Here is a 144,179-nt window from a genome sequence, read left to right on the forward strand (position 1 = left end):
AACCACTATCCAAACCAAGAGACCCCTCACAGAATGGGAGAAGATCTTTACATGCCATACATCAGACAAGAGGCTAATAACCAGAATATATAAAGAACTTGCAAATCAAATAACCCCATCCAAAAATGGGGAGAGGACATGAACAGAATATTCACAACAGAAGACATCCAAAAGGCCAAGAAACACATGAAAAAATGCTCCAAGTCTCTGATTGTCCGAGAAATGCAAATAAAGACAACAATGAGATACCACTTCACTCCTGTGAGAATGTCATACATCAGAAAAGGTAGCAGCAACAAAAACTGGAGAGGGTGTGGAGTCAAAGGAACCCTCCTGCACTGCTGGTGGGACTGTAAATTGGTCCAACCTCTGTGGAGAACAGTCTGGAGAACTCTCAGAAGGCTAGAAATGGACCTACCCTATGATCCTGCAATTCCTCTCCTGGGGATATATCCTAAGGAACCCAACACACCCATCCAAAAAGATCTGTGTACACATATGTTCTTGGCACCACAATTTGTAATGGCCAAAACCTAGAAGCAACCCAGGTGTCCAACAACAGATGAGTGCCTTAGCAAGTTGTGGTATATATATATATATATATATATATATATATATATATATATATATATATATATATATACACAATGGAATACTACTCAGCTATAAAAAATGGTGACTTCACCGTTTTCAGCTGCTCTTGGATGGACCTTGGAAAATTCATGTTAAGTGAAATAAGTCAGAAACAGAAGGATGAATATGGGATGATCTCACTCTCAGGCAGAAGTTTAAAAACAATATCAGAAAAGAAAACACAAGTAGAACCTGAAATGGAATTGGAGTATTACACCAAAGTAAAAGACTCTGGGGTGGGTAGGTGGGTGGGGAGAATACAGGTCCATGAAAAATGATGAATGAAATAGTGGGGGTTGTATTGTTAAATGGGAATCTGGGGAATGTTATGCATGTAAAAAAAAAAAAAAAAAAAAAGAAGTAGAAACGCAAAGCAGAAATTGACTGAGTTTGGAGTATGGCACCAAAGTAAGAAAGCAGAAGTATACTAGAGTTTGCAGTGAGTACCCTCCCTAACACTTCCTCTCCACTATTCCAAGCTTTGGGTCCATGATTGCTCAACAATTTGTTTGGCTTTGTATGTTAACTCTCTTTTCAGCCACCAGGTTCCAGGTGTCATCAGGATGCCGGCCAGGCTTCTCTGGATTGAAGACCCCACCAATGTGTCCTGGAGCTCAGCTTCCCCAGAGACACACCCTACTAGGGAAAGAGAGAGGCAGACTGGGAGTATGGACTGACCAGTCAATGCCCATGTTCAGCAAGGAAGCAATTACAGAAGCCAGACCTTCTACCTTCTGCAACCCTCAATGACCCTGGGTCCATGCTCCCAGAGGGATAGAGAATGGGAAAGCTACTGGGGAGGGGGTGGGATATGGAGATTGGGTGGTGGGAATTGTGTGGAATTATACCCCTCCTACCCTATGGTTTTGTTAATTAATCCTTTCTTAAATAAAAATAAATTAATTAATTAATTAAAATTAAAAAAAGAAAAAAATGAAAGAAATAAAAAAAGAAAGAAAGACTGACTGACTACAGGGCCTGTATACCAGAAGCTCAGAGTGTGGGTCTAAGGCAAAGCCATAGGCCTCTCTGAGCTGTGTGTATGTGTCCACATAAAAAGGAAGAGCAGATGATCTACTTGAAGACACTGTTAGCAAATACATCAACACACCCACACTACCATAGCAGGTTCAAAATACTAGAAGTTTGTGTACTTTAGCACAGATGAATGATAGAGAAAGAACACCACCGTGGGGGTAGATAGCATAATGCTTATGCAAAGAGACTCTCATACCTGAGGCTCTCAAATTCCAGGTTCAGTCCCCTGCACTACCATTAGCCAGAGCTGAGCTCTGATAAAAAGAAAAAGAGAAAGACGGAAAGAAAGAGAGAATAGAAAAGAAAGAAGTGGGAGAGAGAGCGTAAGAACGCCACTATCCTCTCACATAACCAAGTTCTGGGGTAGCATGCGAAGAAGAAAGAAAGGTGACACCTTCCTCTAGGCTAAGGCACTAAGGAGCCAGCTATGTGAACAGAGGGTGGGTGCCCCACACACTGACTCACAGGCTTCCTGACTGAGGACTTCCTAAGCACCAAAAGCCCAAGAAATAAAGGCTTGGGATTGAAATCATCAAGAAGAAAAGAAGAGGGGGTCGGGCTATAGCACAATAGGTTAAGCGCACATGACGCCAAGCACAAGGACCAGTTTAAGGATCCTGGTTCGAGCCTCCGGCTCCCCACCTGCAGGGGAGTCGCTTCACAAGCGGTGAAGCAGGTTTGTAAGTGTCTATCTTTCTCTCCCCCTCTCTGTCTTCCCCTCCTTTCACCATTTCTCTCTGTCCTATCTGGCAACAACATCACTAGCAACAATAATAAAAACAAGGGCAACAAAAAAAAGGAAAATAAATAAATAAAATATTTTTTAAAAAAAGAAGAGACTACAGCAACAATGAAAAACAACAAAGGCAACAAAAAAGAAAAAAATAATTTTTTTTTAAATTACCCAATAAAAAAAAAGAAGAGGCAGAGTTTTTCCAAATCATTCTCACTGCATGTTTAAGTAGGATAGTGAAGTAACATTACTTTCTATTTATATATTTATTTATTAGGTAGAGACAGAAATTGAGAGGGGAGAGAGACAGAGAGACACCTGCAGCTCTGTTTCACCACTTGTGAAACTTTTCCCTGCAGGTGGGGACCAGGGACTTGAGCCTGGGTCCTTACACACTGTAATGTGTGCGCTTAACCAGGTGTGACACTTCCTGGCTCCCGTAACATAGCTTTCTTTTTTTAAAATATTTATTTATTTATTTCCTTTTTGTTTCCCTTGTTGTTTTTATTGTTGTTGTAGCCATTGTTGTTGATGTCGTCGTTGTTGGATAGGACAGAGAGAAATGGAGAGAGGAGGGGAAGACAGAGAGGAGGAAAGACAGACACCTGCAGACCTGCTTCACCGCCTATGAAGCAACGCCCCTGCAGGTGGGGAGCCGGAGGCTTGAACCAGGATCCTTACCACGTGTGCTTAACCCGCTGTGCTAGTAACATAGCTTTCTAAAGTGACAGGTTAGGGTTGCAGCCTCTGCTAACATACCTGAATTTTTTTTTATTTTACTTATTTATTCATTTATTTATTTTTCCTCCAGGGTTCTATTGCTGGGGTTTGGTGCCTGCACTACAAATCCACTGTTCCTGGAGGCTAATCTTTCCCTTTTGTTGCCCTTGTTGTTTATCGTTGTTGTTGTTGTTATTGCTATCATTGTTGGATAAGACAGAGAGAAATCGAGAGAGGAGGGGAAGACAGAGAAGGGAGAGAAAGATAGACACTTGCAGACCTGCTTCATCGCCTGTGAAGCGACTCCCCCCCTCCCCCGCCTCCAGCCGCAGGTGGTAGAGTGCGGGACTCCAACCGGTATCTTTATGCCAGTCCTTGCGCTTTGCGCCATGTGCGCTTAACCCGCTGCGCTGCCCCCCATACCTGAATTTTTTTTTTAATTTAAGAAAGGTGACATTAACAAAACCGTAGGGTAGGAGGGGTACAACTCCACACAATTCCCGCCACCCAATCTCCATATCCCACCCCCTCCCCAATAGCTTTCCCATTCTCTATCCCTCTGGGAGCATGGACTCAGGGTCATTGTGGGTTGCAGAAGGTAGAAGGTCTGGCTTCTGTAATTGCTTCCCCGCTGAACATGGGCCTTCACTGATCGATCCATACTCCCAGGCTGCCTCTCTCTTTCCCTAGTAGGGTGGGTCTCCGGGGAAGCAGAGCTCCAGAACACATTGGTGGGGTCTTCAGTCCAGGGAAGCCTGGCCGGCATCCTGATGACATCTGGAACCTGGTGGCTGAAAAGAGAGTTAACATACAAAGCCAAACAAACTGTTGTGCAAACATACCTGAATTTTCTAAGTGACTGAACTCACAGGAGAAAAAGTAGGCTGAGGAGTGAGGCCACTGCTCTCTGCACATCCTAGGGGCAGACTCTGCAAATCTGAATCAAGAGCCCAAGGCTGAGAGTTGCACCATGTTCCATTTTCTTTCTACTTTTCTGAGTAGTCTACATTTTCCACCCTGGGCATGTATTCATTCCTTTCAAAAGACAATTCTGTGTGTAATAGCAGAGCTACAAAGAGGCCAGGGCAGAAAATGAGCATCTGGTACAAGGATGAGGGTTCAAACCCCCAGCCCCCAACTGCAGGGGGAAGCTTCACAAGCAGTGAAGCAACCCTGCAGGTGTTTTTTCTTCCTCTCACTCTCCTTCATTCCCTCTCAATATCTCTCTGTCTGTAGCCAAATTAAATTAAATTAAACATTTTTAGAAAGAAAAGAAGGAGTGAATTGGGCATTGAAGGAAATGGCATCGAACCTGGAAACTCACACCTCCTGCTGTTGATCTCCACTACAGATCCATCTCCCACCACCATTCCTGCTGCTCTATTTCCTTTTACCAACCGTATATGTCCACTTAACAAATAATTACCGCCTATATTTGAGTTATATATTCTCTCCTGAGGTGCATTCCACTTAGTGTCCACAAGGCGGCGACATAGCAAAACACACATGTGGCTTGCCAGCCTACGCTCTGAATGACCGCCCCTTTCTCTGGCTCTTTAGTTCCATTTTCTAAGCTGGATCAAAACAACTGGCCTTGGCTATTGTGAAAGCTTACTTACACTTCAAGAACAATGTGCATAAGGAGAAATGCTCATCAGGCAGAGTGCAGGACTTGCATACCTGTACCTATGAGTTCCCTACGCCATGAGTGTGCTGCTTCTGGCTTCTGGTCATTCCCACCTCTCTCTTTCTATCTCTGTCTGTATCTTTTTTTATAAGAACATACCTTTAAGTGTGGACCTATACACTGTAATCTTATAATCTTGAAAAAAAACTATGAATAACATAAAAATTATTTATATAAAATAAGAAAGTAAAACATACCTTTTTTTTGCCTCCAGGGTTATTGCTGGGGCTTGGTACCTGCCCTACGAATCCACTGCTCCTGGAGGACATTTTTCCCATTTTGTTGCCCTTGTTGTTGTCTTTACTGCTATTGTTGCCATTTATGTTGTTATTGTTGAGAAGGACAGAGAGAAATCGAGAAAAGACAGGAAACAGAAAAAGGGGGAGAGAAAGACACCTGCAGACCTACTTCACCGCTTGTGAAGCAACCCCCTTGCAGGTGGGGAGCCAGGGGCTCGAACCGGGTCCTTGCGTTGATCCTTGCGCTTCAAGCCACGTAGGCTTATAACCCACTGCGCTACAGCCAGACCCCCAGAACATACCTTTAAATAGACACAGATGGAGAGAGGGGAACAATTTCAGGAACCTACACATATAGATTTCAATTAGAGCTGGGTAACTAAGATAACAAGAATTCTCCCCCTGGTCACCTTCCAAGAATTGATTCACTGTTTCAATTTTCACTTAGTGCTCAGGGCGAATTGTAGGGGGGCGGTGGTGCAAAGTGCTGGCAAATCCGAGCCCCCATGCCAGGTACTCATCTGGTAGTAGCTTTCCCTCCCCCATAAAAATAACACTGAAATTTCACTGCATTTCGAAATCAAAGGGGGAGATAGAAAGACAGAGAGATGCCAAGTGCTCAGTACCCAAGTACCGAAGACATGCATAATAAAAGCCCTGAGAGTGGTCCACAGTCAGTAGGATAGGCCTGAACTGGACTGTGCTCCTCTATGTCTGTGTCTCACTCTACATAGAGAAATCAAGAGTAAAAAAAAATCTATGTGAAGCAGCGCAATGAAAATTATATATTCATACTAATACCTTAAATCTACAATTTTTATAGTCCATCTAAGGTGCATTCTATGCCTTGTCCACATGGTGGCGACATAACCCGGCAAAATATGTAGTTTGCAGGCCGCCACTCCCAGTGGCCACCCCTTTCCCTGATTCATTAGTTCTGCTTCTAACGTGGATCAAACAACTGGCATTAACTATTTTGAAGGCTTTCTCTTGTATCAAGAGCAATGAGCAACAGGGTTCTTCTTCTTCTAGCGTTTGCCCTTGTTCCGTAGCCAGTCAACAGCGTCAGGTTGAGCCTGATGTAAAGTTTCAAGACCTCCTTTGAATCTGGAGAGGTGGCAGTCGTTGACTATGTGGGTCATAGTCTGCCTGTAGCCGCAGGGGCAGTTTGGGTCGTCTCTGGCTCCCCAGCGATGGAACATAGTGGTGCACCGGCAATGGCCTGTTCGATAGCAATTGAGGAGGGCCCAATCATAACATGCTAGGTCAAAGCCGGGTTGATGCTTGCAGGGGTCTGTGATGAGATGTTTGTTCTTTACCTCAGCTGACTGCCAACTCTGTTTCCAAGAGTCTGGAACAGAGAAGTTCAGTGTAGGCGTAGGAGACCAGATTGGATGACAAGACGTCAAGCGTTGGACAGGGTGGGCGAAGATATCTGCGTATATTGGCAGGTCCGGTCGAGCGTAGACGTGGGAAATGAACTTAGATGATGCCGCATCCCGACCAATATCTGGCGGGGTGATGTTGCTAAGAACTGGCAGTCATGGAACTGGGATGGAACGGATGGTTCCAGAAATTATCCTCATGGAGGAATATAATTTGGAATCGACCAAGTGGACATGGGGGCTACGGAACCATACTGGGGCACAGTATTCTGCAGTGGAATAGCAGAATGCCAGAGATGATGATCGTAGTGTGGAAGTGCTTGCGCCCCATGAGGAGCTGGCCAGTCTTGCAATGATGTTATTCCTTGCGCCCACCTTTGCTGCAGTTTTTATGAGATGTTTGTGAAATGACAGAGTGCGATCGAGAGTAACGCCAAGATAGACTGGCTGGGCTTCATGCACTCTCAGGCAGCTCAAAGTACTGGCTGTGGGGGTGGGGCTGCACCCAGCAAAGCAAGTTAAGTCCTTGCTACAGGGTCTGGGGCGCAATGGGGTGCTGTGACTGCACCAAATTTCTCTCTTCCCTCTCTGTCACCTGCCATGAGTGCCTCCCTGTGTCTTGTAAAGGTTCCTGCTCACACAGGATCAAGAGATTCTGGCTGTGCAGCTGAGCCCTTTCTCTGGATGGACACTAGTCCTCATCCCTCTTACTCTGGGCTGCCCAGATGAGCTTTCCTGACCAAGGAAAGGGGTCTGTGCTCGTGAAAAAGAATCCGAAAATATTATATATATATATATATATATATATATATATATATATATATTTTTTTTTTTTTTTTTTTTTTTTTTTTGCCTCCAGGGTTACTGCTGGTGCTCGGTGCCTGCACCATGAATCCACTGCTCCTGGAGGCCTTTCCCCCCAACCCTTTTTGTTGCCGTTGTTGTTATAGCCTTGTTGTGGTTATCACTGTTGTTGATGTCGTTTGTTGTTGGATAGGACAGAGAGAAATGGAGAGAGGAGGGGAAGACAGAGAGGGGGAGAGAAAGACACCTGCAGACCCGCTTCACTGTCTGTGAAGCAACTCCCCTGCAGGTGGGGAGCCGGGTGCTCGAACCAGAATACTTACTTACACTAGTCCTTGCGCTTTGCGCCATGTGTGCTTAACCCGCTGTGCTACCCGCCTGACCCCCTGAAAATAATATATTCTTTAAAATAACACACAACTGTTGGTAAGGAAAACAAAACAAATAAAACTTTATTTAAAAAGAGAAAAAACTATTGCCCAAAGGGGGAAGATATCATTTTCAAATCTTCCCCATGCTCCCATCCTTCTCAATTATGTAGTTTTTCTCCTCTTGTCAATGTATATGACTTCAGTTTCTCACATATAAAAAAGAGAAGCCAGCTATTTTCTGCCAACAGATATTCAAACCACAGTAAACACTAACTGATATCCAAACTGGAATTTCCTTTCCCACCACTAATGTTAATCAATGTAAATCACAATTGCTTTCTTAAGACCACAGTTTTTATCTTAACAGCATGAATGTTAACTACGATTTCTCTCTCCCCACACTCAGCTATACTTGAAGGGAGAGCAAGCACATAAATGCCGTATGACCTCCTTGTCCCAACAGAAGTGTTAGGGGGTTGTGAGGAGAAGCCCCTGGAGGACAGACATTAGCACCCCCTCCTCCTGCACCCTGCAGGTAGCCTGAAAGAGGGGCCAGAAGCCAAGAGGTCTGTATACTGTGCCAGTATCTCTCTTTCCACCTGACTGCTAAGGCCATACAATGCAGATGTGCACCTGGAGACAAGGGCTGATGTTAAACCACCCTCCCCCCCACACAGTGTCCTGCTTCAACATCCCTTGAATCCACTAGAAAAGTTGGAAGACAGGAAAACACCTATGCCCCACACCTCTCTCTCATCTGCACAATTCTGCTGCATTTTCCTCTCTTTTCCTGTCTTGATTTGGTTTCTGTAATACTCTTCTCCCTGAACATGACTCTCATGATTCTTCCATGTCGACAGTAAGTCTAGACACCCCTCCCCAGCAGTGGAATTTAAAGGAGACCCCTACGTCCTCTGCCCTGTTCCCTCCTGCTCACCTGCAGCAACAGGGCCAGGCTGTAAGTTCAGGTGAGTGAAGGGAGAGGAGTGGGGAGGAAGGAATGGAGGGAGGGGGCTGGCAGATCTGGGACTGGGAGCTGAGTCCATGAGGCTGGCCAGGCAGTGAGGGTTGGCTTTGGGGATGGATGGCCAACAGTTGGATGAAAGTTGATGAGGGGCTGGGAGAGTGGAACGGGTGTGAGTGTTTTCAGGATTTCTTGTGAGGTCTGGCAGGTTCTGAGACTCAAGAGCTGTGGCTACACAGCATGAAACACACTTAACGACCACAAAACATGGTGTTTAGAACCAGAGGAAACAGAGCACAATAAACAAATAAACAAAATACAAGTGTCCTCCAAGGAGGCTATGGCCATTTCCTGTGTGGGGACAGGTTCCAGCAGATTCTCCTCAGCTGAGAAGGCAGTGCAGCTGCCGCGGGTGGTCCTTCAGCTGCGCTCAGTTGTGGTGTGGCATCCACACCAGCAGACGACCCCAGCATCTGAGCGTCAGAAGAAGAAAGTGCTGTAGACACTTTCAGATCTTCACAAGGTTCTAAAGATTGAAGAGGACAAAGAACAATCACCCTCAAGTCAGCTTTCAGGTGCTTGACTAAGTTAAATCCCATCCCAGAGACTTTTGAGGGAAGCCCAGTCCCTGACACACACTCTCCTGCTACTGTCCATCAGGAGGGCTGTGAGACCAGTCTCTACTCCTGATGCAGCACCAGCACCTGGAAGGGCCGCTTTGTGGACAGTACGGCCCCTCCCAATTGCTCTCACAGCCCAGCCCTGCCTCTCACCCTTGGGCTCTGCCTGCAGAGGGTCCATGTTCCTCAGTGGGGTCCAGTGCAGGAGGACTGGGCAGGCCCGTCTCGGGTACCCTGTTCTTCAGCTGTCAATGCACCAGGCAACCACCCAGCAGGTGTCAGAGTTGCCTGCAGCTCTGGAGTCACAGGTGCAGGTGGCTCATCACAAATGACTAGAGACACGAGAAGAATAAATCACCCAGTAGTCAGCTCTCCTGTGTTTTCTACAGTCAGGTCCCAATCCAGGGCCTTGAGAAAAATCCAGCTATGGCCCCTCAACAGGACACTTTCCCTGCTGCCGTCCACCAGGTGGGGAAGGCCAGTCTCTGCACCTAATGCAGCACCAGCTTCTGGGGGCGCTCCTCCCTGGGGGGCCCAGTGCCAGCCCCGCCCCACTTCTCACACAGCCCAGCCCGGAGTCTCACCAGTGGGCTCAGTGTGCACAGACTCCCGGTCATCAGGAGGTCTGTGCAGCAGGATGTCGGCATGAAGGTGGACCCCACTTGCCACCAACTGCACACGACAGCCCTGGCGGAGGTGTCTGCCTGCTGCTTGTGCAGGAAGCCCTCCCAGGGCACGTTCTGGTGACACCATGATGTAAGGCATGTTGCCGCAGAGACTCCGTGATTCCTCATTGTCAACATGCAGTGGCCACTCTCCCTCAAAGGGGAGCTTACTGTCCGTGCTGGTCATCACCAGAATTTCCGGTCTTGATTTCTGCAGAGACAGTGACCACAGAGTGCTGAGCCTCAGAGCCCTGCACACTATCACATGACCCGTGTCTTTACAGACCTCCCTAGGGATGAAGGACAGACAACTCCAAGGTTGGGACAGACCTCAGGCAGAAGGTGCCACCCCAACTCCCCATCCTGTCAGCCACCTTGACCTGGTGTGTGACCATGACCCTCCCTCCTGCTCAGTGGGTCTTCCCCACATGAACACACACACACACATACACACACACACACACACACACACACACACACGGGACATGATACTGCTGAGCTGCCATTTAAAGTTGTGACCTTGAGTGAAGAGGACAGCCTGGCCCCAACTACCCTCTGTTACCTTTGAGCACTTGCATGAAGGTGCCCAGAGGCACTCCGGCTGCTCTCTGAAGCAACTGCTGTTCACAGAGAAGTAATTTTGCTTGTCCCCTTCTCTGGGGGCATCCCCTACGCAAGGCTTCAAGCATGAGAACGTGTTTCAGTCTCCAAGATTTGAAGCAAATGATTTGGGAGGGGTCTGTGTATAGAATGTGGTTGCCTGGTGACCAGGGTTCCATGTCTGTTGGATTCTAGCTTAGGGAGATGAGGTCACTTCCTGGGTGGCCTGACCTGGACTTTCTTTCTCCTCCAAAAGAACTCCTTGACCATCAAAATATTTCACTTGGATAGTGTATTGCTTTGTTATGTTTGCAACCCAGGTTCAAGTCCAGCCTCAACTCTGTTGGAGGAAGATTTGGTACTGTGGTTTCTCTCATACCTTTCTCTCTCTCCTTTCTCTCACTCTCTCAAACTCACTACCTCCATCTCTTTACCTGTAAAAGTAATGTTGGAGCAGTGAAGCCCAGGCAAAGACCAAAAGAAAAAAAAATAACATGAAGACCTGTGTGTCCCAGTGTCCCATGTGGGCTGACAGCTGCTCATCCTCCACCCAAGGGCACATGCACAGAGTGATGTCAACATGACACCCCACAGTCCTCAGAAGGCTGGAGTGCAGCCAAGGACCCAGCTGTGAGGATACAGATTTCTGTCTAGCCCCAACCTTCCTTCTGACCAGTGATGAGACTCTGGAGCCTCTACATGGCTCTCAGAACCACCATTCCCACTACCCCCACCCCACCACCCCCAGGCTCCAGCCTGTTCTCCTAGATGCTTCACCAGGTGTGAGTGCCTGGTCCCACATGGCTAGCCCCACAAGGAGTTCACACACAGAGATGGTGGTGTGATGTCGAGGTATGGCAGTGAACACACTCAAACAGGTCTGGGCCTGCTCTGGGTCCAGGGAGGCCACTGCCACTCTTGTCTGCTGCCCAGTGCCCTCCTGGGAGGAAGGAAATGAGCTGAATATAGACAGAGTTCCCCTCTGCTGCCACCAACTTGAGGCTCTCCAGGCCTGCTTCTGGCCCTGCCTCTCCCTCCTCTGCTACCCTCAACCACAGTTCCCACTCTAGACAGGGCTTTCTCTCCCCCTCTCCTGCAAAGTAACTTCTGCTCCATATCTGCCCTTTGGACAACTCTTGCATGGCTGGCTGTAAAATTCTGCATCTCCCAAGTGTATAACTGAAATGGAATCCTATAAAGGTGTAATCTTTGGAGTTGTTTTTTTCACTCAGCAGTACTCCCAGGAGACTTGTCCACATTTTTGAAGGGGAACCCCATAGTTAGTATGAACCCCTGTTTTGTTGTTGTTTGTTGCTGCTGCTGCTGTTTCTCTTGTAACAGGAGGCTACAGGCAAACTTTTTCAGGTAGAGGCAGAGAGGAGGAGACATCCCAGAACTAGAACTCCCCAACCCTTAAATCTATAGCACTGCTGTGTGTCACACCAGAGGCTCAACCCTGGATCATGCACAAGGCAAAGCAGATACTCTCCCAGGTAAACTATCTTGCCACACATTTTCTATTATGAGAATATATACACATTTTCTATTATGAGAATATATATATATATAAATTTTTCTGAGTACTTGTTCTTAATTTTTTAGTAAAGCATCGCTAGGTCTCATGCTTACATAAATAGCAGCTCCAAGATCAACTTTTGCATTTTGTTTTTGGGAAAGAATGAGGTAAGAGGAAGAGACAGGACATATAGCAAACACCATTTCCCCATCCATAGAACTTCCCTCAGCACTGTCCTGCTCCCATATAGTACTGGGTTTCCAACCCTGGGGCTCATTGGTGACACCCCAAAAGCAAAACATGTAATTATCATGTGACCCTACAATCCACTTTTAGGTGCATATTCAAAATAATTAAATAAGTCTAGAGATAGTTCACTTGGTAGAGCATACACATGGTAGAGCTCCTGGAGACTATCTTTTTCCTTTTTTGTTTTAGAGAGAAATTGAGAGAGGAGGGGAAGATGGAGAGGGGGAGAAGCAGAGAGACACCTGCAGACCTGCTTCACCACTTGTGAAACAACCCCCACCCCATGGTAAGGTGTGTGCTCTACCAAGTGAACTCTCTCCAGACTTCCTTGTTTTCAATTATTTAGAATATACACCTAGAAGTGGATTGTGGGACCACATAATAATTCCCTGTTTTGCTTTTTGGAGAATCACCAAACTGTTTCCACAGTGATTGTACCGTCTTAAATTCTCTTCATCAATGTAAGGAGGATTCAGATATCTCCACATCTTTACACACACACACCACCTAGTAGTTCTCCAGATATCAAATGGGCTTTTCCCCCTTTATTTGTGATTAATAGTGAGTTACAAGATTGTAGGATTACACTGCATAGTTCCACACCACACCCACTACCAAAGTTCTCTGTTCCCACCTTCCTATGGTTCCCACAATTTGTAGAAACAGTTCACTTGTTTTCACTTTGGTGGGGTTGTTTAATGTTTGAGTCTGTTAAGTTCATATGTATCAGTTCTCTAGATTCCATATATGAGTGAAAGAATACAGTAATTGTCTTTCATTTCTTTACTTATTTTGGCATATAAAATGTGTAACAGGCCTGGGAAACAACTCCCGTGTGTGAGGCAGCAGTCCTGTAGGACTGAGCCCTGAACCTATGGAAGCTGCTGCTCTATCCACATAAATAGTGTTAGAATTGGATTAATTTTAGCAACAGGGTGGTAGCACAGTGGGTTAAGCGCACATGGCTCAAAGTGCAACAATCAGCTTAAGGATCCCAGTTTGAGCCCCCGGCTCCCCACCTGCTGGGAGGTCACTTCGCAAGCAGTAAAGCAGGTCTGCAGGTGTTTATCTTCTCTCCCCGTCTTCCCCTCCTCTCTCGATTTCTCTCTGTCCTATCCAACAACAATAACAACAACAACAGCAATGAAATGGGAAAAATGGTCTCCAGGAGCGGATTCTTAGTACAGGCAGCAAGCCCCAGCAATAACTCTGGAGGCAAAAAAAAAAAAAAGAAAGAAAAGAAACTGGATTAATTTTAAGGTATCCAGTACTCATCCCTGGGAAACAGGAATGGTTCAACATCTGCAGGTCAATCAGTGAATCCATAATATCAACAAAAAGAAAGATAAAAATCACATGGTCACATCAACTGATGCTGAAAAGGCACAGAAAAGATCCAACACCCATTTATGATAAAGATCCTCCAGAAATGGGGAACAGAGGACAATTCCTCAACATAATGAAGACCATTTACAACTAAACTCACAACTAACATCATTCTCAATGGGAAAACACTGAAAGCTTTCCCCCTAAAATCAGGAACAAGACAAGGACATCCACTATCTCTACTATTATTCAACACAGTCCTTGCCACTGCAATCAGACAAGAGCTATCAAGGGTATTCATATTGCAAAAGAAGAAATCAAGTTACCACACACATACACACACACAAAAATCGAGTGTCACCCAAAAAACTATATATATATATCAAACTGTCACTATTTTCTGATGACATGATAATATGCGTAGAAAACCCCAAAAATTTTATCATTTTTATTATTTTTATTTAATAAGACACAGAAATTGAGAGGGGTGGGAGAGACAGAGATTCTTGTTCATGGTAATAATGTGTGCACTCAACCAAGTACAGCACTACCCAGCCCCACAGTGCTCTCATTCTCTTTCATCCTTTATTTAAAAATAAAAAGAGAAGCAATTACAGAAGCCAGACCTTCCACCTTCTGCAAACCAAAACGACCCTGGGTCCATACTTCCAGAGGGACAGAGAATGGGAAAGCTATCAGGAGAGGGGATGGGATGTGGAGACCGGGTGGTGGGAATTGTGTGGAGTTGTACCCCTCCTACCCTATGGTTTTGTTAATTTGTCTTTTCTTAAATAAATACATTTTTAAAAAATGAATAAAAATAAAAAAGAAGAAGAAATAAAGAGAAAAAGGGGCAAATGGCCACCAGTAACAGTAGGGCCGCGCAGATACTGAAGCTCAGAGATAATCCTGGTGGCGGAAGGGTAGGGGCAGAGAAGGAGGAAGCTTCCAGCTGAAAGACTATGATATGAATGAGCAGAATTGGAGATCTGCCAGCAGACAGACACACAGAAGAGGGGTGAGAGGTTCATAAAAGTAACTGTAGGCAGCATCCACAGAAGAGAGTTCTGGTCATTGAACTCAGTATCTTGTCCCTGACTCCCCTCCCCCATGACAGTTTGATTCATGAGAAGATAAATCTTTCAGATCTGGGGCCAGGCGGTGGCACACCTGATTAAGCACACACATTACAGTGTGCAAGGATCCAGGTTCAAGCTCCTGGTCCCCACCTGCAGGGGGAAAGCTTCATGAGTGGTGAAGCAGGTCTGCAGGTGTCTCTCTGTCTCTCTCCCATATTATTTCCCCCTCCCCTCACAATTTCTCTGTCTCTATTCAAAATAAATAAAGACTAAAAATTATTTTTAAAAAAATCTTTCAGATCTGCTCAGTACCTTGCTTCTGACCATTCACCACTTCCCCTTGCTCTGACCCAGATTCTTGAGGCAATTGCTCTTAAAAGAATGCTCCCACTGGGCAGAAGGTAGATAGCATAATGGTTATGCAAACAGACTCTCATGCCTGAGGCTCCAAAGTCCTAGATTCAATCTCCCGCACCACCATAAGCCAGAGCTGAACAGTGTTTCTGGTAAAAAAAAAAAAAAAAAAAAAAAAAAGGAAAGAAAGGAAAGTGCTCCCACTACACTACTCATAAGGAGAGGATTTTTTTTTTAATTTTATTTATTTATTAATGAGAAAGATAGGAGGAGAGAAGAAGAACCAGACATCACTCTGGCACATGTGCTGCCAGGGATCGAACTCAGGACCTCATGCTTGAGAGTCCAAAGCTTTATCACTGGATAATGGAGCTGTTAGTGTCAGGGAGACAGCACCACCAATAAAGAATTGAATCGCCTCGCCACCACCAGCTCTGTTCCTGGGTCATCTTTCTCGTGTCGCTGAGTGAGTAGCAGCGCAGGCTGGCTCTGGTCGCATTCTCTCCAACACAGAGAGTACCCGCCCGAGAAGAGGCACCCCCACACTAGCCCGGCACTATCCAACAACAACAGCAGCAATGGCAGCAATAACAACAACAGTAAGGGCAACAAAATGGGGAAAATGGCTTCCAGGAGTGGATTCATAGTGCAGGCACCAAGCCCTAGTGATAATCCTGGAAGTAAAAAATTAGGATAGGATAGGATAGGATAGGATAGGATAGGATAGGATAGGATAGGATAGGATAGGATAGGATAGGATAGGATAGGATAGGATAGGATAGGATAGGATAGGATAGGATAGGATAGGATAGGATAGGATAGGATAGGATAGGATAGGATAGGATAGGATAAGATAGGATAAGATAGGATAAGATAGGATAAGATAGGATAAGGATAGGATAAGGATAGGATAAGGATAGGATAAGGATAGGATAAGGATAGGATAAGGATAGGATAGGTACAGACTTTAGTTCTTCTGCTTCCCCAGAATCTCCCAGTCCTGGCTCACTGCTCCAATAACTCAGTTGATTCTTTTAACACAGGCAAAGAAGCAACACAGATTTGTTGATGGCAATGAATTAAAAGGCACAACTATCCAGTCACTGCTATCTGCTAGTTCCAAGTCACAGTCTCTTGTGGCAAATAAACATGGTAAGATCTAGCATCAGAGAAAGATAATGGGGAAAAGCTCAATGCTGTGTTTATAGACTTAAAGATCTATTAGCCAGATCTTTCTTTAGAGCTGCCAGAGGCTCTGTGTATATGACCAGATGTGCTGTTCCTCCATGGATGGACTCCATGTGGCAAATAGGGCCACTGGTTTTCACAGCTGCTGCTTCCAGAAGGCACCCAAGAGATCTGATAACAAATCCTACCAATTTGTCAGTATTTACCTATCTCAAATTTAAAAGCCAGTTGTTGGAGGGATTGTTGGCACATAAAAAAACATGCTGCCAGTGAAAAATGTCACAGCATACTAATGTGTTCTGGATGCTTGCTTTGTGTTCCGCTAGCTATGTACCATGCATTATTTCATTTGCTATGCTAGCTATGTACCATGCATTATTTTATTTGCTTCTCACATCAGCCAGACATTAATACTGTCCCCATTCTCAGATGAGGCAGTTGAACTACAGGGAGGTGAACTCACTTGCCAGTCACTCTCATCATATACAACAACACACTAGTTAAGATACAAGTACTCTGTGACCTAGGAGATTAGATACAGTACGGAAAGTGTTAGACTCTCAAGTATAATGTCCCAAGTTTGATCCTAGGCACTACATATACCAGAGTGGTGCTCCAGTTCTCTCACTGCTTTCTCTCTTTCTCATTAACATTTAAAATTTTGTTGTTGTTATTTGCTTTTTTTTTTTTTTGCCTCCAGGGTTATTGCTGGGGCTCAGTGCAAGCACTATGAATACACCACACCTGGCAGCCTTTTTTTTTCCCCTCTCTCTATTTTGTTTGATGGGACAGAGAGAAATTGAGAAAGTAGTAGGAGATAGAAAAGGAGAAAGGAAGACACCTGAAGACCTATGTCATCACTCGTGAAGCATCCCTGCTGCAGGTGAGGAGCAGAGGCTTGAACACAGGTCCTTGAGCATAGTACTGTGTGTGCTTACTGGGTACTACCTGGCCCCTAAAGTATTTTTTTGAAAAAAAGATACAAGTATCTTTAGTTTTTAAAAAATAAAATAAAATAAAATACATATATATGTATGTATGTATATGTATATATATCAATATGTTTTGCATCAACAACTTTCCTAGGTTTTTTTAAAAAAAGCTTTTTTAAATTTTTATTTATTTATTCCCTTTTGTTGCCCTTGTTATTTTTTTATTGTAGTTATTGTTGTTGTCGTTGTTGGATAGGACATAGAGAAATGAAGAGAGGAGAGAAAGACAGAGAGGGAGAAAGATGGACACCTGCAGACTTGCTTCATCACCTGTGAAGCGGCTCTCCTACAGGTGGATAGCAAGGGCTTGAACTCAGATCCTTATACAAGTCCTTGCGCTTTGCACCACCTGGAGCTTAACCCGCTGTGCTACTACCCGACTCCCAGCTTTTCTTTTCTTTTTTAATTATTTATTTACTTATTCCCTTTCGTTGCCCTTGTTTTACTGTTGTAGTTATTATTGTTGTTGTTATTGATGTCATCATTGTTGGATAGCACAGAGAGAAATGGAGAGAGGGGAGGAAGACAGAGGGGGAGAGAAAGATAGACACCGGCAGACCTGCTTCACCGCCTGTGAAGTGACTCCTCTGCAGGTAAGGAGCCTGGGCTCCAACCAGGATCTTTACGCCGGTCCTTGCGCTTTGCGCCACTTGCACTTAACCCACTGTGCTACCGCCCGACTATGACTCCCAGCTTTTCTAGGTTCTACAGTCATGAAAATTGATAGACATCCAACACACTCCATTGAAAAAAAAAAAAAAAAGGAAAGGTATAAAAGGTGAAAAACAAAATCCCAGAAAACAGCAAGGTTTATTACTGTTGTAATTGGCATCATTAAAAAAAAAAAAATTCTAGGAGCCAGGCATGTTCAAGAACCCTAGTTCAACCCCTTGACCTGTAGGGAGAATGTTTCATAAGCAGTGAAGCAGGCTGCAGAGGTGTCTCTCTTTAAATATTTGTTTATATTTATTTATTTATTTATTTTTACCAGAGCACTGCTCACCTCTGGCTTATGGTGGTGCAGGGGATTGAACCTGGAACATTAGAGCCTCCAACACAAGAATTTCTTTGCATAACCATTCTGCTATCTACCCCTGCCTTCTCCTCCCTCTATTTCTGTTTCTACCATAATTGAAAAAAAAAAAAGGAAAAATGGTCACTGAGAGCAGTGGATTCATCAAGCAGGTATCAAGTTTCAGTGGTAACTCTGGTGCTGGTAAAAAAAACAAAAACAAGCAAAACCTTCTCAATCAATCATCATCTGGAAATAAAACATTCTAGAACAGCATCATTAAAAATAATTAAAACCGGGAGTTGGGCAGTAGCACAGCAGGTTAAGCACACGTGGTGCAAAGCACAAGGACCAGCGTAAAGATCCGGGTTCGAGTCCCCGACTCCCTACCTGCAGGGGAGCCACTTCATAGGTGATGAAACAAGTCTGCAGGTGTCTATCTTTCTCTCTTCCTCTCTGTCTTCCCCTCTTCTCTCCATTTCTCTCTATCCTATCTATACAATGACAACAACAATAGCAACTACAACAATAAAAAGAAACAAAGGCAACAAAAGGGAATAAGTAAATTTAATTTAAAAAAAAAGTTTAAAAAAACAATTAAAACTAGTGGTCCGGGAAGTGGCGCAGTGGATAAAGCATTGGAATCTCAAGCATGAGATCCTGAGTTCAATCCCCGGCAACACATGTACCAGAGTGATGTCTGGTTCTTTCTCTCCTCCTGTCTTTCTCATGAATTAAAAAAAAAATTAAAAACAGTTGTGACAAAGCAGTCACTACTATATCATTATGCAGGTACTAGGTTTTTTTACATTCACAAAGGTAAGATACAATACAGTCCTACACCTGTAGTACTAAAAGGTTCAATTCAAAAACCATTATTTGAAACTTGATTCTACTTTCCCAGCAGAGGGTCCGAACAATGGCATGACACAGCTCTGCTGAATAAATGCACCTTCTCAGAGAGGATTTATTTTCCTTGTTGGCATTGCTCTAAGCACCCATTGTTTTTCATGGAAATAAGCTAAAAACAGTTAAAACACACATACACACACACACAAAACAACCACTGGATTCATACACGGATGAGATTTTTTTGGTGTATTGCACCAAAGTAAAAGACTCTGGGGTGGGGGGTAGGATTCAGGTATTAAAACAGGAAGGCAGAGGGCCTAGTGGGGTTTGAATTATTATGTGGAGAACTGGGAAATGTTATGCATATACAAACTATTGCATTTTACTGTCAACTGTAAACCATTATACCCCCAATTAAAACTTTTTTTAATAAAATGGGACTTTTGGTGTCTCAGGCATGAATGTCTTTTTGCATAACTATTGTGCTATCTTCTCCCTACAACCACCTCCACCCTTGTTGGGTTTTTTCTTTTGTTTTTGCCACCAGGGCTTTTGCTCTTGCACAATCCCTCTGTTCCAGGATCAGGAACAGCACTCCTTCGTTATTATTTTTATTAGAGGAAGAGTGAGAAAGGACACCACAGTACTACTGTCCCACCTCTTATGAAGCCTCCCATTTGCATGGCACTCTCATGGGGTAGTGAGGGGCTTGAACCCCAGTGCTCGTGCATTCTAAACTATAAGCTCTACCAGGTAAGACATCTCTTGGGTTCCCACAATTACTCTTTTATTATTATTTTTTTTTAATTTATTTTCATGGAAGTTGGGGAGACATGGGAGAAACAAGTCCTTCCTGCAAATGAGGACTAGGGGTTGTACCAGGATCCTCAGGTATGGTAACTTGTGCGCTTTAAGAGGAGTGCCACCGACATCTCCCTTCTCCTTTTTTTTTTAATTTGCTAAGGATTTACATATTTAGGAGGCAATAGAACTAGAGCATCATTCGGGCACATGCAATGCCGGGTATCAAACCCAGGCTCTCATGTTCGCTGCACCTCCTCCCAGGTCTTTGCATAACCATTATGCTATCTACCTGCAATGATGACTCCTCGAATATCGCCACATGGGTATGTGTGGCTCCTGATATAGTTTGAAAGAAGCTGTATTTGGGTTGTGACCCAGAGATTTTAAGCGCTTACCTGGCATCTCCTTCCTTCTATGGAGCTCTTACTATTCACACAGGACTGGCTGAGTGAAGTGCTCCTTAGGCTGGGTCTATACACTCTTAGAACTTACCAATACCACCACACTCTTCATCCCCACCCACAAATTTCTCACTTTTAGTTTTGAGTTTCCCACTTAACTAAAATCAGTTTTTCCTCACTATGTATTCTCTAGGGTGCCAACTCTGATTTAAACTAAAGTAGGGCTACCCGTACAGAGACTTGCTGAGGAAGCTGTTCCAACAGGGGATCCCCTCAGCCTCACCCTTTTGGCGGACATCCCGGCGCCGCCCCACAGGCTGTGTTGGACTGTAAGTTATGTTAGGTCCCCGGTTTCCCGTGATTGTTTCACGTTGTGAAGTTTCACTGATCTTTCAAATGAAATCGCAACTGACCACGACACAAAACGCCGCGCGCGTGGAAGCGGACACTGGGAGCCCGCCCAGCCTCGGAGGTGGGGCCTGAAAGATCTCATCCAATTAAAGCTCACCAATTAGTCCACATTCATGTGACCGGGTTGAGCCGATGAAAAGTAGAGCAGATTTGCATGGGCTTCTGGGAATGCGCTTTTACCGGAAGTTGATCGCTCCTTGAGCCACACCTGGGCAGGGCTAGCCAACCGACTCTCCTTCCCACTGGCGGGCCCAGCTGCCCAGCAGGGGGAAGCGGGAAAGGGCGTGGTCAAAGGCGTTCGCGCTTGCGCGGTGCCGTACCGACCGCGCGCGGGAAGTCACGGGCAGCGCCCCACGCTAGCTTTTTGGGGTGCCCAGGAGGAGCCTCCCGGGAGGAAGAGGAGGAGAGAAGGGCGGCCCCTTGGCCTTTCTCTGATCTTTCAGAGGCGAGCGCGGAGCCTGAGGCAGGCCCGCCCCACGACCTTCAGGGGCCGTCCCTCCGTAGAGCTGCGGCCCGCGTGGGGGACGTCAGACCCGGGACCCTGCCCGCCATCCCCGGTCGCCTCTTCCCCCTTCGCTGATCGACGCCGGCCAGGGGGGCACTTTTCAGCTGCCCGGAGTCGCTCCACGCGGACCCCTGGACGCTGCCACCTTCGCAGGTAGGTAGACCCCCGCCGGGCGGCTCGAAAGGCGGCGGGACCGAGGGGCTCGGAAGGCCGACCGCGCCCACGAGCCGCCCCCACGTCCTCCCGCCATTGTTGGGGAGCCCGCGGCGGGTGTCGCCGAGCTCTCCCACGTGGCGGGGTTGCAGCTCAGCCGGGAGCTGACTGCCTGTGCGACACGCCTCTCGTCTGTTCCCTTCGCAGCGAGGAGTCCGAGCCCTGAGCTGTGCTGGAGCTAGAAGATGGCTGGGAGGAGCGTGCTCCGCCCTGTGTTTGGCTGAAAGAGACTCATCGCGGGAAATTGGGCCGGTGGCATCCTCGCTGGTCCGGACCTGCCCCCTTCTGCACCCTAAACATTGGCGGGTGCGTGGACGGTGGAGAGAAGGCGGCGACCTGCACGGCCTGGTACTTATCCCACTCCTCTCTGATGCTTGTGATGCGATCTCTCTGACGTGCTGGGGGCCAGCTTGCTGCCAGCTCTGGCCGGGCGCAGGTTGGGTTTGTAAAGACCAAAAACCGCCCTAGAGGGCAGAGCCGGAATAGCGAGCTTGTGGATCGACATGAGGGAAGGGAGCAATTCTGAAATGGCTTTGAGGTCGTGGGGACTGAGCAGTGTCAGGTTGAGAAGTACTGAGGTTGTTGGTACAGGGTCGGGCATTTTTGCAAGATGGAAGTGTGGACCCTCGGAAGAAAATGTTCAAATGTGGGCTCTGAGAATTGTGGTCTTACAGACAGACTTGATTCAGAAGCGCAGGAACTGAGATTAAGTGGGAAAGAGAGAGAGTGCATAATGTTGTCATGTTGTTGAGGACCGCACACAGCCTTAGGTGTGATGTGTGCTGACTGTTGTTCTCTTAGCACACTTGTAAATTGTTGTGGTCATGTCCTCTCATCCATTGCTTCCGATCTTAGATGAGGTGATGTACTAAAGCACATGCCAGATGCCAGCTCGGAGTGTTGTTGAGGTTTGACTATCATTTATGAGGGAGCCGAAGCCAACGCCTGTGCCCGGCTGACCCTGTAACTATACTTCTTTCTAGAAGCAAGCTCCCTCCACCTATGATGGTTCTTCACTGGAGGAATGGCTGTCCATCTTTCTCAGCCCATCAGGAGACCTGACTTTGTCCCATTATGGAATCTTTGATCGATTTCATAACCTGATTGGAGTAGGCATAGACCAATTAAGATCTTTTAAGTAAAAAAAAAAAAAAACAGTATTTAAGTTAGTAAGTATAAACAAACCCAAGATTTTAGTGAAATAGCTTAATAATTAAAAATAATAGAACTGTAACCATTGTACTATCTGCTGATCAAAGCAAATAATTTTTAGTTACGCTTTGGAGTTTGCTTTAGAAAACATAACGATTTCAGCTACATTGATGTAGCACGGTGCATAAAGTTTCCAGCTCTCAAGCAAGAGGTCCTGAGTTTGAACCCTGGCAGCACATGTATCAGAGTGATGCCTGGCTCTCTTTCTTCTTCTCATTAATGAAAAAATAAAATCTTGGAAAAAAAAATATTTCGGCTACATTAAAATTCTTTTCTGCTGCTCCCCACCCCCATTAGAAATTCTTTAAAAGCTAGGAATTCTCACTGGTGGAGTGATTGTTCACCAGATAGTGCCTGATGCCACATGGAGGATGCTATGGGGCTGTAGTGCCTTCTCTGTCTATAGGAATGCAAAATGTAACTTCGAGTAGGGAAATTGTACATGCATGAGACCCCAGTACCGCCAAGGAAGAAAAGCCAGGGACTCTCTTAGTCATTCTAGTTAGCCAACAGGCTTGTTTCTTACAGTTTGTTATGAGGATTGTGCCACCTCCACCCTCCTTGGTATTGTTCTTAGGATCTTTACTTTCTGTCTTAAAAAACCTGCCAGCTCCCCCCTGCTCCATTGCTTAAGGCTGTGGTCTATTTACATAATCAGTTTTAACTGAGACCCTCCCTGCCTGAGGGCACTGGTTTAATCCCACTGGTTTGCACTCTCTTTTCCCTCAGCCTCCTCTCCTAGTCATACCCTGTTATCCACCTTCTAATCCCACTAGTTTGTACTTTTCGCTCCGCCCCCTCTCCTAGTCACACCCTACCACTTCCTTCTTGGGATGTATAAAAGAATCTTCTCTTCTGATTAAACACATTGAATTGCCTTCCTGCTCCGTGAGTCCCAGAGTCTCTCTCCTGCCCTACGTTGGCTCCAGTCGAGTTCTCTTCCGACCCAGAAGCACCTTCAGGCTATCCAGCATTTCCCTACCTAATCACTGTTGGGTGAGTGAGTTTAATAGACCTTTCCCCAGCTGCCACCAGTTGGCAGGTCTATGCTATTTCTTGGCCTTTATTGGAAGACTGCCTTTACCCAAAGTAAACTACTTCTGTCCACCCAGAAGTAATCATTCCTGGTTCCCAACTGCCAGGGAAGGGGCCTGGTGGTGGCACACCTGGTTGAGCACACATATCAGTGTGCAAGCTAAAGTCTTACGGGGGGGGGGGGGGGGGGCAGTGCAAATGTCTCTGTCTCTCTCCCTATCTTCCGTTCTCTCCATTTCTTTCTCTGCCCAACAATAAATAAATTAAGTAAAATTTTAAAAAAAAAAAAAAAGACTCACAGAATTTAGGTTTCACACTACCAGGGAAAATGGCATTTATAATCAGGTTTACTGCAGCTTATGAAGTTAAATTATAGCAATTACTGTAATAGTTATAGTAGTGCCATTTTCTAAACATGTAGGTGTTAGGCTTTTTAAGCATTTCTACTATATAGGCACAATACTGTCATTTTAGAACAAGCAGAACAAGGGCCAGAGAGATAGCTCACGAGGTAGGGTGCCTGGTTTTCCATGGGTACCACATGGGAGTGTCATTGAACTGGGGGAAGTTCCAGTGCTGTGGTCTCTTTCCCTCTGTCATAATGAAAAAGTAGTCCAGAGCAGTGAAAGCGTGCATGAGACCCTCCCTCCACAAAAATAATGAGCAGAATGAAACTCACCGGCAGTGTGAGCCAAGGATCATCTTCGGTATCTCCTTTGCTAACAGAAAGAGAGGGCTTTTTGTTGCGGAACAGATACTCACATGGATTCTTTTCAACCTTCCTTCCCTACAGCTCTGACTTAAGAATCACGTGAGGCTTTCTTCAGTACAGCCAGAAATGGCATCAGTGGACTTCAAGACCTATGTGGATCAGGCCTGCAGAGCTGCTGAGGAGTTTGTCAATGTCTACTACACCACTATGGATAAGCGCCGGCGTCAGCTGTCCCGCCTGTACATGAACACAGCCACCATGGTATGGAATGGAAATGCTGTTTCAGGACAAGAGTCCTTGAGCGAGTTCTTTGAAATGTTACCTTCTAGTGAGTTCCAAATCAATGTGGTAGACTGTCAGCCTGTTCATGATGAAGCTACCCCAAGCCAGACCACAGTTCTGGTTGTGATTTGTGGAACTGTGAAGTTTGAGGGTAACAAGCAACGGGACTTCAACCAGACTTTCATCCTGACTGCCCAAGCCTCGCCTACCAACACAGTGTGGAAGATAGCAAGTGACTGCTTCCGGTTCCAGGACTGGACCATCTAGGGAGGCAAGCAAGGCATTGGAGCCTCTTGCCTCAGCACTAGCTCTCCAAAGAGATATAGATCTCAAAATGTGGAAACAAGTTCTTTTATGTTGTTGCAAACTAACCTGTCCAGGCAGAACTCTGTCAATTTTGAAGTTGTCAATTTTGAAGTAGTAAACTTTTCTATTTTTCTACTTGCCCAGTAGAGTCTCTGATTCAAGCAATTCCAACAAATAAAACTATAGCACAAATGTTATATCTTTTGCCTTACCTGATGTATGAGTTTTGAGGTGGGAGACAAAGGCAGGAGGATTAATAGAAGACATCTATAAAGAGCCAAGCACCTACCCTAGGTATAGGTGTGCTCAATCTCTGTATGCTAGTGGGCATTGATCTAAATATGTTTTTTTTGTTTTTATCACTGAGACCTCACCACTCTAGGGTGACTTTTTCAGGTAGAAAAAAGACAAAGGCAGAGAGAATGTAATGTGTAAGAAAGGGCTAGGGAGATCACATAATGGTTATGAAAAAGACTCATGCATGAGGATTTTAAGTCCTCAGTTTCAATCCCCAGCACCACCATAAGCCAGAGCTGAGCAGTACTCTGGTCTTTCTGTAGATCCTCCTCTCATTAAAATAAAAATTATTTTAAAAGAAGAAAAAGGAAGAAGTATGTAAGAGATATCAAAGCACTAGTGCGACCTCCAATGCTCAAACCTGGGTCACACACATAGCAAAGCAACACTATCCAAATGAGCTATTTTGTCATCCCCTTGGCTTCATTTTAATAACCTTAGCTGAGCAGTAAAGAAGATGGGAAATAGTAAATATTTTACAACTGCTTATAGATGAAACAGGTACATTAACTAAAGTTTGTAAAGAGAAGATAAAAGAAGTACTGAGATAGGCCTGGAGGAGGCAACAAAATTCGAACCTACTGACCCCAAAGACCAACTAATTGTAAAGAATAAAAAATTATAGAAGGCAAAAAAAAAAAAATGTAGAAGGCTCCATCATCTATTAATCAATAGGTGAGATCTTGGGGCCATGGGCCTTTTATTTGCTTTTTCCAAGAGAGACCAGAGCAGCACTCCATTCTATACAGTGCTGGAGATCAAACCCAAAGCCTCAGAGAAATAAGGAATGTGTTCTACCTGCTAAGTTAGCTAGCTCCCTGCTTGCCACATCTAAATTTTCTTAGAAAAAATAAATAATAAATTTTCTTAGGCAGTAATGTACATTTGGAATAAGATTGTGGGCTGTGATTTTGAAATTGGAATGTTTGAGAAGGAAGAGGACATTGATACGTGTGAAAGCACAGAAGGAAGCTTGCTTCCTCCATTTTCTACTTCTCCCATTCTCTAGCTACAGAGACCCAATGTTTAGTTGAACAGAGATCCACCTAGAAGACTTGACTTTTCAGCTCAGTTTGACTTTGTTCTGGCCAGTGAAGTAGAAATGAAGACTAGGTTTGTGGGAATTTGCTTTTTAGACCCTTCTTTCCTCTACCCTGCCTGTGAATAGGTTCTAGTAGCTGAGCTACTAGCTCTGGCTCAGTGATGAGCAGTAAGAACAGCTCGTTCTACCTTAGGGGTAAGAATGTGTTGAACTGGAAGAAGACTAGGCCCCCTGGTGCCTCTGTGAAAATCACCAAAACGACAGCAGTTTGTCTTTTCCCATGCTTTTTGTTGCTTGTTGATTTATCAAAACCTAATCCCAAGTGAGGAAAAAGATTTATTGGGGGGGGTGGGGGGTGGGAATGCTAGGTGGTGGTGCACCTGGTTGAGCCCATGTTACAGTGTACAAGGACCTGGGTTTGAGCCCTGAGTCCCCACCTGCAGGGGGAAGCTCTGCGAGTGGTACAGTAGTGTTACTGGTGTCTCCCTTTCTACCACCACCATCCCTCTCAATTTCTGGCTGTCTTTATCCAATAAATAAAATTTTTTTTAAAATATTTATTGGGTTGTTGGAAAGTCATATTTTTCTGTGCAAAAAAAGTGTGTCATGACTTCAACAACTCGATACAACAGGCAAACTAAGTTATCTGGAAATGGCTGTGTCATGTCCCCTGAGCGACCAGAGTAGACACAGGATATGCATATTCCTTACCCTTAAGAGGTTCATAATCAAATTGAGAAATCTGGAGCATTGTCCCACAGGGAGGAGCAGGATGAGCATATTAATGCAGGAACTGATTGATGGGAAATGTTGCTGGGCTTCAAATCTCAAAAGCCCTCTCTTTAAAGCAAGGACAGAACACAAGCTTGCTTAACCTCAAATCTGGATAGAGTATGCAAGCCCCATCTAGCTCTCAGAGCTTGACATGAAATTCCTGGAGTCTGGAAGACACACTGACCTAAGATTTTTCAAGACCACATGCTCCTGTGGGGCACTAGTTAGCATTCTGAAGGCACCAGGACAGACCTCTAGTGGTTTCCTTATATCCATTCTTCAGGAACAAAGACGGAAAATCACTGTGCTAACCACCGAGCTGCACTTCAATGGGAGCAATGAGCAGGAGATACCATGCCCTAGCTTATCAGTCTGGCAACAGCCAGGAGCCCTTAACTCCCTGATACTTAAAAAACAAACAAAAAATCTCCCTGATACTTTCCAGGATAAGACCTCAGGATGCAGGTGCTGTGCTGACTATCTTGGCTTCTGGTGACCATGTTCTCCATTTTATTGAATAAGACAGAAATTGAGAGGAGAGGGGGAGAGAAAGATAAGACACCTGCAGACCTGCTTCACTGCTTTTAGAGTGACCCCCCCCCTGCAGGTGGGGAGCCAGGATCCTTGCTTAGGTCCATGCACTTCGTACTATGTGTGCTTAACCCAGTGTGCTGCCACCTGACCCCAGGTGTTGACTATCTTAAAAGAAGGGAGATCAGGAGTTGAGCAGTAAGTACAGGTGGCACAACGCGCAAGGACCAGCGTAAGCCGGTTCGAACCCCTGGCTCCCCACCTGCAGGGGAGTCGCTTCACAAGCGGTGAAGCAGGTCTGCAGGTGTCTCTATCTTTCTCTTCCCCGGTCTTCCCCTCCTTTCTTGATTTCTCTCTGTCCTATCTAACATCATTAACAACAATAACAACTACAACAACAAAAAGGGCAACTAAAGGGAAAATTTTAAAAAAATTAAAGAAGGGTGATCAGAGGATGGAAAGCCAGATGGGAGAGTGCTTTGGGGAGTTTTCTTTGGGAAGCTGTCTCCTCCTCCAAACCCTCTGTCCTATTCCCAAAAGAGAATAAATGGTGAGGTGCTATCTCATGTCTCTAGTCCAGAAAAAAGGGGCTTCAGGAGGCACTTCATAGGAATGGCCTGGGGTCTACTAGATTCCACTGAACCCAACCTGAAGGAAGCTTAGGCCCACCTGGGATGGCTGAGCCAGTGTGGCACTGGCTGTTGTGTTGAGAGAGATTTCACTTTCCACTAACAAGCAAAAGGGTCTGACCTGACCTTGATCCCTGGGGACCAGAGTGGGCAGCAACAGGAATGAGGGCAGGGTATGAGACAGAAGGGCTAGAGGCAAGTTCTACTTCCTACCTGGGCAATGTTTCCATCCTAACCAGGTTGGACAGTTGATGTTTACTTGTCATCCATCTCCCAGTTCAAAAGTTAAAAGTAAATCAGGTGATCAATCAGCTTGTTTTCTATTAATACTTTTTAGATAGAAGCAGAGAGTGGAAGCTTATTTTCACTGATGACGGGTATGAGGTGATCTGATTTCTAGGACATTCTATTTGCTAACAGGATCAAGTGGAAGCAGAAAAGTAAGCTTTCCAAAAGTGCAGCCAAGATGGCTAAATACAATGGGTGAGCCTATGTATCCCTCAATCATCTTCAGGAACGTTACAACAAAACTTGAAAAAACAGAGTGGTCTGGGAGGTGGCACACTGACTTAAGTGCTGAACCTACAAGTAAGAAGTCCCCAAGTTTGATCCCTGGCATCACATAAGTCAGAATGATATCCTGACTCTCCCTGTCATAAATATGTAAGTGTTTAAAACAAGCGTTTCCTGGGGCCTGGAGGTAGTGCACCTTTTGAGAGTACACATTACCATGTGTAAGGATGCAGGTTCAAGCCTCCAGTCCCCGCTGCAGGAGGGAAGCTTCACAAGTAGTAAAGTAGGTGTCTCTCTTCATCTCTATCTCGTTTGTTTGTTTGTTTGTTTTGTTTTTCACTGCTCAGCACTGACATATGGTGTGGGGAACTGAATCTGAGACCAGAATCTCAGGCATGAGAGTCTAACCATAACCATTATGCCGTCCCCTATACCCCTTCCCTTCCTTTCCTTTTCCTCTAAATTTCTTTCTGCCTATCAAAAACAAACAAAAAAGCCAAACAGATTTTTTTCCATAGCAACAAAGAAAAAAGTTAACATCAGATGGCTGGCGTGGTAAAACCTGGGGGCGGAGACTGCATCAGAGTAATTCCTCAGCGTCAAGGACACAAAAATGTCCTCATCCAAGAAGATAAAAGGTCCTTTACATGACAAGCTGCAATCAGAGGAGATTCATAAGGTATAGGATTCTTTTCTGATGAGCAGGGCACAGACTGTACCAAAATGCCAGTACCCCAATCCTATTCCTACAACTCCACAAGGAGAAATGAGAAATCCAAAGCAGAAAGCTGTAGGGTCCAAGTGGTGGTGCACAGAGCTCTGTTACAATGCTCAAGGACTCTGGTTCAAACTCCCAGTCCGCACCTGCAGGAGGAAGCTTCGTGAGCAGTGGAGCAGTACTAAGTGGCTCTCACTTCCTATCTCCCCCTTCCCTCTCAACTTCTCCCTGTCTTTATCCAAAATAAAAATAAATATCAGAGAGCTATAACAGAGGAAAGGAAATCCAGGCTCTCCTAACTATGCCTAGGAGGAGTTTCCTTGTTGAAATTCAGGACTTGGAGACAATAGTACTTTCCTCTATTCACTTATGTTGGAGAAAATGGTTTGTGAGTTACATTGTCTTGCTAAGGAACTTTCATCTAGGAAATAAAAAAGAACTCTTACAACTCAAATAACTAAATAAAAAGGGGGCGGGGCAACCCCAGAGGCAATGCAGTGGATATAATGTTGGATTACCAAGCATGAATGAGGTGCTGAGTTTGATCTCTGGCATACCATGTACTAAAGTGATGCTGACTCTCCTCCTTTCTCATAAATCGGGGGGAGGGGGGGGAGTAGGAAAGGGTAAAAATCTAAGCAGAAATTTCTCCAAATGAGACACAAAAGGTCAACAAACAGTATAGTTTGTGAGGTAGAAAATCACCTTTCAATGGAGGGAGAGACCAGAGCCTCATGGTGCTTTGTGGTTATGGTGGGTGGTGCTGGAAGTTGGACCTGCGACCTCATAGTCTCAGGCATGGCAGTCTTTTTTGCATAACCATTAAACTATATTCCCAGCCCAGTAAGTTGCCTTTTTATAGTGCAAAAACAAACAACAACAAAAAACTTTGGGGGCTGGATCATGCTCAATCCAGCACTTTACTGTGAGCAAGGACCTACCTGCAGGGGGGAAGTTTCCTGAGTGGTAAAGCAGTGCTGCAGGTGTCTTTCCTTCTCTCTCACTATCAACCCTTCCCTCTCAATGCCCTCTGTTCTATCAAATAAAAGGAAAATAACAACAACAACAACAACAACAAAAAGCTGGACGGAGGGTAGACAGCATAATGGTTATGCAAACAGACTCTCATGCTGCGAGGCTCCAAAGTCCCAGGTTCAATCCCCCACACCACCATAAGCCAGAGCTGAACAGTGCTCTAGTTAAAAAAAAATAAAAAATAAAAATAAAAAAAAAGCTCTGTTCTGGGAAACCTATGCCACCACAAGCAGGAATAAAGTTATTAGGGGCATTCGAAACCTCATAGCCTCCAAAACAGGGAAAACAACTGTGCAAAAATCGTTGAAAACAAAAGCAACTTTCCTCTTTCTGAGGTCATTTAAACCATGTTTACTCTTAGTGCCTAGAACGCAAACATAAAGTTTGTCTATGTACTGATACCTATCACTCATAGCTGATTCAAATAGTGAAACCAAGGTTCACGGGAAGTTTGATTTTAGGTCACGCTTAGCGCTTTTTTTTTTTTTTTTTAAGTTAGGACGAAGAGTGGGTGTAAACAGCAAGGTTTTGAGTCAAAGCTTACACAGACTCTGAGGTCATAACACTGTTTTCCACTGAGCAAATGAAAATTCCTCAAAGCCCAAGCAGCCCATATAAGCGGTGAAGACTCCAAAAATAATGAGGCCTGAAGTGAAGACAGTGTCCGGGCGGCGGGACTCGAACCCAGGCACGGAGAGCCCAGCCCCCAGAATGGCCGCCAGAGCACCGTGGAAACACTTTGTCCGCCGCCCCGTAGCCCGGCACCCTTGGTCACCCCTGAGTAACGAATGCGCTGGCTTGCAGACAGCGGGTGTTGCGGACCACAAGCCGGCGCACAGAGGTTATCTTCCCACGGCCCCAGCCTGCGGTGCAGGAAGTCCTAGGTGCAGCCATCTCTGTCCTCTGCGCAGGCGCGCGCCTCCGCTCGTGACGGGTGGTCCACAGAGCGCTAAGTCTCGATGTACGTCGCATCGCGTAGCTGCGCAACCTGCCTCTGCAGTCGAACGTGCGCACGCAGCCCTACTAGGGGCAGGACAGGGCAGGGCGGGGGCGGGGCGTGGTTGGAGGTGGCCAATCAGTGGATCCCGCGCAGGGCGGCGCCCCGCCCCTCCGGCTAGCAGTTCGAGGGGCCCTGGTCCAGTGGACGCAAGGCACCGGAGGCGGTGGCTGGGAGGTAAGTGCATCGCCTCCCGGTCCGCCTGGCCTTTGGACCCATCCATCCGCCGCTTCCGGCTGGCCGCCCGGGACTCCGCCAGGAGGAGTGGCGGACTTCGAGGGTGCAGGAGCTGGCGCGGGGGAGGCAGGACGGAGCGACCCGGGGCCAGGCCCTGGTGCGCGAGTTCAGCGGGCGCCTGGCGGAGCTGGCGCTCGGATCTGGCTGCAGCGGGGCGGCGGGGGCGTCGCGCTCGTGGCGATATTAGGCCCAGGTCCCGGGGTCTCGGGGTCCAGGGACCGCGGAGTATGGTGCTTTCTCTGCCTTAGGCCGGGCCGGGTTGCTGCACCCAGCCAGGAGGGGCGGCGGAGAGCGAAGCATGGGACCCAGGCGGCGACCAGGCTGCCTGTGCACTGCGGTGGACATGACCCGGCAACCTAGGCTCAAGGGCTCCCGGGGTGGTTGGTCACTGCCTGCCTTCGCGTGACCGTGCGAAACGGGAAATTGTGCTCAATCACCACTGAATTGACTGACTCAGAAACCACCCTCAGGCCGTCCGTAAGGTCTCACTTCTGCTTGAAGGGTGACACCGGCAGAGGTTTGGGGAGGTAGAGGGCTGATGTTAAGTGGGTCCCAAGCTAAGAGCCATCTGCAGCCATTTCTCCCAAAGCTGAGGCTGGTATCAGTGACAGCTACCCCCACCCCCAGTCTATACTCAGGCATGGTCAGTGTTTTCAGTTGCAGCGGAGTCTCCTTGAGGGGACACTGCTTAGGCCTCTCACATGTGATTAAAAAAAAAAAAAAAAAACACTCAGGGAAGTCTTTTTTACTGAGGCATGGGGGTCGCCTCAGTACCTTGAAAGCATTGATGGAAGTGCAGAAGGCAAGAGAGGTGAGAGTGGATTTCCAGGGAAGATGAAAGCAGGTTCTGACCTATACTTGCTGAGTCTAAGATGACATCTAAGACCTGGCTGAAGGAAGTTCAGGGGGAAAAAAAGTGGATGTTTTGGGTAGGAAGGTAGAGATTTAGGTAGGAGGGTGGAAGAGATAGCATAATGGTTATGCAAAGAGATGCTCATGCCTGAGGCTTTGAAGTCCCAGGTTCAATCACCCCACAATACCATAAGCCAGAACTGAACAGTGCTCTTGTAAAAGAGAGAGAGAGGGAGAGAGAGAGAAAGGACTGAGCAGTGCTCTTGTAAAAGAGAGAGAGAAAGGAAGAGAGAGAGAGAGATGCTTAGGAACCAGAGAAGACTAGAAAGGTAGGTGAATTCAAAAGCCAAAAGGCTGGGGGTGGACCTTGAAGAGGAAAACTATCTATGAGGAGTCCCAGGAGAGCAGAGCCAGTAAAACAAGACTAAAGAAAAGATGGTGTAGGGTATCGTGGAGCCTCGAGAGTTGACCTTGAGGTGGGGGGTAAAACTTGCTATGTTAAGCAGAACTTGGACTAGAGTTGGTGTATTGCACCAAAGTAAAGGACTTGGGTTGGGGGGGGGGGGGAGTGTTCAGGTCCTGGAACATGATGGCAGAGGAGGACCTAGGTTGGGAGGGGGTTAGAGTGTTATGTGGAAAACTGAGAAATGTTACACATATACCAACTACTGTATTTTCCTGTTGACTGTAGACCATTAATTCTCCAAATGAAGAAGAAGAAAAAGAAAAAAAACTTGCTGTGCTCACTACTGTAAAATATCTCAGGAGTAAAAGCATTGCTTTGCATTTGGCTAGTTTGGGTGTGTATGCTAAGCAGTGAGTCCAGGGTTCACCAGACTGTGACTCAAGTCCCAGCCCAGCAAATTACTGTTACCTTGTATTTTATTTAATGTATTGGATAGAAACAGAAGTTGAAAGGGAAGGTAAAGACAGAGAGGGAGCGAGACAGATATCTGCAGACCTGCTTCACCCTTGTGAGCCATACCTCCTGTAGGGGTGCTGAAACCCGGGTCCTTATGCTCAACCTGGTACACCACTGCCCAGCCCTCTCTCTTACTTGTTTTAAGCTTATTGCCTCCAAACCTTTACAAGGTCTTTAGACCTATGTGATTCCATCACTTCTAGCATGCCCCACCCCACCCCCTAGATAAATGCTGAGACAGAAGGAGACACTTCACTACTTACTGTGAAGTTTCCTTTTTACATGTTGCTCCCATGTAGTGGCCCAGGGCTTGAACCCAGCTTCTTACACACAGTAATGTATGCGTGACACCAGTTGAACCATCTCCCAGCCCGTTTGTGCTTATCGAAGCCTCACAGTGGCCTGCTAGCCTTCTACAGAGGTACAAAGAGTCAGAGAAGTTATTTAAAGTAACACAAGTTGTGAAAGCTATGACAATTGCTTTATTTCAGTAGAACAACATGATTCAAATGTTGATTCAAATTATAGACTACTTTTCCATGAAATTTTCCTGGTACATAGTATGTATATTCATACACACATATAGTTGGTTGTTTTTAAAGGAAAATGTGATTCTTTTAAGGCTTACTCCCAGAGAGTGGGAACCATAGGTTCATTTAAAATATTTTATTTCTTATTATTTTAATGAGAGGGATATACAGAGAGAGATCAGAGCACTGCTCAAGGAATTGAACCTGGGACCTCAGCCTCAGGCATGAAAGCTGATGGTAGAACATTATACTATCTCCCCAGGCATAGATTCATTTTAATCATTTGAATTGTTGATCAAAGAACTGGATATGATAACCATTATAAGCGACCATTTTGGGCCTGTATCTATAAATAAAATTGCCTAAATAAGCAAATATTGTTTTGGTGTATCTCATCAATCATAACTTTAGTCACTTTTTTTTTAACATTGGAGGAAATGTTAATAACTTTTTTTTTTTCAATCAGATACTAATTTTTGAAGGTGCATTATGACTTAGAAATACTGTAGGGACTGGGTAGTTGTGCACCTGGTTGAGCGCACATGTTACAGTGCGCAAGGACCCAGGTTCGAATCCCCGGTCCCCACCTGCAGGGGGAAAGCTTCACAAGTGGTGAAGCAGGGTTGCAGGTGTCTCTATTTCTCTCTCCTCTTATCACCCCTTCCCTCTCAGTTTCTGGCTGTTTCTATCCAATAAATAAACAAAGGTAATAAAAAAGATTTTAAAAAATACTATAATGTGAAGTGATTTTAATCTTTGTATGAGAAAAGTCAGCTTTAGGTTGTTATTCACCTTGTTTTCTTTTTATTTATTTTTTATATTACAGAATTACATGTCAACAGGGGTTTGAGTTCACCCTTTCCCAGCAGCAGAGTTCTGAATCTTCACTCTCTCTGCTGCAATCCACCACAGTTCCCCTAAAGTTGTAGACATGAGCCAACCATCTTCTCCACTATCTGTCCACATTTATACATAGTTACCCCTTCTTTTTCTGACTCAATCCTCTCTTCCCCTCTAAGCCACTCATAACGTCATAGCTGTCTCCATTATGTCCCTCTCCTTTTCCTTCTCTTTCTTTCAGGGTGCTGATGGAGCTGGAGTGTCAGCTTCTTTTTTTTTTTTTTTGGTTTCCAGGGTTATTGCTGGGGCTTGGTACCTACACTATGAATCCACTTCTCCTGGAGACTATTTTTTCCCCTTTTATTGCCCTTGTTGTTTATCATTGTTGTTGTTGTTATTGCTGTCGTTGCTGGATAGGACAGAGAAATAGAGGAGGAGAAGACAGAGGGGGGAGAGAAAGATAGACACCTGCAGACCTGCTTTACCACCTGTGAAATGACACCCCTGCAGGTGGGGATCTGGGGGCTCGAACAGAGTTTTGTACACTGATCTGTGCGCTTTGTGCCATGTGCAGCGCTTAACCCGCTGCGCTACCACCTGGTCCCCCTCAGCTTGTTTTCTAAAGGACTAAAATAATCCTCATAGTATTGAATCCCTTTGCCTAAGTGGTTGCTTGTATATGAAAATTCTTGGTTTTGTTTCTAGAGCTACTTTTGGAAAGAAGAAACATGGAAAATGGTGCAGTTCTGTTGGAATCCAAATCCTCACCATTTAACCTTCTACATGAAATGCATCAGCTCCGACTTCTTGGCCATCTGTGTGACGTGACTGTAAGTGTGGAGTATCAGGGTGTCCGGGAAGAATTCATGGCCCACAAGGCGGTACTGGCTGCCACTAGCAAATTCTTTAAGGAAATGTTCCTGAATGAAAAGACTGTGGATGGCACTAGGACTAACGTCTACTTAAATGAAGTGCAGGTGGTTGACTTCGCCTCATTTCTTGAGTTTGTCTACACTGCAAAGGTGCAGGTGGAAGAAGATCGGGTGCAGCGCATGCTGGAAATGGCTGAAAAACTAAAATGTTTGGACTTATCAGAAACTTGTTTTCAGTTAAAGAAACAGATGTTGGAGTCTGTCCTTTTGGAGTTGCAGAATTTCTCAGAGTCTCAGGAGCCAGAAGGAAGCAGTGGCACCCAAGTCAGCATTGTTCCTGACCAACCACTGCCTCCAGCCAGTATGGCGGAGGACAGTTCTCTTGTTAATGGCCTAGTGGATTCCTCTGATTGCCCAGAGGAGAAAATCAGCAATGGCATGTTGCTGGACACAGCCCTGAGGAAGCCTAAGGAGAAGACAGACAAGAAGAAAGATATTGTTACGCCTCCTTACCCTAAAATCAGAAGAGCTAGCGGGAGGCTGGCTGGGAGAAAGGTGTTTGTGGAAATCCCTAAAAAAAAATACACGAGACGACTCCGAGAACAGCAGAAAAGTGCTGAGGAGGACTTGGGGGACTACCAGTGTCCCCAAGACCCCAGCCCAGACACTGTAAAAACAGAAGTGGAGCCAAGTGCCCAAAATGAGGACCACAATGCCGTGGCACAAGCAGAGGAAGTGCTGCAGAAAGCAAGGCAAGGAGAGGAGGAAGAGGATGAGGAAGATGAGGAGGTGGTAAAAAGGAAGAGCAACTTCAAGTGCATGATCTGTGACAAGGCCTTCCTATATGAAAAGAGCTACTTGAAGCACATCTGCCACCACCATGGGGTGGCCACCGAGGTGGTTCACCGCTGTGACACCTGCAGCCAGACCTTCGCCAACCGCTGCAACCTGAAGAGTCACCAGCGCCACGTGCACAGCAGTGAGCGTCACTTCCCCTGTGAGCTGTGTGGGAAGAAATTCAAGAGGAAGAAGGATGTCAAGCGACATGTGTTGCAGGTCCACGAGGGGGGTGGTGAGCGGCACCAGTGCCAGCAGTGTGGCAAGGGCCTGAGCTCCAAGACAGCCCTGCGGCTCCACGAGCGGACACACACAGGCCACAAGCCATATGGCTGCACTGAGTGTGAGGCCAAATTCTCACAGCCTTCTGCCCTGAAGACCCACATGAGGTACAGCCATGGTCCCCATCCAGAGTGTGGGAGGGACGTCTCCAACACCCTGTTAATCTGTTTGCGAGAATGTGGGCTGTTTGCTTGCTTTAGTTTCTGGAAATGTATCCAGAGCAGTTGTGGTGGTTCTGGGATTTGGACCTATGTGACCTTATATTCAGCTTCTTCCTCTTCCATGGGTTCCTTCTGAAAGTTAAAGTCTTTTTTTGAGACACTGTTTTAATTCTTTCAGGGTAAATGCCTGGAGATGGCTCCATGTTCCAGCTGTCCTACCACCCTCAGGCCTAGAGGGACCTTTCCACTGTGGCAGAGTAGGGCTAGGCAACCAAGTCTTAGGTTGTATTCACTGCAGACCAGGGCTTTCCTGCAGAGTCGTCTCTGCTGCATAGTTTCTGCCCATTATCCGAGAAGTTAATTGGGCTAATTACCTTAACATCTGGGTAGTACAGTCCCATTAAAGACCTCACTGAGAAGCACTTAAGACTTTAGGATGCTTCTCTGGTCTGTTTCTTAAGATCTCCAGGTTTGCAAAGTGTGCTGTTGGTTAGGCTAAACTAGAGTTCAGTGTTTTCTATTAGTTTTTCAACTATAGGTTGGTGACAGTCAATATGTAAATGTCAATAAGATTTCCTTGTAGTGCCCAGTACTGTGTGTTTGAAACCCAGACAAGGAGTCTTCTACTCTTGTCTGTATCCATCCTCAAATCTAAGCCAGTTCTCAGAGTGGTGGCGCACTATCCATCATTATTTTCACTCTCTTTACTTAAACTCTTTGTTTATTATCTTTATTGGATAAAAACAGCCAGAAATTGAGAGGGGAGGAGGAGATAGAGAGACACCTGTAGCCCTGCTTCACCACTTGCAAAGCTTTCCCCCCTGCAGGTGGGGGTCAGGGGCTCGAACCCGGGTCCTTTCACACTGTAACATGTCGCTCAACCAGGTGCACCCCCACTACCCAGCCCCACTTAAACTCTTACGTTTAAAAACTTGAAAAGAAAATACTTAGTAAATTGTGGTTAATGACCACACCTGCTAGCTGTAAAATTTAAGTGCTTATGCATACTCCTCAGAAGCCAGATCTCTTCCACATTTTAACACTTCTTTCTAGCTAGCTAGCTTTTGTCATTTTAGAAAGTGGTAATAAGTTGGTTGTTTTGTTTTCTTTCTCCACCAGGGTTGTCACTGGGCCTTGGTGCCTGCACGCTGAATCCACTATTCCCAGCAGCTTTTTTTTCCTTCCTCTCCTTTTTATTTATTTTCTATTAGAGAGGAAGATGGGGGTGGGGTGGGGAGGATATACCTGCAATACTACTCTCCTTGTGAAGCTTCTCCCTGCAGGTAGAAACTGGAATTTTGAACCTTATTCCTTGTTCATTGTAATACCTACACTGTATCAAGTGTACCACTTCCTGGCCCCATCAACAACAGTTATTATTTGGAACAATTAAGACTTTACAAATGTATGGTGCTATTGAATGTTTCAAAATTAGCCAAAAATAGGACAGCAAGAGAGCACACTTCATGTATCTGCTTTATCATTCACCCTGCCTCCAATATACTGAAGGAAGTTTTAGTGCTGTGGTGTTTTTGTCTCTTGGTCTCTGAAAGAAAAAAAATCAGCTTGGAGCAGTGAAGCACTGATGAAGGAAAAAACAACAACAAGAACAAAAAAAAACCCAAAGGCATGTTCTCTACCTGTCTACACATGACATAAAGCCTGAGGCATATGTGGGTGAACATTAGCTTTTTAAAAAATTTTTTATTTATAAAAAGGAAACACAGTCAGTAGAGCATGAGACTCTTAATCTCAGGGTCGTGGGTTTGTGCCCCACGTTGGGCACCATATGCCAGTCCCTGTTCGGGCGCCGTTTGCCAGTCTAGCTTCGCGGGCAGGAGAGAGAGATGACCAGGGACTCATGGCTGAGTGGTACACAGTTCAGTCTTTATTCATGTGGAACGCAGCACAATCTAAGCTATCTCTAATCACAATCCTGTCCTTATATATCCTGAGGCGGAGGTGTCAGGTCCAAAGAGGATGTATGTAGGATAAGGGGGTGGGGAGAAGGAAAAAGCGTGCAAAACAGTGAGGATTAAACCAATGCCCTAGAGGCAGGGTGGTGCTTAGTTCACAGTGGTTATGTAAATAGAATACAGTGTTAAGCAGGGGGGATTAAACCAATGAAACAGAAGGGGTCTTAGAAGCAGAAGTTAGAAGCAGACCAACAACTGACAAAGACCATAGGATAAGAGGGGTACAACTCCACACAATTCCCACTACCAGAACTCCATATCCTATTCCTTCCCCTTGATAGCTTTCCTATTCTTTATCCCTCTGGGAGTATGGGCCCAGGGTCATTATGGGATGCAGAAGGTGGAATGTCTGGCTTCTGTAATTGCTTTCCTGATGAACATGGGCGTTGACAGGTCAATCTATACTCCCAACCTGTCTCTCTCTTTCCCTAATGACGTGGAATATTAACTCCCCCCCCCCCATTTATTTCCTCAAGATAAAAGATGAGAGGGGCCAGGCAGTAGTGCATCTGTTAGAGCACACATACAATATATATGCAAGGACCCAGTTTTAAGCCCCCGGTTTCACACTTGCTGTTGAAAAGCTTCATGAGCAGTGCTATAGGTATCTTTCTTGTTTCCCTCTCTGCTTACCCCCACCCTACCGATTTCTCTCTGTGTATGCAATAGATAAATAAACTTTTAATTTTTTTTTATTAGCTTTACTTATTGGATAGGACAGCTAGAAATCGAGAGGGAGCGGGTAATAGAGAGGGAGAAAGACAGACACCTGCAGCACAGCTTCACCACTTGTAAAGCTTTCCCCCTGCAAGTGGAGGCCAGGGGCTCAAACCCGGGTCCTTGCGCATTGTAACATGTGCTCAACCAGGTGTGCCACCACCTGGCCCCCGATAAACTATTTTTAAAAAAAGAGAGATAAAGGATGAGAGGGGGAGGAGAGATACCACAATACTGCTCCACTGCTTGTGAAGTTACTGTGATAGGCACTCCCATGTGGTAGCTGAAGGCTTGACCTCAGGTCCTCACACATGTACCTATATGTGTGCACTATACCTGGTGAACCAGCCAGCACTCGAGTGGACATCGACAGGACAACCTCTCAGTCTGCTGACCTCCTGTTAAAATGAATTTGGAGAGGGCAGATCTCTTATCCTTTTACTCCTCTCGTTCTCATTAGGTCTCTTGGAATAAACTGTCTTCGCACTGTAGGTAGGAAATTGTATTGCAAAGTGAGGTTTGAAATACGTTCTAAGGGGCCAGGTGGTGGCGCACCTGGCTGAGTGCACATGTTACAATGTGCAAGGGCCCAGGTTCAAGCCCCTGGTCCCCACCTCGGGGAAGGCTTCACGAGTGGTAAAGCAATACTGCAGGTGTCTGTCTCTCTCCCTCTCTATCACCCCCTTCCCTCTTGATTTCTGGCTACCTCTATCCAATAAATAAATATTAAAAAAAATATATGTTCTAAGTTATCATCTGAATGTTGTCCTTTCAGAATTCATACAGGGGAAAAACCTTTTGTCTGTGATGAATGTGGTGCAAGATTCACTCAGAACCACATGCTGATTTATCATAAAAGGTGTCACACAGGTAAATACTTAATGCTGTTGTGATTGAATGTCTCTCCTAGCTGTAGAATGGAACTGTAGCTTACTGATTTACAAGTGGTGTGGGTTTATGCCCACTGAATCCAGTGCTGTTATGCTTTCAGTGGTTGTTTTTGCACACCTAACAGCAGGAACTGGCGTATGACATGTGAGTTGTTTTGGTTTTTATACTAAGAAATGATAATACAGTTCCTACTATACTACCTGCATATTTTTACTTCCAGTACTAGAGAAATTATTCAGAATACGGGAAAATCTGTATGCTATTATCTTCCTTCCTGTTATTTCTAATAAGAAAACATTAGCAACAGTTTCACTGTCTAACCACAAAGAAATGTTTTGGTAAACTAGTAAATCTACTTCTTTCATTCTTAAAAGTATGAAAAACGCCTGAGCAGGGTTGTCAACTTGAGAAAATGCACAGTTGAGCATATAGTAAATCCCAGTATGTACTGAAAGCCTGGATGTAAAAGATTAGAATCACTATGTATGGTACTAAGGTGATGAAATTGTCTCGTTTCTACTTTTCCAAATGTAGGGATGGTTTCATTATGTGAGGGAGAATTTTTTTTTTTTTTTTACCCCCAGAGTTATCACTGGAGCTTGGTGCCTGCACTACAAATCCGCTGCTCATGGCGCCATCTTTTTTCCATTGTTGTTATTGTTGGATAGGACAGAGAAAAATTGAGAAAGAGGAAGACAGAGGGAGAGAAAGATAGGCACCTGCAGACCTGCTTCACCATTTGCAAAGCGACCCCCTCCCTCTGCAGGTAGGGAGCTGGGGGCTCGAACTGGGGTCCTTGCTCAGGTCCTTGCTCTTCGCACTATCTTGTGCACTACCACCCGGCCCCCTGAGTAAATTTTTTTTTTTTAATTTTTGTTTCTAAAAAGGAAACACTGACAAAAACCATAGGATAAGAGGGGCACAACTCCACACAATTCCCACCACCAGAACTCCATATCCCATCCCCTCCACTGATAGCTTTCCTATTCTTTATCCCTGTGGGAGTATGGACCCAGGGTCATTATGGGGTGCAGTTTTTAATAATTTTTTATCTTTATTTTTTGGATAGGCAGCCAGAAATTGAGAGGAAGGGGAAAATAGAGAGAGAGACCTGCAGCCCTGCTTCACCACTTGTGAAGCTTTCCACCTGCAGGTAGGAACTGGGGGCTTGAACCTGGGTCCTTGCACATTGTAACGTGCACTTGACTAGGTGCGTCACCACCTGGCCCCCTCTAGGGAGTAAATTTAAGTTGACTTTATTCTGATTCATCGTAGAATCTGTGACAATTATAGTCATTCAGTTGCTTTTCATGTGCTTGTTTTTTTTTGTTTTTTTCTTGGTACCTACATGATTCCACCACTCCAAACAAACCCTTCCCCCACCCCAACACAAACAATTTTATTTTATTTTACTTTTTTGCCTCCAGGGTTATTTCTGGGGCTCGGTACCTACACCATGAATCCACTGCTCCTGGAGGCCATTTTTCCCCCTTTTGTTGCTTTTTGTTGTAGCTTTGTTGTGGTTATTATTGTTGTTGTTGATGTTGTTCGTTGTTGGATATTACAGAAAGAAATGGAGAGAGAAAGGGAAGACAGAGGGGGAGAGAAAGACAAACACCTGCAGACCCCCCTTCACTGCCTGTGAAGCGACTCCCCTGCAGGTGGGGAGCCGGGGGCTGGAACCGGGATCCTTACGCTGGTCCTTGGCTTTGCACCACATGCGCTTAACCTGCTGTGCTACCTCCCAACCCCCCCCCCACATATTTTTAAATTTTAATTTAAAGTAGAAACAGAGAGAGAGAGGGAGTACCTCCCAGGCTTGGTGCTCCCATCTAGTGCCAGTAGCTCAAATCTCCATCCTCACACATGGTAAAATGTTTTTCTTTTTACTAGAGCACTGCTCAGCTCCAGCTTACAGTGGCACATGGGATTGAACCTGGGGTTTTAGAGCTTCAGGCATGAGTCTTTTCGCATAACCATTATGCTATCTCCCCAGCCCACACATGGTAAAATGTACTAAGATTTTATTTATTTATGAGGAAGATAGGAGGCGAGAGAGAAAGAATCAGACATCACTCTGGTACATGTGCTGCTGGGAATTGAACTCAAGAACTCATGCTTGAAAGTCCAGTGTTTTGTCTACTGCATCACCTCCCAGACTACTTCAGTGGGAATGTCTTGACTGTAAAATGAACAGAATTGTTATCTGTTGGAAGCTTGCATGTGGATAGGTCAAATTCCACTGAAGAGTAAAACTAGAATCAGTCATTTGATGAAAACATGAGTAGATTTAGATTTTACTAAAACTAGTCTTTTGATTTTGATGCTTGTGAAATAAAGCAGAATTAATAATCAAATGAGTTTGATATGTGATATTAGACTCAAACTACATAATGATAATGGGAAATAGCATTTAAACTTTTATTTTCTAATATTGTAATTCAGTCCAAGTTGATTGATGATACTCTTGATTATACTTTTTCCAAAACTTTTATTTATTTTATTAATATGAGAGAGGGGAAGAGGAGAGAGCCAAAACATCACCCTAGCATGTGACCTTATCTGCAGTTGAACTCAGGACTTCCTGCTTGACAGTTCAGTGCTTTTAACCACTGAGCCACCTTCCAGCCTGCATAGATTAAACTTTTTGTATCTAGCCCTTCCTCTCCAGAAGGGCATTTATCTTAATGGAGATCAAGATCCATAGAAATGCTTCTGGGGAGGGGGAAGGAGGACTAGGAATTCCTTCAAACAAATGGCAAAATTACTTTGTTTGTAGTGACTGAATTTCCAAACTGTGAGTTGGCTGAATACTGCTGTAATTCTAGCCTTGGAAATCTCAGGAGATTTCCAAGGATATTTTATTTATTTACTTTTTTTAAATATATTTTATTTATTTTAATGAGAGAGCAATACAGAAAGACCAGAGCACTGCTCAGCACTGGTTTATGGTGCTTCTGGGGATTAAACCTGGGACCTCAAAGCCTCAGACATGAAAGTCTTTTTTGAGTAACCATTGTGCTTATGGTCTCCTCAGCCCTGCAAGGATATTTTACACCAACACTGAATAAGTTATAGGCACTGTTTGCTGGTAGATGCTTTATGATAGATTTAATTAGAACATGTAACATACTGCTTACCAGGTCACTTTTGAGGAGTTCATGAGTTTAAAGATTGTGAACCTACTCTTCCTGTGTATTTTTAAAAATTATTTATTTATTTATGTGAGAGATATAGAGAGAGGGGAGAGAGAACAGAGCACTACTCAGTTCTGGTTTATGGTGGGGCTGGGGATTGAACCTGGGACCTTGGAGCCTTAGGCATGAAAGTCTTTTTGCATAACCATTATGCTGTCTTCCCACTCCTTCCTGTGTATTCTATTGCCTGTATCATTCCTAAATATTTCTTTCATCTTTTTTATGTAGGTGAGAGACCTTTTATGTGTGAAACATGTGGCAAGAGTTTTGCTTCTAAGGAATATTTAAAACATCACAATAGAATCCATACTGGATCAAAACCCTTTAAATGTGAAATTTGTTTCAGGACTTTTGCCCAGCGGAATTCGCTTTATCAGCACATTAAAGTTCATACAGGTATGACTAAAATGTTGCCAAAAGGGAGTTAAGTGTGGAGTTAAGAAAAATATCCCTAAAGACCAACAAAATGGTGGGGGCCAGGTAGTGGCACACCTGGTTAAGTGCACACATTACAGTGTACAAGGTCCTAAGTTCAAGCCCCCGTTCCCCACCTAAATGTAGGGGGAAAGTTTCATGAGTGGTGAAGCAGGTCTGCAGGTGTCTCTATGTCTCGCCTCTAAATTTCTCTGTCTCCATTCAATAATAAATAATAATAATAATAGTGTGGTCCAGGAGGTGGCACAGTGGATAAAGCATTGGACTCTCAAGCATGAGGTTCTGAGTTCTACCCCTGGCAGCACATGTACCAGAGTGATGTCTAGTTCTTTCTCTCTTTCCTTCTATCTTTCTCATTGATAAATAAATAAATAAATAATATTTTAAAAATAAAGATAAAATATATATTTAAAAAAAAACACCAGCAAAATATCTCACCTAAATAGCACACTTGCTTTGTCATACACTGCCCGAGTCCAGCCTCAGCAGGTTCATAGGGTGTCCTGAAGGATGAGGGGAGTCAGCGCGAATGAAGTGAGAGACACATCTGCAAGTTCAAATGCAGGAGAGAGGCATCTCTGCTTTCTGCAGAGCTTTTATTTTTATGCACTTTTTTAACTGAATACAGTTGACATCCTATAAGATTATTTTTATTAACATCAAAAATAACTTCAAACATTATTATCATTTTAGGTATGTTCTCCTTGAAAGTTCCCTTGGCCTGAGACAGCCTGCCCTCCCCTTTGTTTTGACCATCTGTGTTGGGTCAGCATAACTTTTCTGGCACTCAATCTAATAGTCTTTCTTCCTAACCCATTCTTGGATGGGTCTTAATAGATCATTCAGACCAAGTCTTTTATAATATCTATAATATCTAGTAAACTGTCTACCTAAAAAAATCTACTGTAAAGTAAGCACACACCATGGGGGCTCTCTTCTGGCTAACCTTTGCATATATGAGAGCTTACTAACTTCTACCCATATGAAAGTTTACTAACTTCTACCCATTTACCCTTAACGTTAACTACTTAACAGCCTCTGTATTCATCGTAGATACCTGTAACCAGAAGCAAGGGGGTCTGTGGGTGAGGGTAAGCGATAGGGCCTCTGTATATTTAGGTGGAAACCAGTCTGCTACTTATTCTATAAGCCACCCGTGGTTCTGGTTTTGGTCTGAGTTCAGCTAATTGAGGAGCTGCAGTGGTGACAAATAGCTCTTCTTCTGAAAGCCTTTTAGTGAGTGCAGCAGCTTCTGCTCCTAGGCCATTTTTAGTCTTGTTACACCCACTGCCGTAATTGTTATTACTATGTACTTCCCCTGGGGATCTCTTTTTATTGTCCCCAGGTAATATTTCTGTATGTCCCATGTAGCCAATAAGTCCTCAAACCACCAATGTAGTTGAAAACAAAAGGATGAATAGCTTCAGTTTGGTCCAGGACTTCCCGCTCTTCAGGCAATCCCAGCCTGCTGGGACTTTGTCAGACAGCAGACTTGACTTCGCCTTCACCAATACACATATAACCCATATTTAAGCTCAGCCTTTACTGTACTGGAGGAAGCTTCAATGTTACTATCTTCTTTTTTTGCCTCCAGGATTATTGCTGGGGCTCAGTGCCTACACCATGAATCCACTGCTCCTGGTGGCCATTTCCCCCCTTTTGTTTGCCTTTGTTGTTGTAACCTTGTTGTGGTTATTATTGTTATTGTTGATGTCGCTCATTGTTGGATAAGATAGAAAGAAATGGAGAGAGGAGAGGAAGACAGAGAGGGGGAGAGAAAGACACCTACAGACCTGCTTCACCGCTTGTGAAGCGACTCCCCTGCAGGTGGGGAGCCTGGGGCTTGAACCAGGATCCTTACAATGTGCCTTGCACTTTGCCCACGTGCACTTAACCCGCTGCGCTACCGCCCTCCCCCCCCTCCCCCCCCCCCGTGTTACTGTCTTTTCTTCTGTCTCTGTTTCTCACTTCTGTCTGAAAAAGTTGGCTTAGTAATGAAACTCCAGTGGTAATAAATAAATAAATTACATATATATATCCCAAAGGTTTTGCTTTACTAGAAAATTACTGGGAGTTGGGCGGTAGTGCAGCCAGCTAAGCAGCACGTGGCATGAAGCTCAAGGACCGGCTTAAGGATCCCGGTTCCAGCCCCGGCTCCCCACCTACAGTGGAGTTTCTTCATAGGTGGTGAAGCAGGTCTGCAGGTGTCTTATCTTTCTCTCCCCCTCTCTGTCTCCCCTCCTATCTCCATCTGTTTCTGTCCTATCCATCAACAACGATGGCATGAATAACAACAATAATAACTACAACAACAATAAAAAGGGCAACAAAAGGGAATAAATATTTAAAAAATTAACAAAAATTACTGAATTTAGCTAGCTTTACTTAAATTTCTAGCTCTGAGAAACCAAAAAGGTATGGATGTTTGAATAAGCATATAGATGAGGGAAGATTTGAGCATTTTCAAATTAGAATTAGGAATTATCTGTATATATTTTGTGTATAACATATGTATGCAAACTCAGTTATTACCGGTCTTAGAATTTTCTGTTCCATCACTGTGGAAAATGGACAGTAAGCTTGTGCTTGACAGTAGAATGGTGGGTGATGTTTCTCAATGGCTTAAAAGCAGCATTCTGGAATGTGTTCAGAATCAAATACCATAAAGTTAAGAGATCAACCAGTTTTCTTCTGTTCCTGCCTCAGGGGAGCGTCCCTATTGTTGTGACCAGTGTGGTAAGCAATTTACCCAGCTCAATGCACTGCAACGCCACCACCGGATCCACACTGGGGAGAAGCCATTCATGTGTAATGCATGTGGGCGGACTTTTACTGATAAGTCCACTCTCCGAAGGCACACTTCAGTAAGTAATAATATGTCTTGTTTAAGAATGACAAACTAATGGTTACATAGTACTCAAAACCCTGTACAGCAAGTGCCCATCATAATTCTGTGAAGTGTTGAGATCACACATCTTTTCCTGAAGTGAGTATAATCAGTGTTAAAGAAGAAAGAAACCTGGGAGCCGGGCGGTAGCACAGCTGGTTAAGCGTGGCAGCGCAAGGACCAGCGTATGGATCCCAGTTCAAGCCGCACCCCCCCACACACATACACCTGCAAGGGAGTCGCTTTACAAGCGGTGAATCAGGTCTACAGGTGTCTGTCTTTCTCTCCCCTTCTCTGTCATCCCCTCCTCTCTCTATTTCTCTCTGTCCTATCTAACAATGACAACATCAATAACAACAACAATAATAACTACAACAACAATAAAAAGACAACAAGGGCAACAAAAGGGAAAATAAGTAAATAAAAGAAGAAACCCTAGTCTCTGAGCCCAGGAAAGTATAATCCATGATAATTACATTCTGATAACGTCAGTATTAGTAGAAACGTATTCTGTTCTTGCAGACACTACATTTAAGTTGAAGAGAAACTTTTAAGAGACATACTTGTTCCCTGCAGTTCTGGGGAGTTTCCCTCCTTTCAGTTTTGCCACTTGCACATAATTTGCATATACATATATAATATGTGGGCTGGCCTTGTTCACTTGCAGAATGCATGGAGGATTCCTCTTTGTCTCCATGGCTTATTCCTTTTATCACTGAGTCATTTGGGCTGCATTAGATGTGTTCTAGATATCCAGTCTCTAAGTAAAGGATAGCTGGTTGCTTCTTGCTTGGGACATTAAGAATAAAACTGCTGTGCGCACTCAGGATGTACTTATTCAGAAGTAGCTGTAAACTGGGAGATGTGCAGTTTTCTGTTCAGAGACACATTAATTCACTTTTATTTTGTGTTTATTTGTAGATACATGATAAGAATACTCCATGGAAGTCTTTCCTTGTTATTGTAGATGGCTCACCCAAGAATGATGACGGGCACAAGACTGAACAGGCTGATGAAGAATACACATCATCTAAACTTTCGGATAAATTGCTGACTTTTACAGAAAATGGCCATTTTCACAACCTGACCACAGTCCAAGATAGTGTGCTTCCTGTGCACGAGAACAATTCTGTAGTCGATGCCTGCAGGTCGGGTGAGCCAGTGATGTCCCAGGACACTCTACTGGCCACTACTATCAGTGAGCTTAGTGAGCTGACTCCCCAGACAGACACAATGCCCCCTCAACTTCATACTCTAACCAACATGGAATAAGAGCTTGAAGTCTCCTGCTAAGTAGGTCTTACCCTATGTCTTGACACAGCCGTATGCAAGATGTTGGGGGCTAAGAAAATGAGCTACTGTGAGCAAAGAAGTGGGCAAAGGTGGTTTCTGCAGAATCTGCTGAATTTCTGCAAACTTGCACGTCTTTAGCAAAGCATTTTTAAAAGCTTTCCCTTAAAAATCCTGATCTGCATGATCTCAGCTACACTTTATGAACAAACAAGGCACTTAACATAACCTCACATAATTCTGGTGTAGTTGTATGCATTTATCACTGTAATGCTCGATTATCTTAACAATTGTGATTTTAGACCACTTCTCAGTTTAACTGTAGAGTACAGAGCAGTGGTCCTACTCATGAAATTGCTGTTCATGGTCTTCCTGGTCTCTCACCCTGCTTTACTTAAAATGTGGATTTTTTTTCTCTGATACTTTTATGGTATTTTTGTATCAAACTGAAATTAAACTGGAGTCATATATTTTCAACTATATCTTCCCTGTCAAATTGAAGCAAATCAGATCTGCTCTAGGGACACTTGAACAGATTATTGCACTCATTCCCCTCTACCCCTTCACTTGTAAAATCATAAAAAAAAAAAAAAGGAATGATAAATTGGACACTTTCAAACAGCTTAGTATAATCTGTACTTAGCACATAAGCAGCCAGGACATTTGTAACTGTTGAAATGACATATGGCTGTTTAGATTCATTCCTCAAACTTGGATTAGGTAAAAGCTGTCCTACCAAAGATTCTAGCAGCAAACAGTACAGTATTTATTTTGCAAAAAGGTATACATATTAAGCAAGAGGCTTCTGAACACTTGAAACATGAAACAGTTATTCACAAAGTAGTGGTGAGGTAACTGTGGCAAATCAGAAGAATTCACAGTATTGATATTTTTGCTAAGTTTTTCTGACTTCTGTGATCTTCAGCAATTAAGACTTTCTCATTTTCATATCAAGAACTTAAACAAGTATTTGCCACTCATTTGTCTCCTTGGAGACATATGTGAATAACTGTAGAAGGGACCAAAGGCCTCTGTATACTTATTTTTTAATTATGCCTTAAAAGTGGATCGTGAAGAACCAGTAGCTTCTGTCTTAAATGCTCCTATGTCTCATGGTGGACTTAATTATTGCTCAAAATTAATTTATAATGAAGAGATCATTCTGCTGTATTTGCTAAACCTGATGCTTGGTTCCAGTGGCCTAGGTATGTAGCCGCATGCTGTACGAAGTACTTGACTCACATGTAACCTTAAACATTAATTTAAGAGGATCTTGAAGGAGAAATGTTCACTAGTTGCTTTCCTCTAAATTTTAATTTATTGAACTTGCTGTGAAAATGCATTTCTAAGAGAAAGGTACTTTATCCATAAGTTCCAGGATGAAGACTTCACTGCACTATGCCTGAAACAAAAGAAGGAAGAAGGTCTTCCTAATGCTTACTTGGTTTTAACATGTTTCAGTTACTACTAAAGCCAAGATAAGGGGTCTTAGACACTGATAACATGTTTCAGACCTGCTCTTGAAGATAGCAGTACTGAATTACTTCTAATTAAATTATAACAGTTTATCCTTGTTGTGTTTACAGAACAACAACAAAAAAAAAGTGACTGTCACACCACCATTTTATTTTTGGTAAGAGAATGAACCTGCCCAGTCAAATGTACTGTTTCAAGGAATAAAGTCATCTTAGAAGAAATTTAAATAATATAGATTATTTTGTTACTGGAAGAATTTGTGTTTTGAATTTGTTTTAGAAATTCTACAGAACTGTTGAATGTGTTAATAAATGTTTACTTTCTAAAAAGTCTTATAAGTTTATTTCCACTTTCAGAGTTTAAGCTCTGTAGAAATAAGACTCCTGATGGAAACAAGAACAATTTTCTTAATTTTTTGTAAGTAGTGAAATTTAGAGCCTACAGTTCCAAACATTTAGATCACACATTTCTTCTTTCAAAGTGTTGAGTGGGGGGAGGGGACGCACACCTGGTTAAGCACACATAGTACTAAAGTATTAAGCACAAGGACCATGGCAAAGATCCTAAGTTGAGCTCCCAGCTGCCACCCCGCAGGAGAAGACTTCATGAGAGGTGAAGCAGGTCTGCAGGAGTCTATCTTTCCTGCTTTCCCTCCTCTCTAAATTTCTTGTTTATCCAATAAAATGAAAAAATATCTACCAGGAATAGTGGATTCATAGTGCCTGCATTGACCACTGGCAATAACCCTGGAGGAAAAACAAACAAAAAACAGCTGGCAAAGTGTTAAGACCTGATGATGTTACAACTAGTCCTTAGAAATAAGCCATATGGGGATCGGTTGGTAGTGCATGGGGTTAAGTGCACATCACAGTGCCAAGTGTAAGGACTTGCACAAGGATCCAGTTTGAGCCTCTGGCACCTCACCTGCAGGGGGGTCGCTTCACAAATAGTGAGGCAGGTCTGCAGGTGTCTTTCTCCCTCTCTGTCTTCCCCTCCTCTCTCAATTTCTCTTTGTCCTATCCAATGGTAAAAAAAAAAAAAGTAAAAAATGGGTTGCTGCCAGGAGCAGTGGATTTGTATTGCAGGCACCAAGCCCCAGCAATAACCCTGGAGGCCAAAAAAAAAAAAAAGTCATATAGTGGGTGTATGTAGTAGTGATATGGAGTGTGAGTTATTGTAATGTTAAAGCTTACACAGATTCTCCTGTATATCCATTCCTTTCTGGACTCCTTAGGGTAAGACTGACCTGGGGAACAGCAATTCATAAGTCCTACAGAACTCCCATCACAGAGGGATCTGTGGAGGATTGTCATCTAGTTCTCTTAATTCAAATACTTTCTCACCGAAAGAAAGCAAGATTACCCTAAATATGTCAGTTCCAGTTGAGAAAGCAATACTGGTTTCCGATACTGCTGCTCTCAGCATCAGGAAGGGTGACTGACTCCTGTCTGCAGCAGCATATCCTCTTAAAGTGGGATGGGGGTGGGCAGTGGCACACTCATTTAAATGCATGTGTTAATATGTGCAATGACCCAAGTTTAAACCACTCCTCACATGTGGGGGCAGGGGGAGTGTCACCAGTGGTGAAGCAGGGCAACAGGTGTCTCTTTCTCTCAATTTCTCTCCTATCAAAAGAAAGCAAGCAAAAAGGCCACTGGAAGCAATGCATTTGTCATGCAGACACTGAGCCCAAGTGATAACCCTGGTGGCACTAGAATAAGCAAATATAAAGCGGAGGATAGAGGGGTGCTGATGCAGTGCCACCCAACTGCTGTGGAAAACGCATACATTCCAAAGCACTTTTATTACCTCTGGTTTTACCATAATTTTTGTTAAACAAAGTTTGTAAAACGAGTTCTGTAGTGACTTGCAAGCATGAGGTCCATGCTATTTGTGTCATGTGTGCCAGAGCAAATGCTCTGGTTCTACTTCACTGATAAATCTTTAAAGGCAATTTATTTATTTATTTATTTATTTATTTATTTATTTTTGCCTCCAGGGTAATTGCTGGGTCTCGGTGCCTGCACTACAAATCAACTGCTCCTGGAGGCTATTTTTCCCATTTTGTTGCCCTTGTTGTTGCACTTGTTATAGTTGTTATTGTTGCCATAGCTGCTGTAGTTGGATAGGACAAAGAGAAATGGAGAGAGGAGGGGAAGACAGAGAGGAGGAGAGAAAGATAGACACCTGCAGACCTGCTTCACCGCTTGCAAAGCGACCTCCTGCAGATGGAAAGCTGGGGGTTCGAACTAGGATCCTTACACCGGCCCTTGCGCTTGGCAATTTATTTATTTTATTTATTATTGGGTAGAGGCAGATAAACTGAGAGGGGTGAGGAAAATAGAGATATATAGAGAGACACTTGCAACTCTACTTCACCACTTGTGAAGCTTTTCCCCTGCAGATGGGGACCAGGGGCTTGAACCCAGATCCTTGCACACTGTAGTGTGTGCACTGAACCAGGTGCACCACCTAAAGGTATTTTTTTAAATGTGAGTTTAATAAGAAATGAGTGTTTTGCAGCTGCATAGGTAGTTCAGTGATAGTGTACAGGACTTGCACACATGAAGCCTTGCATTTGAACCTCATATACCACATATACTAGAGTGGTGCTCAGACCACTCATGAAAGAAAAAAAAATCTTTTTCAATTACTTATACTTTTATTAGCAGTTTAATAGTGATTTATAAGATTATAGGAGTATAATTCCACACCACTCCCACCACCAAAACTCTTGTGATGCACCCTCTTTCTCCAGCAGTATTCTCACAATAGTTCTCCCAAAGTCATAGATGTGGGTTGACTATAAATATATACATTTTTAATGAAAAAAAATCTTTAAAAAAAAAGTTTTTTTTTTGTTGTTTTTTTTTTTTGCTGTGTGATAATGAACTCAGTAGAGCATACACATTACCATTTGCTCAAGCTCCCTCTCCACACCATCAAAGAAAATCAAGATGGTTACAAAAATGGGTTGGGAAAAATAGAATGAGTTGGAGAGCAACCAAGCATGCCACTCTGGCCAATCCCCATAAACACACATAGATTTCTTTCAATATTTTTAAATTATTTGCTGAGAAAGAGGGCGAAAACCAGAACATTGCTGGTACATGCAATGCTGGGGATTGAACTTGAGACCTCATGCTAGGTAATTCAGTGCTTTATCCACTGTATAACCTCCAGGGTACACTTCACAAAATTTTATGATCACTGCTCTTTTTCCATATATGTAGTACTGGGGATCAAACCCATGAATCCACATATACAGGTCTTTTGCTTTACCTGCTAAACCACCTCCCAAGTTGCCAAAACCAAACCAAGCCTTTTTTTTTTTTGAGGGTTTTATAATTTTTTCCATCAGGGTACTTACTGCTCACCTCTGACTTATGATAGTACTGAGGTGCCGGGAGCCAAAACCTTAGCTAAGTCTCTCACATAACCGGTGAACGGACATTCTGATCATTGTAACTGCGATTACCATCTAACTGTTTGGAAAGTTGCTCACCCACCTCCCTCCCCCCACTACCTTAGCAGAACTTCCTCATGGTGTGTGCTTAAAATGCGGCTGTAAAATAAAATTTTCAGAGCTTGATCAGAAACCTGTCTTGCTCTCGTTCTTCATGTCTCTTGTCCCCTCCATTCTCTCGCCCCCTACCCTAGGTTTCCGTCGATAACCCCGCAGGCCGGGGCACCTGGCGCCCGACGTGGGACCTTTCTGGGTCTGGGGTCCGAGAGAACGTCGCTCCCTGATGGTCGACCAAGGAGCATAGGACCGCCACTTCAGAGAAGGAGTGAGTGAAGGTTTGCATTGGATCGCCGCTCTAGCCCAGAGTGAGTGAAGATCCGCGTGGTGATCGCCGCAGATTCGCCCGTCTGTGAGACTGATCCGTTTTGAGGTAAGAAAGAGCGACGCAATTATGGGACAAGCATTGAGTAAACATGATTTGTTGCTTAAGGGCCTCAAAGAGTCCCTCAAGACACGAGGAGTAAGGGTTAAGAAAAAGGATCTCAAGAAGTTTTTTGATTTCGTGAGTGATATTTGTCCGTGGTTTCCCTTAGGACTATTGATGAAAAAAGATGGGCTAGAGTAGGAAACTGTTTAAGAGATTTTTATGAGACCTTCGGTCCAGAAAAGATTCCAGTCCAGGCTTTTTCTTATTGGAATTTAGTAAATGATATACTCAAAGTCCATAAACATTGTCCTGATGTACAGGGAGTCATGAGAGAGGGAGAAAAAGTCCTACAACGACACTCCTGGCCACCTTCTGTTTGTGAGTCTGTCTCTATTCCCATGCCTGATTCAGGAGACCCCACCCCTGAGGCTGCCGCGGTCAAAACGGCTCCTGCTAAGTCCCCTCCTGTTAAGATTTACCCCTCTTTGACAACCTTAAGACCCCCCGCCAAAGATGGGCCTGATGATAGTCTTTCTCCTGAAGAGGCCTTATCCCTTGATGAAGAGATGGCCAAATATCATAGTCCTGACCGGCCACCCCTAGGCTCTTCTTTGTCCAGACCGCCTCCCTATGCCACCACCCCTCTTTTTTCTCAGCTTCAAAAATTGATCACCTCTAGATGTGACCCCTTTTTTGTTGGACACCTTCGTGCTCATTCCGATCTGCCTAGCCCCCTTTCTAAAGGAAATGCTTGTGCAGATGCTGCCACCCGCTTGACTTTTCCAGTACTGATAGGTTCTGTAGATCAAGCCCAAAAGAGTCATGCCTTACATCATTTAAATGCTCAGACCCTTTGCCTACTTTTTAAGATCACTCGTGAGCAAGCTCGTCAAATCGTTAAACAGTGCCCCACTTGTGTCACACTCCTACCCACCCCCCACCTGGGTGTTAACCCCAGAGGTTTGGTCCCAAATGAAATATGGCAAATGGATGTTACACATGTTCCTGAATTTGGCAACCTTAAATATCTTCATGTAACTATAGATACCTTTAGTGGATTTATTTTTGCTTCCTTACATACTGGAGAAGCTTCTAAAAATGTTATATCCCATGTTTTAAATTGCTTTTCTGTCCTAGGCAAGCCTAGATCCATTAAGACCGATAATTCCCCAGGCTATACAGGACAAAAGTTTCAAGAATTTTGCCGCCAGTTACAAATTAGACACATTACTGGCATTCCTTATAATCCTCAGGGACAAGGCATTGTCGAACGTGCCCACCACACTATCAAAAATTCTCTCCATAAATTAAAGAGAGGGAAATTATACCCTCAGAAGGGGTCCCCTAGAAATATTCTTCATCATGCCTTATTTGTTATTAACTTTCTACATTTAGACGCCCATGGCAAATCTGCTGCTGATCGCCTCTGGCACCCTGAGACAAATAAAGAGTATGCCACAGTCATGTGGAAAGACCCGCTCACCTTCAAATGGAATGGCCCAGATCCAGTCCTCATATGGGGGAGAGGTTCGGCCTGTATTTATGACACCAAAGAAGGATCAGCTAGATGGCTGCCAGAAAGGCTGATAAAACTAATTAATAATAGAAATGAATCCAGGGAGCAATCTTCTCCCTGAGAAAATTTACCCTTCTCTTTTTCAGGAAAATGATTGGATGCAAAAAACCAACAATGTTCCTGTGGATGGTCCTCTTGTGCCGATGGACACCCACAATAGCGCCTGACAAGAAAAGAGCCACCTCCCCGTTTGCTTGGCGATTTTTCCTGACAGAAAACTACACCAACTATGCTAAAACACAAAATTATGGTCATCTTTTAGCCACGGCTGATTGCCCACCTCAAGGGTGCCAATCTGCCATTTTTTTTAAATTTCACAGATTTTAAGGCACAGCCCGGAAAGGTTGCCCCAGCCCTGTGCTTTTTGTTTGACCAGAGTCAGTCCTATTGCACAGATAGATGGGTTGAAGAAAATGTGGGCTGCCCCTATAAATCATGTAACATCCATAATGTTAAGACCCTAAGAGGTAATGAAGTTATTGCCCAGCTTCCCTATAACAGCCATAAATTTTTTCGCTTCTCCACAGGCTATACCTGGGTTGTTTGGGACCCCTGGGATTCCCGCTGGACCATGCCAGTTAAAGGAGCCATGTATATAACCAAAGATGAAACCTGGCCTAGCAGCCGTATTTATATTTGGCGTGCTCTTGTTCAAGTTCAAACAACCCTTCATGCTGAAATTCAAACACGTGAGAAGGAGCTAAATACACAGCTCTCTGCCTTAGCTACACACCACCCCTTTTCCTGGCTATCTCTATTAAGAGAAGACCTAATGCTTGCCAATATCACCGGCCTTGGCAATGTTTCTGCATGTTTTCTTTGTGCTGCGTTAGGACGTTCCCCTTTGACGGCAGTTCCATATCCCACCTCATTGACTAATTCTGGCACATCTGGTAAGGCCTTTTCTCCCATTTTTGAAGTTTCCTTGTTCCTAGCTCCCGAACAGGAACAATTTAGGTTTTGTTATTCCAATGCTAGTACCAGGTTGTGCAATCAGACTGCCTTACCTGCCGCAGATCTAATTGCCCCTGATGGGTTTTTCTTTTGGTGTAACGGTACCCTTTTAAAAAATCTTTCTAGCCAAATAGATGAGAGATTGTTATGCCTTCCAGTTACCTTAGTACCCCAGTTGACTCTACTTACTCCTGCTGAGTATTTAGGTTGGGACAGCCCCTCGTCCCCTAGAACAAAACGGGCTGTTTTTCTTCCTTTAGTGGCTGGTATTTCTCTTGCAACATCTGTAGTGGCTGCCGGCCTGGCTGGAGGAGCCTTAGGCCATTCCCTTCTTACCACTGCTAAGCTCCCTCAACAATTCTCGTTGGCAGTGGAAGCCTCGGCCGAATCTTTGGCCTCCCTACAGAGACAACTAACCTCCCTTGCCCAGGTTGCCTTACAGAACCAGCGAGCTTTGGACCTCCTGACCGCGGAAAAGGGTGGCACCTGTTTATTTTTAAAAGAGGAGTGCTGCTTTTATGTTCATGAGTCTGGTTTAGTGGAGACCCGGGTTCAGCAGTTACACAAGCTTAACGTTGAATTACAAAAACAAAAATTTTCTGCTGCCGCTGATGGTTGGTGGAAATCCTCCATGTTCTCCCTTTTGATGCCCCTTATGGGACCCCTGATTAGTATTTTGTTAATGATTACCTTGGGACCCTTTATTTTTAATAAGATTATTGGCTTTATAAAACAACAAATTGACTCCTTGGCATCGAAACCCTTACAAATATATTACCACAGACTTGATTTGGCTGACAGAGGCTTGGCTGAACCTGAGGGTGACAGACCTCTTTTAGGAGCTGCATAAAACTCAGATTTATGCACGCCAGCCTTGGCATGGCGTGGGCACCGGTAAGGGGTGCAGGGCTAAGCACTGCAGGGGGAGGACCCTATAGTCCGCCTCTGAGTCCCCCGTGAAGCAAACCTGATTTGCATGGAGGTTGGTGTCAGTCATCAGAACTCTTCGCCATGAGTTTTCTCACCTTAGAAATAGTGGCTCTTCCTCCCCTCCCGAAAAAGACACCAAGAGCCGTATAAGATGCGGGAAGATCAGTTCTATATTTACCCCGCGGGAGAAATCAGGTCAATACTTCTCCCCTCTGGTTAATGCCTGATTATCTCTTGATAAGATTCCTAGCTTTTACCCTCAATTGCCACCTCACTTAAATTGTAAAAAGGGAGGACATGCCGGGAGCCAAAACCTTAGCTAAGTCTCTCACATAACCGGTGAACGGACATTCTGATCATTGTAACTGTGATTACCATCTAACTGTTTGGAAAGTTGTTCACCCACCTCCCTCCCCCCACTACCTTAGCAGAACTTCCTCATGGTGTGTGCTTAAAATGCGGCTGTAAAATAAAATTTTCAGAGCTTGATCAGAAACCTGTCTTGCTCTCGTTCTTCGTGTCTCTTGTCCCCTCCATTCCCTCGCCCCCTACCCTAGGTTTCCGTCGATAACCCCGCAGGCCGGGGCACTGAGGAATGAAGCTGATGCCTGAAGTAAAACCAAAAATTTAAACCACCAAGATAGCAAGGTTACTTCTTTTGGTTTGGAAACTAATTCTGAGAAGACATTTGGATTTCCCTCTTTTTATGTTGTTTATTTTTCCTTACCCAGAGCACTGCTCAGCCCTGGCTTATGGTGGTGCAGGGGACTGAACCTGGGACTTTGGAGCCAGGCATGAGTCTATTTGCATGACAATTACACTATCTACCCCTGCCCGGATTTCCCTCTTTATATATCTTGGTGGGGGAGGGGAGATTTTTATCTTGTGTCATCAGGCCAGTTCAGTGTCTTTTTAAAAAATATATATTTATTCCCTTTTGTTGCCCTTGTTTTATTGTTGTAGTTAGTATTGATATCATCGTTGTTGGCTAGGACAGAGAGAAATGGAAAGAGGAAGGGAAAACAGAGACGGGGAGAGAAAGACACCTGCTTCACAGCCTGTGAGGTGACTCCCCTGCAGGTGGGGAGCCGGGGGCTCAATCCGGGATCCTCACGCTGGTCCTTGCTCTTGGCCCCACATCCAAATTCAGTGTCTTTGATCAGTATAGGATCTCCCTGCTGTTGTTCCATCCTCTGAGGGGTGGGGAAGCAACAGCCTTGGAGAATTTTTTTCTCCTGTGTCTTAGTGAGTTTCTGGAGAAATCCTGGTTGTATTTTGAGTTTTCAGGTACCTGGATTTTCGTTGCTTTCTCTAGTTGACAGGGAGAGTTGAAGTGAGACCGTTACTCCATAGCTCCATAAATCCCAGAGAATATATTTGAACGATAAACAAATCCTGAAAGTTCAACACCTCAGATCCTCGTATTGGAATCTTATTGTAACTATTCACTTTTTAAAAAATATTTATTTATTCCCTTTTGTTGCCCTTGTTGTTGCAGTTATTATTATTGTTTTTGATGTTGTTGTTGTTGGATAGGACAGAGAGAAATGGAGAGAGGAGGAGAAGACGGGGAGAGAAAGATAGACACCTGCAGACCTGCTTCACCACTTGTGGTGCGACTCCCCTGCAGGTGGGGAGCTGGGGGCCTGAACCAGGATCCTTGTGCTTTGTGCCGCCTGCGCTTAACCCACTGTGCTACTGCCCAACTCCCAACTATTCACTATTTTAAAAAATTATCTAGGGCCAGCGACATAACACACTTATAAAGGTACATGCTTTGCCTGAATGTTTCACGGGGTCATAGAGTTAAACCTGGCCTCTACTGCTGTGGTCTTTTCCTTTTATTTATTTGCCTCTACAATTATCTCTAGGGCTCAGTGCCAGCACTATGAATCCACTACTCCTAGAGACCATTCTTTCCATTTTTTTTTTTGACAGGACAGAGAATTTGAGAAAGGAGGGGAAGATAGAGCGGGAGAAAGATAGACGCCTGCAGACCTTCACTGCTTGTGAAATGACTCCCCTGCAGGTGGGGAGCTGGGAGCTCAAATTGGGATCCTTATGCAGGTCCTTGAGCTTTGCAATGTGCACTTAACCTGGTGTATTACCGCCTCCCCCTTTCTATTTGAAAAGCTGGCCCAAAGCAACAACAAAAAATCTTTTTGCTTTGAATTATATCTCTTTATCCTGTTATTGTTATTTTGGTGGAACTGAGACCTCACACATACATAACTAAATGCTCCTGGCCACTTTTTTTCATTCAGATACACAGGGAGAGACCATGGCATCCTTTGCTGTCATAGCACCTAGTACCAGGGCTCAACCCAATTGCACAGTGCAATGTAATCACCCTACCTACTAATATCTTTTTAAGTTGTAAATATATTTACAGATGTGAAATCAATGACTGTTTTGACAAAATGAGCTAGATTGCTCTCCCCTCCTTTCCTACCCCTGTATCCTCTTCCTTCTAGAAACTCAGCTTTGAATGACCAGAGGATCTGACGCTCCCCAGGGGCAGGTGCTGCCCCATACAGACAGTTGCTAAGTTCTGTCAACCTCTGTAATGTTAGCGGAATTAAGTGGCATCAGGGCTCCCTGACTCTCTCAACTTTCAAGTGACTATAGAGCCTCAAAGATGCGAGTAAGATCCCATAATGACGGCAGCAGGAAGGGATGGAAATGTGAGGGTTATAGAATAACCATGGACTGAATCAGCAGGCTGTGGCCAAGGTTTCCTTAATGAACTCTCAGCTTGCAAACCATTAAGTACTCTCAATTTCCATCAAGGGACTGAAGTTTTTATGTAGCCAAATTAATATTGGATGTATATTCCAAGAGCCCATAGAATGTTAATGTCCACTGTGCAAATGTAGCTAACAAAGAGTAGTCAAGATATTATCCATTTTATTTACTGTACAGTTTCACATAAAACATACATACTCTCTGCTATAGATTTAGCATCACATAGTTTTTGAAATATATTCTCTGCCTGTGAGCAAGAGGGGAACACTGCAGAGACTGACGCAGAACCTCACAGGCAGGATCTTGATCACAGCTTATTCTGCAGGCGGGTGGGCCACAGGCAACAGGCATGCTGCCAAGTCCTCCAGTGAAAGTCACAAAGGTTTACATCTGGACATTTAAATACACAGTATCAGAGGGAATTAATGCACACAACTTGGTTATAGTGACGCCATCACACACAGCTGGGACTGTGCAAAAATAGTGTGTTGCCACAAAAAGCAAAGCTTTCTTTAAGAAATTTTAACTGACATGAACTAATCCCAGATTTGCTAAAATACAAGGACTGTAACATAGTCATTATAACTTTGTTCATAAATAACATTCTATAAAACCAGAATACATAACTTGGGGCTTCTGGTTAAGGTAGTACCCTGTGTTGATGGGACATTTCAAGGAACGATGCTTGGAAATAGTTAATGCAATTTTTTTCTTTTAATTTCCCTCTTATATTCTGGCAGGTCTGTATTAGTCATTATGATGATTATTCATATTCTTTTCATGTGAAGCATTAAAATTAATTCTTAACTGAGGCAAAGATCCTAATGTGTTTTTTCAATATAAACAGGGAACTCTCTGACTGACATAACAAAATGTCACCAGTACTATTTTTTTAAAAACATACTTCTTCAGATAGGAGAGTTTCTTAGGCGGTTGTGATGAAAGCTAAAGAGAATTACCTTAAAAGTAATTATTTGGTTTTAACTTTAAATAGTAAGTCCAGAAAGTTCTTTAGTTTTTGTTGTTGCTGCTGTTTTTTAACAAGTGGGAACAGATATTTAACGTCCTGATAGAACAAGCATGCTGGTGTTAAAAAAAAAAATTCTCCATATGGGACATATAGCTACAATATAGGATGTAAAAGCTTCCAGGCCAGGTCTTACTTTCACGAAAGTGCACTGGGCTGGTTGGGAAATAAATGAGCTACAGCAACAAAAACACACTTTCTTCTCTCACTATTTTTACATAAGAGACTCTAGCAGGAAGTGGAGGTGTAGCAAATGGACTTTGTTCCATGTCTAGAAGTCCAGTGCGCTATCCATTGCGCTACAGAGCCAGGTGGTTGGACTTTGTTCCAAACTGTACATAGACAGTCAGCTTTCTTTTAAGAATCCAGTCCTAGGAAGGAAGAGCCAGGAGGGAATCCTCATCAGTTGCCAGGTCCCAAGTCCTCTGGTCCATCCTCTCTACTCTCAGATGACACTGTGATATTGCTGATCACTCTTGCCATCAGTTCACTTGACATCCATGTGCAGGGACTCCTTACAGTCAGTCATCTGAGGGAAGAGTCTCTAGAATAAGGCTTCATCTGACTTTTTTCAACTTCATTTCCTGATACTTCCTCTTTCATCCTAGACTGACCATTTCATCATCCCCAAGTCTTCCTCCCAATTCAGCTCCAGGCAGGGGCATATGATGCTACTTCTGTCTCCCACATGCCCACACATGCCTACCAATCCCAACTGTGGACCATTCAAAAATGAAAACTCCCATTCAAATACTAGTTATATTTGACATCACATGGGAAATTCCACTGTCTGTCACTACTGATTGCTGTCACAATTTAAAAAGAACCACAGGCTATGTTTGGTAACAGATATCGAGCAAAAACAAATCATTTAAGAATAAAAGTATGCACAGAGGAGATTTGGGAAACAAGAACATGTTCAAAGGACAACTTAATAGTGAGGACCAAGTTAATAAACAAAAGCATACTATTATATAAACTGTGATAGTGAAACAGAGTTCAAACATACACAAGGTCAAACAATTCCATCAACAGGCACCTTACCAAATGGAAGACCCTGGGTTCAAGTCCAGAAACTACCAATAAATGAGAACACCACAATACTGTGGGAAGCTCCATGGATTATGGAGCAGTGCTGTGTTGTTTCTCCCTTTATCTCTTAAATACAGAATAAAGAATTGGTTAGGAGTGGTAACACTGTGCATGTACAAAGCCCCATTACCAGAATAATAGTAATAAAAAACAAACAAAACAGACTAGTTTGGGTTCTTCAAAGCTAGACATAGTAAATAGAGTAACTCATTAGATTATATTAATCCCAACCAATTTATCTCTTTTTCTTTTCCTTAAATTTTATTAGTAATTTAATACTGACTTACAAAATTATAAGATAAAGGGTATAATTCTGCACTGTCCTCACCACCAGGAGACTATATCCCCATTCCCTCCATTGGAGGCTACAGAAGTTCTCCCAAGGTTACAGATTTGGGTTATTACTTCTCTGTCTATATTTCTATTTATTTGCCTTTTTTTTTTTTTTTTTACCCCTATGGTACTGCCTTCTCTTCCTAAGTCACATCTATACCTCTTACTACTTCCGAATGTCCTTTCTCTCCTCTTCTTTCTCCAAGTCCTGATGGAGTTGGAATTCAGAGTCCTCTGGTCATCTTCCCCTATCATTTCTCCCCCTCTAGTACATACCAAAATTCTTTTTGGGCTGCAGAAGGTGGGAGTTCTGGCTTCTCTCTTTTCTTTTCTTTATTTTTGGATAAAGACAAGAGACAAATTGAAAGGGGGAGACAGAGAGGAAGAGAAACACAGAGACACTTGCAGCTTTATTTTACCATTCATGAAGCTTCCCCCCTGCAGGTACCTGAACCTGGGCTCTTGTGCACTGTAATGTGTTCACTTAATCAGGTACACCACCACCTGACCTCCTGTAATTGCTTCTCTGCTGGACACGGGCCCAACAAACCTATCTCAATAGATAAAATAGATGATTTTCTCAAGCTCAAACTTAAATAATCACCCAGCCCTGACAAGGATTTACCCGACTGTGACACAAAGTACAACATCTCAATGTGGGAAATATATAAAAATAAAAGAAAAGGGATGTTCCAGTTAAAACACCTTTATGTGACTATAAAGGAAGAGATTGTCATGCCAACTAAAAGTGGAAACTTTCTCTAGCAAAAGGAAAATTTCTTTTTTTCACAGATTGTGTGTGTGTGTAAATACAAATTAATCAAACCCACCTTGACATTCATTCACACACATAAGCCAACACTGCCAGAAAGTTCCCAGGCAGACCCAGGCTGCTCTGAAATTTTGCATGCAACATCAGCATAGAGAACAACATAAACAGCAAAGAAACTGATTACTAGCACCATTAAAAAAAAAAAACACACAAATAACAAAAAAAGTTATATTGAGGAAAGTTACAAACTCATTCCTAACAACCACCCTAAGCTAAATACATATATCTAGAATATACATCCAAATCCACATAGAGAATAGACAAAGCATTCACTAGAATAGCTGAGTTGGATACTCAAGCCTAGGAAAAAGAATATAAAATTATACAGCAAAATTAAGCATGGGTTCTGAAAATATGAAAACAGCAGGAATCAGATGCTGAAGTAGTTCTCAGACAACTCTGGGGACTGACAAGTGTGAAATAGCCCATCCTACCCACAGTATGCATAGAAGAAGCTTCCCATCTGTTTGCTTCACTGCAACACAAAACGGTGAGCTTAAAAAGCACACAGATCATTTGGCTTATGTGCAACAAAATTAAGCTATTAAATGGGCATCTCATAAAGATCACTTGACTCTAAGACAAAACTAAACTGGAGTTAGCTGCATGCCACAAAGACAGACATGGTTCACTTGAGGTCTCCATCTCCTTCTCCATCCCCTTGGATGGACTTTTTGATACGAAGCAACATGGTGGTAAGCCACTGATCCAAGCGAGATATTGAGTCAAATTCCTTCACCTGGTTTAAAGGAAAAGCAACAGGAATTATTCCATGGAAATATAACAAAATGACAAAGTAACAGTTCTCCCAACTGTTTACATGTATAGTGATAATCCTCCAACCTTCTGCATTAAAATTTATTCCAGTTAACTGGCATATTGCACCAAAATAAAAGACTCTGGGGTGGGTGAGTGGGGAGAATACAGATCCAAGAAGGATGACAGAGGACCTAGTGGGGGTTGTATTGTTATATGGAAAACTGGGAAATATTATGCATGTACAAACTACTGTATTTACTGTCGAATGTAAAACATTAATTCCCCAATAAAGAAATTTAAAAAAATGATTCCAGTTTATAACTTTCTTCATAATTTTTTTTTCATTATTCTGTTTTGATGGAATTATTGGAAAGTTCCTGTGCTTTTTTTTTTTTTTTCCTCCAGGGTTATTGCTGAGGCTCAGTGCCTAAACTAAGAATCCACTGCTCCTGGAGGCCTTTTTTCCCATTTTGTTGCCCTTGTTGTTGTTACTGTTGTTATAGCTGTTGTTGGATAGGACAGACAGAAATGGAAAGAGAAGGGGAAGACAGAGAAGAGGAGAGAAAGCAAACCTGCTTCACAGCCCGTGAAGTGACCACTCTGCAGGTAGGGAGCTGGGGGCTGGAACCAGGATCCTTACGCTGGTCCTTGCGCTTCGCACCATGTGTGCTTAACCCACTGCACTACTGCCCAGTCCCCTTGTTCTTGTGCTTTTTATAATGTTCTGTAAGCTAACAATACATGGCAAAAGTTCCTAATAGCCTTATAGTTGGAAGAGTATATTTAATGTTTAAAAAAAAAAAAGGACCAGAGACCGGGTAGTGGTGTACCTGGTTGAGCACACACGTTACCCCAGTCCCCTCCTGCAGGGGGAAAGCTTCATGAGTGGTGAAGCAGTGTTGCAGTTGTCTCTCTGTTTCTCAACCTCTTTATCACACCCTGTCCTCTTGATTTCTGGCTGTCTCTATCCAAAAAATAAATAAAATAAAAAATTTACAAAAAAGAACAAAACATGAAAATTATTATTGTTACAATATTCAATGAGTATGAAAAAAATGTGCTTGCAGGAGAAGAATTCCTTTAACTAATTTACATACATTAACAATGGAATTTCAGTTAAATGAAAATGGTTTGATAGCAAAAATTAAGTGGGGAAATATCAATTTCAAATTCATGATAAATATATTAATAAATAATTCTGAGATATTTGCTTGATTAAACATAAGATGGGAAAACTGAAAAAAAAATGATGAGTTATAAAGAAGTCTTCTATTTATTTTATTCCAATAATATAGTAAATTCTTACTATGTCTTCATATTTTAAATTATATTTAAATGACTTCACATTTACTTATGGATCAGATTATTTTTGAAAGAAAGCATTCAAACAGCAAACTGTAATAGTATGTGGTTCTCCTGAATTTATCGCATAGTTAAATTCAGCACGGCTAATGTCACTGTCTAATTAGATAAGAGCACTTTTTTTTTTTTTTTTTTTTTTTTACTTTTACCAGAGCACTGATCAGCTCTGGCTTATAGTTCTGCAGGGGATTTAACCTGGGACTTCAGAGACTCAGGCATGAGAGTCTCTTTGCATAACCACACTGTCTAATTAAAAAAGCTTGTGGGAGATATAATACATGACCTTTAAAGATATATAAATTAGGCATACTGGAATAATGTTCAAATAAATATTCAGCATTCATGAAATAAAAAATATAAGTACTGTAATTAAACCTTTAAAGAATGCACTGTATCCAAAAGGTGTAACTTACTGCTTCAGTATAAGCTTCACTGTTCTGTTCTTCATGAGCTTCTAAAAGTTTCTGGTGACATGAAAATTGAGTTTGGTAAGCTAGAGTTCTATCTATGAACAGACACTTAATTTTTTATTATTAAGGAATGCAGTTTTGCATTTATAGTTTTATGAGTATTTACAGATGATTACCCCAAACACCAAAGTTCTTAAACCATCACACCAATTGAAACAGATATAGTTCAGCACTGTATTAGCTGATATTCCCAAGTACCTCAAGAAATTAGAGAATTATAAAAAATGACCAAGAATTACCCCCAAATAATAGATCCAGTTTTTGTGCTAACTTTTCTTCTTTTAAATCATATTTATAAATGAGAGAGACAGAGAAGAGGTGGGAAGAGAGAGCAAAAAAGAGAGTGCATCATCTCGGCACATGTGATGCCAGGAATTGAACTCAGGACCTCATGCTTGGGAGTTCAAAGCTTTATCCATTGCATCACCTCCTGTGTTGTAAATGCTAATTTTTCTGAATTTCCGGTTGCATAACACAATACTTGTGTCCTTGACTCTAATGACATATGAGATCTATACTGCAAAAGTAGTACCAGTGTTCCTCGGTCAGCAGACTTCACAAAGTTAAAGCTTTACTAGATAACCAATCCCACCTAATAAAGAAGACTTTCTCATCAAAGCTCTAGTATTACTTACTTTCAATAATTTACATTCTCTTGAATCAGTAAATGCTGGAAACATTTCTTCATATTTCTCAAGAGCAAGCTGAGAGAGGAAATCATTTGATATTATTAAACTCACTGAATCAAGAAAACAAAGCATTGTATATTATACTACTTTCAGTAAGAGTGATCTTATTTAAGTATTTAAGAAGTATACTATTAAATTTAACATCATAATCAATATGGAAACCTATTTATTTTGAATTGTCTATTTCAGTTAAGAATAAGTTTCTAAATCAATTTTTTGGAATTAGGTTACTGTTGAGAAGGCAATATGAACTAAATCTAGTTCTAAGAACTCACAGACTAAGCAGGCATTTTTTTTCCCATCCCTTAACAGAGAAATTCTTCCCTAATACTGTGTAGATTCCAAACAAATCAGTTAGATCACTGCTCAAAACTGAAAGGGACCATTTTTTTTTTCAGTAGCTTTAACTTTGCTCTTCCAGTTGTAGACATTAACAAAGCTATCTTCTCCTCCTTCTCCCTCATTTCCTTCTCCCCCTCCTCTGACTTTTAATCAGATAAAGAAACAGAAAGAAGGGGGATACCCGGGTGGTGGCGCACCCTGTTAAACGCACATAGTACGGTTAAGCGCACATAGTCCGAAGTGCAAGAACCCGCACAAGGATCCAGATTTGAGTCCCCAGCTCCCCACCTGCAAAGGGATGCTTCACAAGTGGCAACGCAGGTATGCAGGCGTCTATTTTTCCTCTTTCCCTCTCTATCCCCTCCTCCTCTTTCAATTTCTCTGTCCTATCCAATAAAATGGGGGTGAGGTGAGGGGGCGGAAATGGCCGCCAGGAGCAGTGGATTTGTAGTGCAAGCACCCAGTGCCAGCGATAACCCTGGAGGCAAAAAAAAAAAAAAAAAAGAAAGAGACAGGAGACACACCACAACACTGGAGATTCACCTTGGGCCACTGTAGCATTTCCCAGGCAGCACACATGGCAAAGTAGGTGTGGTACCTACTAACCTTTCTCTAGCTCAAGATACTATTTTATCCTTCAGTCTTCACTTTAATTTTCTTTTTTTTTCCACTTTAATTTTCAATTTCACCTCTATACCCATTTGTTATTATTTATTTATTTATTAGATAGAGTCAGCCAGAAACTGAGAGGATGGGGGAGACAGAGAAGGAGAGAGACTGAGAGGCACCTGCAACTCCAATTCACCACTCATGAAGGGGAATTGCAGGTGGGAACTCAGGAGGGAACTGAGGGCTTGAACAACGGCACTGTAATATGTGTGCTCAACCAGGTGCACCACCACTTGGCCACCCTATAACCATTAAATTTTTTTTATTATCATGATTTATTTATTGGATAGCGATATCCAGAAATTGAGAGAAAGGAGGAGATGGAGATAGAGAGAGAGACACACACACAGACCCTGCAGCACTGCTTCACCACTTGAGAAGCTTTCCCCTGTAGGTGGGGATCAGGGGCTTGAATCTGGGTCCTTGCACACTGTAACACGTGTGCTCAACCAGGTGCGCCACCACCTGGCCCCTCATACCCATTTGAATTCCATTTTCTAGCTTAAAAAAGTAATACTATTCAGCCATTTAAAATGATGATTTCACCTTCTTCTCTTCACCTTGGGCAGAAATCATGTTACGTGAGTTAAGCCAGAAAGAGAAGAATGAATATGGGATGATCCCACTCATAGACAGAAGTTAAAAAATAACAGAAAGAGTGGGTGGGAAGATAGCATAATGGTTATGCAAAAAGACTTCATGCCTGAAGCTCCAAAATCCCAGGTTCAAGCCCTATACCACCATAAACCAGAACTGAGGAATGCTTTAATAAATAATAATAATAAATAACAGGAAAACACAAAGCAAAATTTGGACTGGGTTTGTTGTATTCCATGAAAGTATAAGATTTTGGTGGGGAAGGGGAGTTTCTGGGCCCACTGTAGGAGGGTGGTAGTAGGGACACAGACTTTTGGTGGTGGAAGCGGTGTGAAACTATACTCTTCTTAGCTCATAATCTTATAATCCACTATTAATTCATTATGTCAGGGGAAAATAGATTGAATATTTCACAAATGTGAGCCATGTAGGAACAAATTGCAACTACATGTGTGACTATAAATTCAGACTGTGATATTGTTGTGTCTAAGGAATAGCAAGGGAAGTTATGGAGAAGAGGAAAAGTTGAGTGACCACGATGAGATGTGAAAATCAATTTTGCAGAGTTAAAAAAAACTGATAAAATCATCTCCTTTGCCTCAGTCTGGATGGAACTTGAAGAAATCATGTTAAGTAAGATAAGCCAAAAAGAGATGAACAAATACCAAATGATCTCACTTATAAGTGGAATTTAAGAAGTAAGGACAGAAAGAGAAAACACAAAGTGAAACTTGGATTGGATATAGTGTACTGCACCAAAGCAAAGGACTCTATGGAGGTAAAGAGAACCTTGGGGTTTTGTGCATGATGATGGAAAAGGACCCAAGTTATAGGCAGTGTTCTGCAGAGAATTTTAATGGGGAGATGAAAAATTGTACCCATGTGTCAATAACTGCACTGTAAACCATTAACCACCAATAAAAAATGACCAAAGAAGACATTTATAAAGTCTTACCATTCCACTTGTATTGTCTCCCCATTTGTTCTCTAATTTCTATAAAGCAGATCTACATGTAGTAAACATGACTACAGGAAATTTTAAGAGGATATCTCTAGTATAAAATTACAGTTGGGCACAAGGACTGGCGTAAGGATCCTGGTTCGAGCCCCCAGCTCCCCACCTGCAGAGGAGTCGCTTCACAAGAGGAAAAGTAGGTTTGCAGGTGTCTATCTTTCTCTTCCCCTCTCTGTCTTCCCCTCCTCTCTCCATTTCTCTCTGTCCTATCCAACAACGATGACATCAGTAACATCAACAATAATAACTATAACAATGAAACAAGGGCAACGAAAGGGAATAAATATATTTTTTAAATTACAATTGGGACATATGTAATAGTAGGTATATTTCTGATGTACCAGGTTAGACTTCCTGCTAACAAAAACACCACCCAAGTGATGTGTTATTAAGAATGACAGTGTACCTGAACCCTCTTTTCATGGGTAATCAGTGTAGAAAATGAACAATACAGGAAAACTTACTTTGGCATTCAATTCATCTACAATAAAGTGACAGAGAGCCGCTTTGAAGAAGTAATCTTTTGCACTATACTTCAACAAAGGATTATCCATAGTGTTTGTTCCAACCTAGGCATAGAAAGCAGAGTTAGGACCGGCGTTGTTGGGTTGCAAAATATTTCATTAGAAGAATAAAGGAAATTTTGACTATTATTTGTTCTCAACTTTTAATATTACAAATAAATTTTAAATGCCAACTCAAAAAAAAAAGAAAGCAGAGTTAGATCTATTGTAAAGACTGTCTTCTTATATTAAGCCAACCAACTCTCACCTGTTACACTTTAGAAACTACCTCTGTATTTGACTAGTCATAAATGTATTTCTTTCAGTTTAATGTTAGATACCAGAAAATTTTACCAGACAGAAAATAAAAAATTTGATACATAAAGAATATCTGCTGTTGCTACTATAAAACATAGTCAACCAAACTATAAAACATAAACACACAAGAAAGTTCTCGGGCTGGGTTAAGTGCTCACATTAGAGTGCACAAGGACCCAGGTTCAAGTCCCTGGTCCCTACCTGCAGGGGAATAGCGCCACGAGTGGTGAAGCAGGGCTGCAGGTGTCTCTCTGTCTCTCTCCCTCTCTATCTCTCCCATACCTCTCAATTTCTGGTTGTCTCTATCCAATAAAGAAAGATAATACAAAAAAAAAAAAAAGAAAGTTCTCAATATCACTAGTAGGGAAATGGTAATCAAAACCACAATGAGAAGGCACTCCATCCTCACTAGTGTAGTTACTATAAAGGGAAAAAGGTATGTGGAAGGATGTGGGTAAATCATTACCCTTGTGCACTGCTGGTAAAAATATAAAGTGGGGCAGCCACTGGGGTTAGAGTTTGGCAATTCCTCAAAAAGGTTAAAATGGGCTAGAAAAAGCAAATCTACTGAGATAAAAACTAAGTAATGATTTTCATGAACTTGGGGTGAGGAGAGAATGGGGTTCCTTTTTGGATGTTTTGGAATTTTCTTTAGCGGTGGTTTATACAATTTTGTAAATACACTAAACATCACTGGCATAAAACCCTTTAAAAGGAAGAAGTATATACTATGTGAATTAAAATCAAAGCAAAAGTAATTTTTTTTTAATTTAAAACATTCTTCAGAAAGACTTAACCTTGAAGCTATACAGAAGCTTATAGGAGGGGGAACAGCAGACTCACCTGCTCATAAATCTCAATAGCTTTCTGGTATTGCTCAAGCTGGGCAGCATATGCTGCCACCTTCAGCAGACACTTGTTTGCCGAACTGAAATGAAGAACCAAAGCAGAATAAATAATTATGCCATAGAAAACTAGGGGAAAGGGAGTCAGGCGGTACACAGCGGGTTAAGCGTAGGTGGCGCAAAGTGCAAGGATCGGAATAAGGATCCTGGTTTGAGCCCCTGGCTCCCCACCTGCAGGGGAGTCGCTTCACAGGCGGTGAAGTAGGTGTGCAGGTGTCTATCTTTCTCTCCCCCTCTCTGTCTTCCCTTCCTCTCTCCATTTCTCTCTGTCCTATCCAACAACAATGACATGAATAAAAACAACAATAAAAACTTCAACAATAAAACAACAAAGGAGAATAAATAAAAAAATATTTTAAAAAAAGAAAACTAGGAAAAAAAACAGCACATCTCCATTTGGGTCAGCATAATATGCAATATACACAGGCCAATTAACTATACTCTGGGAATCAATCTCTCTCTTTCTTTCTCACTCTCTTTCTCCAGTTGTTGAAAACCAGAGCATTGCTGTGTCATAAGCAGCTCTGGGAACTGAACCTGGGGCCTCACTCATGCAAGAAATTCATTAAACCCATTAAGCCATCTACCTGGCCCCAAAGGTTGTTTTATCACCTGTAATAAACCCATTTAATTATATTAAGAACAATAATACTTGCCTGTTGGATTCTTCTCCTTTGTAATAATCAGCTGATTGTTCATAATGGGCGATAGCCTGAAAGCACACACGTACTTTATTCAAATTACTTGTTTGAAGAGTTGCATTTAAAAACTACATTTGCGGGAGTCAGGCGGTAGCACAGCGGGTTAAGCACACATGGCGCAAAGAACAAGGACCAGCGTAAGGATCCCGGTTCAAGCCTCTGGCTCCCCACCTTCAAGAAGGTCGCAACACAGGCAGTGAAGCAGGTCTGCAGGTGTCTATCTTTCTCTCCCCCTCTCTGTCTTCCCCTCCTCTCTCCATTTCTCTCTGTCCTATCCAACAACGATGACATCAATAACAACAACAACGAAAAACAACAAGGGCAACAAAAGGGAAAATAAATAAATAAAAAATATAAAAAACTACATCTGCACAGTTATTTTTTTCCTATGAGTAATCATATTCTAACAGTGAGGCTTTCATAGCTTGACCTGCTTTATTTAGTGAGCACAAGAAAGCATGTATCTCTGAAAGCCTAGTGGCTGAGTATTTGCTGTTATGAAATTTTCTTCTTCCTTTCCCCCATGCTCAGCTACAACATTTTTGCCCAGCCTGTACTGCAGTGAAATAGCCATACGATTTATCCTATCCCATGTAATATAGGCAAACTATGGGCCAATTCTAGGCACGGCCCACACACTTGACTTTGTATACTTTTAGAGGCCTTTTTCCCCTTTCTCATGACTTAGAATGGCAATAACCAAATCTAGAGTGACATTGGGAGCCACAAAGTAAAGATGGCAGAACTTCTGTCAGTCTGGTTTCTAAACAACAGAGGGCAGAATATTGTCCAACCCGTGTAGTCCCCGCCATTGTCAAAGTCAGAACAGCTACATTAAATTGCTATTTTAGAGATACAAAATTCTACTATATTTTTTGATCTACAGCTTCCTACAGCAATAAAAGACTTTCTTCACCAATATCATATAAATGTAATACAGACTTAGAATGTGTGTTGTCTTCCACCTAAAGTGTATGGTACTGGATTAATGGGCAAGTAAAGAGGTAACAGAGATTCAGGTTGGAATGTTTATGTTCTTGTCATGCTATGGCTTAAGACTTAGTGAAATCAAACATGTGACAACTGTGAAGGCAGAATTGTGCTCACTGAAGCTAGAGATCTTGTGGAGAGAAAAAACTGTATGAGAGAATCATATGATAGTATATATTGCAAGTAGTCCGGGAGGTGATGCAGCAAGGATTTATAAGAACTTTGGAAAGAATTAGCCAGTATATAGGAAATTATAAGAACTACACAAAGTCCCGAGGTAGGTTCTTGTAAAATTGGAAAGGCAAACAGTTCTTAGACCTGAGATAGCAAGCAATAAATCTGAAAAAAAAAAGTTTTATTTTTTATTTTATACTGTTTACCAGAGCACTGCTCAGCTCTGAATCATGGTGGTGTGGGGGACTGAACCTGGAACTATGGAGCTTCAGCCATGAGAGTACCTTTGAATAATCACTATTCTATCTACCTCCACCATGACAAAAAAATACTTAAAAAAAAAAAATTTCTACTATGCAGCTATCAAAAACAATGAACCCACCTTCTCTGACCCATCTTGGACAGAGCTAGAAGGAATTATGTTAAGTGAACTAAGTCAGAAAGATAAATATGAGTATGGGATGATCCCACTCATTAACAGAAGCTGACTAAGAAGATCTGAAAGGGAAACTAAAAGCAGGATCTGACTAAATTGAAAGTAGGGCACCAAAGTAAAAACCCAGTGGTGAGGGGTAGACATGCAGCTTCCTGGGCCAGTGTGGGGTGGGAGCGGGCGGGAGGGATGGGTCACAGTCCTTTGGTGGTGGGAATGGTGTTTATGTACACTCCTAGCAAAATGTAGACATATAAATCAGTAGTTAATTAATATGAGAGGGGGAAAATCAATTGTATGTCTCAAAGTTTCTCAAAAGACAAACTGAATCTTTTTAATATATAGGCTATGTATTTGATATGAGGACTCTCTCAAAAGCCTAGACCAAGTAGATTAGAAGCATCCAATAGCTCAGCTATATACAAGATACTGGATACTGTACAGCAAACCATAACAAAGGGACTTTTCAAAGTTAACCCAATTAACAAATAATGTGATGATAATATTAACTATCAATTATCTTTTTGAACCCTAAGACAGCAGGAACCTCACATCTCCACTATAGAGCCCCTACTTCCCCCAGTCCTGGAACCCTTGGATAGGGCCCACTTTCCCGTATGCATCTCCCAATCCAAACCAAATAATATTGCATCCGCCAGTCACAACCTAACCAACGCAACGATTGCCACCTCAACATGCTTCACCTCAGACTGTATCCAGAGACTTCACGTGTGGAATGACAACCCTTCAGCTTCATTACTCGGGTGAGACCTTTCCTTTTATAGTACACTCTAATTTCATCTCAGGTAGTTCACTTTCTAACAAAGTCCCATAACCTAGATATACACCAGTTTCTGTGAGAGAGAACTTATGCGCACACGTATCCATAAACTACTGCAAAATATATACCTGAAAGCAGAAGTACACTAGAGTTTGCAGTGAGTACCTCCCTAATACTTCCTCTCCACTATTCCAAGCTTGGGATCCATGATTGCTCAACAAATTGTTTGGCTTCATATGTTAACTCTCTTTTCAATCACCAGGTTCCAGATTGAAGACCCCACCAATGTGTCCTGGAGCTCAGCTTCCCCAGAGACACACCTTACTAGGGAAAGAGAGAGGCAGACTGGGAGTATGGACCGACCAGTCAACGCCCATGTTCAGCGGGGAAGCAATTACAGAAGCCAGACCTTCTACCTTCTGCCACCCTCAACGACCCTGGGTCCATGCTCCCAGAGGGCTAGAGAATGGGAAAGCTATCATGGGAGGGGGTGGGCTATGGGGATTGGGTGGTGGGAATTGTGTGGAGTTGTACCCCTCCTACCTTATGTTTTTGTTCATTAATTCTTTCTTAAATAAAATTTTTTTTTTAATTTCTTTATTGGGGGATTAATGTTTTACATTCGACAGTAAATACAATAGTTTGTACATGTGTTAACATTTCTCAGTTTTCTGCATAACAATACAACCCCCACTAGGTCCTCTGTTATCCTTTTTGGACTTGTACTCTCCCTGCTACCCACCCTAGAGTCTTTTGCTTTGGTGCAATACACCAAAAAAATACTTTAAACTAGGAGTCTGCAAACTTCTCTGTAGAAGATTAGATAATAACTATTTTAGGTTGTATGAGCCACAGATTTTGCTGCAACTCCTTAGGTCTCCTAACACAATAGCAGCCATAGATGTTAAATAAAATGAGTATGGTTATAGTCCAGTAAAGTTTACTACACACAATAACATTTCAACATCATTTAACTTGTGTTGAAAAATTATCAAAAATGACCAACTTTTAGCTTGTAGGATCACCTACACAGGTAGATTTGTAGAATTAAATTTTAGTATATGTGCTGCTGAAGTGAGCACGTGTAGAATTAAATTTCAAAGTTTTCTCAGTAAACTCAAGAATGAGTAATTTTTTAAATATTTTCTTTTAAAAATTTTTTAAAAATATTTATTTATTTTCCCTTTTATTGGCCTTGCTGTTATTGATGTCGTTGTTAGATAGGACAGAGAAATGGAGAGAGGAGGGGAAGACAGAGGGGGAGAGAAAGATAGACACCTGCAGACCTGCTTCACCGCCTGTGCTTCACTTTGCAGGTGGGGCGCCAGGGACTTGAACCGGGATCCTTACTGCGGTCCTTGCACTCCGTGCCACATGCGCTTAACCCGCTGCATCCAATAATAAATAAATATATATATTGAAATAAATATATTCCTCTCAAACAGAGAAACTGAGAGGAGTGAGGGAGATAGAGAGGGAAAGAGACAGAGAGACACCTGCAGCCCTGTTTCACCACTTGTAAAGCTTTTCCCCTGCAGGTGGGGACCAGGGGCTAGAGCCTAGGATCTTGTACACTGTAATGTGTGCACTTAAGCAGGTGTGCCACTGCCTGCCCCACTAAGAGTGAGTCAGTGTGGTCCGGGAGGTGGTGCAGTGATAAAGCTTTGGACTCTCAAGCATGAGGTCCTGAGTTCGATCCCCGGCAGCACATGTGCCAGAGTGATGTCTGGTTCTTTCTCTCTTCTCCTATCTTTCTCATTAATAAATAGATAAAATCTTAAAAAAAAAAGAGTGAGTTAGTATTACATGAAGTTTATATTAAAAGTGCTGCCCTCAATGCAAGTCTGACAGTTCAGTGGCCACTGAACCAATGAGCTAGGAAAATAATAAATAAAACAGGCTGCAGTTACTGGCACAGGAAGATGACAGAGCACAATCAGATCTAGTCCATAAATCCACTTCTGAAGCCATAGGCTTACGGGAAGAGACATACTAGTTGTGTCTAGGCTGCAGAACACTGTGGAAAGTTTTGTGACAATCCAAGCACTGCTGTATTTGAATAATCATGTTTTGGGCCTATCAATTTCAGTCATCTAGTCTACTCTAGGTAATACAGTCCCCTAAATTTCTGAGGATTATTTATAGTGTGTGTGTGTGACTGGAAACAATTTAAGTAGCTAAATATAACTGGCTACATATTAAGATTAAAAGCAATGATAGGGAGTCAGGCAGTAGTGCAGCGGGTGCAAAGCACAAGTACTGGAGTAAGGATCTCAGTTTGAGCCCCTGGCTCCCCACCCCTGCAGGGGAGTTGTTTCACAGGGTCTCCTATAAACAGTCAGACCACCATAAATATGCCATGTATCAGAACACTATAAAAATCTACAAGAATGGCGTTAAAATATCTTCAATCTTTAAATAAATATCTCCAATCAATGGCCTGAATTCACCTATTAAAAGGCACAGAGTAGGAAGATGGATCAGAGAACACAACCCAACAATATGCTGTCTATAGGAAACCACCTAACTCAACAAGATAAACACAGACTCAAAGTGAAAGGATGGAAAACTATCATACAAGTCAATCGCCCACAAAAAAAGAGCAGGAAGAGCTATTCTCATACCTGACACACTAGACTTTAAAAATAAATAAAATTTAAAAAGATAGAGATGGACACTACTTAATGCTCAGAGGATCAGTAAATCAAGAGTACTTAACAATTATTAACATCGAAGCACCCAATGAGAAGCCATCTAAATAAATCAAACATCTACTGAAAGAGCTACAGCAATATATTAACAGCAACACAGTCATAGTAGGGGACTTCAACACCCCACTCTCTCAACTTGACAGATCATCCAGGCATAAAATCAATAAAGAAATGAGGGAGCTAAATGAGGAGATAGATAAACTAGAACTATTGGACATTTTCAGAGTCATTCACCCCAAGAAACTGGAATACACATTTTACTCAAGTCCACATGAGTCATTCTCAAGGATAGACCATATGTTAGGCCACAAAGACAGCATCAGCAAATACAAAAGCACTGAAATCATCCCAAGCATCTTCTCAGACCACAGTGGAATTAAACTAACACTGAACAATCAACAAAAGATTAGTAAGAGTCCCAAAATGTGGAAGCTCAACAGTATACTCCTTAACAACTACTGGGTCAAAGAGGAAATAAAGGAAGAAATCAAAATGTTTCAAGAGTTCAATGAAAATGAAGACACAAGTTATCAAAATATTTGAGGCACTGCTAAGGCTGTACTAACAGGGAAGTTCATAGCCATATAAGCACACATTAGGAAACAAGAAAAAGCACAAATAAACAACCTGATTGCACATCTTAGAGACCTTGAAGAGGAAGAACAAAGGAGCCCTAAAACAACTAGAAGGACAGACATAAAAGTTAGGGCAGAAATAAATAACATTGAAAATAAGAAAACCATACAAAAGATCAATGAAAGTCAATATTGGTTCTTCGAGAGTAAACAAAATCAACAGCCAGACTCACAAAACAAAAAAGGGAGAAGACCCAAATAAATCAGATCAGAAATGAAAGAGAAAATATCACAACAGACATCTCAGAAATTCAACATATCATGTGAGGCTTCTATGAACAACTATATGCCACCAAGCTAGAGAACCTGGAAGAAATGGATGATTTCCTAAATACCTATGAACTTCCAAAATTAAATAAAGAGGAACTAGATAGTATGAACAGGCCAATCACAGATAATGAAATTGAAACAGTTATCAAAAACCTTCCCAAGAATAAGAGTCCTGGACCAGATGGTTTTACAAATGAATTCTACAAAACCTTCAAGAAAGAGTTAATATCTCTACTTTTAAAAGTCTTCCAGAAGATTGAAGACACTGTAATACTCCCTTCCAGCTTCTATGAAGCCAACATCACTCTGATGCCAAAAGCAGACAGGGACACAACCAAAAAAGAAAACTACAGACCAATATCTCTGATGAACATAGATGCTAAAATACTGAATAAAATTCTAGCCAACCGGATACAGCAGTGTATTAAAAAGATTGTTCATCATAACCAAGTGGGGTTTATCCCAGGGATGCAAGGTTGGTCTAATATACATAAATCAATCAACGTGATCCACCATATCAATAAATGCAAGACCAAAGGGGGCCAGGTGGTGGAAGCACCTGGTTGAGCACACATGTTACAAAGGATGACAGAGGACCTAGTGGGGGTTGTATTGTTATATGGAAAACATGGAAATGTTACGCATGTACAAACTATTGTATTTACTGTCGAATGTAAAATATTAATTTCCCAATAAAGAAATTAAAAAAAAAAGTGTCTAGTCTCAGGTGTCAGGCAGTAGTGCAGTGGGTTAAGTGCATGTGGCAGAAAGCGCAAGGTCTGGCTTAAGGGTCCCAGTTCGAGCCCTGGCTCACCACCTTCAGGTAGTCGCTTCACAAGCGGTGAAGCAGGTCTACAGGTGTCTTTCTTTTTCTCCCTTTCTCTGTCTCCTGCCCTCCATTTCTCTCTGTCCTACCCAACAACAGCGACAACAACAATAATAATAACAACAACAATGATAAATAACAAGGTCAACAGAAGGGGAAGGTAGCCTCCAGGAGCAGTGGATTCATGGTGCAGGCACCAAGCCCCAGCAATAACCCTGCAGGCAAAAAAAATTTATTTTTTAAAGTATCTAGTCTCTTCCTGTGATAGAGTGAAGCTACCAGTCTTCCTCTTACAAGACCAGAAGTCAATAAATAGGACAGAATTTAACCATATGTAGCTACTGGAGATTTGGGAAATTAAAAGAAACAAAATTCCAAATGTGGGTAACTTGGCTTAACCAAATACTTATGAAATAATGGCACTAATTTATTAAAATATCGTAACTGTTAACTATAGCTAGATTTTTTATACTAACAGAAAAAAACCCTTAAATTTGGAATAATAATAACTATGGCAAAACAAAATTTCTTGTTATTCCCAAGTTTTTAAAAAATATTTCATTTATTTATTAATAAGAAAGATAAGTTGAGGGAGTCGGGCTGTAGCGCAGCGGGTTAATCGCAGGTGGCGCTAAGCTCAAGGACCGGCGTCAGGATCCCGGTCTGAGCCCCCGGCTCCCCACCTGCAGGCAGGTCCCTTCACAGGCGGTGAAGCAGGTCTGCAGGTGTCTGTCTTTCTCTCTCCCTCTCTGTCTTCCCCTCCTCTCTCCATTTCTCTCTGTCCTATCCAACAACAATGACATCAATAATAACTACAACAATAAAACAACAAGGGCAACAAAAGGGAATAAAAAAAAATTTAAAAAAAAAAAAAAAAAAAAAAAAAAAAAAAAAAAAGAAAGATAAGTTGAGAGAAAGAACCAGACATCACTCTGATACATGTTCTGCCAGGGATTAAACTTTTATTTATTTATTTATTTATTTTTTATTTATTTAAATTTATTTATTTTTGGGTACAGAGAGAAACTGAGACGGGAGGGAAAGGTAATGAGGGAGAGAGACAGAGAGACCTGCAACCACTTCTGAAGTATCCCCCCTGACAGTGGGAACTAGAGGCTTGAACCTGGGCCCTTGTGCACTGTAATATGTGCACTTAACCAGGTGTGCCACTGCCTGGCCCCAGGGATTGAACTTTGAACCTTATGCTTGAGAGCCCAATGCTTTTATCCATTGTGCCACCTCCTGGACTACAGTATTCCCAAGTTTTGACAGGCTGTAGTGGAAAGGAAAGCTGTTAGTCAATTAACAAATAAAAGTTAAAAAAAAAAAAGGTTAACCACAGGCTATCTCTGGATGCTCACACTTAGTTTAGAATTTGACATGGATATTAGGGCAACTTGAAATGTTCCTGCTGAAGACCACAGAATGTGAGCTCAGATCTACAGGGATACAGAGGTCACATAGGCTCTTAAACTGAATATGAACCCCCAGATGCCATCAAATTGATGAGGTTTACAGTCAACAATATCTTTTTAAATTTTTTTTTGAATTTTTATTTATTTTCCCTTTTGTTGCCCTTGTTGCTTTAGTTATTATTGGTGTTGTTATTGATATCATCGTTGTTGGATAGGACAGAGAGAAATGGGAAGACAGAGTAGGGAAGAGAAAGACACCTGCAGACCTGCTTCACTGCTTGTCAAGTGACCCCCCTGCAGGTGGGGAGCTGGGGGCTCGAACTGGGATCCTTAAGCCAGTCCTTGTGCTTTGTACCACCTGCACTTAACCCGCTGCGCTACCACCCAATTCCCTAGGCAACAATATTTATACACCTTTCCCATATTTGGGAGCTACTCTCTTCCCTGATCCAGCTTTCTGGTCCTTTTCCCAGCCATGACATCATCTCCCCAGACAATCTAGGATCCACCTGTATATAAGTTTTCAGGCTCAGGGAAAAAAAAATAATACAAAAAACTAGCACAGCCACAGGCCCTTTGGAATACTGACTAAAATATGCCTACTAGCTATCTACAAAATGGAGACCTGCCCCCCCCACCTCTTCATCTACACTACTCCAGCCTTTAGGTTCATGATTAGTCAATGACTTGTTTAGCTTTATATGTTAACTCTCTTTTCAGCCACCAGGTTCCAGATGCTAGCAGGATGCTGACCAGACTTCCCTGGACAGACGACCCTGCCAATGTGTCCTGGAGCTCCGCTTCCCCAGAGCCCTTCCCCACTAGGGAAAGAGAGAGACAGGCTGGGAGTATGGATCGACCTGTCAACACCTATGCTCAGCAGGGAAGCAATTACAGAAGCCGAGCTTTTCACCTTCTGCATCCCACAATGAGCTTGGGTCCATACTCCCAGAGGGTTAAAGAATAAGAACGCTATCAAGGGAGGGGATGGGAAACAGAGTTCAGGAACTGTGTGGAGTTGTACCCTTCTTATCCTGTAGTTTTGTCAGCGTTTCATATATATAATATGACATGGAGAATAGACCTCCCCAATCCGTGAGGGATGTGCTCTAAATCAGAGGATGCCTAAAACTACACATAACACCAAACCTTATGTATAACAGTTACATATATGTGTATGGTAAAGTTCAATTTGTAAATTAGGCATGATAAGAAAATGACATAATACTAGCAAAAATAGAATAACAGATAACATTATAGTATAATAAGCACGTGAATATAATCTCTCAAAAAATCTTAACAGTATATAGTAGTTTAGGGTCTTGGTAGAGAAGAGGTAAATGAGACTATAGAATGGTCAAGAATGACTACTACAGTGAAACTGAATAGGCACATGTCAACCCTTACATCTTAGAAATCTGGGTTGGGGGAGAGTGTCCAGACAGATTGTGGCATACCCAGTTACGCATACATATCACCACACTCAAGGACTCGGGTTCAAGCCCCCACATCCCCTCTGCAGGTGGTACACTTTACAAGTGGTGAAGCAGATCTGCAGGTGTCTATCTCTGTCTTTTCCTCTCTATCTTCCCACCCCTCTCAATCTCTCTCTGTTCCAACAAATAAAAATAGGAAGGAGAAAGAAAGAGAGGGGGGAAAAAAAGAAATTGAACTACTGCATCTTAGTTTCTTTTTTAAAAAAATTTCTTTGGTATTATCTTTATTTATTTATTGGATAGAGGCAGCCAGAATTTGAGAGGGGAGGGGATTATAGGAAAAGAGAAAGAGAGACAACTGTTTCACCACTCGCAAAGCTTTGCACCTGCAGGTGGGGGGACTGGGGTCTCCAACGGGGGTCCTTGCGCACTGTAATGTGTGCTCAACCAGATGCACCACCACCCGGCCCCTGATGATAATAAACATCAAAACTGGAACACAGCAACCAAAATTCAACTACACATAGAGCATTAAATTCTGACTCAAAGCCCAAGATGATTGTTCTGTTATTTTAATGTGCCAAGATTTCACAATATTCCTTTGTGAGGCATCTGGTAAATGTCACGATGCTAAAGAACAGAAGGATCCTATAATGAAACAAGGCTCTTCAGGACTGCGATCATCTCATTAATGACTGAAGTAAATGCAATTTACAAGACTGAGTCTTAAAGAGTTCAGCTTGTAGGTGAAATAACCTTAAATTAGATCTATTCTTTCAGAGCGCCAGATAGGACCATCATGAACCTGCCATGGACATGTATCAATGCATATTGTAACAACCATTAGACCAGGCTCTCCAGGTGGTAAAAAAAGTAGTGGGTCATAGTGAATCATTTAAAAAGATATTTCAAGAGCTCAATTTATTATCTGATTTAGTGTTTCCCTTCATGAAGTCAAGGTAGTAAGGTGAGTTTATGAAAACTTACACTTCACTGTTCTCCAAATAAAATTTAGGAATAAGCCAGACCATAGCAGGGAGTATGATCAGGGAAAAAAAAAATCAACTGTAATAAATTACATGGTGCCTTAGCATAACTGATTTTTAAACTTAAATTTCACCTAAAACTGACTATAGTCTGTTAGTCCAACCAAGGATGTAGGTGTGGAGGATGTGTATGTTATTCTTCAACTACTTTTAAATAAACAAATATAGCTGGGGAAATAGTGTAATGGTTATGCAAGAAGACTTTAATTACTGAGGCTCTAAGGTTCTAGGTTCAGTCCCCAGCACCACCATAAGACAGAGCAGAACAATGCTCTGGCAAAAAATAAATAAATAAATAAAAATGCCACCTATTGGACAAATTATAAACTAGCAGGAAAACCACAAATGCAAAGCAGTAGGAGTCTCAGCAGCACTATGTCAAAAAACTAATTTTTTTTTTTTAAGAAAAAAAACAAGATAATGCCATAAATCATTTTATTTGCCTTAAACTTTATGGAGACCCATGTATAAAGTGATTTCCGGAGACCATGCCCGAACAGCAGGGATGGTACAATGCTGTGGGCTCCTGTCTCCAGAGTGTTCTTCTGAGCACTGTGGACAGGGAGATGAAGCCACAGCCTGCACAAGAAAGATGCCCTGAGCACAGGTGCTTCCCACCCACTCCTCCCAAGGTAATACGACCTCAAAAGAGATACTGTTTTTTCCAACTATGACACCATCTCCCCAGATAATAACCTGGGTCCACCTGCATATTAGCTATCAGGTTCAAGAAAAAACTAGTCAAGTCATGGCCCTCTGAAATATACCTAAAACAGACCTACTAGTTTTTTCCAAAACAGAGACCCAAAATCTTCATCTGCAATGTTCTTGCCTTTAGGTTCATGGTTAGTCAACAATTTGTTCTGCTTTCTATCTTAACTCTTTTTCAGACACCAGGTTCCAGATGACACCATGATGCCAACTCGACTTCCTTGGACAGAGGAACCCACCATGTGTCTTGGAGCCCTGCCTCCCTGCCCCACTAGGGGAAGAGAGAGAAAGGCTGGGAGTATGGATGGACCTGCCAACACCCATGTTCAGTGGAGAAGCAGTAACAGAAGCCAAACCTGGGGGTTGGGCAGTAGCACACTTGGTTAAGCACACATAGTACAGAAGCCAGACCTTCCACCTTCTGCACCCCACAGTGATCCTGGGTCCATACTCCCAGAGGGATAAAGAACAGGGATGCTGGGAGTCGGGCGGTTCAGTGTCTGCACTATGAATGTACTGCTCCTGGTGGCCATTTTTTCCATTTTCTTGGTTAGGACAGAGAGAAACTGAGAGGGTAGGGGAAGACAGAGAGAGAGAGAGCAAGCTAGAGACCTCCAGACCTGCTTCACCACTCGTGAAGCAACCACCCTGGAAGTTGGAGAACTGGGGGATCGAACAGGGGTCCTTGCAAAATCTGAAACAGCTTCTGGAGTTTGATAAATGCTTTCCTTTCACCAGTGTGTATTCCAGCCTTGCTGGAGATTCCACATCTTTTCATAAGATATTAAGAGAAAGGAGCAAGATCAACTGGATTCAGCTATACATGAGCTCTGTTGGCCCCAATCTGAGTGATTCTATGCAACATAACCTTTCAGGACCCTAAGTCCTGAAATAAATGGGGTGGGAGAAGGTTCAGTGTTATAAAGATGAAATGAAGTCAAATTCATAGTATGCCACCAAGGACAAAAACTACAGGGCACAGAGGCCTCCATGACAGAGATGATGATTCTTTTGGTAATATAAACGTTCTGGTACGAAACAGGTAAGAGTCAATACAATATATGGGTTTGGTAACTTTTTTCCAAAGCACTGTTCAGTTCTGGCTTACAGAGGACTGAACCTGAGACTACTGAATGTGAATTTCTTTACATAATCACTATGCTATATCCCCTGTCCTTGGTAAAACTTAACTAGCTCTCATGTCTCACCCACTCCAATAAAATAGCTAATCTACTTGGTCTACTTCTCAGTTCATCACACTGCTAAGGTCTCCTCCCTCTAGCGTCTAGGATTCTCTGTGCCCTTCATCTCATTCTGTTGAAAGAGGAAAGGGTTTCTCAGATTAATTTACTAACCTGCTTTGCACCAGGTTTATGAGAAATCATGTCCATTGCTTACCTTCTCTATGTCTACAAGTTCAGTCTCATATATTTCAGCAATAGTAATGTGATGCTTGGCTGCAATTGTAAACCTTCCCTGGGAAGAAAAACAAAATCCAGAGTCATCTTCCCATTGTATCTACTTAAATGATGGGGACAACAACAATAAAGAAAAAATACAACTCTAAGCCATCTCAAGGACTCCACCCCACAGCCGCTCAAGCAAGGCAAAGTCTTACCATGTCTGTGTAAATGTCGATGGCTGCATTTAAGCAGTTGATAGCCTCTGAAGCATTTAAGAAAAACAATGAAAAATCCATTCAGTCAAAGAGCGTTCCGGTGAGCCTATTTTCCTGGGTGTTACTAAAATGTTAATTGAACTCTCTTTTGGAAGGACAGGTGAACAAAACACAAATCTAGACCTATGAGCATGCTCTGTGCACAGCAGTTGCAGTGTAATTTAGGCACCTGGAACCAGAGGATGATTGACTCAAGTTACCCTTAGCCTGACAGAACTCCATCCAGGGAAAAGATTGCATTATAAAGAGGGAAAAACCAAGGGGGTGTATGGTCACCAGCACTGACTAAGTAATCTGGTAAGACATGAATGTTTTCTTCACCACTATCCTGCATGTATTAGGGCAATATCATCTCATAAGATCACTGATTTAGGGCAATATCATCTCATAAGATCACTGATTTAGGGCAATATCATCTCCTAAGATCACTTTGATAGACTGTTCTTTATGCAACTAAAAGTAAAATCTCTTTGAAATACTTGGCCTGACAACTCTTAAGTAAAGTCAACATTCTGTTCTATCTTAAAGATGCTAAAGCGTTTGGTGTACCAACATATATAAGAGAGGAAAAATCTAGTAAATGAAAGTGCTAATAAGTCATATCAACTTTCTGAAACTGTGAGCCAACAAACTTTTCCTATCATATGGTTCACAGCTCCAACTGTATTGTTTTTAAAAGATGCAGCGAAATAAAAAGCCCTGACTGGAGAATTAGAAAGGTAAGTAGATGAACAAAAATTGAAAGCAATTTCCTCCTAAACTATATAAGAGATGTAGACTCATTGTCACACATTTAAAAATATTAGAAGAAATAAGCCACCTCTAGTCCCATTCAAACCCAGTGTTGGTATTCCTTCCAGAGTTTTCTGTATGCATTCCTATACACATAAACATTTTTTCTGAATCTCAGATCTCAATTCCTCTGAGTTGTGTGCTTGTTTTGTAGAACCAAATTTTCATTCAGAGAGAGAGCAGGAGAAATATTATACATAGCAGTGGAGCTTCCCACAGTTCTGTGGCACTCCCATGCAGTGCTGGGGCTCAAATCTGAGCTGCATGCATAGGAAGGCATGCATTATGACCACTAAACTATCTTTCCAGCCTCCTTTTTAGCTATCAGGTAAATACTTCTTATCAGACCAGTGAAGATTCTTTGAAAGCAGTAATTTTAATGTCTGTATCAATTTCTAAAATTCTGAGGCATTATAGTTTTACCATTTTACTCTTGTTGGTTATTGAGGTTGTATCCAGTTCTTCAATTTTGCAAATAAACTGTGATTAGTTTTAGTACAAAAGACCTTGAAAATATTTACAAATGGTGTACCCATAAAAGGTAGTATTTCTGTATTACAGTGAAGTGCTGAAAGAAAAGGGAGACTCAAACTACCAGCACCTATGTGGGAAGGAAGAATTAATGTTTTTATCTGTACAGTGTTTACCCCTCCTATTAACAAAGAATCAACATTTATTTAAAAAAAAATACCACTTTCAACACCCAAGTTCATTCTTAGAACAAACAGTTTAAAAAGTCAGATGAAAATTGTGTGAATAAATTGTTTTTAAGTATCAGATACTACAATCCCCCATTTATTAGATTTAAAATGCAATAAGTAATTCAAAATGAGAGAACTTTTGTTTCCTTTAATGAGCAATATGCATATTCACAAGACTAGGACACAATAAGTCTTAGATATATTAAAGATAAATTACAAAACAATTTTCAAAATACTACATAAATGAAGTTTAAGGCAATGGTGGTAAAAACTAAGCCAGGACAAAGTGAACGTATTTTTCTCTTCATAAAAGTTCCATATGATTAAATCTCAAAAGCTACCAAAAATCTTTACTATTCTAAATTACGAACACTGTCTCCAGGATTCAAATTCCAGCAGTATGAGCTGTGAAAAAGGTCACTAAAGTGAGCCTATAGACTGTGTTACAGAGATGAAAGCATGTCTTACCTTGAGGATCTGCCTTTTTGTAGGCATTCCCAGCATCCACGAAGCTCGTAGCAGAATCATGCTTGCTCTGAAGCTGCATATGGAGTTTGGCTGCCTGACAAAATGCATTTCCTGCAGCTAATAGAGATAAATTAACTATGGTTAAACACAGGGGGAACAAATATTCCCACAGAACAGTTCAAACTACAACTAGAAAAGTTCCACTGAAAAGAAGCATTCCAATTAGAGGCACAGGTAAATGTGATTAAGTGCATCTTACAAATATGTAAACATAATCAGAATCAAGTCAAACAGTGATAAAGTTGCAGTTGCTTTCAGTTCCGGGAAACTCCCAAAAGTGCTCCTGTTGCCTTTCAGTCAATACCAACAGCCAAATCCTACATCAGTCAGTTATGCTGCCCAGTATATAATAAGTACTAAGGGCATAAAGCTACTAATGTTTAAAGAAAGATAAAATACAGAGGTTAGAGATAGTGATTTGCTCATCTAACCTACAGTATCCATGGAACTTGGTTATTTCTGAGTAAAAATGCAAATGAAGGCTTTCACAGACAAAGTTCCTGTGAAAGATGAAAATTACACCTACAATTTCAAGTGTTAAGGTTTTTTCCTTAAGTTTATAACAAAGTCTGACCAACATGTATATAATATTTAATATGTCTTTATCCTGCTGCTTATGAAAATTTGGCTCTTTCTAGGCAGACTCGGAGATGGGCTTGGTTGTGGAGTACTGCCCATGTCTTTGCTGGAAAGCAACTCAATGTAAAAGAATAAAGCCCTTAATTTTTTTTCAGAAAATATATTGGATTAAGGACTATAACTTCTGGAGTGGCAGAAAATGAGGTAAAGAAGTTACTTAATCTGTGGTCCGGGAGGTGGCGCAGTGGATAAACATAGGATTCTCAACCATGAGGTCCCGAGTTCAATCCCCAGCAGCACATGTACCAGAGTGATGTCTGGTTCTTTCTCTCCTCCTCTCTCATGAATAAATAAATAAGTTCTTTTAAAAAAAAAGTTACTTAATCAAGAAACATGCCTAAATGCAAGAAAGAACTCAACTGTAGGCCAGTGACAAACCCATGCTGCCTACAGGAGGTGGATCAAACATGCAGGGCAGGGAGTCGGGCAGTAGCACAGCGGGTTAAACACACATGGTGCAAAGCGCAAGGACATAAGGATCCCGGTTCCAGGCCCCGGCTTCCCACCTGCAGGGAAGTCGCTTCACAAGCAGGTGTGTATCTGCAGGTGTGTATCTTTCTCTCCCCCTCTCTGTCTTCCCCTCCTCTCTCCATTTCTCTCTGTCCTATCCAACAATGAGAACAACAATAATAACTACAACAACAAAACAACAAGGGCAATAAAAGAGAATAAATAAAAAAATGAAAAAAAAAAAACATGCAGGGCAGGGGAAATCAAAGCTCAAAGACATCACCAAGCCAGTTCAGAAAGGCCTTTAAATGTCAACATGAGGCGCCTGGATTAGGATGAATCTACTTCATTATGTGGAACATAGCTCAGAGAGAGGCTAAGAACCTCTCAGAAAATGAGCAAGGTGGACTGGAAAGCACACAGGATTCCAGAGACACAGCTCACTGAGGTCTGGACCAGGGAAGTTAATACCACGGGAATGGAAAAAATACATTCCAGTAAGAAAAGGGAGTTTAGGGAGTTGGGCGGTAGCACAGCGAGTTAAGCATAGGTGGCACAAAGCACAAGGACCGGTGTAAGGATCCTGGTTTGAGTCCCTGGCTCCCCATCTGCAGGGGAGTTGCTTCAAAGTGGTGAAGCAGGTCTGCAGGTGTTTATCTTTCTCTTCCCCTCCTCTCTCCATTTCTCTCTGTCCTATCCAACAATGACAACTACAACAATAAAACAACAAGGGCAACAAAAGAGAATAAATTTAAAAAAAAAGGAAAGGGAGTTTAAGGAAATTACAAATAGTTTGGTATTTTAAAAAAAAAAAAAAAAAAATATATATATATATATATATATATATATATATATATATATTTTAAATTTCAACCAACCACTTTAACATTCAGAAAAGTACAGGAAATAGTAGCGGTCAACTAAATACCAACTATTGGATGATGTATTTAATTTTTTTTTTCAAGAAATAAAACACTCAACTCCACTAAACCTTTAGCTATGACTACTGTTCTGATTCCTCTCCAAAGGCTGGAAGTAACTCCCACTTGAGTTGGGGGTGGGAGGGTAGAGGAAGTTACACAAATTTCTGAGCCTGTTTAGTCATGTTCAGTTCTTGCTCTATATCTCAGTTTCTTTTATTTTTTTTTTAATCAAGTTCTCTTTTTTTATTGGACAGAGACAGCCAGAAATTGAGAGTATGGGGAGATAGAGAGACAGACAAGACAATTGCAACCCTGCTTCACCACTCGCAAAGCTTTCCCCCTGCAGCTGGGGACTGGTGGCTTAAACCTGGGTCCTTGCGCACCGCACCATAACATGTGCGCTCAACCAGGTACACCACCACCCAGCCCTACATATCAGTTTCTGATAAAAAGAGTATCCAAGCAATTTTGCAGCTAACCTCTAACACAGCATGGACACTGACCAATCAGAGGATGCTGGCCCTTCACTCGTGAATCATGAGGTTAATGGTCACATAGAAAGTGTCAAGATCAAGGCCACTGTCAGGACAGAAGACAATCCTTAGGGAAGTAGCTAACTGTCAAGTGCCAGTTCAGAAATGTACCAGCTGAATAGCAGTTTTTATGGGCTCTGCCTCAGAGGAGTCTAATACAAACCTGGATTTCTCCAGTAAAGTACTTAGAACAGCCTGATTCTAGTCATTTATACACATAGGCCATTATCATTAGGACATCAAGTCTATCCTTAGCTCAGACATGTGATTTGTTAAGTTTAAATGCCATTAACCCATTACCACTTCCTTCTCCTTAAATCAATAATTTCATTTTTAATAATTTATCTATGGTGACTGTCCTATAGCCAATCACCATATTTCCTTTCCTCTCTTGAGTATAAAAATCACATCAAGGCTCTCTCAAATTAGCTCCATTTCTACAGACATTATCAAGAGCTTTTTAAAATTTCATGCCCCATCTTCAAAAACCAGATGTTGGTTTACTTTTCCATTGTGAGCACTTACTACAATCACTGCCAATGACTGTCAGCTTAATCTTCCCAAACTTGGAAGTATCTTTAAAGGAGCACATATTAAACCCATCTGATACCAGTAATCATGCTGAGTTCCCTCAACTGCAAAATACCTGCCAGGATGATCTCCCAAAAGCTGAATGTCAAATAAATTAGCTTAATTTGTATAAAAGAAATATAAAGATGCAGCAGTGGTGTGATTATCGCTATTAAGACATGAAAATAATTTCAAACAGCCTAGCATTTATCACTACATAAATAGCCTAAGTATCTACTGTGTTGCTGATGCTAGTCTAGGCCCTACAGGTATAGCAGAACTAAAATACAGATATTCTTGCCTTGAAGAGTTTACATCTCAGTGAGAAGAGCACATAATAAAACCACATAAACAATATAGCTCATGAATGCATGTCACATTTTTGCTACATGGTGATACAGGTGTTGGAGAAATGGGGAGGTGATTACTCATAAGTAAAGTACTATTTTTAAAAAGGGTGACCTGAAAAACCTCACTAAGACGACGTTTGAAGAAGGATCTGAAGAAAACAAGGGAACTAGCCACACTCTATTTGGAGAAAGACTGCCAGAGGGAACAGCACTTGCAAAGCCTCTGAGAAGGTAGTCAGGTGAATGAGGGAGTGGCTACAAAATAAGATTAAAGACAGGAGAGAGAGAAAATCTGGAAGATCCTTGATTGCCACTGTTAAGGACATTAACTCTTACTTGAAGTGACATATGCTGAATTGTGCTTTAGCAAGGTTACTCTGACTGCTTCATAAAATAGAGTTGGAGGGAGTCGGGCGGTAGCCCAGTGGGTTAAGCGCACATGGCGCCAAGTGCAAGGACTGGCGTAAGGCACCCAGTTCGAGCCCCTGGCTCCCCACCTGCAGGGCAGTCACTTCACAGGTGGTGAAGCAGGTCTGCAGGTGTCTTTCTCTCCCCCCTTGTTTTCTCCTCCTCTCTCCATTTCTGTTTGTCCTAACAACGATGACATCAATAACAACAACAATAATAACTACAACAATAAAAAACAACAAGGGCAACAAAAGGGAAAATAAAGATCAAAAAATTAAAAAAAAAAAAAAAGATTTGGAAAGAACAGAACCACAACTTTATTTATAGCATCAAATTTAGTTAGGCACATCAGTAAGAAGCAAATTTACTCTTAATTAGCTACTTCCAAATAATTTTAACTACTTTAAATTAATACATTTCCACTGTATTTAGCGATTTATAGAAATGGAAAAGGGACATAAGTCTGTGTGCTTAAAACTTTAGTTTAGTTTTTTAGTTGCATTCATTAAGAGCTGTTGAGAATTTTTTTTCTTCCAATCCATGTTGGCCACACCATTTACTCAGCACTGACACCTGTCTCAGGGCCAAGAGTCATTTTCTCTAAAAGGAGATGCAGACAGTCATTCCCTTCTTCAAAATGACTTTAGTGTTATTTTTTCCTGAAAAACAAAAAAATGTTATACGTACCACTCCAGTTCTTAGCTATCTTGAACATATTTGCAGCTCTTGTGTACATTTCACAAGCCTCTTCTATTCTTGTGTTTCCTCTGAGAAAAATTCAAAGGTAAAGTTTTACTGTAACAGCCACCCATGTACCTAAGCGTCATGGCTTCAAATAATAAACACTTAATGAGGCCATTATTATGTATCAAAAAAGCATTAATGAAACTCAACAGGTGCTAAAATGAAATATTACCTCCATTTTTCAGATTAGGAAACTTGCCCATAGTCACAAAGCCAAGATACCAAAAGAATTCAGATTAAAATATAAATATGGCTGACCATAGAGATTACAACCTTAATGCGAGTTCTTCTGAGAAATAAGTAGATATCTTTACCCTGTTAGATGTCTGAATTTAGCAACATGTTAGTTAATACTTAAAACAAAACCTGAAGTCAGAATATATGAGAAAATGCCATTTTATTCTATGGCTGTATTATCTTCTGGCTCTGGCAGAGGGACAAGAACTTCCCTAAATTGGAAGAGGCCTCAAGTTTTAGTCCTTTATTTACCATGTGGAAATACATTCTACAACATCCCTGTGAAGATAGAATTCCACTGTTGCTTTAAAACATACTGTTCTGGGGGTCAGGCAGTCACGCACCTGTTTAAGTGCTCACAGTACAATGCACAAGGACCCAGGTTCAAGCCCCTGGTCCCCAAATGCAGGGGGAAAGCTTCAAGAGTGGTGAAGGTGTCTCTCTCCCTCTCTCCCTCTCCATCTCCCCTTCCCCTCTCAATTCCTGTTTCTATCCAGTGAATGAATATATTTAAAAAGCATATTGTTCTGTAAAGTTAAACTACAATACTAATTAAGAACTTTAGCAGCCTAGAAATTTCTTTTTATAAGATCCCAGAGTTTTCTATTTCAATCTTGGTGTTATTGTTTGTTTGTTTTTACTAAACTAAACTAAGGTTCCCCTATGGGTTATATTTCTCTGTCTTGTCTGTCTACATTATTAAGTACAAAATAACCAGAGAACCAAACTGAGGCAGACTCTGTAGTATACACAGTGAGAAATTCAGAGTGGCAAAAAAACAAAAGACAAAGAGACAGTAGAGATGATCAAGGTTGACTCTGGAGTGGGAACAATGTGAACATGAGCAGATGCATATATATAGGCCAAGCACTCAAACAGTCCCCAGGTTCAGGGATAGAAACATACACGGATCTGAATTTCAGTGCAGTGAAATAGTTAAGTGTAGGTATAATTCACATCTTGGGCAATTACTACTATCTGACCCTAGGCTAGTTCTTTAACTTTTGTTTTTTAAGTAAAAAGAGTTTTCACTGCAAGGAAGTGGGACTCTAATTGAACAAACCAAATCTCATGTTATCCTCTGACTCCTTGGGTTCCTCTTCCCTGTCCTCCCCTGCTATGGCCAGGGTGGAACCAACAGCTGGCGTGGAGAACCTGGGAGAGTAGAGATGGCCAGGAGGTACACTGCTTAGCTTGTCAGTACCCTGAGAAATAATGCCTCTGATGATTTTTCCATTTAGCTTACTGATGACCTTGTTGAGCCAGCTATCATCTCTCTCAACACCTAGACTGTCCAGATCATCTTGATGTCCTTGGTACGGGAGAATAAGTTATCTCCAAGAATGGTCAGTAGGTAGAAGGTCACACATATAGCACATCTTGGCAGTGGTGTATGCCTTTTAATTTTAGGGGGGCCTCTGTTTCTATGTGTATAAACTGAGAATAATATGATCTACATTTTGGGGTTATTATGAGGATCAAAAGAAATAACCCCTATATAGTTACTATTAGAGAGCTTGCCCCAGAGTATGTGTTCAGTAAAGATATTTATTATTAGATACATGCATTGCAGTTATAAAAACCTTTGGAAAGACTGTATAACAAGAACTGTACATGAATGAGTTCTGGAAACACTGTTAAGTAAAAGGAGCCTGGGGGCTGGAGGTGGTACAATGGGAAAAAAGACTTGAATTTCGAGGATGTAGGTTTTTTGTTTGTGTGTTTTGTTTTATTTTGTTTTTTGCCTCCAGGGTTATGAGTCCACCACTCCTGGAAACCATTTTTTCCATTTTGTTGCCCTTGTTGTTGTTGTTATTGTTGCCATGCTATTGTTGTTGTTGGCTAGGGCAGAGAGAAATCAAGAGAGGGGAAGACAGAGGAGAGAATGACACCTACAGAGCTGCTTCACTGCTTGTGAAGTGACCCCCCCTTGCAGGTGGGAGCCGGACACTCAAACCAGGATCCTTACAGGTCCTTGAGCTTCGTACCATGTGCACTTAGTCCACTGAACTAGTGCCTGGCCACGGGTGTAGTTCTAAGTTGACCTCCAGCACCCCATGTGCAGAAGTGATGTTCTGGTTCTCTCTTTCCGTTTCTCATTAACAAATAAATGAAAAAAGAAAAAGGAATCAATCACAGAGCAACACATATTGTGTGATTCCAGTCATAAGAAAGGTTTAGAGTATAGAAAATAGATTAACATTGTTGTGCAATTATTATCACCATCTATTTTCAAAGCTCTTTTCATCTTATAAAACTAATACTCGGGCGTCGGGCAGTAGCACAGCGGGTTCAGCGCAGGTGGTGCAAAGTGCAAGGACCAGCGTAAGGATCCCAGTTCGAGCACCCAACTTCTTACCTGCAGGGGAGTCACTCCACAAGCAGTGAAGCAGGTCTGCAGGTGTCTATCTTTCTCTCCCCCTCTCTGTCTTCCCCTCCTCTCTCCATTTCTCTCTGTCCTATTCAACAATGATGACATCAATAACAACAATAATAACTACAACAATAAAACAAGGGCAACAAAAGGGAATAACTAAATATAAAAAATTTAAAAAAAGAAAATAGATTAATGGTTGCTGAGAGCTGGAAGTGTTGGGAAAAAAATGTATGGGGCAGGGGGGATTCAATTTCGTTGGGGGATGATGAAAGTTTTCTAACATAGATTGTCATGATGATTTTCCAACTCTGAATATGCCCCAAAACTACTGAACTGGGCCCTTTAAATAGGTAAGTTGTATGGCATGTGAATTATATCTTGACAAACCTATTCATACCCCTCACCCTGAAAAAAAATAGTTTTAAAACCTTTGTCACAAAGTGAATGACAGGATGACAACTCACACCTAGAATGAAGTGTTAGAATAAATCTTCTATCATTCACACCTTCATACTCATTTTTATTAACTTCTGATACATACACACATATGCTAATTTCCCTGTGGAAAATTCCCAACATGAGAAAGTTTTCAGTCTTAGACATAGCTCCTTGGAGCTAACAAAGGCTTGTCACATTCTTGTATCTGTTTTTTCAAAAGAGTACCAGGGATCTTGAACTGTAATTATGGTGCAGTCATTCTTAGTAAAGGTTTCTAAATAAAACTAGCTTAATTAAAATGTACTTTATCCTATCACTTTCAGAGACAGAGACAGCTAGGAATAATAGAACGCCTACATCATGCCAGGTTTTATGCAAGATAGCTTCACATATGTTCTGTCATTTTTCCATCTCCCTCATTTCCATTACAGAAGAAAGAGAACTGTATCTGGAGGTTGATGACTAGCCCATGCTTACCAAGTCAAGGTCAGTAGTGGGAATGACTCATGACATCAAGTTCAGTGATCTTTACAAAATAATGAATATACCCAGTGAGAGTCAAAACCATTACCTCTCCTTAAACAGAATCATCAGATATAGCCTTGTTTTAAAAGCACTAAAGAAATACTCTTGTAATAAACAGAACATAACTAAAACTTCATGAAAAATGCATTTTTGGAATTAGTCCAAAGTGCCTCCTCTTAAAGATATATATATATATGAAAGTTAATTTTTAATTTAAGTCTTAAGGATATGTGTTCAGGATTGACATTTAAACAATTAAACTGATTGCTGCTCAGAACCCCTATAATAAGATACAAGACTACAGAAAACACAGACAAGTTTCTGTGAGGGAGTCTGCATTAGCTGACACTAGCTGACATTAAGAAAGCTAAATTGAGCCGAATTAACTATTCTTTAATATTATGGTATCCTGAACCCAAGAAATGGTTTCTCCACTATGAAAGTAAACAGTGAAAGATAAGAATGATCACCCCTACCACTCACCCATCATGCACACTCCCCCTCTCAATTCCACATTAAAATCAGTATGTGCCGGGAAATGCTAAAGAAAGTTCTTTCCCAGGAGGAAATCAGAATTCTGGGGGAAATAATATTCAACTTCAGGGCTAGAAAATATGTCCACACACTCCCTTTCCCCATGTTCTCTGAAGGACAGCTGGTCAAAGCCACACTATGTGCCACCAGGAGCAGATGAACAGCCGAGCTGTGCCCTGAGTCCTATCTGCAAGCCCCGACGTCTCTTCACTATCTCATCTTGTTTACTCCCATTAAGATATCGAGGGGCAGAAAACACCCAGGAAATTATGGTCTGTAATTTCAAAGACCTCAGATGACATCTACACTTAAGACAACTCATTGATCTTAAAAATCCATCAGCCCTCAAATAACCTAAAGTCCTGGTTTTTTCTTCACCCAGAATAAGAGCTATTTGGGAAAACTGAAAAACACTGGCTGTGGGTGGAAGGAGGGAGATGTTAAAGTAGAATCCCTGGGACACACATCGTACAATGTACCCATAAGAAAAGGTGACAACTGCTGAGGGAGAAATAAAGCTGCTTCTAAAATCACAAGATGTAAGAGTAGAGCTATCATAAAATGTGGCAATGACAGCACTGTGATAATTAGAGTAGAGCTAGAAACAAAATTCAGCCTCATCACCAGAATACCCTGAAGGGATGTAAAACTATATCCAAAGACTAGAAATAGGCACTATTTTAATAGTACCCAGGGCTCAAGGGAGGGCCCTTTGAAGAGGACCCTTCTAACTAGGGTAGTTCCATCTCACTATCCACAAGCAACATTAGCCACTAGACTGATGCTCAGGGGAGAGGACCTGGCACATAGGCCTCATTAACAATGCTGATTGCTCAGTCTGGATGAAGAAAATTTCCACATAACTTCTCAGATCTATCTTAAAACAAGATAGAAAATACCCCCCAACAACAAGAGCAACAAAAGGAAATAAATAAATATTTAAAAATATCTAAAAAAATAATTTAAAAAAAAACACCCCCAAAAGGAGCAAAAAATTCAAAATCTGCTTAAAATATCTCCTACCATAAAGGAAATGCTGTTTCTCTTACAGCATATTTGACAACAAATGTGTGAGGTTTTCACATCAAGCAATTATCTAATATTTTTTTAAAGAAACTTATTTTTTATTTTTTCCCTTTCATTATCCTTGTTGTTTATCATTATTGTTATTATTGTTATTATTGTTGTTGTTGTTATTGCAGTCGTTGTTGGATAGGACAGAGAGAAATCGAGAGAGGAGGGGAAGACAGAGAAGAGAGAGAAAGACAGACACCTGCAGACCTGCTTCACTGCCTGTGAAGCGAACCCCCTACAGGTGGGGAGCCGGGGCTCGAACCTGGATCCTTATGCAAGTCCTTTCGCTTCACGTCAGGAGTGCTTAGCCCACTGCACCACCGCCAGGCTCCCAAGTATCTAATATTCTGCAGTCACTAGCTGGGTGTACTACAATTCAAGTCAATTCAAACACTGACTACACAGAATTACTGTAGATGCCACAGGTTCAGGGTTCAGTCCTAGAAGACTGCCCTGACTACAGACACCAATCACAAGAGTAGGTCCCAGGGCACTGACATTTCTAAGCTGGTTATAAAAACAGGGCTCCTACAATCTCCTCCTCAGATCTGATAATCTGCTAACATAACTTTCACTATTATGAAACTAGTTTACTATGTATGGTACAACTCAGGATCAGGCAAACAGAAGAATACACTGGGCAAGGTATGGGGCAAGTGGGTACAGTGTTCCCACACTGTCTCCAGATGTGCCATCTCCCAGAACCTTCATGTGTTCACCAGCCTGGATGCACTCTGAACCCAGTCCTTCAGAGGGTTTTATGGAACCTCATTAAGTAGGCATGATTAATTAACTGGCCACTGTTAATTAACTCAATTCCAGCTTCTGTCCCCTTAGCTGAGGGGGAGGGTTGCAACCTTCTAATCACATGGTTTGTTCCTGACAACCAGCCCCCATCCTTAAGCATCAAGCAATGCATCAAGTATCAATCACTAGCACAAGCTCAACTATGCCTGAAAGGATTTATGAACAGCACAGTGCTCTTCTCTCATCCCTATCATTCAGAATCACAAGGGCTTTAGGTATTCTGTGCAAGCAACCAGGGATGAAGACCAAGTATAGCTCTTATTGTATCTCATCATAGCTACATAGAACTATTTATTGTCTGGTAATCATTTCTTCATCCTAAAATGATTTTTTTTTCCTCCAGGGTTATTGCTGGGCTCGGTGTCTGCACCATGAATCCACCGCTCCTGGAAGCCATTTTTTCCCCCTTTTCGTTGCCCTTGTTGTAGCCTCGCTGTGGTTATCATTATTGCCATTGTTGATGTCGTTCGTTATTGGATAGGGCAGAGAGAAATGGAGAGAGGAGGGGAAGACAGAGAGGGAGAGAGAAAGATAGACACCTGCAGACCTGCTTCACCGCCTGTGAAGGGACTCCCAGCAGGTGGGGAGCTGGGGGCTCGAACAGGGAACCTTACGCTGGTCCCTGCGCTTTGCGCCACAAGCGCTTAACCCACTGCGCCACAGCCCGACCCACCCAATATGAAATTCTTTATGCCTACTTGATTCCACTGCTTCCAGGGGATACTCTATTTTCTTTTTCATTCTTTTTTTTTTTTTTTTTTTGCCTCCAAGGTTATTGCTGGGGCTCAGTGCTGCACCTTGAATCCACTGCTCCTAGAAGCCATTTTTCCCCTCTTTGTTGCCCTTTTTGTTGTAGCCTTGTTGTGGTTAGTATTGTTGGTGTTGATGTTGTTCGACTGCCACCTCTCCAGATTCAAAGGAGGTCTCGAAACTTTACATCAGGCTCAACCTGACGCTGTTGACTGGCTACGGAAGAAGGGCAAACGCTAGAAGAAGAAGAAGTTGTTGGATAGGACAGAGAGAAATCGAGAGAGGAGGGGAAGACAGAGAGGAGGAGAGAAAGATAGACACCTGCAGACCTGCTTCATCGCCTGTGAAGCGACTCCCCTGCAGGTGGGGAGCCTGGGCTCGAACCGGGATCCTTACGCCAGTCCTCCCGCTTTGCACCACGTGTGCTTAACCCGCTGCGCTATCGCCCGACCCCCTTCTTTTTCATTCTTTCAGACAGAGACAGAGAAGAAAAGAGACACAAAGGAAGGAGAGACACCACGACATAGCTCCACAGCTCTGCATGGTGTTCCCATGTGGTTCTGGGCTTGGACCCAAGTCCTCTCATGTAGTAAAGTGTGTGCTCTGCTAGTTAAGCTAATTCCTGGACCTTAATCTGAATTTTTTACACCAGATATCTATAACCAGTAGGCAAACGTCCTTTGTTTACTATATTATAAATTAGTAATCAGAGGCATAGAGGCAAAGAATAGAAGCTTTGGAGCCAGACTACTACAAATGAAGGCTATCATTTATTAGCTATGTTATTTCCAGAACAGACTATTCCTTCAGAGTCTCAGAGACACCTCAGTAGAGCAGCCAGCAGATATTGAGCAGGGGGGAATATACCCCTACAGTCTCAGCACTATGCCTGACATTTAATTCTCTGAGAATTGTTTTTACTTTATTTCTGCTTATTCAAGAAAGAAAACTGGGATTGCAGAAGACAGCTCAGCCTGTCAGAGTGTTTACTTGCATATCTAAGGCTCCAAAGGTCACAGATTCAATCACCAGTATCACCTTATGCCAGAGCTGAGCAGTGCTCTGGTCTCTCTCTCATGAAAACAAATAAATTTTTAACATGAAATAAACTATGAGTCTTATCAAAACCAAGGAGTATCTCAGAACTGGAAGTTACACAAGTCCTTACTCATGCTCCCATGATATAATTCATTACAGAAAAATGACTTAATGGTACTGACAGATGATAGCATCTAAACTAAGAAACCTATAAAGTGGGAGTTGGGCGGTAGCCCAGCAGGTTAAGCACACGTGGCAGGAAGCGCAAGGACAGGCATAAGGATCCCGGTTCGAGCCCCCAGATCCCCACCTGCAGGGGAGTCACTTCACAAGCGGTGAAGCAGGTCTGCAGGTGTCTATCTTTCTTTCCCCCTCTCTGTTGTCCCCTCCTCTCTCCATTTCTCTCTGTCCTATCCAACAACGACATCAATAACAACAATAATAATAACTACAAAAATAAAACAACAAGGGCAACAAAAGGGAATAAATAAATATATATTTAAAAGAAACCTATAAAACGACCCAAATCTCTCTTCTTTAGTCACAGAAATGTGCACTATTATATGTCCAAGAAACTAAGACTTTAAGGGTGGGGAAGATAGCATAATGGTTATGCAAAGAGACTCCATGCCTGAGGCTCCTAAGTCCCAGGTTCAATCCCCTGTACCACCATAAGCCAGAGCTAAGCAGTGCTCTGGTTAAAATAAAATAAAAAAAAAAACACTAAGACTTTAAACAGAAAAAAAGCAAGCAAACACTAACCATACATACAATACTACTCTATAACAAGCAAGAACAAAAACCTTGTAGCTGGACAAAAAAAAAAAAAAAAAAAAAAAAGTTCCTGAAATATCAATGTCAAATACTTTAAATATTATTAAACACTTACAAATATAAAACAGTTCCATAAGTCAGAAATTTAAAAATGCAGAATAGAAGAGCCTACACAAGGGACCAGAATATGCCACCCCAAATATGCCAACTTGGCATAAGGATTATTTTGAGCTAAAGGCGAATGAGAATCAGCAGATGCAGAAAAATATCTTTTCAGAGCTTCCCTTACATGACAAAAGCAGAAACCTCCAAAAGGACTTCCCTAAAGTTTTTTTTTTGTCTATGAAAAAGAAAGTTGGGGGGGGACAGGTGGTATTACAGCTGGTTGAGTGCCGGTGAAGCAGGGCTGCAGGTGTCTCTCTGTCTCTCTCCCTCTCTATCACTCCCTTCCCTCTCAATGTGTGGCTATCTTCTATCCAATAAATAAATAAATATAACAACAAAAAAAACTTAAAAAATAATAAAAAATAAAAAGAAAGTTGGTGTCAAGATGGACCTGTTCAAACTAACTTTATCCCTTTTGTTTCCCGCAGTTTGTCACTGTTGGAAGGCTAAAAACTTTTTGTCTTTACAATTACCTACATATTTATTGTCCTGTGTCAAAAGGCTATACAAGTTCAAGTTCAAACCACCCCCTTGAGCTACTCCTTTTTGAGGGTCCTCATCCAGATGTATGTATGTATGTATGTATGAACTGTTCTCTTGTTAATCTGCCTTTTGTCAGTCTAATGTATAGTTCTCAACAGGAGAACCCAGGAGAGTTGAAAACTAAATTAACTCCCCCCTATGTTTGCATAAGAGTACAACTTTGCACTCTTGTGCATGTGCACATGCATGCGTGCACACACACCCTACATAGTGAACGCTTGCTTTAAATTCCTTAAATTTCTCTGAAGAGAAAAAAGAAAAAGATCAAATTATTCCAGAAAAGAAATTTTACCTACAACACACCATGGAAAAAACAGACTCTACTGGCATTAATGATAAAAATGAACCAGAGAAAATTACAATGACATGAAGGAAAAGGGCAGATAGAAAGAAGGTGATGTAGAGGGGAGTTGGGCAGTAGCGCAGTGGGTTAAGCGCACGTGGCACCAAGCGCAAGGACCGGCGTAAGGATCCTGATTCGAGCCCCTGGCTCCCCATCTGCAGGGGAGCAGCTTCACAGGTGGTGAAGCAGGTCTGCAGGTGTCTTTCTCTCCCGTCTTCCCCTCCTCTCTCCACTTCTCTCTGTCCTATCCAACAATGACAACATCAATAACAACAATAACTACGACAACAATGAAAAAAAAGGGCAACAAAAGAGAAAATAAATAAATAAATATAAAAAAAGAAGGTGATGTAGAGGACAGACAACTGGTCAATATTCACAGAACTGAAGTCCCTCAAGAAGGGAGGTGGGGACTAAAATAATATTTAGAAATACAATCTCAAAAAATGTTATGGAAGCAAAATGAGGACTGAATCTACATACTGAAAGAACCTACTATATACTGGAAAAATGAAGTAGAATCAGTGGGGTCTACTAAAGTTGTTAGATTTCCTATAAATATAGCCTCTAGCTTCCAGGCAAGAAAGCCAAAGTCACTTACCAAAAGTATGAAAACAGTTAAGCATGAAACATCAACAGCAACACACAAAACAAGAAAACAGAAAAGCAGGGAAGAAAAAGTCTGAGATGAGGCTATAACCAGCCTAGCCAGCCCTGGTAGTCTGTTGGCAGAAGTGAGATCTAAAGGAATACTGTACTACATTTCAACTAAAAGATGACCAGGGAACACCTAAAAAATAACTAGAGGTCTTAGACTGAAGTTGTTTTATTATAGATTTAAGGGAAAGGGTGGGGGGGCGTGAGATGGTATATCCAGGAGGGCACCAGCTTTGCCAATGCACCAGATTCAAGTTAGCGCCCTTAGTACAACACATGCAAATACCACCTCACTGGGGAAAGCTTAGGTGCTTTGGTGACTCTTCCTATCTATCTATCTCCCTATCTATCTATCTACCTCCCTATCTATCTACCTCCCTATCTACCTATCTACCTCCCTATCTATCTATCTATAAAAGTCAGCCCAGTATGGTAAAGCCCCGGAAACAACAACAAAAAGTAGGAACAAAGTTGGGTAAGAAAATAAGATGAAAATGTTTATTATAATAAAATACAAATAACTACAAATACACCCTGGAGAATGAAGGGAAGAGAAAATGCACGTTGACACATCAGTGTTTTTCAAAGCACACAAAATGCTTAAGAAATGGCACTAAAAAAAAAAAGAAGAAGAAATGGCACTAAGCACCCCATGTACCCCATCACCTGGGGCCCTAGTCAGGAAAATCCTGGAACTCCCACACAGACATGATGGGCCTAGACCTCTAACAGATCCCTGACTCAACTGTCACTGGTCATCTCCATCATTAACAACCTAGTGTACCCCTTTGTGGGTTCCTATAGGACCTTGCCCCCTATGAGGATCAACAATGGTAGGGACTGCCCCATTTTCCGAAAGGAGGTTGCGCCAACATACTCTACCATTTGAGGAAGATGGGTCCTGAAATGGGTGCAGCCTAGAAAGTTCCTAGCTTTGACCACAGAATGTGAGCTCAGACCTACAGGGATCCAGAGGCTACACAGGCTCCTGTGATGAATATGGGCTTCAGATCAAATCAATGTATTTTACAATTAACAATATTTGTATACTTTTCCCATCTTTGGGAGCTACTCTCTTCCCTGATCCAGCTTTCTAGTCCTATCCCCAACTATGACACCATCTCCCCAGACTAATACCTTTGGTCCACTTGCATGTTAACTGTGGGGCTCAGGCAAAAATTAGTAAAGTTATGGGCCCCTGGGAATATGCCTAAAATAGACCTATTAGCTTTTTCTAAAGTGGAGACCCAAATCTCATATGCTATATTCTTGCCTTTAGGTTCCTGACTATTTAATAATTTGTTCTGCTTTATATCTTAATGCTTTTTCAGCCACCAAGTTCCAAATGCTACCATGGCACCAACCTGACTTCCCTGGGCAGACAACCTCACCAATGTGTCCTGGAGTACCACCTCTCCAGAGCCCTCCCCCACTAGGGAAAGAGAGAGACAGGCTGGGAGTATGCATCGACCTGCCAGTGCCCATATGCAGCAGAGAAGCAGTTACAAAAGCCAGACCTTCCACCTTCTGCACCCCATAATGATCCTGGGTTCATACTCCCAGAGGGATAAAGAATAGGAAAGCTTTCAAGGGAGGGGATGGCATATGGAACTCTGGTGGTGGGAATTGTGTGGAACTGTACCCCTCTTAATCCTATGGTTTTGTCAATATTTCCATTTTATAAATTAAAAAAAAAAGTCAAAAAAAAGAAATAAATGGCATAAAGGACACTAAAAAGAACTTACAATACAAAAATTGCCAGAATAGGGGACTGGGCAGTGGTACATCAGGTTGAGTGTACATGTTACTATGCACAAGGACCTGGGTTTGGGTTGACTTCCTCCACCTGCAGGGAAAAAACTTCACAAGCAGTGAAACAGCACTGCCGGATTTCTCTCTTTCTTTGTCTCTTCCTGTCTATTTTGCCCTCCTCTCTCAATTTCTCTGTCTCGATCCAAAAATAAATCAATTAAACAAAATATTAAAGAAAACGGCCAGTAAAACAAACAAAAAAACTTCCTAAAAAAAATCAGGTGAATCAGGTGCAAATTTGCAGGTAACACATAATCTATAGGAAGTATCAGTACATACTATATAAAACAAAGTAGGATGACAGAATAAAAAAATCATATAGCACTCATATTAACGATGTAAATGAGCTTAAAAAGATTTCTAGAGGGAGTCAGGCTGTAGCACAGCGGGTTAAGCGCAGGTGGCGCAAAGCACAAGCACCAGCATAAGGATCCCGGTTCGAGCCCCGACTCCCCACCTGCAGGGGGTCGCTTCACAAGCGGTGAAGCAGGTCTGCAGGTGTCTATCTTTCTCTCCCCCTCTCTGTCTTCCCCTCCTCTCTCCATTTCTCTCTGTCCTATCCAACAACAATGACAGCAATGATAACTACAACAATAAAACAACAAGGGCAACAAAAGGGAATAAATAAAATAAAATAAAATAAAAACACTGGGGAGGTGACTGTAAAAAAAAAAGTTAAAAAAAAAATTTCTAGACTTGCTCATATACCAAACTGTTTGCGTTTAATATTAGAGGTCTAACTAAAATAAAGCTACTCTGAAAGGCCAAGAGAGGACTCCACAGGGAGGGGAGTGCACTCTTTCAGAGCTGGGCAGCACAGGTCACGTGGCAACAAGCAGAATACATAATCCTCTTACATAATACAATCTAAAGTAGGCGAACACAAATAAGAAAGCAAGGATTGCTGCCCTAGTATGAGTAAAGGTAGATTTTGGGATTAAAATAATCAAATGAGATGAATGTACTTCACAATGCTAGACCAGAGATATAAAGTTTAAACACTGTAAATTCTAGAGGAAGAAAAATGAACAAACTGCCAAAGAAATACACACCCAAAAACCCAAGATAGTTTCAGAATAATGAGAGTCCCCTACTTAAACCTTCATAGATAAGAAAATAAGAGAGAGAGGAAAAAAAAACAAACTTTCAAATTCTTCTTCTTGTGATACCTATAATACCAATACATCACATACAATACATGGTACGCACACACAAGAATTATAGATGGAAAGATTCAAAATAAAATAGTTAAAAACAGAATGCAATGGCTCATTAAAAAAAACATAATCCAAGAGGAGTTATTCAGGATATGCTAGGACAGCTCAATACAAGAATTATTATTAGCCTATTAATAGTAAAAAGCAAAGTCAAGTGCAGCTTCACTGACATTAAAACAGCTTTCAGTTCCTCTCTGGGCTTGGACCTAGTTTGTGGTGACATGGAACATCAAGAAGCCACCAACTTGCAGATGCTACTATGAATTCCATCCTGACTTCTCTGGGCAATTGACAAATGTGTCCCCGTATCTCACCTCCCCAGAGTCCTACCCCACTAGGGAAAGACAAAAACAGGCTGGGGGTATGGATCAACCTGCTTAAGCCCATGTCCAGCAGAGAAGCAATTACAGAAGTCAGAATTCCCACCTTCTGCACTCCAAAAAGAATTTTGGTCCATACTCCCAGAGGGAGAGAAATGTAAGGGGAAGATGACTAGAGGGTTCTGAACTCTACTTCCCATCAGGTCCCTGAGAGAGAAGAGAAAAAAAAAAGGAAGGACACTCAGAAATAGTAATAGGTGTAGCTGTGACTTAGGAAGAGAAGGCAGGACCATAGAGAAAAAAATGCACAATAATATATGTATAAATATAGACAGATAATTATGTAAGTAATAGTCAACCTATATCTGTGATCTTGGGAGCACTGCTGCAGTTTCCAATGGAAAGAATGGGGACGTGGAACTCTGGTGGTGGGAAAAATATGGAATTATACCCCTATTGTCTTATAATTTTGTAAATCTATATTAAGTCACTAATTTAAAAAAAGGCCTTCAAAATAGAATTAAAAAATATTTTATTTTATTTTATGTTATTTTAATGAGAGAGATAAAGAGGGAGAGAGAAAGAGAGAAACACAAGAGAACTACTCAGCTCTGACTTATGGAGGTGCTGGGAATTGAACCTGGGAACTCAAGAGCCTCAAGCAGGTCTTTTGCGTAACTATTATGCTATCTCCCAACCCTCAAAACAGAAATCTTTGGGCAAATGAAATAAGTTGTTTGGATAGAGTACTCCTTTGCTATGTGCAGGACCGAGGTTGAAGCCTGGCCCCAACCACACTGAATGAGGCTTTAGTGTTGTGGTCTCTTTCTTTCTCTCTCTTTGTCTCTCTCTGTCTCTTCCTGTCTCCATCCATCCAAAAAAGGGCTGGGTGGTGGTGCATCTGGTTGAGCACACATGTTACAATGCATAAAGATTCAGATTCAGGCCCCAGTCCGCACCTGCAGGAGGATAGCTTCACAAGTGGTGAAGCAAGGGCTGCAAGTGTCTCTTTTTTCTTCTCTCTCTCTTCCTGTTTCTCTTTGCCTCTATTCAATAAAAGCAAACAACCAAACAAAAACAATAGAACCCTTCATATAGTACCTAATGATAACATCCATTAAAATAGGAATTGACAGATACTTTCTTACCATGAAAACAAGTCCTTTACTCCAAAAAAGTATCAATCTAACTTGTCAGATTTTAACTAAATTAACATTTCATATAAGGTCCATTTAGATACAAAAATGAAAAATATTCTGAAATTCCACTTCCAAGTTTTCTTACTGTAAACTCTATCAGACACTGAAAATTCATTGAAGATACAAAAGCTTTACTGATTTTATTATATTATATTATTATATCATCAAATGAACACAAAGTGAAGACATAAGACTAGTGTACAAAGTTTACTGTAACTGGGATGGTCCTTTATGCTGTCTACATTGACACTGACATACTTGGTTCACACCCATTTTCTTGTTATGTCAAAAATATTTCAGCTTGGACAATATATTCATTCAAGGTTTTGCCCAGAAATAGAAAAATATTTGGTTTTTTTGTTTGTTTTTGTTTTGTTTTGGCCTCCAGGGTTATCGCTGGGGCTCGGTGTTGGAATTATGAATCCACTGCTCCTGGCGGCCATTTTTCCACTTTTTTTTTTAATTGGATAAGACAGAGAGAAATTGATAGAGATGGGGGAAATAGAGAAGGGGAGAGAAAGATAGACACCTGCAGACCTGCTTCACTGCCTGTGATGTGACTCCCCTGCAGGTGGGGAGCCTGGGGCTCCAAACCGGATCCTTGCGCAAGGCTTTGTGCTTCCTACTATGTGTGCTGAACGCGGTGTGCTACGATCTGGCCCCCAAAAAACATCTGAAAAAAATTTAGAATTTAAAAATTCAGATTTAAATGTTAGTTATGTATAAAAATAGGTACTGAGATATATCTAGATGAAATCAGAAAGTAAAGAAAAAAGCACAAGGTCATGTAAGCTCTGCTAAATTCTTGATAATTTTAGTCGAATCAACACATTGCCTAAAATTAATAAGTCAGAAGGTATTACTCTAAAATTATTTAGTAATAATTTAGTAATAGTAATCATAATTTAATTTAGTAATAGTAGTCATAAGTAAATCAGTAATCATAAGAAAAAAATTAAAGAACAATCTAAACCAGTTTCTTTTACAGAGTAAGAATTAGATCTTTACATTTCAATTTCATTTTTCTACCATATATAGAAAAACACATATTTATACTGTAAAACACATGTAAAAAATATACTGTAAAAGACATAAAAACACATATTTAAGTAAAACAGAAGTGATGTGCACTCCCCTTTGTTGCCTCTGCTCTTGAAAACTAAAGGGGGGGGGGAAGGAAAGCCCCAGTGTATGTATTAGCATACATCTATTTTCTCCACCAGTATTTACCAAGTGCTTATAGCAGCCACATGCTGGGTGAGGTGCTGAGTTATAGAAATAAGGCAAAACGGACTCCTCAGGAGCTTACATTCTAGTCACACACCGCCCGAGGGCCCTCCCTATGTGTTCTAAACAACTCTCCACCTCACACGGCTCACAAGAATGAGAAAATATATAGTGAACGACACACAGAAATCAATAAATCATTGCATGTATGATACAAAAAATGTAACCTGAGTAGTCCGAGAGGTGGCGCAGTGATAGCTTTGGACTCTCAAGCTTGAGGTCCTGAGTTCAGTCTCCGGCGGCACATGTGCCAGAGTGATGTCTGGTTCTTTCTCTCTCTCCTCCTATCTTTCTCATTAATAAATAAATAAAATCTTTAGAGAGCTGGGCGGTAGCGCGGGTTAAGCGCACATGGCGCCAAGCGCAAAGACCGGCATAAGGATCCCAGTTCGAGCCCCCAGCTCCTCACACGCAGTGGAGTCGCTTCACGGATGGTGAAGCAGGTCTGCAGGTGTCTATCTTTCTCTCTCCCTCTGTCTTCCCCTCCTCTCTCCATTTCTCTCTGTCTTATCTAACAACTACGACATCAATAACAACAACAATAATAACTACAACAATAGAAAAACAACAAGGGTAACAAAAAGGCAAATAAATACATAAAAATAAAATCTTAAAAAATGTAACTTGACACTAAAGTTAGAGATCAAACGATTATTAAGAATAATACAGCTTGGGGAGAGTACAGACATAAAAGGTCCAAAGAGGGTGAGAGAGGACCTAATGGGGGTTTTATTGTTATGTGGAAAATTGAGAAATGTTACGCATGTACAAACTATTGTATTTACTATCAAATGTAAAACATTAATCCCCCAATAAAGAAATTAGGGGGCTGGGCGGTAGCACAGCAGGTTAAGCGCACATGGCACAAAGCGCAAGGACCAACATAAGGATTCAGTTCGAGCCCCCAGGCTCCCCACCTGCTGGGGGGTTGCTTCACAGGTGGTGAAGCAGGTCTGCAGGTGTCTTTCTCTCACCCTCTCTGTCTTCCCCTACTCTCTCCATTTCTCTCTGTCCTATCCAACAACAACGACAGCAATAATAATAATAACAACAATGATTAAAAAATACCGTCCAGGAGCAGTGGATTCGTAGTGCTGGCACTGTGCCCCAGCAATAATCCTGGAGGCAAAAAAATAAAGAAATAAAAAAAAAGAATTAAAAAAAAAAGGATACAGCCACACATTTGAAAAAAAAGTTCCAAGTATTATTTATTTGAAAAGGATCACAAGACTAGTAAATGAGAGAACCAGAACCTATTATTTGGTCTTTCAATACACAACAGTATGTATTAATATGTGACCCATATAATAACTACTCAGTATATAGCTTCTTCTATGTCTAACATTATTACATAAGAATTAGACTTATAAGATACCACCTATCCTTATGAACATCTGCGCTGAGTGAGTTTTTTAAACACAGATTATCGGCATTTGAATAAATGAGGCAGATCTAAGTGCTATCACATATTTCTATTATATTTTGGAATACTTGCCCATTATTTTTGTCTAAATAATGCTGAGTGAAGAATACTAATAATCCATGACCTACTGTGCTTAAGAAATAGTCCCAATTTTCACAAATACCTAAGAAATCACAGACTTGTGCTAGTTTGAAATAGCCCCAAAAGATCTTTTATTAAATTTATTTGGATGCCACTGAGGACGAGGCTCAGAGGGTAGAGCAAGTAAGTTACACGCAGGAGGTCTGAAGTTCAATAGATGACACTACCTATACCAGAGTGATGCTCAAGTTTCTCTTTTTTAAAAATATTTTTAAATTATCCTTATTTATTTGGATAGGGACAGCCAGAAATCGAGAGGGAAGAGGGATATAGAAAGGGAGAAAGACAGAGACACTTGCAGCTGTGCTTCACCACTTGTGAAGCTTTCCCCCTGCAGGTGGGGGCCAGGGGCTTAAACCCAGGCCCTTGCGCACTATAATATGTGCGCTCAATCAGGTGGACCACCACCCGGCTCCTCAAGTTTCTCTCTCATCATGAATATATGATTTACTCTGGCACCGCCAGATTAATGGGTCTTTTAAAAGTCTTGAGAATGGAGAACATTCAAAAGCAAAAGAACAGCATGAACTATCCAAAGCACCCTCCCCATTGTCATTCTTAAATGACCACTTCCTTCAATATGCAGTGTGCAAGTGATTCCTAATCTGGTCTCCTAGTAACAAGATGAGAGGACAAATAAGAGAGGCCTTCACAATTCAAAACTATACTACTCTCAGATCCAGATTTATGATTATGACTATCCTAGCTATTCATTAAGATTCTAAATTACAGTGAGTATTTGATGGCCCATTTTTGCAAATAAATGTTATGTGAGCACCACATTTTGGTGGCATTTCTACTATGGAGAGCCTTTCAGAAGAAGTAAATTTAATTTCACAACTTCAAAAAAAAAAAGTCACTGTTTTCCTGGCAGTTAAGCAGAAAAGCAAAACCTAACTGGTTTCTTGTGATGCTGCCCGCCCTTTCTCTAGCCTTCCCCACCCCTGCCACTCTCTTCCTGAAAAAAAGGATTGGGTAATATTGATATCCTGCAAACAAGCATGAGTTTATGTCTAACACACAAAAGAAATACATGACTGAATTTTTCTAGAATATACAATGCATATCTTCATGGAACTGTACTGAAACCAACAAAGAAGGAAAAGCTATAGGACAATAGTGAGAATACAGTATTGAGCTGAGCTCAACAGATTTTAATCTGCAGTCAGAAAACTGAGAGTCAAGAAATGTGGAATGTTTATAATAAACTGATCACCTGTTTTTAAAAAACTGATTTAATAATGATAGACAAGACCACAGAATAAGAGGGGTTCAGTTCCACACAATTTCCACCACCAGAACTCCATATCCCATCCCATCCCATCCCTTGAAAGCTTTCCTATTCGTTATCCCTCTGGGAACATGGACCCAGGATCATTAAAGTGTGCAGAAAGTGGAAGGTCTGGATTCTGTCATTGCTTCTCTGCTGGATATGGACATTGGCAGGTCAATCCATACTCTCAGCCTGTTTCTATCTTTCCCTAGTGGGGCAGGTCTCGGAGAGAGGGGTTCCAGGGTACACTGTTGAGGAACTGAGCACCTTTTAATGACTGCCACATACTTATAATACTGATACTTGTGTCCCTATGTGTGTTTTAATGATTCAGGAGTCAGACATGGCTAGAGTTTAATAAAGAAAAACAGATACATGATTAGCAATAAAAATAGGAGTGGCCTGGGAGGCGGTGCAGTGGATAAAACCTTGGAAAAAACCTTGAAAACCCTTAAGCATGAAGTCTGAGTTCAATCCCTGGCATCATATGTACCAGAGTGACATCCTGGTTCTTCCTCTCTTTTCCTTAATCAAATGAATATTTTTTTAATGAGAAAATTCTATAGAGGAGGTGAAGTAATGAGCATTTTAGCCTAGAAGAGACAAGAGTTGCCAGAAATATTGTAGGACTAAACATCTGGAAATGATAATCTTTCTTCCTAATGTAATGACATTAATGGGCAGAAAAACTAACTAGTGACTTCAAAATATATACTATTAAAACTCACAGAAAAGGGTGGGGGAGATAACGTAATCGATATGCAAAAAGACATGCCTGAGACTCCAAAGTCCCAGGCTCAGTTCCCCAAACCACTATAAATGGAGCAGTGCAGTGATGAAAAAATAAAGTTAAAACAAAAACAAAAAAAAACCTCACAGAACTGTGTACTCTTTCCCAAAAGGCTTTTCGCAGAGCAGCTACAACTGAAAATAGCATAGCGTGCACAGTAAAAATTGTAGAAAACATATTTGGGGACCAGGTGGTGGCACACCTGGTTGAGTATATGCATTACAGTGTGCAAGGACCTGGTTTCAAGCCCCTCGTCCCCACCGGCAGAGGGAAAGCTTCACAAGTGGTGAAGCAGGGCTGCAGGTATATCTGTCTCTCTGTCTCTCTCTATTCCCCCTCAATTTCTCTCTGTCTCTATCCAATAATAAATAAATATACAGTGTTTTTAAAAAAGAGAATAGTAAAAACAAACAAAAAAGAAAACATTTTATTTTATTAACAGATGATGACCTAGTTTAAAAGGTTTGTGGCTCAGAAGACCTGGAAAAAATCACTTAATCCGTCTGGTTTTCAGCTTCTTTGGTAAAAAATCAGGGCTGACAACTTAAATGAATACTTCACAATCACCATTTCCAATGATGCTAAAACTCACTGAATCTTCAAAAAAAAATATGAAATGTGTTACTATTACCTCAACTTAATAGCAGAGGACACTGAGGTACTGAGAAATAAAAGCAGCTTGTCCCAGGTTCAAAATTTAGGATAGTAACAAGACCTGTATTCTATGACACATGACTTCTGTAGCTGGTAGACATAAGTCTTCATATATGGTCTCTAATCAAGCAGGTGATCAACAGCCAGTGAGATGCAGGTCTTAAGAAAAAAAAGGTTCAAGATTTCCCTAGTTTCACAAAAACAGTAACACAGTAATTTCTGCCAACTGCAGATTCTCTTCCAGGAAAACATACATGACTTGGAAAACATTGTGACGTTAAGATGTCATCCTGGCACAAGGGGCTATGACGCTAAATTTTATCTGAATAAAATTTTAATATTTTGTGATTCAGAGAAAGGAAATCCTGTTTCCCATTATCAGGTTTTAGGTAGTGTTCCTTAGAACAAACTTAAAACATATCGCTACATTTCTAAACTTCACACCAAATGAAAACCTTATATACCAATTGGGATAAAATGTCCTCTGAGATGTTCTTAAGGGGAGGAATTTTTATCCTTACGTATTTTTGCATTTCACACTGCTGAACATCACTGCAAGCCTGCATTTAAACATTTCCTGGTGAAGTATCAACAGCAATAAAGTATAATAATTTTAGAGCAAAGAATAAAAATCAAGGTGGCAGAAAGAAAAAAAAAAATTGGAAATTGAAGTTGTACAGAAGTGAAACTATACCTAACAATGCAATGGCTAGGCATGGACTTGTGGCCCTTCCCTACAAATCTCCCGGTATGGGGTATGGGCAGAGGATTTTTCACTTCCAAAAGAAAAAAAACAAACCCCCCACCCCCCGAAATTTCCACCTCGATCTTTCTAAACAGCTGAATCATTCACATATCCAACCGCCGATATTTTTTTTCCCCCAAGACCTATCGGTATAGTACGCTGTGCTTCTGACAAAGTCCGGAATGTAAGACCTTTCAGAGAGCAGAGGAAAAAAAAAAAAAAAAAAAAAAAGACAGGAAATGAAAGGGATCCCTCCACCACCACCCTGCGAAGAGAAAGGAGCTCTGGAGCTGCTTGAACCAAGCGAGAGACCCGGACTGTTAACAGCAATCCTCGATAATGGAAAAATACTATGCTAAGAAGACGTATTCGTTCATCCAATGTCTATTTATTAAATGTCTACCTGGTGCAAGGCAAGCCCGCACCGGATCCCTAAAAAGAGGGTGGGGTGCGGTGCCGTGGTCGCATGGTCACTCCCTGAGCCCCCCGGCGAGGGCTCGTACCCGACTCACCCTTCTGGATCCCACCCCGGCCGCCTAGTGTCAAACCAACACGAGTCTCCCGAGCAGTGCGGTGCAGCCGTGGTGACAGGTGACATGAGCAGTTCGGTCTCGTAGTGGCAGCGGAGGCCCACGCACAACCGGGAAGCCACGGGCCAGAGAAGCGGGGGACACCGCAACAAGGTGGGGGAGGGACTGGGGACCACCAGAGATCTCTACAGGGCAAGAGGGCAGAATGTTCCGGGGGACTTAAGGGACCGCGGGAAAATGTGCATGCAGGTGTGCGCCGATTGGGGGTGCGGGGGGGGGTGCGGTGTGAATCTCTGGAGAGGGCGTGAGGGGAGCCCGAGAATGACGGAGTGCGCGTAGGGAGCGCAAGCGTCCTAAGGGAATCTATGGAAGGTGAGTGGAGGTGTTGGGGGCCCCAGGGCGTTGCGGGTGGGGGTCTTTCAGGGATGCCCGCCAAGCTCCCGGGAGCCTCCAAGCAAAAGTGGGGGAAGGGACGGCCGGCAGGGGCAGGAGGTCGGGGGCAGAGAGCCCCTCGGGCGGGGCACACGCGGTCTGGCACTCACCCGAATAGCCCTCGGAGGAAGGAATGAGAAGCCTTGACTCGCTTCTCGGCGTCCGCCATCAACTGCACCGCCTCGCGCTCCTTCCCAGCGTTGTCCATGTTGCCGATCGTGTAACTGCTGCTGCCACCGCCGCCACCACCACAACCTGCAAAAGCGGCTCAGACTCGCCTTTCGCGTCTTAGCGGTCTCTCAGCGGCTTGGGGGCGTTGGCGTGCGCGCAAGACCTTTCGGGAGTTGTAGTTCCGGCTCCTGTGCTAGTGGTGGACGCGAAGAAGGTGTCAACTACAATGCCCAGAGGTCGCAGCGGGGAGCAGGTGGGCTACAAAAGTGCAGACCGCAGGCACCCCGGGTCTTGCAGGCTGATGATGTGACCCTCTGTGCGGAACCTAGGCCACGATGAACTTTCATCTGTTTAGTATGAGGGAAATGTAACAGTATCCATGGCTTCCGGAAAAGGTCATCTAAAACACGCAGCATCATATTGGTCAGGGAATCTCTGATCAACCCGACTGACAGAAGGCAATGGGACAGATGAGGAATTGGGATAACAGATTGGAACCGTAAACATATTGCAAGTTCAGCAAAAGGGAGTCAAATGCAACCTCTGAAAAAAATTTAATTAGCCTGTGATGTCCCGCCGTTCATCCACCCACCAGCAACAGCTGGCTAAAGAGCCATTTTTATCTCTAGAGCAAAACCGTTAGGATTATATCATTTCCTCCAACATAAATTCAGTTATTTTTCACATCCCTCATATTGCAACTTTCTACCCACCCTCCCTTCCACTGAGATAAGTGAGTTGCATAAATGCGATATTTTCATAATCTACTGTTTTTATTGACTGAATTATATCCAATGAATGTGAAGGACTGAGTTCTCTAATCTTTTACATAATGTGAATCATAGAAGGTGGATCTTCTGGGACACAATCCCAGTCTGCCAGGATGATTTCTAATCTCTTTGGAGAATTATGCATAGGCACATTATTTTGTGCCAATGATTTCCAGGCCTGTCCCTGAGGGAGGGGTTTTTTTTTTTTAATACAAAGTCTAGACCATTTACATTTGGCAATGTCCAAGCAGAGGTGGTGAAGCAAGTACAAAAATCAATGCCTAATGAAAACTTGCAGCAACTTTTGACTATTAATAAATACACTGTGGGCTCTGACTCACAAAATGTTTTTAGGAAATGATGCCTGTCTTTAGATAACAAGGTATGATGGGACAAATTCCTAAGAAAAAAAAATAAGTAACTGAAGTTTATGTCAGAGTTTATACATTGCAGGACAGTCTAGAAATAGAAATCTCAGGCCAGACAATGTACACATACTATTACTATATGCCTTAGTCTAACTTTGAGAAGCTAAGCTGTGCATTTTTGAAGAAATGGGGGTGAGGAGCACAGAAAACTGGAAGTGGCAGTAAATATAGGCATAAAGAGAAAAACTGCAAAAAGTGGACAGAAGAATTTGAAAAGCAACAGTCTCTGGGGATTTAATGGACTGGGGCCAACTCAAAGCTCCTACTGAAGCATCAATATGTCGATTAAAGTAGTTCTGAAACCTGGGTCAAGGCAGAAATTCCTAAAGATGTTTAAGAAGCAGCAATTTCTAAGCCATTAGCTTTCTGTATCAGATCTGGAGTTGAGGGTGTAGGAAATGTACATTAAAAAATTGCACCATAATTCTAAAGCATGTAATGATTCTAAATTCTCAAATCTGTCATCATAAAAGAAGTAGACTAGACTGCCTTCTCTAAACAAAAACTTTCAGTTAATAATGTCAGGGGTGGGTGGGGTAGATAGCACAATGGTTATGCAAACAGACTCTCAAGCCTGAGGCTCCCTCAAATCCTAGGTTTAATCCCCCGCACCACCATAAACCAGAGCTGAGCTGTGCTCTGGTAAAAAAAAAAAAAAAAAAATGTCAGGGGTATATCTTGACTTTTTTTTTTTTAATAAAATGGACTGGGGAGACAACAGAGTGATTACACAAAAAGATTTTCATGCCTGAAGCTCTGAGGTCCCAGGTTCATTTTCCAGTATTACCATAAGCCAAAGCTGAATAGTACTCTGCTTTCTTGGTCTATCTATCTATATCTGTCATTAAAAATGAAGTAAATAAATAAAATATAAAAAGAAGACATTAAAAAGTTTTTGAAACTACACAAAAATGAATAACATGCAAGCTTCATACCATCACATGCCAATCTTCTATATTAACACTCTTCTAAATTAATGAATTAATTAAAATGAATGTCCTTTTTTCATGATGAGGTTGGACTTCTTTTCAAAATTATTCTATTTTTAATTTAATAATGGGAAAAGAGAGAGAAACAGAACATCACTGTGGTATATGCAATACCAGGAATTGAATTTGGGACCTTGTATTTGTGAATCCAAATGCTTTATCCAGTGAGCCAGTTTCTAGGCCACATAATGTGTGTATGTGTGTGTGTTTTAAGATTTGTTTATTAACAATTTGTTCATTTATTAATTTTTTGATTAATAAGGAAAGAGAGGTGGGGGAGAGAATGAGGCAGAGAACCAGGCCATCACTCTAGTGCAAGTGAAGCTGGGAAGCAAACTCAGAACCTGATGTTTTAAAGTTCAATGATCTCACCAAAGGCTGAATTTCTATATTTTGTTCATCTTAAAGGATAGAATTCAATTACATTACAGTGCTTTGTCTCATCTTCTTCAGAGATTTGTAAAAATCAAAGAGCATTTGAAGGAGGGTTCAAAGAAATACTAGTAAGTAATTTTGTGACAATTTTTTTAACTTTCCAAAACATTACTGTAAATGTGTAAATTCACATATATTTGAGACATTTCACACCAAGTTTAAATCGCTGCAAATTTTTACTACATATTTGTTAGTATCATCTAGCACTTTCTTAATAAATTGTTCTATAACATCTAGGCCAAATATTTAGAGAAGGAAAACATAAATATTCACAGGGATCTGTGAAAAGAATAATAGAAAATTATAAATTAAGTTAAAATAAATACAACCATGATTAATTATTCTCTTTTGAATTTTTTATTTTATTTTAAAACAATTATTAATTTATCTAATGAGAGAGAAAGAATATAAAGAGAGGACCAGAGTGCAAGGGGTAATAATTAGAACTTTATGCCTACAGTTCCTACACTCTATCACTGAGTCACTTCCCCAGAAATTCTTTTCATAAGTTCCCACAAATATGTTTTGAAATTAACTTGATGCTTTAAATATGACAAGTGAGCATAAAAATAAAGATGACACAACTTTTATTATTATGATACATATTCTGAGACCTTTCTTCTCTATACCTAGGAGCATCTTCTTACAGTTTTGCACTTCAGGTATAATAGTTTCAAGGGGAAAATGGTTTGTTTCCTAGATTGTTTTCTGACTTCTTTTCTCGTTATTATCTACTGTTAAATGAAAAGAAGCATTTGGGGAAAAAAATTAATTCACATTTCTTCCTATCTGAAACAGTTTTTTATTTTATACATATGTATTCTAGCAAGCTTTTATCAACCAAACCTATAAATATAAAGGTATTATTAGAATGTATATGTGCTTATATTTTAATTGTTTTGGAAACATAAACATTCTCTACCTTGTAAAGTTTTGTAATGGATTATTAATAGATAACAGCTCAATGCGTGAAGTTTACATTACCCTTTCTAATTGTGGCGAATCTTCCAGCTTCCTATTACCAGTATCTCAGATATAGTGTGCTGCATTGGTAGTGAGTTTGTAACCAGATTCAGAAAGTTTAATATAATCTTTCCATCATGCATAGCACTTTCAAGATATTTTAAAATGCTTATTCATCAGCAGACTTCATATTGCACTGTAATAAAATGAAAAAATAAACTGTACTATGTGGTACAAATATATAGATGAAGTATAAATATACAGATGAAAAACATGAATAAAACATATGCTGACTGACTGCTGGAACAAGACTGGAACTGAGAGGTGATTTGAAATGAGATACTTAAAACTGTGCTGTTGTTTTCCTGTGTTGTTGTAGGCATGTCTCAGCCTTGCCTTATCACTGAGCATAGTTCCCCACAATGCTGGCTCATCAGAGAGCTGGTTATAATGAGCAAGTCACTAAGTGAGGACTACTGTATTAGCAAAATCTTGAGGTCTAGCCCAGAAAACAAGAAGGGTTTCTTTATTCATAGTGATCACCTTATCACAGGCTTATTTAAGGTATGGTATTGGTATCTCTTCATATTTAGCAAGTCCATTCTGTGATGAAGTGACTGGATTTTGTTAGTATGCTTCTAATTCTGCTTCTAAAGCCCCTTCTGTTTCATTGGTTTAATCCCCTCTGCTTAACACTGTATTCTATTTACATAACCACTGTTAACTAAGCACCGCCCTGCCTGCAGGGCATTGGTTTAATCCCCACTGGTTCATGATGTCTTTTTGCTCTGCCCCCTCTCGTAGTACACCCTGATTTGCACCAGTCTCTTTTTGCTCCACCCTCTCTACGTCACATCCTGTTTCTACCCTAATTGGTGAGTAAATATATATAAGGACAGGATTGTGATTATAGATAGTTTAAAGATGGCTTAGATTGTGCTGCATTCTACATGAATAAAGAGATACTGCTTCCCAGTTCAGCCATGAGTCCCTGGTCGTCTGTCTCCCGCCCGCGAAGCTAGCCAGCCCAACGGGATTTGACAATAAAATTGATGCTCATTGTTCTTGGATTCTATATTTGTAAGTTTTCCTATTGGCTAGAATTTATCTATAACCCACAATCAATATTCATGGTGTTTTCACAGTTGTTTATGGACATGTGCTGAATGATTAAAAAAAGAAGAATGGCTTAATACACACCTTTCCAGTTGAGTTTACCCAAGAAAACACTTAGTCTTCTAATTTTTGTTAGCTTTTCTATGTAAACAAATGTCCTTTGTCTAGTCTATTCAGTGCTATGTTTTCTGTGCTCATGTGTGCGCGTGCTCACGTGTTTCTTTCAGTGGTTTCACCATTTAAAATGGTTCCCAAGCTTAATAATGAACAACTGTCTGTATTCTTAAGCACGACAAGGTTTGTGCTGTACCACATGGAGAAAATACATGTCCAGGTTAGTCAGGGCATGGATTATAGTGCTATTGGTTATGAATTTAATATTATTGAATCAATGATATATCTCAAATAAGGTGTCTTTCAATAGAAACTCATTAAGTTTTGCATTATGACAAAATCTTAACCAGAGATTCACAATAAACTAACCCTAGACTTCCTTAGAAAAAGAGACTCTATATTTGCAAATTCAGTGCTTATGGTGAAATAATAAAACACAAATACCTCGAATGATGACAATCAACACTATAGAGGCCAAATAGACAGTAAGGTGCTTCGTGTGAGAGACTGTCATACCTGAGAACCTAGATGTCCCAGTTTCAATCTGTAGCTTCACCATAAGCCAGAAATGAGCAGCAGTCTTGTATGTCTTCTCAACCTCTCTCTCCCACTGTGTCATTATCTGTCTCGTTAAAATAAAATGGTTTTATTTATTATTTATAGTCACAGGAACTTCACTGCTCTACAGACTTGGTCTGATAGTAATAAAGAAAAACAGAGGGTGGAGGAGATGGCATAATGATTATGCATAAAGACTTTCATACTTAAGGATCCAAAGACTCAGGTTCAGTCCCCCAAACCACCATAAGTCAAAGCTGAGCAGCATTCTGGTCAAAAATAATCAACAAACAAATAAGAAAGTTAGAGACAGAGAGTCAGAGGGGAAGAAGGAAAGATATTGCAGTACCAATGCTTCTCCAAGTTTAGTAAAGACTGGACTAGAACTTGGATCCCGCACATGGTTAAACGGGCGCATTATCCAGGGGAGCTATCTTGCCAGTCATAAAATATTAAAGAAAAGGGGGGGGGGAACATTGGGTGGTTGTCTGGGCAAAGAAAAAATTTTTTTAATCAGATGATAGAATCTCCTTCACCTAAAAGAAATGGACAAAAGAGTAAAAATCTTTCAGAAAATAATAAGAGTGGGACATTGATCCCTGTGCTGGATCAAATTGTTCCCCAGTGCTATCTATCCCCTTCTCTGTTACTCTGCCCCAGCAAGCTGGTCTGGACAGGCTCCCTCAATGACACATCCTTAGTATTCCTGTTGTGCACTCACCATGATGTGAAGGCTTCCTGATTCTTTCATGGGTAGTCACCTAAGGATCTCTGATATCTACATGCTCATTTAGAAAATATTTTATTTATATTTATTGGATAAGGACATAGATAAATTTGAGAAGGATATGGTGGGAGAATGGGGACCAGGGGCTTGAACCTATGTCCTTGCATATATGCATAACATATACACTCAACCAGTTGCTCTGCTGCTGGTTGAGTTCTATACATGCTGATTTTTTTTCTTCAGGCCCACAAGTGTGACTCCTGCCAGATAAACATTTAGCCGCATTTCTTCATATGTAAATGATTAAATCATGACCCATCATAGTTTAATCAACTTTAAAAGACTGTGTTTTGGCCATTTATGTTACACTTGCATTTCTGTACATGACTATAAATTAAGTATATGTATCTCTTCTTAAGAGATGTTTTTGGGTGCTGGGCTGTTGCAGTGAGTAGAGCAAGGGACTTGCAAGCACTGCATCTTGATCTGATCCCCAGCACTACATTTTCCAGAGGGATGCTCTGCTTTTGTCTTTCTCCTCTCTCCTTCTCATTAATAAATGTTTTTAATAAAAGAACATAAAACCATTATATTGAGGATCAAGGAAATAACAATGTGTTAAAGTGTAGACGTTGCATGTTTGAGACCCCAGAAGTCTAATTCCAATTCAAAGCACCACCATATGCCAGAACTGAGCAGTGCTCCTGTATCTTTCTCTCTTTCCCTCTCTCCTTCACCTAAATAAAGTAAATTAAATATTTTTACATTTTTACATTTATGTATGAAAGAGACCAGAGCACCACTCACCTCTGGCATATGGTGGTATCAGGACTTGAGGTTGGGACATCAGGAATATAAATCCTGTGCTCTCTGATATATCTCCATGACTCTACTACATTTATGTCAACTAGCTGAATTCTTTTTTTTATTTGCCTCGAGGGCAAATAAAGCACGGTGCCTGCACCATGAATCCACTGCTCCTAGAGGCTATTTTTTCCCCTTTTGTTGCCCTTGTTGTTTACATTTGCTGTTATCATTACTGTTGTTAGTAGTATTATTGTTATTATTGTTATTGGATAGGACAGAGAGAAATGGAGAAAGGAGAAGATAGAGAGGACAAGATAAGAGAAAGACCTGCTTCACCGCCTATTAAGGGACCACCCCCTGCAGGTGGGGATCCAGGGGCTTGAACCAGGATCCTTAGGCCGGTCCCTGCACTTCAATGTGTGCTTAACCCACAGCGCCATGGCACCCAACTACCTGAATTCTATTTGAATTGTTAACTAACTTTGAGCTAGCTCCGTGAGTCTGTTCTATTTATGTTAATTAGCTGAATTTTATTTGAAATGCTAAACAAATGTATAAACAAAAGAGAAAGAAAAGGGGGCTGAGTGATGGTGTACCCAGTTAAGCACACATACTACCATTTGTGAGGACTCAGGTTCAAGCCCCTGCTCCCCACCTACAGGAAGGAAGCTTCATGAATAGTGAAGCAGGGCTGCAGCTTTCTCTCTCCCTCTCTGTCTTCTCCCCTTTCAATTTCTATCTGTGCTATCAAAACCAAAATACAAAACAAACAAACAAAACCAGGAAAATGGCCACCAGGAGCAGTGGGTTTGTCATGCATATACTGAGCCCCAGTAATAACCCTGGTGGTAATAAAAATTTAAAAGAGATTAACATTAAAAAGAAAGAAAGAAAGAAAGAAAGAAAGAAAGAAAGAAAGAAAGAAAGAAAGAAAGAAAGAAAAGGTCTGTATGAAAAAGCACAATCATGGACTGGAGAGATAGCATTGTGACTATGCAAACTTTCATACCTGAGGCTCTGAGCTCCCAGTTTCAGTCTGAAGCATTACCAAAGCCAGAGTTGAACAGTGCTCTGGCAAAATAATAAATACATGTTTTCAAAAAGGACAATCCGGATGGGAAGATAGCATAGTGATTATGCAAAATCCTTTCAACCTGACTCTGAGGTCCCAGTTTCATTCCCTTAAGCACAATAACCAGAGTAGAACAGTGCTCTGGTTTAACACACACATACACACACACACACACACACACACACACACACACACACACACACACAACACACACACTCTGAACCCAGTCTCATTTATGAACATAGGTACAAATATTCTGAATGAAACATCAGCAAACAAAGCATGCATAAAACTCTAGAAGTTTATGGACATAAACATAAAATCCTAACCTTTACATTTTTTAGAAATTTTAAATAAAAATATAGAAAGATGTTTATGACCTTGATTTTTCTAAATTAAACTGCAAATTTTAAGATAGAAAAATGGATTCATGTACCCTATTAAGATTTAGGATCTCTTTTCATCAATAGAACACAACTCAAATGAAAAGATAAAACCACAACCCAGGAAAAGAAATTATAGCACATATACCCAAAGCACTTATCAGTACAGATAATGAGTTTGCACAAATCAATAGAAGCAAACAACCAAACAGAAAACTGGCAAAGGATTTGAAGACTTAAAGATGAAAAATAAAATTAAAATAAAAAGCAAACTCTAGGCCTCTTCAGTTTTTTTCTTTTTTTTTTTTTTCAGTTTTCACTCTTCGTTCTTTTAGGAAGGTGGCTGTCTGCTCACAGGAAAACAGAAGATAACAGTAACAAACAGAAGCTGTAGGAGCCTGGCAGCCTGCACAACTGTCTGCTTTTCATTTGCTTTCCAAATGGGATCTGGTGCTGGTGCCTATTAAGATGATGTGGAGTGCTCAGGTAAACCAATACTGTGTTATGGAAAACCACTGCAGAGGAGATGAAGAGCTACATGAGAACTAATCATACTATAATGCAATCAGAAAAGAGGTTTATTCAGGAATGGACATCTTGATTTAGGTTCGCAATGGAAGGTCATTTCCAAGGTGTGTTCTACTGGTGTCAGGAAGTAAGGGAGATGGTCTAAGGTTAGGTCATTTGGGGTGATCATTTCAGATTGGCCTTTCAGTCCATTTATCTGTCTCTGATTGGTTGTAAAATGTCTCCAGACAGAAGGCTGCAGTGTGGGGGTCTACTGTCACATGGGCAGATGTCTCCTTTGCTTTTCAGTAACTGGATTGCTGAGTCAGATTGTCTAGTATTCACCTGGATGTCTCAAGATGGCAATCACAGAGAAGATGACTCTGTCTGACTCCAATCTAGTTGCACAGGATGATGGCCAGTTAACAGATCCCTATATCCTGAGTGTCCTTATTCGTCTCTGATTCCCAGATAAAAGTCCTCTGCAGACAGTGAGAATGTTAAGTCTCCTGTGGCATCTCTGATTTTTCTGAGCTTTATGATTTCTCAAATATCTTAGTCTGGAAAGAGGAAATAAGAAGATTTACACAGGGCCTGTTGGGGAGATGCCACCTTAGAGCCATCTGCAATACCACCTTGTCCCTGTTGATGTTCTGTGCCTGCTATTCACCTACTACCCAAGACCAGCAGGCTTTTCCAGGCAAGATCAGTCACATCCTGCTGCTGTTGTCCCAGGAATGAAGGTTTAGGCCACAGTAGGGGCTGCTGCAGCCTCACTTGACAGAATACTCAGACAGGCACATAGTCTGAGGAGTGTCTCTGGCTAGGCCAGTTTTGAAGTTTCCAGCAGCAAGGAGGGTCTTGAATAAATTTGCCTCCCAGGCTAATCCAAGGCAACATTCAGTCCAGAGTAGGATGGTTTAGAGGACAAAGAAGAATTTACCAATAGGTCTTAGTGAAGCCAAGCAAGGGCTTGCTATCAGTGCCTCAGAAAACCTCACACTGCCACATCAGCTTTTGCATTAAGGAGAAACATCACCTATTGCCATTGAAAACCACAGTGGAGGCTGGAGCTATTACTTGGATCAATCCCCTGGCTCTTTAGAGAGTGAGCTTTTATACTCAGAGAATTAGGAAATCAGTAGCTGGACAGATGGAATGCAAGGAGTCTAAGGCCTCCAGATCTTGCATCTTAGATCATAGCCTACTCTAATTTCCACCTAGAATAAAGTCTATACTTGGCCTTAACTAACTCTTCACTACTTACAAAAGGTAAGGTCAGTAGAAACCTGGTGCACGTGGGGGTGTGAGTCCCTGATTACTGACTTTGTCCTTCTTTTTTTTTTTTTTTTTTGACTTTGTCCTTCTATCTTATTATGTTTTAAAATATTTATTTCAGTGTAGCCAAGATGACAACTTGGAAGCAGCAGCTTGCAACCTGGAATTCTCTGGATGTCCTACCCATTGTGAAAGGAATTTGTTTCTCTCTCTCCCCTCCACTCTCCCTTTTCCCTCCTCCTAGGTAATTTAAAAAAAAAAAAACAAAAAACAACCAAACAAAAAACCCCCACAAAACTCTTTCTTTTTGCTGTTCTTTTTTTCTTTTCTTCCTTCTTTTGCTTTCTGAAGTCACTGATACTAGTTTGTGAGTTATTTTAGGGAAGAAATCTGACTCGGAGTGGACTCTCTCTGTGTGTGTCTCTTTTCCATTTCCTTTTCTCCTCTTGCTATCCCTAGAATTTATAGTGTACAGTAGATTTGCATAATTTTCTATACTTGCTTTCCCTTTTGTCTTTCCTCTTTCTTTTTCTTTGGTTTTGGTTGCTATTTCTTCTTGGATTGGAGGTATTGTTTGGCTAACTTATATTGGTTGAACTGCATCAATCCTCACTTCAGTTGCTATTGTTCTAATTTCTGATGTTGGTGACTGCATTTGTGAAAGGTCTTTAGTATAGCATGGCTTGTACTCAAAACACAACTGAAGAATGACAGAACAGAAAAATAAAAACCACATTAAAAAATGGTTAAACAAGAGCAAATAAAACTGCTACCACAGTGAATCAGGACAGGGGCCCAGAAGAAACTCCAAATCAGTCAGAAGTAACCATAGATAAGAAAAGTATGCAAACAATAATAAACCTAATAATCACAGAAATGAAGACAACTATGGAAGAAAGGGCTATCAGAATTAGGGAAACAACAGATGAGACCCTCAAGGAAAATACTAACTACTTCGAGGTAATTAGAGAATTAGGTAATTAGAGAATTAGGTAATTAAAGAATTAGGTCAATTAGCAGAAAAAGCTAATACTATAACTGAACTGAAGAAAGAAGCTGAGGGAAGGGAAAGCAGATTAACAAAAGCAGTAAACAGAATTAGCCAAACAGAGGATGAACTAGAGAAAACAAAGAAAGAGGTAAAAGAGCTCAAAAAGAGATTGAGAGACACTGAAAACAACAACAGAGACATATGGGATGATCTCAAAAGAAGTAACATTTGTATAATTGGCCTACCAGAGGAAGAAAGAGAGGAAGGGGAAGTAAATATTCTAGAGGAAATTATAGAAGAAAACTTCCCAGACCTGAACAACAGAAAGGACATTAAGATTCAAGGGGCCCAGACATTCCCAAACAGTATCAACCCAGACCTGAAGACACCCAGACACATCAGAGCTACATTGAAAAGTAAGGATAGAGAAAGGATCCTAAAGGCTGCAAGAGAAAAACAAAAAGTCACATACAGGGGAAAACCCGTAAGACTATCAGCAGACTTCTCCACTCAAACTCTAAAAGCCAGAAGAGAATGACATGAATGAAAAAGGGTTTCAACTAAGAGCCCTCAGTGAAAAAGGGTTTCAACTAAGGATAATATATCCTGCTAGACTTTCATTCAAACTAGATGGAGAGATCAAAACCTTCTCAGACAGGCAACAGTTAAAGGAGGCAACCAAGCCTGCCCTGAAAGAGGTTCTAAAAGATCTCTTATAAACAAGAACATCACCATAATACTTGCCATATATCAGAGAAAATAAAAAATTGTTGAGTAATGGCACTACAATACATTAAATCCATAATATCAATAAATGTCAATGGCTTAAACTCACCCATTAAAAGGCACACAGTGGGAGGATGGATCAGAAAACATAACCCAACCATATGCTGCTTGCAAGAATCCCACCAGACCCAACAAGACAAACATAGACTTAAAGTGAAAGGATGGCAAACTATTGTACAGGCTAATGGACCACAAAGAAAGGCAGGAACAGCCATTCTCATCTCTGACACAATAGACTTTAAGTTAAATAAAGTAATAAAAGATAGTCAAGGCCATTACATAATTATTAGAGGATCAATCAACCAAGAAGACTTAACAATTATTAACACCTATGCACCCAATTTGGGACCATCTAAATACATCAAACACCTACTGAAAGAACTACAAAAATACATCAATAGTAATACAATAATAGTGGGAGACTTAAAATTTTTTTTTTTATTATCTTTATTTATTGGATAGAGAAAGCCAGAAATCAAGAGGGAAGGGGGCTATAGAGAGGGAGAGAGACAGATAGACACCTGCAGCCCTGCTTCACCACTTGCAAAGCTTTCCCCCTGCAAGTGGGGACTGGGGGCTTGAACCCTGGTCCTTGCACACTGTAATGTGTGTGCTTAACCAGGTGCGCCACCACCCGGCCCCATCGTGGGAGACTTTAACACTCCACTCTCACACATAGACAGATCAACAAAGCAGAGAATCAACAAATAAACAAGAGAATTAAATGAAGCGATGGACAGACTAGATTTCCTGGACATTTTCAGAGTTCTTCACCCCCCCAAAACAGGAATACACATTCTTTCCAAATCCACACAGCACATCCTCAAGGAGAGACCACATGTTAGGCCACAAAGACAGTATCAGCAAATTCAAGAGCATTGAAATCATCCCAAGTATCTTTTTAGACCGCAGTGAAGTAAAGCTAAGATTCAACAACAAACAGAAAATTTCTTAAAGTCACAGAATTTGGAAACTCAACAACATGCTGCTTAAGAACCACTGGGTCAGAGAGGCACTCAGGCAAAAAATTCAGATGTTCCTGGAAACAAATGAAAATGAAGACACAAGCTATCAAAGTATTTGGGACACAGCTAAAGCGGTATTGAGAGGGAAACTCATAGCCATACAATCATATATTAAACAACAAGAAAAAGATCAAATACACGACCTTACTATACACCTTAAGGACTTAGAGAAAGAAGAACAAAGGGACCCTAAAGCAACCAGAAGGACAGAAATCACTAAAATTAGAGCAGAAATAAACAACATCGAAAATAAGAGAACCATACAAAAGATCAACGAAGTCAAATGTTGGTTCTTTGAAAAATTAAACAAGACTGACAAACCCCTAGCCAGACTCATAAAAAATGGGGGGGAGAGACTCAAATAAATAGAATTGTAAACAATAGAGGAGATATCACAGCTGACACCAAAGAAATGCAGAAAATTATGCAAAACTTCTATGAAGAACTATATGCCACCAAGCTAGAAAATCTGGAAGAAATAGAAGAATTCCTAGAAACATATGCCCTTCTAAAACTGAACCAAGAAGAACTACAAAATCTAAATGCACCAATTACAGACAAAGAAATCAAACAGTTATTAAGAAACTTCCCAACAACAAAAGCCGTGGACCAGCTGGTTTTACAAATGAATTCTACAAAACTTTCAGGAAACTGTTAATACCTATACTTCTAAAGCTCTTCCACAAGACTGAAGAAACAGGAACACTCCCTTCCACCTTTTTTTAAAAATTATTTTTATTTTTCCCCTTTTTGTTGCCCTTGTTGTTTTTTATTGTTGTTGTAGTTATTATTGTTGTTGTTATTGATGTCGTTGTTAGATAGGACAGAGAGAAATGGAAAGAGGAGGGGAAGACAGAGAAGGGAAGAGAAAGATAGACACCTGCAGACCTGCTTCACCGCCTGTGAAGCGACTCCCCTGCAGGTGGGGAGCAGGGGCTCAACAAATCCTTAACCGGTCCCTGCGCTTTGTGCCATGTGTGCTTGGCTGCTCTACTACCGGACTCCCTCCCTTCCACCTTCTATGAAGCCAGCATCACCCTGATACCAAAAGCAGATAGGGACAGAACAAAAAAGGAAAACTAAAGACCAATATCTCTGATGAACATATATACCAAAATATTAAAGAAGATCCTGGTCAACTGGATACATCTCAGTGGGTTAAACGTATGTGGTGTGAAGAGCAAGGACCAGTGTAAGGATCTGGGTTCAAACCCCTGTCTCCTCATCTGCAGGGGCTTCGCTTCACAAACATTGAAGCAGGTCTGCAGGTGTCTATCTTTCTCTCCCCTTTTCTGTCTTCCCCTCTTCTCTATTTCTCTCTATCCTATACAACAACAATAACAACAACGACAAGGGCAACAAAAATGGGAAAAATGGCCTCCAGGAGCAGTGGACTCATAGTGCAGGCACCAAGGCCCAGTGATAACCCTGGAGGAAAAAAAAAAAAGAATTAGTACAGCTCTATGAAAGAAAAAATATTAGTAACCCAATAAAAAGTGGGCTGAGGAACTAAGCCATTAACAGTGTAATAGAATAAGCTTTTTTTTTTCTTTATTAGGGGGATTAACGGTTTACAATCAACAGAAAATACAGTAAAAGCCTCTTTTATTTTATTAAAGTATAGTTGGGTCTGTATTTCTTTCTTATTTTGTGAGAGTTACTTGGGATTTGTTTTTCTCTTCATGTATACACACAAAACCCACATTTTTTTCTTTTTTTTAAAATTTATTTCATTATTGGGGAATTAATGTTTTACATTCAACATTAAATACAATAGTTTGTACATGCATAACATCCCCCATTTAACAAAACCCACATTTCTTGAGCATATTTATTTACAGATTTAATGTTTCATTTTCTAAAATGTGTAAAAGTTCCCTGCTCTGGTTGCTTCAGGTCTTCATGACCTTCCGAAGACACCACAGTGCGTGCAGACTTTCAATAAACTACATATGTGTCTCTCCTGTTAATTTGTCTTATGTCTGTCTAACTCTTAGGCCCCATCTGCAACTCAAACAGGTAGAGGAGAATTCCTTTTTTTAATTTCTTTATTGGGAGGTTAATGTTTTACAGTCAACAGTAAGTACAATAGTTTGTACATGCATAACATTTCCCAGTTTTCCACAAAGCAATACAAACCCCACTAGGTCCTCTGCCATCATGTTCCAGAATGTGAACGTTTCCTGCCCCCACCCCACCCCAGAGTCTTTTACTTTGGTGCAATATACCAACTCCAGTTCAAGTACTGCTTGGTGTTTTCTCTTCTGATCTTGCTTTTCAACTTCTGCCAAGGAGAATTTTTTTTTAACCTTTATGTAGGCCAAAACCTAATCTTTAGAAGTCTATAGGGTTGGGTGGGGGGTAGATAGCATAATGGCTAAGCAAAGACTCTCATACTTGAGGCTCCAGAGTCCCAGGTTCAATCCCCCACATCACCATAAGCCAGAGTTTATCTGCGCTCTGGTTAAAAAAAAAGCATTTAAGGGGTCATGTGGTGGCACACCTGGTTAACCACACACATTACAGAGGTCTACAGGGTTAATTTCTGGTAAGTATCAAGCATAGCCTTCCCTCATAGGAGGCTGGGGTTACCTCACAAAGCCCACACTAAGACAGCAAGAGCTAATACAGGGTCTTCACACACAGCCAGACCCAGCAGGCAGAGACTAGGATCAGTGAGTGACAAGTAAGTAAAGAAATTGGTTTCTAGAGGAAGTAGAGGGGAGAACTGATGGCTGAGTTGGAACCCAAAGCTCACATGTAGAATGTACTATACCTTTTTCCATGTTTTTCATCCCTTTTCTCTCAGTTCAGATATTACCCTGTCCATAAGCCTTCTCTAAGTCTTAGAAATCATTCTCCTCTCTTCAATAAGTAGTTTTTATTCATAGCACAGGAAGGGTTGGGGCTTCTTACTAGGTCTGAAGAAGAGGGAGATGGTTTTGTCTACCTCAGAAAATGTTTAGAAATTATATTTGTAGGGCTGGGGAGATAACATAATGCCGATGCAAAAAACGTACACACCTGAGACTCTAAGGTCTCAAGTTCAATCCCTGGTATCACCATAAACCAGAACAGGGCAGCACTCTGGTTAAAAACAATTGACAGGGCACTTGCATTGCCATGCTGGTAATCCAGGTTTGAGCCCCTGGTATACTATAAGGGACTACTGCAGTCTCTTTCTCTTGCTATCTGAAAAAAAAGAAAAGAAAAGAAAAGAAAGAAAGAGAAAGAAAGAGAAAGGAACTACATTTTCCTGAATCACTAAAGAAAGACTGGGAGTTACAAATGAGTAGAAAATTAACCAACCTAATTGTGAGTTTAACAACTTCATTGCAGGGAGAATTCATTGGTTGAACCTTGGTCAAATTATGGGCAAGGTATTAGAAGGATGAGGTTTGGATTCCAATCTGTTTAAAAGCACAACAGCCATCTTAACCAAGCCCTTATTTTCCTTGTATACCATGGACATTATTGGAACCCTATTTTCTTTTGTGGATCTGATCAGCTCCTGTTGTGAGCCAAAACCTGGTACACTCATTTCTTCCCCCTGGAGGTGCAGTAATTAGGAGGCTTCTGAGGCTGCAGAAATGGAACTTGGATACTGGAGGATCTCTCTGCTGCTACTGGTTTCCCTGGTCCTAGCAAATCATTTGGATCACTTTCAAGGGTGGAAAGGTTTTGAGGAGAAGCCCATGAGCAAGAAAAACATGAATTTGACACTCAAATTCTTCATTGAAAGTTACAACAATGCAAGCAATGACACCTACTTATTCCGAGTGGACAAGTTACTCCGAAGTCAGATGCAGGTATATACCTCTATTTTTCTGTCTTTAGCTTTGTTCCTAATCTTGCCCACTCAGTTATGTGGGAATATGATGGGATAGCTCCCAGAAAGAACTAGCTGACAGTTTCACCAAGTAACAGGTGGCTTTGTTACAGGGAGAGCTCGTCACCCAAATTAATATGGGATCTTTCTTATATTAGTATAGAAAATACTAACTCAAGGATGTTACCTTTTAGGGACTACTATAAAACCAACAAACATGTAAATTAATTGTATGAAAATGGGATTTTATTATCTTGAGTTAGAGATAATGAAAAACAACCAGAGATATTGTCCCTCCCCTTGCTGGTCCAGCTCTCAAGTGTCATCTGCTCAGCTCAGCTCCATGCTCAGTTCCACCTGCATCTCTTTCTTCAGGTCATCCTATGTGATGCTGCTGCTTCCTTCTCTGATCCGAGTATTTATGACCCAAAGTCAAGGATCAACCCAAAGTCAAGGATCCACTCCAGTTCAATCATTTATCTTGCATCCTTCCTTTGAAGCATTTTCTTTCTTTGTTCCTTGGTACCAGGAATTCTGGGAAATGTAGTTTTTCTGTATCAAGTTACACCACTTAATCCTTTAGGATCATGAAGCAAAGATAGCAGCCTAACATTCAGCTTCATTTGGAATGGGTATGTTTAAGAGCTGCCCAAAATATACACCTGAAAGCAAAAGTGCACAATAGTTTACAGTGAATCAATAAATGAAGCAAGCAAGTAGAAAGACCTAAAAGGACACCATAAAGTACCTAATGAAATAGTTTCTACTTAGACCTAGATACCCTCCTCATCTACTTCCTATTACACTTCATTCAGTCATTCCAAAGCTAACCTTATCAAAGGAAGGACTACAAAAGCTGAATAAGGGCAAGAGACTGGCATAGTTTAATGATGACTCTTTAGTCAATATCAGGCTACCCCATCATCTGGGACCCTAGTCAGGGAGTTCTGGGATTCCCACACAGACATGATGGGCCTAGACTTCTAACAGATCCCTCTCTCCATTGTCACTGATATCTCCATCAGGAACAACATAATGAATCCCTTTGGGGGACCCCCTAGGACCTTGCCCTCAATGTGGATCAACAATGGTAGAGAATGTTCCATCCTCCAAAGGGAGGTTGGATAACCTACTCTATCTACCACCTGAGTAAGATGGGTCCTGAAATTGGTACAACTTGGAACATTCCTACTCATGACCACAGAATGTGAGCTTGGACTTACAGGGATGAAGAGATCATACATTTTCCCATATTTGGGAGCTACTCTCTTCCCTGATCCAGCTTTCTGGTCCCTTTTCTAGCCATGACATCATCTCTCCAGACTATAACTTGGGTCCACCTGCATATCAGATGTCAGGCTCAGGAAAAAAACTAGTAAAGTCATGGGGCCTTTGGAATATACCTAAAATAGACCTACTAGCTTTTTCTAAAACGGAGACCCCAAATATTCATCAGCAATATTCCAGCCTTAAGGTTCATACTTAGTCAACAATTTCTTTGGCTTTATATATTAATTCTTTTTTCAGCCACCCGGTTCCAGATGCTACCATGTCAACCAGACTTCCCTGGGCAGACGACCCCACCAATGTGTCCTGGAGCTCCACTTCCCCAGAGCTCTGTCCCACTATGGAAAGAGAGAGGCAGGCTGGGAGTATGGACTGACCTGCCAACCCCCATGTTAAGTGGGGAAGCAATTACAGAAGCCAGGCTTTCCACATTTTGCACTCCATAGTAACCATGGGTCCATATGCCTAGAGAGTTAAAGAATAGGAAAGCTATCAGGGGAGGGGATGGGATACAGAGTTCTGGTGGTGGGAATTGTGTGGAATTGTACTCCTCTTATCCTATGGTCTTGTCAGTGTTTCCATTTTATAAATAAAATATTTTAAAGATAAATAAATAAATTTTAAAAATAAAACTAAAAAAAGAGTTGCCCAGACCACAAAGTTGCCTTACCATGTTTCTAAAATGCTGGTTTAAAGGAAGGAACTGAAACCTTAAATCTATAACATTGGCAAAAATGTCCCATGAGGGTTTCAATAGCTCTTCCTTGGAAGGAATTTCCTCAATTCTGATGTTAGGTTCTAGTAGAATGGCAGTTAAAGAAGATGACTTCGCTTTTCTTAAGTTCTCACGTAGCAAAATAGAAGCATTTTCTGCAGGCTCCCATCAACAAAAATTTTCCAGTGTTCAGAGATGTAAAAGCTAAGTCTAAACTTTCTCACCAAGACCTACAAAAATTGTGGTCCAGGAGGTGGTGTAGTAGATAAAACATTGGATTCTCAAGCATGAGGTCCCAAGTTCAATCCCCGGCTGCACATGTACCAGAGTGATGTCTGGTTCTTTCTCTTTCCTCTTATCTTTCTCATAAATAAATAAATAAATAAATAAATAAATAAATAAATAAATAAATTCTTTTTTAAAAAAACCTACAAAATTTGGAATTCATAGAGGGTTTCTAACTGTGTTTACAGAAATATGAGGTTACATGAAAGACTTTGAGAGGGAAGTGAAGCAAAGGAGTGAAGGATCAACATTCATTTCTCTCTCTCTTTTTTTGGTATTTTTACACTAATTTTTACCTGAAATAAAGCAAAATTGGAGAATTCAGAAGACAGACCATTTGTTTGGTAAACCACCTTTGTAATATAATTGCCCTTCTAGCTGATGGTAAACCATGTAAGTGGGGCGGAGGCAATTTTTATCTTTGTTTAAAAAGTTGGATTTGGGAAAAATAGTTGAATAGGAAGAAAGGACTCTGGTCAGAGAAAAGGGCTACAGGAACTGGAGAAACTTGAAGATGTGGGGGCAAAGAGAGGGAAGTTGTTAAATATAGCACGAAGAGAGTTCCACACTGCAACCTCTAGACTCTAGCCTCAAGATGCCAAGAGCTTTAAGGAGATTTGTCCACAAGGTGGCATCCTTTGACCAAAGTTTTTGTCAAAGTTACCTTGTTCTTTTCTTCTTTCCAAAAATAAATTCAAGAATCTGAGATTTGTTTTGTAGTTTGAAATCATGATCACTGCTAGTTGACTGTAACTGAATTATTTATGAGCAACACTTGGATGTGATTCAAACAGATGACTGGACAGGGCAGTTTTCCCATTGGAAGCTGGAAGATCTGCAGCTTGAGTCACTGGACGTTCCTACACCTGTTCCTGCACAATTGGGTCTCTCTTACTGACTCACAAGTATAGGAAGTGGGCACAAGAGTGGCCTGCACTATGACGCCAGTCCCCCTTCAGGGTTTGGTATCCAGCGTCTCCTAGTTGTGAGGTTTTGGTTAAGCTCCATTCATGCTCTCTAGTTTGCTCACCTGAATGTAAGCCACTGGATAATTAAACTCAAAGCTTTCAGTGCCACTGCTTCTCCACAGTTGACAACAGGAGTGGAGTACATAGCCACTGTGAAGATCAGTCGGACCAAGTGCAAAAAGAACAAAGGGAGGAATAACACTTGTGCCACTCAAAGCAAAAAGAAGCTAAAAAAGGTATGTGGTGTGGTGGTTTGCATCAGAGGAGAGACATATGATCAAAAAGGTGAAAGTAAAATTTTTTATAAGGCATGAATTGTACATAGATCATTTCCAGTTGTGTGGACTTGGACAGGGCAGGACATGACTGAATACCACCCTGGGGTTAGGACACACTGGGGAGTGGAAAGGGGGTCTCCCCACAGGCTGGCATGACCCAGGCTCCAGGCCTCTGTGTCACTGGACTGCTGTTGACCTGACTCATGGCCTGGCCCTCAGGTGGCAGTGGTGCACTTTCCTTGTGTGACTTGCTTTGGTCTTAGTTTGACCATCTCAGGATCAAGGGAATTGTCTGTTTTCTCCATCGTCCAACCTGTGCCCCACTCTTCCCTTCTTTTCTGGTGGCACCACCTGCAAGCTTGCCTATTCCAGAACCTCTTCATATGGGCCTGAGGTGCTAGAAGTCTGAGACCTGAGACAGTGCCACTGCACTTCAGTGTCCTGCCCACTTTCATCCCAGGATTTCCAGAGCTGTGGGATCTAAGTCCTTTCAAGATGCTGGGCTGGGGGATGCAGGGTGACATTCATGTCCTGAGTGTGACTCCTCTCAGTCGGCTTCATGTGACTGTTAGCAGACACTTCATTACCCACTCACCCCCCTAAGGTCAAGGTGTAGTCACAATAATGAAGGCCTGGGGTGAGGGAATGGAAGCTTTTTGTTCCCCTGAAAATTGATTTTCTGTTCTCTTAATCTTTCCACAGAGTTTAATTTGTGATTTTTTTATATACACTGTGCCCTGGATGAACTTTTATGAACTCTGGAACAACTCGTGTCTGGAGGGCTAAGTGTGCTGTGCAAAGATGTTCCATGAAACTTTCAGCTGGTCACTTGGTATACTTTCTGTCAAAGACTTTTGAAAGAGTCTCATCCCTCTCATTAGGGTTCCACTATAGTCTCACCTGTGCTTGCGTATGAACACACAGACACACATTCATACATTCTCATACACATACATATAAACACATACACACTCACATACACAGGCATACATACATACACAAACACATGTGCTCACTAAGCCTCACACACATACTCATGTACATAGTCACACGTACAGGTACATAGATACTGGCACACAGCAACCTCACATATGTTCATATATGATCACTACATATCACACAAACACACAGGTATATATAGATGCTCTCCTGCATGTGCTCACATATTTACAAGCACATTCACTCACAGACACCACACACATTTATGCATGCCATCACACACACAGAGCATACACAGGCATATTCAGTACTATTCCAGAAGCTACTGAAATTTGAGCAAAAAAAAAAAGTCGTTAATACTTTGGGAGGAATCTCAAAATGTTTTCTACTAGAACTCATTTCTCTGAAACTTTTAATGATTCAGGAACATCCTGACCTCTGGTTCAAACATGGGGTGCTTGGTTTCTTCCTCATACTTGTATGATCAACACATGCCTTGTGAGTATGTCAGAGATCCTCAGGACCAACCTTCCTGATAAATAGTTCGTTTGGAGGGCCCCCTAGATCTCTGTATATAATCATCCTCACAGTGATGACTTATTACAGTAAGACAATCCAAGATGAGATCACTGACTTGGTAGATGGTGCAGTGGATAAAGCCTTAGATTCTTAAGTATGAGATCCCAAATTGTATCCCCAGCATCACATCTGCCAGAATGATGCTCTGGTTCTCTCTCCCTCTCTCCCTGTTCTCTCCCCTCTCCACCTCTTTCTTCCACCTTTTCCTTTCTCTTTTCCTCCCCCTTTCCTTCTTTCCCTCCCTCTCCTTCCCTCTCCCCCTCCCTTCTCTCTCTCTTACTAATTAGTTAATAAACTCTTAAAAAAATAAAAGGACAAGGTCAATGAAGGAAAAAGGCTCCTCAGGGCCAAGTGGTGGCACACTGGGTTGAATGTTCATGCTATAATGCATCAGGACCTGGGTTCAATTCAAGTCCCTGGTCCCCACCTATAGGAGAAAAGCTTCTCAAACAGTGCAGGTGTCTTTGTCTCTCTTCCTCTCTATTTTCCCCTTTCATCTCAACTTCTGCCTGTCTCTAGCAAATAAAAAAGAAGAAGAAATGAAGGAAGGAAAGAAAGAAAATAAAGGAAGGAAGCAATAAAGGAAGAATAAATGAATGAATGAAAGAAAAAAGTATCTAAGTCCTCTCCCTAGGAGACCACACAGGATGTGTTGGATGCCCCAGCAGTCAGTGAGACAACATGTGCAAAATGATGTCTACCAAGGAGGCTCCTTAGAGACTCAGTGCTGGGGCTTCCCTAGAGCTGGTCACATTGGCAGCTTTGACCTGGTGGAGACCCACATTGCAGACTCCTGGGGAGAGAACAGGGTTTTAGATGAAGCACGTTGTTTCTGCAGTGTAGACACACTGAGTTTCTCTTATCCTTTAGGAGAAACTTGGTATCAGTGTAGGGGACTGCTGATTATCCAAGTTCCCAGACTCCAGCCAAGGTCAATTTTGCCAGCAGGTCTTTCAAGGACAGTAATCTTGGGGCTGGCTGTGTGAATTCTTGGCTTCCAAGAGTTCCTGAGCATCCTACATGCTTATTGCTGATGGAATGATACAAGTGGCATTTTCCCAGGTACGATTTACAAATGAAGAGAGCAGGAGCACACTGACCAGAAATGGGAAGTGGGTGTAGGTTGATAAAATAACAACAACAAGCTAAAGGAGCTGAGAGATTGCTCAGCTATCTCTAGTGGATCAAGTGCATTTCTTACCAGGGATGAGACCCTGGGTTTAATTCCCAGCATCATGTGAAGCACCATAGACAGCACCAAAGGAAAGTCCTTATACAGTAGGACACTGTTGCATCCTTTCCTATCTTTTCTTTTTTTCTCCCTATCTCCTTAACTTATAGAATAAAATAATTGATATGGGGAGGCCACTCACACCCTGCTTATGTAAGTCCTTGTTCACTCTGCAGCACTGAAGAAAGAGGGAAAGAAAGAAAGCTATTCGGAATATTTCAGTGCATGTCTAATGGTGGATATATATTTGTATCTCTGTTGGATACATTCTTATTGGAGGAATTGCTGGGTAATTGGATGTGTGTACATTTAATCTCCAGATAATTTATTTAACATATTTTAAATTTGTACTTAGTGTAGCCCTTTAATGTTACCATCCCTTTATTATCTACTCTATTACCAGTGTAGCCCAAATATTAAATGAGTGTTGAATAGTTGATTAAAGTTAAATTTAACACTAACATATTATTTAATATTAGTATATTATTTAATGTAAATATAAAAGTTTCCTACTACTAGTGTTACTACTAATTAGTTTTGATGACCATGTCTCTCCTATAATTTAGTTTTAAAAATTATATCATAGAATACTACTCAGCTATTAAAAATGGTGATTTCACCATTTTCAGTCCATCTTGGATGGAGCTTAAAGAAATCATGTTAAGTGAGATAAGTCAGAAACAGAAGCATGAAGATGGGATGATATCACTCATAGGCAGACCTTGAAAAACAAGATCAGAAGAGAATACATTAAACAGAACTTGGACTGGAGTTGATGTATTGTACCAAAGTAAAAGACTCCGAGGTGGGAGGGGAGAGGGTTCAGGTCTTGAAACATGATGGCAGAGGACGACCTAGTGGGGGTTAAATTGTTATGTGGAAAACTGGGAAATGTTATTCATGTTAAACTATTATATTTACTGTTGACTATAAAACATTATTTCTGCAATAAAGAAGTAAAAAAAATAAATGTTTATTTTTGATATTGACTTAATAGTGGTTTGCAGGAGTATATGGTTACAAGGGTAAGTTCCACATTACATCCACAACCAAAATTCTGTGTCCCATCACCCAATAACCTCCATTGTTATCACAAAATCTTAGAGATGGTTTAGCTACTCTTATCTTTTACCTTTTTTATCTTCCTTCTTTCCTTCCTTCTTTCTTTCCTTCCTTCCTTTTACTTTATCTTTTTTTTTTTATGGCAAGTTTATCTGTTTCAATTATCTGTATTCTACAAATGAGGTAAACTCCCTGGTCCTACTTATTGTTAACATTTACTTGAATATCTGCTTTATATTGGGCACTGTGCTAAGTAAGCAATATATGTATATCATTGATCTTTATAACTACTTACAAGAGATAGATTCTATTATATTCAGAGAAAGAAGAGGAATCTGTAGATCTATCTTTTCCCAGGTAGTTGGCAGAGGGCTTCATTTGAGACAGAGTTGTAAGAATTCCAGACTTTTTTTTTTTAATGCTGCACCAGGACTGAACCAAGCAAAGGTCTTATACATGCACAAAACAGACAAGTGTACTCCTAGGCCCAATTTCTTTTTATTGTATATGAATAGAAAGAAGAGGTGGGGGAGACACAGAGGGAGAGACACCAAAGCATCTTGACACAACCCATGGTGAGCCTATGTGGTACTAGAAATCCAACATAGGCCTCACAAATGGCAATGTGAACTGTCTGCCCAAGGAGCTATCTCCTGGTTCTCCAGAACTTCAGTAGGGAAAGTAGATGATGAAAATTTTTTTTCTTTAAAAATCCTTACTATCACCAACTGGTGGATATTTGGTATAGCTACCATAAATCTCAATTCATTATACTTTTGTATGAAGAAACTGGCAATCACTATAATCTCTTAAATTAAACAGTTCATTTAATTTTACTATCAATTTCTAGTTGGTACTCTGCCATGACCCCACAAGTCTTATTCTTCTACACGCAAAAGTTGAAGTTTCAAATGCTAGTACTTATCTCTAATAACTGATTTTGTCTACTAGTCATCCCAGCCCTGAGGGCCTGGGGAATTAATGCTCCACTAGAAACTTCCCTATAGCAAATAACTGAAGCTAGTGGATAAATAACTTCAACTCTTTCTCTTTTCAGGGTGTATGTGTGTATGTGTTTCCTTTTTTTTTTTTTTTTACTTTATTTATTTTAAAATGGAGACTTTAACAAAACCATAGGATAAGAGGGGTACAATTCCACACAATTCCCACCAACCGATCTCCATATCCATCCCCTTCCCTGATAGCTTTCCTATCTATCCCTCTGGGAGTATGGACCCAAGGTCATTGTGGCATGCAGAAGGTGGAAGGTCTGGCTTCTGTAATTGCTTCCCCACTGAACATGGGCGTTGATTGGTCGATCCATACTTCCATCCTGTCTCTCTTTCCCTAGTAGGGTGGGGCTCTGGGGAAGTGGTGGGACATACTGGTGGGGTCGTCTCTCCAGGGAAGTCTGGTTGCATCCTGCTAGCATCTGGAACCTGGTGGCTGAAAAGAGAGTTAACATACAAAGCCAAACAAATTGTTGAACAATCATGGACCTAAAGGCTGGAATAGTGCAGATGAAGTGTTGGGGGGGGGGCTACTCTATTTTGTAGATAGCTAGTAGGCATATTTTAGTTCTATTTCAAAGGGCCTGTAGCTACACTAGTTTTTTTTTTTTTTTCCTTTGAGCCTGAAATCTGATATGCAGGTGGATCCACGTTATTGTCTGGGGAGGTGATGTCATAGCTGGAAAAGGACCAGAAAGCTGGATCAGGGAAGAGAGTAGCTCCCTAATATGGGAAAGAGGTATAAATACTGACTGTAAACTCCATCAATTTGATTTGGTCTGGGGCCCATATTCAGCTTAGGAGCCTATGTGACCTCTGCATCCCTGTAAATCTGAGCTCACATTCTGTGGTCATGAGTAGGAACATTCCAAGCTACCCCAATATCTACCCATCTTCCTCAGGTGTAGCATAGAGTATGCTGTCCATCTTCCCTTTGGAGGATGGAACACTCTCTACCATTGTTGATCCAAGTTGAGGGCAAGGTCCTATCGGGGGCCCACAAAGGGGTCTTTTTTGTTGTTCCTGTTACAGATGACCTGTAACAATGGAGACAGGGATCTATTCGAGGTCTAGGCCCATCATGTCTGTTTGGGAATCTCAGGACTCCCTGAAAAGGGCCCCAGCCTGATAGTGACTAAAGAGTCATCATTAAAGTATGCCAGTCTCTTGCCCTTATTCAGCTTTTGCAGTCCTTGCTTTGCTAAAGTTAGCAAAAGTGAGTAAGTGAGAGGACTGTAACAGGAAGTAGGTGAGGAGGGTATCTAAGTCTAATTAGATACTATTTCATTATGAACTTGATACTGACTCACTGCAGACTATTGTGTACTTTTGCTTTCAGGTATATATTTTGCCCTAGTTTATGGATACGTGTGAACATATGCTCTATCTCAGGGGACTTGGTCTATATCTAGGTTTTGGGACTATGTTAGGAGGTGAACTGCCTGGAATGGAATTAGAGAATACTATGAAAGGAAAGGTCTCACCCGAGTAATGAAGCTGAAGGGTTGTTATTCTACACCTGAAGTCTCCAGACACAGTCTGAAGGGAAGCATGCTGAGGTAGTACTCGTTGCGTTGATTAGGCTGGGATTGTTGGATGCAATATTATTTGGTATGCATTGAGAGAAACATGCAGGAAAGTGAGCCCCACCCTAGAGGTTCCAGGACTGGGGGAAATATAGGCTCTATATTGGAAATGTGAGGTTCCTGCTGTCTTAGGGTTCAAGAAGACAATAGTTATTGTTATAATCACATTATTTGGCAATTGGGTTAACTTTTAAAAATCTCTTTGTTAGGATTTGCTGTATCATACACAACATCACCACAATTTATGTCCTTTGACATTATTTGCATATAGCTGTGCCACCAGTTGCTTCCATTCTCCCTGGTCTAGGCTTTTGAGAGAGTGAACATATCAAAGACTCAGCCTATGTATTAAAAAGACTCAGTCTATGCTTTAAAAAGTTTGAGACATACAGTCATTTTTTCCACTCTTTATTAATTAGTGATTTATGTGACTACAAATTAATAGGAGTGTACATAAACACCATTCCCACCACCAAAAGACTATGTCCCATCCCATCCACCCCCCAATCCCCTCCCCAGCCACCCTGGGAAGCCAGATAAACACCCTCACCCTCACCCCAGGGTTTTTACTTTGGTGCCCTGCTCCAATGTGTGTGTTTTCTACAATGTCCATAGAGTTCCCCGGTGGTATATTCAGGCTTTTGCCAGCTCTCTGAAGAAATGATATTCCTCTACTAGAAATGAGTGGGGGTCAGATGTCACCCAGTAATCTGTTATCACCAGTGTTCTGCTGGAAGCCCTCTAGAGACCATATGTCAGAAGTGCAGTGAAGAGATGAACTTGGCGTCATTGTTTCAAATCCTTAATCAAAACACTGAGTGGGGGATGCTACTCCCCACTGCTCATGTGACAGACACCTTAGAATGAAAACAGTATTATTTATTTATTTATTTGTTTGTTTATTTATTTATTTATTTATTGTTTATTGGATAAGGACATCCTGGAAGTAAGAGGAAAGGGAGTGATAGAGAGGGAGAGAAACAGAGAGACACCTACAGCACTGCTTCAACCACTCACAAAGCTTTTCCTCCTGCAGGTGGGGACCGGGGGTTCGAACCCCGCATCCTTGTGCTTTGTAATACATGTGCTCAACCAGGTGCACCACCACCCAGCCCCAGTATTCCTTATTTCTTCCCATCCTCAATCAGACCTCTTTTGGAGGAATTAACTTGGTTGGTCTTTTTTGGAAGAATGGATTTGTATTATAGCCCATATTCCCACTCTTTTCCATAGGATATGTATATTTCCCTTGGGAATTCTGGGGAAGATTATATTTGAGAAGGGACCTACTCTGGTCGAATATTGTCAGAAAGTTCAATTACCTGTAAAAATAAAACATCTTCCAACCTCATAGTTATCAGTAACAAAAACCCTCTTCCTTTAATACTTACCCTCTTTCAAATCTTCTTAATTTAAAAATCTAAATAATTCTAACTGATGGAAGGATGGATTTGAAGTTTTCCTATCATGCAAATATTGGATTTAATACTAGGGGCTATTTATTCATCTCACTTCATTTGAACTCCAAACTGTCCATCCTAGAAAACCTCAAAATTATATCACTATGAGGTAGAGAATTTGGAAGGCAAAAAAGTAGACTCATCTTATGAGAATAGATTGACAGACCTTTATTTTTATATTAAGAATTCTGATTGCAAGATATGTGATGACCACAGGTATGGACTCCAAGACATCTAGTTACCATCAGTGCAGTTTTTCTTCAGAATTTTGTATATCTCAAACCCGGGAACATTATACACTGAGAAGTAGCAGCTGATTTTCTAAAAAAAAAAAAAAAAAAAAAAAAAAAGAGGTGAAAATCTAAAAAGGGAAAGAAGTGGATATAAGATATGAGAATAAGGAAAATCATATTGGGTGAGGAAATAGCATAATGGCTATGCAAACAGACTGTCATGCCTGAGGCTCCAAAGTTCCAGGTTCAATCCTCCACATCACCATCAGCCAGAGCTGAGTAATGTTATAAAAAAAGAAAGAGAGAAAGAAAGAAAAGAATAAAGGAAGGAAGGAAGAAAGAAAAAATATCATCCCATTATACCTCAAATCCAGAAGTGGTCTGATCTTTATTTTTATTTTAATCATTTGATAGTATTGTTACTGAAGCCTTCACAGAAAAAAAAAAAAAGTCCTTTTGTTTGTATTCAGAATGAGAATGAAGATAAAATATATATCTCCCCTTATTCACTATGGCAAGAGATGATCCTCTTCATTTATAAAATTATTTATTAACAGGATAAAAAGAAAAGAAGAATGAACCCGAGCATCACTATGAAGCCAGGGGTCAAACTCGGTAGCTCATAATTTTAAGTTCAAATCTCTAGCTACTGTGCCAGATCCCAAGCTGCCTTACTCTTAATTTTTTTTAATTTATTTTATTAAATATTTAAGAATTATTGACAGGATTATGGGATAAAAGGGGTACAATTTCATACAATTCCTACTAGCAGAGTTCTGCATCCTGTTCCCTTCGCTGGAAGCTTCCCTACTTCTGGGAGTATGGACCAAAGATCTTTATGGGATGCAAAAGGTGGGAGGTCTGACTTCTGTAACTGTCTCTCTGCTGGACATGGGTAATGACTGGTTAATCCATATGTCCAGCCTATTTCTATTTTTTCCTAGTAGGGTAGAGCTCTGGGGAGGAGGTATTTCAGGACACACTGATGAGGTCCTCTGCTAGGGAAGTCATATAAAATATTCGCTATTTAGACTTAGATACCCTTCTCACCTACTTCCTATTTCACTTACCTCAGTCACTCTAAGCCTAACCCTGTCAGATAAAGTACGGAGTACAAAAGCTGAATAAGGGAAAGAAATCGCCACACCCTGATGATGGCCCTTTTGGTCACTAGCAGGCCACCCCTTTATCTGGGTTCTAGTCAGGAATCCTGGGATTCCCACACAGATATGATGTACCTAGACCTCTAACAGATCCCTCTCTCCACCATCACTGGTCATCTCCATCAGGAACAGCATCATAAACCCTCTTGTAGCCTCTACAGGACCTTGCCCTCAGTGTAGAATAACAGTGGCAGAAATTGCCCCACTCTCCCAAGGGAGGCTGAGTCAACATATTATGTCATTTGAGGAAGACTGGTCCTGAAATGAGTGTGGCTTAGAATGTTCCTAGCTATGAGCATGGAATGTGGGCTCAGACCAATAGAGATTCAGAGGTTACATAGGCACCTGGCCTAAATATGAGTAGACATGGGTCCTGGGTCAGATTGATGGGATTTACAGTTAATGGTTACAGTTAATATTTGGAAGCTACTCTCTGCCCTGACCCAGCTTTCTGGTCCATTTCCCAACTCTGACACCATCTTCCCAGATAATATTTTTAGCCTACCCCAATGTTAGCTGTCTGGCCCAGGCAAAAAATTAGTAAAGTCACGGGCCCATTGGGATATAGTTAAAATACTTTCTAGCTTCTTCCAATATGAAGTCCCCAAATATCATCTGCTATACTCTTACCTTTAGGTTCCTGATTATTAAACAATTTGTTCTTCTCCATACCTTAATGCTTTTCAGCCACCAAGTTGCTGATGCTACCATGACACTAACTTGCTCTTTATTTTTACTCATGAGTTCTTTAAAAATTTTTCATTAGTTATTTCATAGTGGTTTAGAAGATTACAAAATTGGGGGGTTGGGCAGTAGCTCAACGGGTTAAGCACACATGGTGCAAAGCACAAGGACCGGCATAAGGATCTCAGTTCGAGCCCCCGGCTCCCCACCTGCAGGGGAGTCGCTTCACAGGCGGTAAAGACACCTGCAGGTGTCTATCTTTCTCTCCCCCTCTCGATCTCCCCCTCTTCTCTTCATTTCTCTCTGTCCTATCCAACAATGATGACATCAATAACAACAACAGTAACTACAACAATAAAACAA

General features: G+C 41.6%; 5 protein-coding genes across 11 annotated transcripts in view; 3 read left to right on the forward strand and 2 right to left on the reverse strand.

Moving 5' to 3' along the window:
- Positions 1–20,967: 20,967 nt before the first annotated feature.
- On the forward strand, positions 20,968–25,105 carry NXT1 (nuclear transport factor 2 like export factor 1). Of its 3 annotated transcripts, XM_060186238.1 has the most exons (4): positions 20,968–21,301; positions 21,509–21,709; positions 22,217–22,470; positions 24,402–25,105. In XM_060186238.1, the coding sequence occupies exon 4, from the start codon at positions 24,447–24,449 to the stop codon at positions 24,867–24,869; it is 423 nt and encodes a 140-aa protein (XP_060042221.1). In that variant the 5' UTR covers positions 20,968–21,301; positions 21,509–21,709; positions 22,217–22,470; positions 24,402–24,446; the 3' UTR covers positions 24,870–25,105. The 3 variants fall into 3 exon arrangements, with proteins under 3 accessions (XP_060042221.1, XP_016044789.1, XP_016044793.1); XM_016189303.2 differs by lacking the exon at positions 22,217–22,470 and having other exon boundaries at positions 20,970–21,301; XM_016189307.2 differs by lacking the exons at positions 20,968–21,301; positions 21,509–21,709; positions 22,217–22,470 and adding an exon at positions 23,311–23,569.
- Positions 25,106–31,518: 6,413 nt separating this feature from the next.
- Positions 31,519–50,175, forward strand: GZF1 (GDNF inducible zinc finger protein 1). Of its 4 annotated transcripts, none has more exons than XM_007525514.3 (6): positions 31,519–31,621; positions 35,531–36,923; positions 40,446–40,540; positions 43,987–44,154; positions 46,900–47,057; positions 48,002–50,175. In XM_007525514.3, exons 2-6 carry the CDS (start codon positions 35,554–35,556, stop codon positions 48,350–48,352), a joined length of 2,142 nt encoding a protein of 713 aa, XP_007525576.1. In that variant the 5' UTR covers positions 31,519–31,621; positions 35,531–35,553; the 3' UTR covers positions 48,353–50,175. The 4 variants fall into 4 exon arrangements, with proteins under 4 accessions (XP_007525576.1, XP_060042251.1, XP_060042243.1 ...); XM_060186268.1 differs by lacking the exon at positions 31,519–31,621 and adding an exon at positions 33,542–33,876 and having other exon boundaries at positions 48,048–48,273; XM_060186250.1 differs by lacking the exon at positions 31,519–31,621 and adding an exon at positions 33,545–33,876.
- A 9,914-nt stretch (positions 50,176–60,089) lies between these two features.
- NAPB (NSF attachment protein beta) lies at positions 60,090–113,711 on the reverse strand. Of its 2 annotated transcripts, XM_007525531.3 has the most exons (11): positions 113,498–113,711; positions 91,246–91,325; positions 86,626–86,742; positions 84,605–84,651; positions 84,385–84,462; positions 71,514–71,569; positions 70,796–70,880; positions 69,596–69,700; positions 66,455–66,523; positions 65,763–65,813; positions 60,090–63,967 (listed from the first exon to the last, which is right to left on the reverse strand). In XM_007525531.3, exons 1-11 carry the CDS (start codon positions 113,593–113,595, stop codon positions 63,857–63,859), a joined length of 897 nt encoding a protein of 298 aa, XP_007525593.1. In that variant the 5' UTR covers positions 113,596–113,711; the 3' UTR covers positions 60,090–63,856. The 2 variants fall into 2 exon arrangements, with proteins under 2 accessions (XP_007525593.1, XP_060042384.1); XM_060186401.1 differs by lacking the exons at positions 84,605–84,651; positions 91,246–91,325; positions 113,498–113,711 and having other exon boundaries at positions 86,626–86,685.
- Positions 113,712–129,431: 15,720 nt separating this feature from the next.
- On the forward strand, positions 129,432–134,689 carry CSTL1 (cystatin like 1). Its single transcript, XM_016189209.2, has 3 exons — positions 129,432–130,316; positions 133,714–133,827; positions 134,572–134,689. The coding sequence occupies exons 1-3, from the start codon at positions 130,098–130,100 to the stop codon at positions 134,653–134,655; spliced, it is 417 nt and encodes a 138-aa protein (XP_016044695.1). The 5' UTR covers positions 129,432–130,097; the 3' UTR covers positions 134,656–134,689.
- A 7,169-nt stretch (positions 134,690–141,858) lies between these two features.
- CST11 (cystatin 11) overlaps positions 141,859–144,179 on the reverse strand; it is a 5,441-nt gene continuing 3,120 nt past the window's right edge. Inside the window, exon 3 of the mRNA XM_007525938.2 lies at positions 141,859–142,057. Coding sequence (XP_007526000.1) covers positions 141,971–142,057 — 87 coding nt within the window. The 3' untranslated portion in view covers positions 141,859–141,970. The remainder of the gene's footprint in view (positions 142,058–144,179) is intronic.

The sequence above is a fragment of the Erinaceus europaeus genome, chromosome 1 (genome assembly GCF_950295315.1).
Source record: "Erinaceus europaeus chromosome 1, mEriEur2.1, whole genome shotgun sequence".
NCBI lineage: Eukaryota > Metazoa > Chordata > Mammalia > Eulipotyphla > Erinaceidae > Erinaceus > Erinaceus europaeus.

Excerpts from the sequence above, each read along its gene's own strand:
- NXT1 (XM_060186238.1), top strand. The coding sequence starts at position 24,447 with ATGGCATCAGTGGACTTCAAGACCTATGTGGATCAGGCCTGCAGAGCT.
- GZF1 (XM_007525514.3), top strand. The coding sequence starts at position 35,554 with ATGGAAAATGGTGCAGTTCTGTTGGAATCCAAATCCTCACCATTTAAC. Across the intron at positions 40,541-43,986 it reads TCATAAAAGGTGTCACACAG|GTGAGAGACCTTTTATGTGT; the intron begins GTAAATACTTAA and ends TTTTTTATGTAG. Across the intron at positions 44,155-46,899 it reads GCACATTAAAGTTCATACAG|GGGAGCGTCCCTATTGTTGT; the intron begins GTATGACTAAAA and ends TTCCTGCCTCAG.
- NAPB (XM_007525531.3), bottom strand. The coding sequence starts at position 113,595 with ATGGACAACGCTGGGAAGGAGCGCGAGGCGGTGCAGTTGATGGCGGAC. Across the intron at positions 70,881-71,513 it reads AAAGGAGAAGAATCCAACAG|TTCGGCAAACAAGTGTCTGC; the intron begins GCAAGTATTATT and ends TCTTCATTTCAG. Across the intron at positions 69,701-70,795 it reads CTATTGAGATTTATGAGCAG|GTTGGAACAAACACTATGGA; the intron begins GTGAGTCTGCTG and ends TTCTATGCCTAG.
- CSTL1 (XM_016189209.2), top strand. The coding sequence starts at position 130,098 with ATGGAACTTGGATACTGGAGGATCTCTCTGCTGCTACTGGTTTCCCTG. Across the intron at positions 130,317-133,713 it reads TACTCCGAAGTCAGATGCAG|TTGACAACAGGAGTGGAGTA; the intron begins GTATATACCTCT and ends GCTTCTCCACAG. Across the intron at positions 133,828-134,571 it reads GCAAAAAGAAGCTAAAAAAG|AGTTTAATTTGTGATTTTTT; the intron begins GTATGTGGTGTG and ends ATCTTTCCACAG.